Genomic DNA, 106915 nt, shown 5'->3' with positions numbered 1-106915 from the left:
GCTGAGTGGGCCCGCAGGCGTACAGCCCGTCTCTCAGCAGCCTCTGGAGGAGGGGCGCTGAGGTGAAGAAGCTGTCCATGAAGAGATGGTGGAACTGACCCTCCAGGCCGCGCACCATTGAGGTCACCACCCTGTAACCCAAGGAGGCTGCTGCCTCGTCTTCACTGGGCTTGCCTACGCAGATCTTTGCCCGGTGGCAGTAGCCTGAGCGGGAGTCACACAGCATCCACACTGTCAGCCCCTTCCTGAGGGGCTTGGAGGACATGTACTGGGTGGGAGAGAAACGCCCCTTAGTGACAATGGCACACTTATCTATGGTCAAACATCGGTTTGGTGTGTATGCGTCCCACATAGTATTCTCCACCACATCAAGGAGAGGCCTAATTTTGTAAAGACCATCATAGCCACGCTCCCCACGCACAGGCTCCGACTCACGGTCACACAGCTGGAGGTACTGGGTGAGTTTTTCAAAGCGCCTCGCAGTCATTGTCTTCTTAAAGCCTGCGTTGCCTATGAAAATGTCACTGGCCCAGTACATGCCAGTGTCTGGAAGCTGATTGATGCCCATAAGAATATTCAGGCCTACATAAGCTTTCATCTCTCTGACATCAGTGGGGTGCCAGTGGGGGTCTGATTTTCCACTCCTCCTTTGCCGATAGAGGGCGTAATTGTTTGTTTGTTCTACCATGTGTTCAAAAAGAGAATCTGGGAAGAGTATCCGGAAATAGTCGCGGGTGTCAGCATCGTCCCCCAGCGTGTGCTGAGGGCCACTGACAGCGGAGAAAGGTTCGATCGCAATGACCTGGTCGGGTTCACCCCAGAAGTCGGGAGAAGTGCAGTCCTCGTCCGAGTCATCTTCGAAGCTGAAAAAACTCCTGCGCTCCTCCTCCTCCAAATCCGAGAAATCAATATCCGAATCGTTTGAGGTGGTGTCAGAGCAGTTAGTGGAGGTAGAATAATAACAGTCCTCCGCGTACTCCTCCTCGTCGTGCTGGATCCCGTTACTGCCGGTGACCAGAATTATGTTGCAGCCTCCTCCCGCGATGAAGCTGGCCGCGTCTGCAGCCTCCGCCGCGGCGGCGGCTGTGCTCGTGAATCCATTCTCCCCCTCGCCGACCTCCTCCTCCCGCACTTCGTCTTCCTCGTCCGAGTCGGGCTTTCTGAAGGGAATTTCAAACCACTTCACATCGGCCGAAAGATTAAGCGGAGACTCTTGACTGTCGCACTCCGTGGCACTTTCTGTGTCCGCGCTAGTTTCCAAAATAGTAAAAAGCTCTCTCCCTTTTCTTGCCGTCGCCATGTCGGGGTATTAAAGTGCCCCTGCATGAGTCTTTCCTATATTTTTTTCAGCGCGTAAAAAATAATCGCATGAACCGGTCATCCGAAATGAACTGATGTGCACTTAACAGCTGCCTCTTCTATAAAACTTGCTGGTGGCCGACCTATGCGGCGTCTATAAGCTTGGTTCTCATTGTTTCCGCTCCTGGTTTTTCTGGGCTTTGTAGCGCAGTGTGGCCGCAGACGTCAGAAGCTGCATGCATGTCCTGCTTTGTAGGGCGTTTTGCGACTGCAGCTGGTGGGGTTGCTAGTTCGCTAGGCTGGCAGATGGCCGCTTGCTGTTCTAATGCCCGCTGGCATTCACCGCCATCAATAAGCCGGATACCCATTTCTGTGGCCGCGGAGATACAGAAACCACAGCTTAAATTCCAAACATCAAAATCACTCACTGTCAGTCAAGTGTCAGACCTCACAGCACGTGCAAACTTTGCAACTGTAAACTGGCCACAACACATCAAACGGCCTCGGTTGGAACACACATTTGTCGTTTTGAAGTTTCTGAAAGCTTTGCTGTGTGCGTGCATCACAAAGGAGATGCGTAAAAACCCACATATCATGAGCATGGCGTATCATGTGAAACAAGCGGTGGATGCACACCGCACAGGACTCCCTTTCCATCCTATTACTTAACAGACTACTCTGTGAACTCGGGCAGACAAGCAGTATGTTCATTCATAAACATGCTTCCTCCCTCTGACAGGTTCCTACATGAATCTGAAGCCCTATAGGCTATTGTAGAATTAGGGACCTCCCTCTAATTTATGAATGTGGGCAGATACTCTTGTGTTTTACTCCAGGACAGAGGTTTAAGCTTTCCTTGATAATATTTGTGGCTGCAACAGGCAGTTCATCTCCGTGCAACAGCCTGATTTCAATTTTATGTCAAAAAAAGATCAAATAAAAAAGCCAGTCACACACTCAAACACTTTAAAAGCGTCCCCACAGTTAGCTCATTTTAGCCATAAATATCATCAACAGTGATACTTTGCATGTTTTACACTAACACTTGTAGTTACCAGCAATACGCTGTATGAAATTATTAACAAACAAATATTAGTTGGGGTTTTTTTTGCAATATTTTCCCTACAGAGTGATATAGCGGCTCAAAATAACCTTTGCAATGTGTGACTTTAGACAAGTTTGAGCTGATCCAGAATATGCCGTTGTGATTGAAATACAATGTAAATGGTGTCACTAATCGCATATAATCAACTATGTAAGTCAGTCTGATTTCAACAGCAGACCACAAATGTAGAGTAAAACCTTCTGACTTGACCTAAAATAACAAAACTCTGCTCTTTGAAACCTCAGTTGCTTGAGAGGAGACTAGTTCTGTCTTTCTGTATGGGGGATGGGCTACAGGAAGGGTCCTTTCCAAATTCTTTTAGCTGTGGCTTGAGTCTACATGGCTGGCTGAGCACTGGGTTGCTGCCCCTGGGCCCTGCAGTGGAGGCACGATTTATGCGTCCTTTCTCACTAGCTCATTGCACAGATTCTCTTGTTGTCTCAGTGGTATCATATTGCCTCTGTGAACAACAGGCCTTACTGCTGTTTCTATCTGCAGAGAAGCCAGGGAGGCTGCACGAGCCCTGTACACTGGGAACCAGTATGTTGAAAAGCTGTGGAAAATGAGGGAGGCTCATGATCTTGGATATGCAGCCCAAAAATAGAAGTAAGGGGGGGAAAAAAAAGGCTCACTCCAGCGTTTCCAGGCCCCTGGAGCAGAGTGCTGCAGCAGACCCCTCAGAGACTCCCGCGGTGGGGTGGAGAGGCGTCAACCAATGGGGGCTCAGGCGTTCAGTGTGTGTATGTGTGCGTCTGTGCGGCAAACTCAGCTCTTCCACGGCTCAGATCCCTTTCTTGTGGATGAGTTCAGAGATGGCTTCTGTGTGTGTGTGTGTGTGTGCATTTGCAAGCATGAGAGCAAATGCTGCAACCACTGCAGCCCCAGTTAAAGACAGACCAACTCTTGTCTCTGTCATTCTCTGACATGGCGTCTGCTTTGCTTCCGTGCAAATGTGTGTGTGTGTGTGTGTGTGCGCGCGCACATGTGCCAGTGAGGGTGTATTAATAATGATGTCTCCTTCCACTGCCAACAGTATCCTTAGTCTCAGCTGATGTGATTGGAATTAAGAGAGGAAATCATAAGCACGGTGGCTTTCTGAGTGAATGGTCTGCTCCTTTAATAAGGTGATCTTTGCCATAATTGGATAAACTGATGCGCTGTGGAGGAATCTAAACAAACCGACATGCCTTTTCTGGACAACTTTGTTTTTGTTTTTGAATTGCAGTATCTCACCTCTTGAGGACATTTGCCTAATTTTAGTTTCTCTGCCAGAGCGTTGCCTGATCATGGGATGGTTTCACACTGCATTGCTGTGTTGTTGCGTTTGTTTAGTGAGCCTTATTACCTGCCCAAATAATCAGTGTAATGTGTAACTTGACCTTGAGGAACACTCACCTGATTGCCCCCTTTTGAGCAATAATGATGCACTGCCCTCTTGTGGTAGCTAGAGAGAAGTAATTATTCTGCACTCTAACAAGATTGGAGTGAATATATAAAGTGTATTCCACATGTCAAATTGTAAATTTGATCAGTGCATTTAAAGATAGTATATGATTGAGATATTATGTACCATTAACATAGAAGCTGTTTTTTAGTCTTATGTTGTCACAATAGTAACAGTAACAGTCCTACTCAAAATTACAGTCGTACTTTTAGCTACTGTACATATAATCTTACAGCGATCTGTATTAGAGATGAAGAAATACTCTGAAGTAGGCAACAGGTATTCCTGCAGAGCAAATGAAGTTGCTGCTGAACTTTGTTTCCTTTTGTCCACTAGATGGAGAAAGAAGACAAAATACAGAAAGAGAAAGAACGATTGCAAATGCACTAGACCTCTGTCGTTTGTTTTCTGAGTGTGCAAAGTTGTCTTCACATGATAGGAGAATCAAAAAGACTCTCTCACTGACCTAAAATCTGACTGGGCTATCGTTTGTCAGACCGTGTGCTCCCTATTACACTTTTTGTGTTGGATCAGGACCAATAAGCACAATGAATGAGGCCTGTGATTTTGCAAACTGTGTGTTCTTTTTAATATTTCGTTGGGTACAGTTTTCCGAATCCTTATTTTAAATTGTTTTATGATGAGAACCACAAACTATCTGTACTAAAGGAAGGCAGGGTAAGTTACAGCTAAGTGAGTGTACAAGAAAGTACAAGAAACACGTCTGTACTGAGCACGAGACTTGAATTTGGCGTTTGCTGTATCCAGAAATTTTCTCTAATATCATCCATCAGAGCAGCTTCATAAATCAGTCACTGGATGGGTGTACATTTAAATAACCACGATCACTGCCACAAGCACTCCCTGTTGGATCCAGATGGTTACATGTCACCTTGGAAGCAACAGTTCATCCATCTACAAACAGCCGATTCAGACAGGAAGGAAAAAAAAGAATCAAACACTGACTATTTCAGCTCATGAGAAGTATGGATCACATGCTCATGGAACAAATATTTGAAGCTTATGTCTTCAGTGACGTTACTTTATGCTACTTTCAATGTTTGAATATTTGTGGACAAATGTGACTTAACACGTATATCAGGCACTCTGTCCTCATTACAGAAGGACAGAAATATGTGATTCTGCAGATTCTACACAGGGACACTGCTCAATTTGAACTTTCAGACTGTTAATCATTAGTCTCACAGTTATCAGTTGTCGTCTCTTGTGAATTGGCTAATTATGTGGGGAACTTTTACTCTGTCCTCGTGTCTCTTTGTTTCAATAAGAGTTATGGTACATGGAGAATCCCTCTTTGCCATCCTCCTCTGGCATGGCATTTTTTATTGCCGTCAAGTGACATAACAACCACAGACGAATTCCCACAAGGAGGGATGAGAGACCACAAAGTATGGCACAGCTTTGGATTGTGCAAGTGTTTTGTCTGCTGAATATTGCAAATGATTGGGAAAATGTTCGCACAGTAATAAACAAACACAACAATTGTTTTGAATAATGTTTCACAAATTCTCTGACATGTAAATAATTCACACCAACCTTTGTATGCAATGCTGGGACACTGAGCATTGTCTGAACTGTAGTTGGTGTTGTGCACAGCTGAAAGAGAGTGCCTGTCAGTGCCATCACTCTGCTGTGATTCAGTTTAATGACAGGCAGTAAATCGTGTCTGCATCGGAGCCTCCCAGATTATAAAAACTGGTTTATGTTGTTTTGATTGGAAACAGCCTGGATAGGAAAATATCAACAAATGGGTTGTGGGTACCATCCACAATTATCAGTCCTGGAAGTAACAAACAATACATTCACTGACCGACACAAGACGCTCAGTACTTGTTTTGTCAACAACTCTAAGCGGCATAAATGCAAAGTTCTGGAGAAAGTGTCTTAAAATTCATATCAACTGTTTGTGTCATTATAGAAGTGGAATATTTGTGCCTAAGCCCCACGGCTTAATCATTCTCTCCCATTACTCCTGTGTTTCAGAGAAAGGAGAAAATAAAGAGGTTACTGGAGAGCGCATCATCCACTGATGACAAATGCTCTACTTTGCAGTTTTACAGATAAACGTCAGGTTTCACAACTAAAGTCAAAAGCATCCCCCTTAACCAATTTTCAACCTCCCCCCCAAGGTTTCGTGTGATGAATCTCTCTTGGCAAACAGAAAAAAAGGGCGATTATGGTGATGCCGTACCTTCACTGGACTTTCAATCAACCTCACCAGATGCTGGTGACCAACTGAGTGATCTGTGGGAGGCACAAAGCTTTGAGGTTTCATGCATTGTGCACATCTAAATGATTGGAAAAAGTTATTCCCAAAGGAAGCTTTTCATTCCCTTTTTCTTTATTTGTGTCCTTCTTCAACCTCTGGAAACGCAATCAATGGATTCTGTGGTAAACCTCCTCGCACTTGTGCAGTAGAAGGAGGAAGTGAACGCATATGGACCTTGTTACCAGCCCTAGATGCGTATTTTAGGTCACAGAGCACGGTTGTGCTTGGGGTGATGCATGTGTGTGAGAGAGGGACTCTCTACAGTTTACACATGGCTGTAACCCCGGTGTCCAATGACAGCTACTGCTTCAAAGTCAGATTTCTAGGTACTTACCAAAGCGGTTGGTACTGTCTCTTGATACACCCACAATTTGGCAAAAATGATTCATCCTTTAAAGTCGTGTTGTAAAGTATTGTTTTTCAAAGACTTGCTGTGAAGGATGAAACAAGCTTGAACAAAACAGGATATACACAGAGGGAGAAAAATAAAAAGTAATTAAATGTGTCCAGTATTCTGAATATGGACACTTAAACATTCACATGGCCCCAGCAAATATGAGAATCTTTGAATGTATGCCTGAAATAAAAAAAAATGATGTTTTCCCCTGCCGTTGTTGCCGTGGTTTAGAGGGTAGTTACTGTGAGACATCACCTCCCTGTCTCAGCCTGAGTCATGTCTGAAAAGGCACGAGTGGACAGAGAAGCCATTGTAAGTCTCAGTTTCTACATCTGAAAAACTTCTCTTCACATGAACACATACAGCTTTAGATTGACCCTGAAATATCAACCACTTCATACACAAAAGAAAAATAATAAAGAGGTCTCCATTATCTGTCCACCTCATTACAAAACAATGAGGACGTGAGAATAATCTGCTCGTAGAGGAGTGCCTGTGTCCTGAAGACCACTTTGTCTTGTTGCGATCAACCATCTTGCTGTAGATTTTCCTCCTCACTCAGCAGTCCGAACCACTTTGCTGTGAAAACATCCCAGTCCCACCCATGGGCTGAAAAAAAAACACTTCATGCTAATCTGGAGACTCCACAGAGCAGCTGGAATAAAAGACAAACAATTGCAAACACTGTTTAATTGAACAAATCTCTTCAGCTATGTACAACAGCTCCAGAACATATCCAGCAAGCTGCTTTATCTATCCAACTGAAGCAGACGTTCGTTTGTTTGTTTACCTTAAAGTCTTGAATGACAGCTTGAATCAAGTCATTTCAGACTTTGTATTTGTATTTGAGAATAGAAACAGATTTGACCGTCAAATCATCCTATCTGTTCTTTGTCCCTTCAGTATCCAAATTCAATGAACACTGTTTGATTAATTCCATTAGAAATTTTTTCCCCTCTTAGAATCAGTGTTTTTATGATTAATTATGGAAATAAAGATATATCAAGCTAAAATTAGTTAATTTGCATAAAGATCCAAAATGAAAAGTTGAATCGTTAGATTCAAAATTCTTTTTCTATTTTAGTGGCTTGTTGGAGTTAAAGGGTTTCTACATGTTGTCTGTATCATAAATAAAAAGGAAACGCTCATAAGAGCCTGTGTGAAAAATGATCCTACCGTGGATAAATAGATACAATAAAAGTAAACACCAAGGTTTTGGTGTATTGATGAGAATAAAATTTGAAATGACTGCCAGAGATTTGCAAAACAAACCCAAAACATTTAGAGCAAACAGTTTTTAAAAGACATTGCTCTGTCTGCTTCATCCAGTTCGATGTCCCAGATGGTCTGAAGCCTGTCCCAGCTGGCTATGGCAAAGAGATGTGGTACACCCTGAACAGGTTGCCAGTCCTCCACAGGGCTAACACAAACGATCACCAGCAAAGCTAACATGCGTGGTTTTGGACTTTTGGAGGAGGCCAGAATGCCCGTAGCATAAATGTCATTGAAGTGATTCCTAACAACTGATTTTGGATGACATCTGAAAATATTTCTTAAGGGTTTAGGATTAGGGCATGCAAAAAAAGAAAAAAGAAAAAGGCTCAAGACTAGTAGGTTTTTGAAGTCATTAGCCCATATAGTCTCTTCTGAAACCTTAAAAAATAATAATCAGTAACATGTGACCAAACCACTGCAGAAAAGGCCAGAGTCAAAGCACAATACCACTGAAGCCAAGCAGACGATCTGGCGACGAGTGGAGGACTGAACCAGGACTTCATGGGTGAAGTGAGTAGCTGTAGATGTAGACGAGGCTCCATTGATTACAGGTGTGCAGGTAATTGGTTCCAGCTCCACACCAACCTCCAGTCAGGACACACAGGAAATCCTGACAATTTGGGCTTTTGTTATACCTGGAAATGCTTTTTTTAGCTTTAGCTGATACGTACTTTTTCGTACGTTTCTTTTTCTTTTCTCACATCTCAATCACACGTGGGATCTTGGTCTCAGAAAGACCATCTGATTTCAAGTTTGAAATTGTACTGCTCCATTTGCTTGCCATCTGCTGCATGGACATGTTTGAGCGTTCACCACTGGGGCAGAGCATGCAGGGGCCTCTGTTGGCATGTTGGCATGTTGGCCTTCCATCTATGGTTGTATTTGAGAAGAAGTGCCTGGACCCCTGTATGTGAGACTGATTTTGTGTGCTATAAAGTGTGCTATCCAGTAATTGAATTAATTTAAGTCTTTGATATTATGCTAGCTCATCATGATAATTAATGTTTAGGACAAGGCTGTTGCCGCCAAACACTTGAATTACTTTCTTTTGTTACATTGAGTAGACAAGCTGATGGTTTGAGATATTTTATTTTAGTGTCTAATTGCAGAGCTGCACCACGACTGCTAAAGGCTCGTGTATACTTCGCAGCAGTGTGTCGCAGTGAGCTTGTCGCAGACACGACGCAGTTATTTTTGATTTATGCCTTGAAGCGCTGTCTGTGCTATGTTAATCCCACGCCACAACGCAAGAGGGACAATCACGAACAAGCTAGGATTGTGGGTGTGGTGGGTGGCGACTGGACGAATGCGCACTTTGATTGAGATGCAGCTGATCGATCTAGAAATAGAAGAAATATTGCTACTACTGGAGCTGGCAGAGAGGCGAAAGAATCGGCACGGTTAGCGTCAGCCGGTTAGCAAACCGGAAATACGCATAGTGTAGAGCGGATGTAGAGTTGACCAATCAGAGGCCTCCTTTCTCTCCTCCCTGCGGCGATGTCTGCGGCACTGTCTGCGGTGAGTTACAATTTTGAGGAGGTGCACCAGAGTGTCTGCGTAGTGTCTGCGTTAACTGCGACACACACGCAGACGACCTGGTTTCCGAGTATAAATCAGGCTTAAGTGTTAGTCTACTCATTGACAAACTCCCCTCCCCCAAACTTTCACCATTGGCTGTTTTCAGTTTGTCCTACTGAATTCCCCTTGCAGGCTGCAGATGTTGTGCTTGGGGAGTCTTTAAAAAAAATTCCCACTAATCCTTTTTGACAAATAGCCTTAGGACTAAATTCTAGGTGTTTATTATTTTTATTTATCTGTTTATCTATCTTACATGTCTGTTTAAATTTGCACTTTATATTTAGCGTCAGCAGTGACAGTTCAGCTGATGTATAGTGGGCTGCACACTTGACAAGCGTTGGCTGTAACTTAAAAATCATAAGTCAGTAATTATATCATTTGAAAGGAGAGAACCCTCCAACTCTTGTATCTTGTTGTCTTCCATCACCCACTGCTTTCTTTGCAGTCCTTTTTTGCAACTCTGCCTGGAAGCACCGCTTTCATTGTGCAATGCCAAAACCTGCCGCAATACAAGTGTGAATAGTATTTGTTTGTGGCCCCCGTTGACTTCAAAATGTTGATGTGTCACTGCCGTTTGCATCATTCGGCCAAAGGAGGTTTACTGTAAATTCATCTGGCATGCCAAAAAAATGGGGTGGGCCAATGACAAAGAACTGATTCTCTGGTAAACTAATTAGAAACAGTTTTTCTTCGTCTTATGCTCTGATTCCCTGCATATGTGCTGCATTAGGCGCTGGTACAGGTAATACATGTTATTATATCTCAATATAATTTAGGTCACCTTGTGAGTATGGCTGTAAAATGGACATCTGACAGAATTTTAGAACCAACGATTTCAAGCCAGCATTTTATTTTGGCAAGAAGTACTTCACCACAGCACAGTGCAGCAGTGCTGTCACAGGTTTTTGTGCCAGGAATCGCCTGGTCACGTCTAAAGGGTAAATTATGCATTACTCTGCAATTAGTGTAAGACATCAGTCCAATACCAACTATATCATCAAACTGCCTATGCTTTTAGGACAGCCAATAAAACACACGGAACACTAAAAGTCATTTTAAGTCAGATCAGTTAAAGAATGAAGGAAATACCCCTGCGGGGAGGATTATAGACCAATAAAGTGAGTTATGGTTATTGTAGAAAGCCAAGATAAATCAAAGATGTTAACAAAAAGTGTTCTTGTGAAGCAAAGAAAAACCTAATTGTGCTATCTGTATAAGGTTTTCCATGCAAATCTTCCATGTTGCACTGTGATCTTTAAATGTAATTCATTGACGACTTCTGATTTTTATAGTCTACAGACCAGATTTATCAAGTGTCATCAAAATTATGATGATTATACTATCAAAATTCAAGTTCAGCTGGACACATGCCTTGATTGCAATTCAACACTATGTATTTCAATTGTGGAAATGTGGTTCAATTAGATAGGGATTATATCAAATGTGGCCATCTGGTATGTTACACATTTGTATGAAGTGGCCATAGGATTGTGACCCAGGACTGTGACATGACAGTTCAAATAATTTGGTATAAATGGTATGAAAGTAAAAATAACAAGACAACTAAAAATCAAAAAAACTAATTAGCTCTATTAACCTCTTTTGATTTTTTTCTGTTGAATGTGAAAAAACCTGAAAATACAATGTAGTCTTTCAGAGACGATCAAGGTTTCAATCATCGAACTTTTGACAGAGAATAAGTCTTTTCTTTTCAAACCTGAAAATTCCTGAAATTTGTCACATGCTGCAGTTGTTCTGATGGATGACGGGCCTTCATTTGTGCTTTGGAAAAGGAGGCTTTCCCAGAGGTGAGACTGAAAGAGAAATTCTTGGTTTAAGAGTGAAAGTCGTGAAGCATCGTCAACAAAACAATGAGTACGTTGATATGTAAGGGTTCAAATGTGTGACGATCCCATAATAATGTATGCATATGGGTGAAGTGTGTTAACTGCATAAGAGCTATCTCATTTATTCGCTGTGCGCCTCATTAGCTGCGCAAGTACAAATGGCTACAACACATCATGCCTGTTGTTTTACCAACTACACTGTTCTCATGGAAGCTTTAAGAGGTGACATCTCATCTCCTGCCAGTTGGATGTGGGAAGTGGGGTCTGTTGTTTTTAAAAAGGTTTTATCAACTGGTCTCTGCAGCTGCGGTGTTCCTTTCTTGCTACGTCATTTTAATGGCTGCATCCTGCCAAACTAACTTCAACACGGACTGATTCTGCCGTCCTGTCAATATGTAATCTGGAACCGAAGCTAAGAAGAGGTGCGCGAGATAAATGAATGCGTGAGACAACTCTTACATCCTTCTAATTAGAAATACTGAGTTTTCCTACGACCAAACCATGAATGCTACCTTCAAAGGAGACACGCAGCGCTCCAGTTACTGCAGCCGCAGGGAGCTGTTTGAAGGCGTAAGGGAACTATTTTCTCTTGTTCCAATAAAACTTCTGGTAGAGAAGATTACACGTGGAAGGAGTTAGAGCCATCTTGATGGGCAAAGACACTACACTAGATAATGTAGTTAATGGTTTAAAACCATTCACCGGCCATTATGGCATGATTCCCATGCTTTATTATGAGGCTGGCCACTGACCCAGACTTGCCCTGCATTTAGTATATTGGTGTCTTTCAGCTGCCTGCGTTATTCCTGTCTTTCTTCTCTTCAAGGGCAGAAAACAAAGTTCACACATTTCTAATGAGGATGTGAGGACAGAACAGAGGCTTTACAGTATGAATGCGAAGTCGAGCATTTTTCAGTCGTTCATAGTGTAGCCTTTGTAATCTCCTATGTCAAAAGAGGAGTTAAGTTTGAATCAAAAACCATCAGCCTCTACAGAAGAGAATACATGGAGCTGATTTCATAGTGACATCACAAACCCACTCTGCTCTGATCATGTATGATTCCCTCTCACTGTCACATCCGCCTTATCTAAGGGTATTTTATCCGCAGGCATCTTATTCACACTTTTCTTTCCCTCCATTCATCTTTAATATCTGCTAACAGAAGAGTCGGTGTCACGATTGAGAGGCTCCACTGAAATCTTTTAGGGTCAAGGTCTGTTTGGAGCCTTCTGGTTCACTCAGCAGGAGATGGTAGCAACTTTATTAGTCCGATGGCCTTTGAAGCTCCCAAAGCGACTGCAAGAAACTCTCTGATCTGATCAAAGGAGGAAAGTAATATGCTCTAGATGCTCCCTGCTTAATGAGTAATGATGTGTAATACAGAAATATTCATATATCTATATTCAGTGCCAAATTCTAAGTGGACCATTATAAATTCCTGCTGATGGAAAATGTTGAACTCTGATTAAATATACAGGAGCGTTTGATTTAGCCTCATCCTAAATAACGAAAAAAGAAATAGAACAAGCATTTTTATTAAATTAGTACATTTTCAGTTGTTCAATTCAATGACATTATCTGTAAATAGAGGTATAAATGTCCCATTATCACAACTGCAGTGGCACTTGGACATCTTCAGTCCAGCAGTCACTCTTTAAATGCATTTGTTCTTGTTTTCATTGAAAAACACTACATCAAAAGCTCAACAGCTGTAATCAAAATGTTTCAAACTGTTTTAAATCACGAGGAATGTAAGTTTGTGCTGATACTGATTTTTTTTGTTCAGAAACTAAAGATACCGTTGTGATGCAACCTTTTATTCGGATGTTAGTTTTAAATGTCCACACAGAGGAACCAGCCCATCTCACTCTTTGTTGGGTTTAGTTTAGACTGTTCGGTTGCCAGCCATGCTCATGGTAGGAGGGGAAAAAATGTATTAATATTTTTATTTGAAAAATGGAAACCTTAGGCATGATTAAAGATGATGAAACTGCAGAATTCTGACACAGTAACAATCATGAGGTATTTTTTCCTGTGTCCTAAGCCATGTGGCATCCACGTGGGTAAACTTTGATCGCCTAACCTAAACACAGAAATCCCAAGTAAAGAAACTGTTTAACTTTTGTACCCAGTTTATGGGAGAATAATTATTTTAATCATTTTAAAAGAAAACAAATAATTGTTTAGTTTGATATCGTCCCAGAATGACCCCGTCCAGTTTTCAGCCATTACTTTACTTTGCCCACATTCAGCAGTAATTTCCTCAGTCTTTCCAATAACATGTCATAAGAATGCTAGTAGCTGCTATCATGAACCGAGGCAAGCTTCATCCAAGTCATTTACTCAGTTCATTGACCCAGTCATGTCCCTCGAGGGCCACCAGTATCTCTCCTTCCCGAGATAGATACAGATGACTGAGAGCTTCCTGCTCCTCTGCGTCTCCTATATCTGCGTCACTGTCTGATAATAACAAGCTTACCGGCAGGCTTCACTTGATGCTTTATCTCAAACAAGCAGTTCCAAAACAGAAGCACAAAGATGTGGGATCTATATTCCCTAACAAGGGAGGGTATGAGGGGCTGGTAGGATCTGGGCACTCATCAGTGAGCAGACTATCAAAGGTGAGCGTGTCAACAAGTGTCCTCCTTTGGTGCCAACCCTCCCTATCAAAGAGAACAGAGGAAATGTGTGTGTGTGTGTGTGTGTGTGTGTGTGTGTGTGTGTGTGTGTGGGACTGGTTTCACCCACTAAAACTGAAACTGCCCCAATGATTTTGAATTTCCTCCATCTCTTTGTCCCGAAAAATGCACAGCACTGTTTCATTCAAGAATACAGCATTTGTTGGGTTTTGTTAAATTTTTTGGCTGGCGATAAAAAATAAAGTCAGACAACTTCTTTTTTTTCTCGTAATACAACTTGTCACAACTATGTTGAAGTAATTATACACAGTAATTAAAGCTTGCTGCAGGCAGAATTGGGAAGGATGTGGTCGCATTGTGCGGGATTCTGCTTTTGTGTTGTCAAAGCTGTCCCACAGTTAAAGGATTAGTTGAATCAGCAGTGTCCCATAATTAGAATTACCATGACATTCTGGGTAAACTCTGCATTTTTCTGAATTTTGTCAACTGAAAAATACTCCTCTCAAGGGTTTTGAATAAAAAATAAAAATAAAAAAAAGCTTACATTCTAATGTATTTCACACGTCTCCATAGCAGACTCGTATCTCGTCTTGTCATGCAATGTGTGCCATCATGGGACAGCCTTTTACAGTAAACCTTGTGAAGACGAGTGATCCCCGAGTGGTGAAAGAGAGCGTTAATCCCGCAGGAATTACACCTAAAAACTACCAAAAAGCTACTTGTGGCACTTAGTGAATGTGTGGTCAAACCAATATTACACGACTTTTTTGTGCAATTAAGTTCATAAAGAGAGAAGATTGGAAAAGGTTTATTCTCAACAGGTAAGTTGCTTGTTCAAAGCCACCATTAATGGCAGCTCTTACAGCGTTGCATTATTACAACAGGTACACCCCGACTTTAACAAAAAGCTCTGATCAAACAGGTTGAATTTAACAAAAATCTGCATCAAGCCAGATTTCCAAAAAGGTTCTTTAATAAATAGCTGCAATTTGACTGACTTTAAAAACATTGGTAGATTTGTGAGGCAAACACTAAGCACAAATGGACACCTGAAGAGCTACAACACCATTTCCCTCCCCCCACTGTAGCATAGGCTTAACATCTTTAGTTAGAACAAAAAGAACCAATTATTAGTCACAATGTAAACCCCTTAATATGTTGCACATGTATGAGCGCTGTGGGGAATTTTATTTTGATGGAATTGTGACAAAAAGAGGAAATCAGTATGAAATGTTTTCGACCGACTTTATATCATGTGATCCCACAAAATAGCAGGTAATAAAGAAGCACTGCCCCACAAACACACTCACAGATTGGGAGTGAACATTCCACACGAGCAAACACTAACGCAGACCTGGCAGTCTGTGGGGGGGCTTACACACACTTGGGGGCTATCGGCTCTCCCCTTGCCATTTTGTCTCTCCGTGGCTATGGTATGTGGTGACAGCTTTCAGGTTTTACGTTATCTAAGTGACAGCCACTGGAGGTCCTCTTGTGCTTCTCGGATCATACTGTCCATGCCGCAATGCCCGTCCATTTTGTTTTGTTTTTTCAATGTTCCCATTTGTGGCTGTCTTTGGTTAACGTGCTACTGTAGAAACAGTATACTAAAAGCCATGATGACACAGCAGCAAGCCACCCAGGGACTCTTCCGCTCACCTGGAGAAAAGAAGAAAAAAAGAAAGAAAGAAAGAAGTGAAACTCAACAGTATTTTTTTTCCCCACAACTTATCAGTGACACAGGGAAGTGTAATGATGTGAGAAAAAATAAAAAAAAAGGTGCGACTGTCAGCTCACCTATTCTGGCACATTTCCAGAAAATTCCAAGAAGCCTAAAAGATGAAACAGACAGGATATTGACAAGCAGGAACAGTTTCAATCATTTGTCAATGTCTTTTTTTTTCTTCTTCTTCGTTGCGTCAAAAGAAAACTAAGAGTGAAGTTACAACACAGTAACTACTAGACAGCCCTGTGTCACATTACAAGAAGTCTGTGATCCTCTTTTGACGAACCGAGGAAAAGTGTCTCCATGTAAGGAACACACACTGACAAGCGAGAGAAGGGGGGCAGGAGGACGTCTTATCTGAAGTGACAGCTGAGGCCAATGTGGCATTCCAGGGCTTCACTCTCCTGACAAGTCTGTGTGAGTGTGTGTCTGTAAGGCTGCATGTATAAAGGCAACTTTTTTCTTTTAAACATCTCTTACCGACCAGATGGTGTCAGCATCCTATAGTAAAGAGCTGGCTCAGAGGAACACCTGGATAGCAGTTTTATTTTCAGCAATTTATTCATTTATTTTGCACGGCCGTTTCTCTATAGAAAACATAAACTCTTCTGGAGAGGGTGTTCTCCCCGGATTCACTGTTATCTGTATAATCTGTGACCGCAAATCTAAACAAATAATGACTCAAGCCCTAGTCAACACATCAGTAGAGAGGGAAAAATATTAAATCATCCCATCTGTCACTGTCAGCCACTGTCTGGGAAAGATGTTCTCTCTTTGCCCAATGGTGTGTGTCAGTGAATGAGTGGCCTGTACCAGCTTTGTTGGAGAAGTGAATCATTGAGTTTGTACATCCAAGAATAATAAGCCTGGAAATTGGGCCCTCTGCTACTTTATTCAGCTCAGTGAAGTTCTTATAGGTAACTGTCTACAATTGCCAAAGTAAGCTACAAGAGGGTGTTTCAATGTACGCAGGGGCTCTTTTTGATCCAATTTAGCAAGATGACTGTATAAACCTTGGGGGAAAACACAAATAAACTTACTAACAATTAAAATAATGAAATGAAGAGCACACAAGCTTTTGGGCAAAACAAAAAACACTCATATTGTTGGGAAAAGCACCACTGTGTCACTTGAGGAAACTAAATGAGAGGGTCTTCACTGTGAGGGTGCAGTGTGCGTTTGTACCCGGTCTTGTTCTTGTCCAGCAGGCTGGGAGCCAGCGCTCTGAGGTAGGCACAGGTGCAGATCAGGAGGAGAATCACAGTCAGCAGTGACTGGAAGTTGAAAATGGCCGACTGTGAGATGGAAGAGAATAACATGTTTAGTACAAACATGGTTCATTCGGCTCAACAGTGTTGTGTCACAAAAATAAAAAACCCAAGTCCACCAACACACTACTCAGTGAGGTATGTTGTAGGACCAGCTGATCATCTGTGCAGCCCTGATTTCTACACTTTTGACTAAAGTCTGTTAGAGGCTGAAGACCAAACTGGGTTAAAGAAAGTATTTGTTTCCATACTTTCTCAAAACTGTCCTTTTTTTCCAATAATGTCTGTTTTATTGGGCATATTTTTTTAATACTCAGAATGTATCAATAAATATAAAACATGCTTAAAAACATTAAAGTAATCAATCAATCAAAAAAAAAAAAAAACTTACACAGTAGTTGAATCGCAGAAACATTTGCACTGACAGCCTCTGAACTTATTTTATACCCATCTGTTTTTAGTTACTGGTACTCTTCCAAAGCTGTTTTCAAGCTCTTTCCCAAAGTTTTACATTTGATTCAAGTCAGTAATCACTGTGTTTTCAACCTTTTCTTTTGTGGGTGCTGTTGTTGTTGTTGTCACGCTTAGACGTTTGCCTCAAATCTAGAAACAAATTTTCCAGAAATGTCTTCTAAAATGCAACAAAAACTTAAATCTGTAACCTTTAAATTTGTGTGAACCAAAACTAGCATTATATATATCAGTAACACAAAATTAAAAAAAAAAAAAATGCTGAGAGGTATATTTACCATTGTTTTATGTTACCCTTAATTTTTAATCATAGTTATAAATCACTTGGGAAGTGATGTTTGTTTTACAGAGCAATCTCAGTTGCTCAGCTGTCCTTGCCTGATTCCCCTCTGCATGATGTGACATACACTTTCAATAGGGCACAGATTGTGATTACAGGTAGGCCAGTTAGGGATTATTCTGTGTAAATGAAGCCACATAGTTGGAAGTCGTGCAAATTCATTTTCAAATTCAATATACACTTCTGCAATTGTTCCTCCACACATATGCAAGTTATCCAAACTGTCGGCACTGATGCACCTCCGTACCATCACTCGCTGGCTTTTGCACCTTTCACTGAAACCCTCGATGTTCTTTCTCATCTTAGGCATGCAGAAACCAACATAATTTTTTTTCCTGAAAGCAGCTGAGACTGGGCTACGAGCTATGCCTGCAGACTGAGCATTTACCGGAAGCACATTCCACACATTTCACAATTGTTGATTCTTCCAGAATTATTTTGCTGGTATATTCTATAAACGTCCAAATCGTTCATTGCCTCTTTCGCAGCTTTTCCCCTCTTTTGAGTGTGTTGCCAGCATCAAACTAATTTGTCAAAAAAATGTCTGTGTAAGACACTGAAAAAGGATTTCTTTATTAAGAAATAACTTAAACTAATCACCAATCAATCAGTTATCAGGAATGTGCCAAGTTACACGGGAATGTAGATTTGTTGGCAAACTACTTATACGAATGACTGTTTTCCTTGTAGTACTTAGGATACAACACTCAGATACAAGCCCTTCTCTGTTCCTGTAGTACAGCCATATGGTAATCTCACATGTTCATAAATTTCCTTTTAAACATTTGATCACCATCACAGGGCTTTCATGATTTTAACATTTATATGTCAGGACATTTAAGTGTACATTAAATGCATTAAAATGCATTGCACTTACTATGCAATTGTTGCCATCTTGATTATAATACACAATCATTTATCTTAATAGTACTAATTAAAGGCCCTTCTACGAAAATTCAGTGTTTGATCATAACGATCAAACAAGTGTAAGGAAATTAACAGATACATTACAGCAACTCAATAATTCTTCTGAACTTGGTTTGATAGCTTCAGCATGCAGCGATTATCACTCCCTGCCGTGTTTGTTTACAACTTGAATCAAATTAGAAACCGAACTTCTACTTATTGGTTAAATTCACAATTCTAGTTCAACAAAGTCTCCACGCACTGACACAATTAACTACTAGTTTATATATGTTTAGAAGAGGTCTTAATATTGCCAATACGCCTGACCCACATCCATCAATGCATGCTATGGTGCAGCTACGTGGCACACACCTAGAAAACATTACTGTGATCGCGTTGGTCATTTTCATCAGTCAGTACTACTTCTTAAGTCTATGTTGACAAATAACTCACACCGACCAAATACCACAACAACTGCGATGATATACATGTATCGTGTATTGATATTTGAGGACAAAGGCATGATAGTATAGCACGAGTTGCTAGACTTTTAGCTTATCTTAGCTAAGCAATATTAGCTTGGTAGTTGAGCATTAACTCCACGTCTACTTTCAACAAAATGCTAAAATCAGTTACCAAAACGGTGTATTGCCGACTCCGGTTCGTTACAGATTATATTTAAAAGTTGTTGCAAAGAGCAGACGTAACTGAAGGATGAAAACAAACTTACCATTTTCGATGGAAATCAAAGCCACATCACACTTCCTGCTCTCTGGAATTTACGTAACTAAACACGGCTGACGTTACGTTCCTACGTACTCCAATGTAAAATCGTGTGTGCTGATTGGCCGAATACGATCGAGTTGAAGGTTGAAACTTTCGGTATCCAAGCTGTCAACGGGGAGAACTGCTAAGATTTCAGTATCATACTAAAAACTACATCGTTTGGATACTGCAGTTATTAACCGATGCAGTGCCGTAATCTTTTGAGGAAAATAAGTAAGTTCGGTGCCTTGCCTACAATATAAATATTGTTCATTTAGCCGGGTTGTGAAAACCACTGTAAAATTAAAGGAGCGTGGACAGGCTGCAGACTCGTAACGTGTACCCCTCTCACCGTTATTGCCCTACTTTTTTTCCCCCTATGGTGCACTGTTAAATTTAGTTAGACGGTGTCGGAAGGACCCGGAAGTAGATGTAACATTAAATGAGTGTGATTACGCTTTACAGCACGACACAACTGGATAGAATAGAATAGAAAAATACTTAATCCATAAAGCAGGATAAAGCAGGGTAAAAGAAAAAGTGCAGATTGAATAATAGTAGTCTGGGATTATCATAAATCAGAAAGTGGATAGATAACCTCATAATATGAATGATACAACTTCATTAACTTAATCTAATTGGTAAATCTGATCCTTTCTTATTTAATACTTTACTTGTTTGGCTTTCGTCAACATTTTAAGCAGTAATAAAAAGATACCCATTAAATTTTGTTCTATACAAATGTGACATCCTATTGTCTCGTGATGACGTCAAACAGAATTCTTGTGGTCCACTCTTCTCTCTAAGTTTTCACAATGAAGTCGCCTCCCTAGATACAGCCACACAGCATCTTGATTGCATTTAAATCGTGTTTTGTAAATCCCCATCGACCCCTGCATCCAAGGCGCTCCTAGAGAGCTCCTCAGAGGACATCTGTCAGAGTCTAAACCACACATAAATAACGTTTTAGATATTTAACTGCCATAATGCATGTGTAAACAGGCTCACATTCCTCATAATATGATTCAGTCTTAGATTTAACAGAGCACTGACCACTTAAGGTCCCAGTGCTGCAGTCAAACCAAGCCCTGATGTAGGCTCAATGTGCAATCCTTTTCCATTTGAATACATTTTTTTTTCAAGTAACATTGATATACTGCAGTTTGATTCGAATAGTAAAACTTCAAGCCTTTCAGAATCTAATGCTTTGATTGTTGGGAATGTTATTCTTTAGGTTATACAGCTACAGTGCTCACATTTCAGCCTTAAATAGAGAATGCCTTCGACAGCTTGGCTACTGACACGTAAGTGATATCGTTCCAGGATTACTGAAGCACAACTGTAATCTTCAAAATAAAGATGTAAGTTTTATTCTTACATGAATATTTATGGATATTTTGGAAAACACTTGTTGGGCTGTTGAAACAAGGGTTTGCAGGGTCAAGGGACAGTAGGACAAGTTGTATAACCTTTTTTTTTTCTTTTACTTGAAGAAAGATTTGTGTTCCTTTTTAAAAAAAAAAGCATATAGACTACACATCAAACTACAATTAATGATCAGAAGGACTTTACTCTGCAAAATGACAGCCAATGTTAAATGTTTAGGTTCTGCTCATTACATGACAAGTTAAGGTCGATCTGCAAATACATGTTTTAGATCAGTATTTACTGTAGTGTATTTGCTAATGCTGTTTCTATATACTCAGTAAGACAGTAAATACCTGCAAAGAATAATAAAAAAAAAAATAGATAAAAGGCAATGGCCCCACTTGCTATTCTTTATTGCAGCACTGACATACATATAAAGCCAGGGTAATTATAATTACAGTTCTCCTTTTCATTTTGAAACAATTGTATTAGAGAAAGCAACAGGGGGGTGAAGCTCAGTGAGAGGACTGAACCGTCGTCACCCATTAAGTTGACTGTTAATTATCTTGGCTTTGTATGTTCTTTAGGAACTCCTTTTTTTAAGGCATAAGATGCATAATGAGGGAACTTCACTGTGACATAGAATTATGTCTCACGGTTTGCAAATTAACCTCTGTTCAACAGGACGGTCTCATTGAGACAGATAATTTATTTTGCCAGGGTTTTATCCAAGACTGACAGAGCCTGTTTGAAAGGCAACAGGCATATACTGGAACAATTACACCAAATTTGCATGAAGGTTAGCAGTTTGTTACAATATGAGGCAATGCAGTAGACATGACAGTGAGCAGAAAATGACAGAAAGGGTATAAAAAGAAAAAGGCCATGTTTCAAAGCTTTTGTGGGGGGTGTGTTTGGTTTGATGATTTAAGCATTCCGGTGATTGTGTCTGTGGGTTGAGTAACTGAGCAGATGCTGACAGTAAGACTTAAGAATCGGCTTTGATGGCTTTGGATGGCTATCCATTCCTGACAGACAGTGCTGTTTATTTAATTGAAGTGCCCTTCTGTCATTACGACAGGGTCATCGTCCCTCCACAACAGATGTTACAGTAACTAATGAGTAGCTGGGTTCATTTTATGAGGTTAAAGTTGATGCCTTTAGCTACCTCATTCATTCAGCCACACCCCTTCTTTAAGCACAAAGGGTCAACTTCTATCTGTAGCATGTTTCTTTGTGCAAATGCACAAGGGCATGTGGTCTATGGGGAGAAAGTACCTGTATTTTTCTGTCACATATCTTCTGCATGTCTCATTTTGAATAACCTTGACCCCCTTTCTTTTGCACTCACTGTATGTGACAGAGAATACATTAAAAGCATGCTGTCACATTATAACTTACAGCATAATGTCCATAGGTGCTCATTTTCATGTTTTTTTTCAAACATGTCCACCAAGGCTAACTGCTAATTTAGGTGTTTTTTTCCCCCTTCATCTCCACACAGGTTGCCCTGTGTTTAAGTAAGGAAGCTGTCCAACTCGCCTCTCACTTCTTGTGGAAGCAGTAATCACATGTTCTGGACAGGCCATCCATAATCAAGTAAAAGTTTTTCCAAGTAATTTGTGAAAAAGAACAATGGGTCACCAGCACACTAAACTTGCTTTTAAAGAACAACCAGGGAGATCATATTGTTATCCTTACTTACTTACTTTACTTTCTAATGAGTTGAAGATGGCAAGCAAACTAAACTTTAAATGCGGTTGTGAGTCAGGCAATCATTAGACATTAGCCAGAGGGCAATGTGGTTTACCAAACATTTTTTTTTAGAATAATCATCAGAGTGCTATTGGCTGATTACGATTCAGTGACATAGCACGAGGTACTTCTACGTAAATAGATCTCTCAAAGTTTGCTTCATAGTCTGGCATAGCTATGGGATGTATATCTCTTTAACTGATAAGAAATAACTAAGAAATAATATGTGCAGCAATGGACCTATAGTTCCTTTTTATGTACAGACGAAATCAATTAAGTTTCTGTTTATATTTGTAAATGAACGGACTGAATAAAATCAGACACCTACTTGGGGTTTTCAGTAATATTCCTGTATTTATCTTTAACAGCATGTAATTACCTTGCTGGTGGTAGTCAGCCCACTCTCCCACACAAAAACTTGCCAAAACTTGTTAATCTTCGTGTGGTCCTACTTACCCAGGGAGACCCCACCGAGGACAGACACATTTCTCCCTTTTTTTTTTTTTTTTTTTAAATCTAAGCAGTAAAACAATATAGTACAGTCATGGAAAGAAGTCGCTGTACCTGATAGTAACACTAAGCCAACATAACAGTAAGCTTAATGCAGTGCCGGGGGCTTTGTTGCAGGAAACATTTATCATTATGACTTCTTGTTTAGAGTTTCTGAACTACTGTCTTTGATTTTCTGCAGGGACAAAGGCCACGCAAGCGAGATGAGCGGCACAATTCGTAAGATTACACTAAACACTAACCCGGGCATCCCTTACTTCCTGCGAGTGGACTGGGCCGTAGACCTGGGTGCTGGCTTCACATTAGCTCTCACTGACGGCAGCTCAGCATGGATTGGAGAAAGTAAAGTTTTCAGATTATTCACAGCATTGTAAGAACATATTAGCTAGTTATAAATGCCCTTCAATTTTAGGATTAAGTGTAATATAGAGACTTGGCTCCTTTGACTAGTCTGCATTGTCCCCAGGGGTACCATTCATCAGGCTGTCCGAAATATGTAGGCACCTGGCTGACCCCATCTTATAATGTTGTAACTGTTCTGGTCCTTTAGCTCGTGGGACAGCAGTGACCTTGTTTCATCATTCCTCTTGACTCCTTTTCTGCAGCTTACAGGTGTATAAAGTAGATTAAAGTCTACAAAGCTTGTCTTTGTATATACAAATCAATGCTGGATGTGTGAGTGTGCGCGTGTGTGTTTATGTCTGCGGTTACATGTGCCCATGACTATGTCTTCTCTGAGGGGACACCTGGAACATAACTCCTCCATAGTTTTCTTTGCTGTCCATCTGCAGAGTTGACAGGTAGAGATGGGGTTGTGACAGCTATGCGAGGGCTTCTGGGTTGTCGATGTTTCTGTGTTTGATGTGTTAATTGAGACCTTCAAGCTCGCATGAGCAGCTGTGCAACAGCTGATGACATTCCCTTTGGTTTCTCTGCCCGCTTCCTTTCAAATCTGTTTTCTCATGCACTCGTGTGTTCCTACATAATTGATGTTTATAGTTTTGTTCTGCAATAGTCTATCAACTTTTTGTCCTCTGTGAAGTGTGAAGTGAAACTAAACAAAAATGAAAAAGAAAAATCTCATTGAAAGAAATCTTTTGTTTGATCAATCCCATACTTTTACAGTTTCAGAGGATGAGGTGACAAGAGAAGCCAGTGATATGGGAGTTATAAGGGAGAGATATGTTGAGGATCTTCTTCAAGCTCTAGCAAGAAGTGAAGGCGAAAGAAGAGTAAGAAGGGCAGGAGACAACAAGGAGGTGTATTCTTTCCACCTCTCTCCAGATCATCGTCATCTCTCGTACCAGAAAATCTGTAACAACATTTCGGTGAGCTTTTGGAATATATTTGTTCTTATACTCATAATCAGCCGTCAAACATGCTTTCAAAAGTACAGAGAATATGGGCAAACCACAAAAACACCTTTTTTAAAAATTCAATTACAAAGTAACAAACAGAAGTGGCATAAGCGGTCCGAATAAAAACAGATATAGAAATGTATGGGAGCATCATAAGCAACAATGTCAGGGGCATAAAAGTTAAGTTGAAGAACATGGAAATATTCATATTGACTCAAATGGCCAGTTCTTCAATGGCCTCATCGGCCTGATCTAACTGTTTTGGCTTTTATGCTTTTTTTGTACCTTTTTATGAAAACTCTTTGTAGAGTGATCTTTTATATAACTGATATGATTACAATGTATTAAGACAACACATTTAGGCATTTTGATGGGCAGGGCTGCTGTGAGTGAGTCACCCATTAAGGCCTGAACATACTTTAGTGGGCTCAAAGGGTCTGGGCTTCACAAATGCATGTCTACTTACTTTTGCATTTTGCTGAATTTTGAATATTAGAGCACAGCTTTGGGCTGCTCTTCGTTGTGTTGGCACTATTGTTGGTGCTTTAGCTTTGCTCTGTTGTGAAAAAGTCAGATGTGAAATTGGACAAAGATCTGCTGTGTGATGGAGTTAAACCAAGCATTGAATAATGAAGTTTGTCCAGTGCCACTCTTGTGCGTCTTCGCTCTTTCTTATTTTTGCAGCTTCATGCTCTTTGTTATGAAATTGTTTTCTGTCAACCCCATACGGCTCAAGGAAACTTTTAGCGAATCAACATTGGATTGATTATCTGCAAAGCCAAGGCACTGTCAGCTTTTTGAAGGACATTACTTATGTTTGCCTGCATTGAAAAATACACAAGTGTGACATAGATGGATACCTCTGTGCAAGTAAACAGGCCTTTAGAGGTTCTTAGTTTTCTCAGGTTTTCTTTGTCCCTAGCTTGTCACTTCTGCCTGCAAAAATACAACATGGCAATAGTTAAATTCTGACAATAGGTGCTATAGTTCCAGTGCTGTTGTAGTTCCAGTCCAATCTGGTGCCATATCAGTAAATACGCCTACGTCACATTCCAGTCAGCACTGGAGGCTCTGCTACTACCTAATATGTGCTGGAGCTGGTTCCGTGTGCTTTGGTTCAGTGTCGGTGATGTATCAGCACTTCACAATTGAATCCCACAATATTATGCCCCTCTTTGTTGTTCCCTGGGGAGAAATGCCTCTAACGACATACAACAAAAATAAATCTTTTCCTTTCTTTCTTTTCTTTTTTTCTTTACAGGGGGTTGTTTAAAAGATAAGGTTTACAGTCCCCCGCACATTGTAGTGGAATTATAAAGGCCTTCGTGTCACTATGGAAAAACCCAAAGATAGGAATAATTGAATCCGTTACTTGCCGTCCCGTACTAACGGGATGAGGTAGTTCTCAAACAAGAAAAATGTTAAATATTTGCAAGAGTGAATGTCAAATTACTGAAAATGCTCAGAGATGGGTGTTACACACTCTTCTACAGCTGTCTGAAGACAGTTCACAGTGAGTGGCGTATTTGATTAAGGACAGATCATGGTTCTTTCAGTGGATTTTGATCTTATTCTTCTGAACTGTGAAAGGGTGCTTTTGCCTTCAGGGAGCAGGTCACTTAGGGTCCTGGGACACTGTGCTAGCAGAGCTGACCAGAAAAAGAAGGCCAGGAGGTTAGGAAAACTGTAGGGACCATAAAATCCTGATTTATGGGCAGGGCTGTCCATATCTTACAATCTTAAACAACAGTTGATTAGACCCCTTTTTTTCCCTCCTCCAGCTCCCCCCTTGCTTTCTTTGTATCTAAGGATTATTGTATAGAAGTGTGCCTGTGTGTGCACGTGCACATGTCTTAACATGCACAGAGCCCTTTTCCCTAAAACCGTTCCCAAAAAGTGTTATGTGTAGAATAAAATTAATTGCAATTGTTTGCAAATTGAAAATAGCACAAAGACAACAAATCAAATGTTGAAACAGGAAAAAAAATGGATTATTAAAAAAAAACCCATTAGCTTCTTTGAAATATCCTGCCTCATTTCAGAAGAAGTTGGGGACTTGTCTGTCCAATAAATTAGTTTCCTTGGCATGATTTCAGTTGGGTAGTTGATTGGGTATAAAAAATGAGTATCCTGGAGAGTTGAAAAGTTGGTAAGTCTCACCATTTTGGGAAAAACTTTGTGAGCAAATACATCAATAATTTTAGAGTGAAGGTTGGACATTTAAGGCATTTCAACTGTATAATTCATAATAGTATTTTCTAACTCGGATATAAAATGAGACAATACTGTTTATGTCAGTAAAGTCATTTTTTTCTGTAATGTTGTGCCAGTGTTTGTTCTCACCATGCAGCCCTGCCTCAGCTCTCCCCCTTGCATCTGTGAGCTGGTTAGCTCCAGACTTTTCTCGCTACTTCCTCTAAGTAACCACAGTTACAATATCAAGTTGCTGTGGGCGAGGACTATATCCTGAGCCAGAGTGTACTTGTAGCCTGGGACTTATAAATATATCTTATTTCGTTTCAGTTTTGGGGTCGTCATGGAGTATCACCCCATCACACGCCTACAATATATGGCATCAGTGTGAATGTTACCCAACCTGTTCTGAAACTGTCACAGAGTAGGAATGTACACATACAGTACCAGTCTGGGCAGAAAAATAAGCTAATCAGTCAAACATGAATATCTAACTGCCCATTACAGTACACAAAAGGTGCACTGGGGTTTGTGTCCAAATGGGACAAGTTCAGTCGTTTGGAAAGTAGCAGTAATGGTAAACTGGAGCTGTTAAAAGCAGATGTTTTTGGGTACATGTATGTGAACGTGTGCCATAGTATGGCCAAAAGGGAGATGCGCTGCAGAGTGGAATACAACGCAGATATCATAACAGACATGTCAGAATCCTGTGGTCTTATTAATACAAATGGCTAAACACTAAGTTGTGCAAATAACTCAAAGAAATATCTATTTAGTGTATATCCTACTACTAATTGTAGCTCAGATTTTTAGTTTCAGACATAGACTTTAAGTCGAGTCATTTCACTGTTGAGCTAGCTAGATAAATTACTGGGAAAATAAATGATTTGGCAAATAAATTCACCAACTAAATCTGGATCTGTTGGCACAGCCATGTCCTTGGCCGGCTGCCTGTCTCTGCTGATTGTAAGGCGATTATGGCAGACAGCATTTATCTGTCTTTGTGGGCTACATACACTGAGCTGGTGGGCTGCTCAACCGTGTTCTTAAGCACTTGGTCTCCCAATCTCAACTCACAGATAAACCTTACCTTAAAACGCCTCACCACAAGATTTAGACCTTTCTAGTTCAAGGGTATTTCGTCTGGTCAAATATTATAAATATTATCATAATATTAATAGGCTACATTTCAGCCACTATTTCACTTTCGTTGTTCTATCTAAATACAAAATCAGAGAAACATGCAAATGAGAACACCTTTATTAGAAATGTAGCTGTGTTAGAATTCAGAGAGGGAACACTTGAGGGTACAGAGAGATACAAACAGCCGACTCCTCTTCTTTGTGAAAAGAAGAGATGATAAAGCACAATGGCTAACGCACTGCTGTATAAACCTTTTTGAAACTTGTCTCCATTCAAAAATGCTAGACTCATCAACATGTATAAACACGAGCTTTCCCAAAATCTGAATACGTTTTAATGCAAAGCTAAGATACATTTTAGAATTTGCTAGTTCAGGTACTAGAGTTACTTGTGATGCAATGTTGATATAACTGGGACATGTCCAGCTGCAACATTAGTTAATTAAGGCTGATTTAAATTGGCTACTATATCATTATTGCTGATCATGATTCACAGTTAAACTCTAACATTAGTTATTTAAACATTTTGTGCCCTTTACAAAAGTCTCTCTGTTTGAGTGCACACATCATATTTATGTTGTTTCTATATTGCATATTTCTAAATTGCAAAAATTGCATTTTTTTTTTTTTTTTTTTTTTTTTTTACAAAAGGCCACTACATTGAGCAACTGGGCCAAACAAAATGATTGCCAGAGACAGCTCCAGTGTTGCAAGCAATAATCATCAGTGTGTACAGGATGTGTGTGGAGGACAAGCCCAGGTTCTACGGGGAACTCGCATTACGAGAAAAGTAATCACCACTCTTGTCTAACACCTGCTTCTTTTTTTTTTTTTTCCAACATGTCCGAGGCTAAAAAGTGCAACACATTTTCTCAGCCAGATAATTTGAGGGTGCAGAAATTTGGCAGGTTTCCTTTGGGAGTAGAAGAAAAGAGGTTTGAGTCAAAACAGGTGGTGAACTTAACCTGACATTAATATTTTACGAATATGACCCCAGTAGTTGTAATGATGAATGTAATTGAGTGCTTGTTGTTAGATTAGGTCTAAACAGGTGTTTAGCAAGTTAAACATTATCTCCTCCTTAATGTCTGTTTAAGTGTCACTCTGTCATTGGTAGAAAAAGAAAGGGTTAGGGTTAGGTCAGGCTCACTTTGCAGCACTGACCTGTTCATTGCGTCTCCTTTTGTTTAATCCACAATGCTAATTTTGACACTGGAAACATCACTTTTATCACACTTTGTTTTAAAGGTAATTATCATAAACTTAATTTCCATCCTGTGGAGTTTTGAAAAAGATGAATAAATAAATTCAAAGAGAATCATAAAATAAAAGTGCAGACACCCTGCATCATGCAAACGCTGTATCTGTGTATCTAAAGTATGGCCGAGCAGTTCTCCTGAAATTTGCGCAACACCGGTATCCTCCATGCTGAGGATTGAGTCTGTTATCAGTCAGTTGAGTCAGATTTTGATTGCGTCAATTAACCGAAACTCTGTCCTTGTCTCTGCCTGCATTGGAGGAGAATCATTTATTTACTGAAGTATATTCAGCTCTGTTGAATGTGTGAGAAAACATTCTGCTGACTTTCTACTGCCTCTAGCTTTTTCAGTGGGAGATAATTAAACATAAGTAGAGCCAAAATAACTCCACAGACTTTGTCTTTAAGTGACTTGAAAAGGAATTTTGTTAGAGAAGAGTGGCAGTCTTGTTTTAAGCTACTGCAAGGTGATGCAGTCTTAATATGCGGTTTTTCAATTTCAATTTCTGACACGTTTAACCATCTGACAAAAGTAACAAAAAAAACACATATTAGCAAGAGCAGTTTTTCAATGAATACGGCTGTATTAATATACACTTTTTTTCACAGTTTTTGTAAAAAGATGCAAAAAGACGTAACTTTGGAGTATGTACAGAATTCCATTCCACTGAACCAATTCGTTCCGAACCAAAAGGATCCCGCTGTCAAATTCAAGCTGTGAATGTACAAACAAACTCCCAACTACATGGTGTCATTTCTTAGGTAATTTGAGAGGATTCAATTCGAATAAGAGAACATGGAATACTGCAGAGACATTTTTATTTGGTGTCGTGCCGCACAGTGAGTTAATTTTCCATGAAAAACATAAAACATTGGACAATCGGTCCCGTTAATGTCCTCCAGAATCCTGCAGCTCCACTCACGACAACCGTTCAAATTATCTACATCAAGGCCGCTTGAAAATAGGAACCAAGCTTTTTGGTAAGATCAGTTTATTCAGTGCAGTGGCGATTCTAAAGTCTGTGGGGGCCCCAAGCAAAAAAATTTCTGGCGAATGTTGCCAACAATTGCAAACACTCTGAGGGGCTAGTTCTCCGCGAACATAGCCTACAGTGGAACTCGACGTGAGTTTGACGAAGTCAACAATGCAATTATGGAATGTTAACTAGACAATCTTTGACTAAATCATTTAAATTGAACTGTTCAAAGAAAACATGTTCACCACGAACGTTCGCCACTGTTTGAGACAGTTTATAAAGTAACTAGACAATCTTTGATTGAATGCACCTCAGCTCTCGGGGGCCCCCTAGTGGCTCGGGGCTCCAAGCAGTTGCCTGCCTTGCCTGTTGACAAGGTGCGCCTCTGATTCAGTGGGACCAATGGCCAGAGAAATTATCACTACATATGTAGTCAATGAAGCCAGTTTTTTTTAATTCTCAAAGAAGCTTTAGATGCTTCTAGTAATGGTTTTCAGCTTTTATCCAGACGCTAAAAGCAAATAGAGGTGGTCATCATACACAATCTACTTCAGTGCATAGTACACAATTATGTTGAAGATTCTGCTTTTGCTGGAAGATTGCAGCACAACTAGAAAAACCACACTGACCACAATGAAGAGTCTTTGCCACCAAAGAGTTCCACATCAAAGCAGCTCGTCACTGTTGTAGATTGTCCATGTTTCTTATAGTATGATGAGCGAGTCTTGAAAATGTTCTCCCGCCTTACTACAAATATCTATAGAATAACATGACACCTAATAGAAATGTAAGTGTCTGAAGTATTGTCTAATGGTATCTGCTCTTGAGTTAGTCCTGAGCTGTAGCTTCCTATCTGCTTATGTGAAAGTTTTTGTTATCAAGGATGGACTGACTGACTGTCTGTCGCCCCTCACTTCCTGCTCTCTATCTGGCCTCACGCCTCCTCACAGCAGATGAAGGAAGTCACGGGACAAGCTGATCTCAACTACTTTGCCCACATTTCCGATACTGAGTGCCTGTGCCCAACCTTGAACAGTGTTTCTTTGTCACGCTCGCACACACACAGCGCTCACCCACTCACTTCCCTGTTCCCTTGAACAAAATAGTTGTTTGGAGATATAGAAGGTAATTAATTATGTTTTAATGAATGCAATTGGTGTTACATTTCAATGCAAAAGAATGTTTACGTAGGGCTGGATGTTGTGTTAGTAAAAAACCTAAATGAATATTACTGAAATTTAGTCATTTTGATTATATCGGTTCTTGGTTAAAGGAGAATATTATCCTATGATCCTTGGTTATAAATAATGGTTTAAGTCAGCAATGTCTCTGATGTTGCGATAACAAAAGCTTTGTGTTCTCTATGCCAACAGCATGTTGTGGTATCATTTTCACTGGGACTGCTGTCCCACACACCTACATCAACATTTAACCCAATGCTGTGACTGGCTGTCTTAAGACACACACAAATAAACAGCTAGACCACACACACTGATCACATTGGGATGCGGGACCATTTTTTTTTAAGGGAAAGACACTTCACACATTTGAAATGTAGATGTGCAGGATTTCAAAAGCAGTAGAATTTTCAAAGTATAGAAGATCATGAATTCGACCTCGGATGAAGCAAAGAAACATTTAATTTCATTTAAATGGTGTTAAATGTGTTTCACTATGTCAAGAAATTAGCCCACATTGTGTTATAATTCATTTTTAATTACTTTAGAGGCTGAAATTGTTGCTTTTTTTAAAATTGTTGTTTCAGTTGGAGAGAGAAAATGCAGCAGTGGGTTGGTCATCAGAGACAAACAGTCTGACCTCCCACACCTTGGCAGAGGTTGGCAACAGCATGCCGAGTGACCTTTAACTTTATCTTTGTGTGTCAGGAGAGGCGACAAAAGTTGAGAAAGGACACGCCAACCTTTTTCTTTTAGCCCTTTACTGTCTCTTAACAATTAACTTAAATAAATAAAAAGATATAACATTCATTGCTATTTGTCACTGGAAATTAGCACGCTGCTCGTCTACATTTTCAGATTTATAGCTTGTTTGGTCGTCTTTCCTCTTTCCAAGTTGTAAGGGTAAACTTTTGGTTACGGGGAATTCATGTGTTTACCTTAGCAAGCTTGCTTAGAAAACCCAAAAGTAAAGATGGTGAAACATGCAACCTTTGGTATTTAAAGTTAGCACCAACAGAATGAATAAACAGCAGCTGAGTTCGGTTCCGATGTTAATTCAGGAAATAAAGCTTGTGCATTCGGGGGTTTAGTTGTCTATTTCTGGTGTCTTAACTGGTCGTGTGCCGGTTAAGAAGGTTTATGCTTTTAAACATTGTCAGTGGGTAAAGCAAAGTTTGACAAAGTCCCAGTCATTACTATGGACCGAGACTTGTACTGTAAATGTAGGGCATTACACCATTCTTTGAAGTGTGTACTCAGCATGTCAGAGAGTTCAAAGCCTCGCCAATATCCATTCTCATGTGAGCTGATTTATTGCCCCATGACCTTCCTCAGGTGCAAAGTACAGCTGAGTTTTAGATATGGATGCCGAAAAGTAGTGGAGGCGTTTGTAAAGAGGATGGAAGGGAGGTTGGAGGAAAGGTCAAAGCTTTCACGATTTTCTCTCCTCACAAATTGTACAGTTCTGAATGTGTGCAAGCAGATGGTAATATGTAGCCTCCTGTAGTGTACAAATTGATTTATGCTGCAGGTAAATGACCAAAAACATCATCCGTCATCTCTTCTTACAACAGTTTCATTGTTTCGAATGAATGGGGACCTATCTTACACAACCACTGAATCACAGCTATATCAACTTTTTGATGACTCATCAAACTCAGTCACACAAAATCCCTCCAAGAGAGAAACCTGCACTGGACATCTGAATCAACCTGGTGTTGCTCTAGATCTTAGTGTTCTTGGGAACATCATCGTCCTTAGATCCTGGGTGGTCTCCTCTTTGTCCTGATCCCATTAAGTTTGCTTTGTTTAAATCCCCGATTGTTGGGATGCAAAAGAAGCATGGGAGCATGCAAAAGAAAAAAGAGCTTAAAAGTTTTAGAAAGCATTAATATCCCTGGGCTGTTTGTGTATTGCAGTCCATAAATTCACTGAGCCAAATTTTTCATCACAATTTGAAGCTATTTTTATGAATTTCCTTCAGTTTTGGAGTTTCTCTATAAGCACATTAGTGCGTGAGCCAAGTGCTCATAACACATTTTCTTCAGAGGACGGTAAAGTACTGACTTCAAGTTCAAAGCCTTTGAGGAAAATCAGAACACCATGTGGAAACAAGACTGAGGTTATGTTGGGATTGTTCACATGCTCATTATATGGTCTGTCTGGTGTTTGCCAAATGGAAGAAAAGAAGAAGAATAGAGATAAATGCAAACAGCTGATGGTATGTTTTGGTGCCATATATTCATTGCTTTTTCACCTAGACAAATGTCTTGTGTGATTCATGGTGCCCTGTGATGGACTGGCGACCTGTCCAGGGTGTACCCCGCCTCTCACCCAATGACAGCTAGGATAGGCTCCAGCCCACCCACGACCCTGAGTTGGATTAAAAATGGATGTATGGAGGGATGGAGATTCCTAGTAGCGTGCACTTATTTGTCTTGATGCTATCACTCAAGCCAGCATGGAGGATGATGGCTGTGCAATGGATTTGTATCGTCAAAAAAGCTAACAGCACATAGCCTTTGGAAATGATGCTCCATCTCGATCAAATCTTGATTTGGTGAAACTTAGCTGGAAGGCTTGGCTTTCACAGCAAACTTCATCACAAAGAGGGAGACTCCCACCACTGTGTAGTTTTTGACTTCCACAAAAAACTCAAAGGTAAAAGACCAACAACTGGACCAACACCACCTAGAGTAGCTAACACTCAGATTGTTACAGATCTTTTTTAGAATGCCCCCAAGTGGTGGCAAAAAAGCTATGACACATAGACTTGTGTTCGTAAAACTACTGTGTAGCACCAATACAGAGCAGACACACAATCTTGTTAGATTCCATAAGCACCAATGTTAATACAGAAGTTTTGGAAAATGCGTACACACTGTAATTGATTTATACTTCAGCCTTAACTGTGAATTAAAACTCAAGAATTTGCTTTTATATACTAAACCCTCATATCTAATAACATATGAGGGTTTAGTAAATATACTAATTAGTAAGTTATTTTATATATTGTATATGTCCAATGGCTGTCGTAGCATGCAGAGTTGCTCTAATCATAGGATTTTATTCTTATATTTATTTTAGACCAGCAACAAAAGTCTCAGATGATTTGTAAAATCATCTCAGATCGAGGAGAGGAACCACATGACTGATGAGAAGTCCGGGGGAAATGTTTGTTTCTAAATAAAAGTTTGTTTCTTTTTTTAAACTGATATCAAGCAAAGGATAAATGGCACTGTGTTGTAATCATTGACATATGAGAGTGCTTTTTCATATTTAGTCGACCCAAAGATGGGAGAGTTTTGTTTGCACACTTTCAATTTCTGCAGTTTGAAATCAGGGAGTAAGTATCTGTTTGAAATTAGTGCTCTTAATCTCCCTCCATCTTAATCCCATTCAATGGTGGGGGGGTGTGGGGATACCAAAGACATGAGCTGACTTGTCATAAAACAAAAATAAGAATAAAATCCTGATAATAATTTTAACTTTAGAAGTGTAAGTTCTCCAAAACAACTGGTTCAGCCTCTTGGGTTAGCATGCTAATTTTGTTACGTGGAACCATCAGTAACGATAAAATACAATTGAGGTTGATGGGACTGCCCTGAACTTTTAAGGTAATTTGTCATAATAAATATCATAATGACAAATTAAACTCCTTATGGTAAACAAGAAGAAAAAACTAAACAAAAACAAAAGAATATCATGAAGTTTTTTTCTCCATTTATTTTCCTTTTTTTCCACAAAACAAAACTTGTATATTGAAAGACAAGTGAAAGGGAAAGAATGTAAAGATCAGATGAGAAACTGAAAGAGAACACACAACTCCAGTTACAAGAAGAAAAAAGGTGCTGAGGTGCAAATCTGTGGCCTCGGTGTAAAGCCAATGTCAGTGACATGGTCAAGTTCAGCAACAGAGAGAAAACAGCTGTGTGGCCTGCCGGGACAGCATCAGTCCTGGGCAAAAATGACAACTATTTTATGAGAGCTTTTGAAGGTGGCGGCTTTATTATAGTGGGTGTGCGACCTCAGTGCAGCCCAGTAAAGATTTAGCACCATATAACCTTCTGGTTTTTCCGTATATCATAAGCAGTACTTCTGTGTGTGTACGTGTGTGAAGATGGAAGAATCTCCCAGGCAACAAAAAAAAAAAAAGATGCAGCCTTTGGTTTCTGTGCCTGAATTTTACTGTAACTGCTTACTGTAAGTGAAGCTTTAAACTGCCAGTCTACAGTGAAATACAGAAAATGTTACACATCAACTAAATGCTAGCAATTTCTGTTGGCAGCTGTAATGCTTCAGTCCTGCGGTGCGAATTAGTGCCAAAATGCAAACCGAATGAGGAATGTTTCATGACATCTGAAGTTTGCCTGTGATTCCAAAGAACCACTGATGAGAATTAACAGAAAGGAAGCTTTGTTCTGACGTGCATACTACGGGTGAGCAATGAATTCATCCTGTGTTTTTCCCAGGCGCATGGTTACTCCTCATCATGTTAAACCTTTTTCCCACATCAAGGCAAATGTTACACAATATCTGTTGCACCTCTGTCTTGCAGAACTTGTTATAGTGACACAAAGGTGCAAATGCTTACTCACTTTTCGCTGGTAGCTGATTTTGGAAGCTAGATGACTCAATTATTTGTTAGATTGAATCTAAAAATGTATGCGTCACTGCCAGGATTCTGATGCCTGGTGTGCTTTTCTCAGGAAGCTTTCTTGTCAGGCATGTTCGGGGGGGGGGGTGCACAGAGTTTAATCATATATTTTAACAATGTACCCAAATCTATCAGTCTAAAAAAGCAGTGCTTGAGTATTAACTTTATCCCACATTGCTGAGCTCATTGGATGTCCATGACTAATCAGGTCAGCGAACCAGCGAAGAACACTTTATTTCCTTTAATTTCCCTTTGATGTTACCTACAAGTCCATTCTGGTTCGGTCTTGCTAGATCATTTTTGTCATTACTCCTCTTTCTCTCCTGGTTACAGGTGCAGCTAGGCTCTGTGGAGCTGCAGCCAGCTCCAGACCCTCTAGAGCTCACCCGGCAGATGATTGGCCAATCGCTGCAGCGCAACAAAGATCTGGAGACAGAAAATTCCCAGTTGTTGGAGGAGAACCGCAGACTGAGACATGATCACCAGCGAATACTCGCAGAGTAAGGGATAGGAAGGGAAATACCCCGTATAATTTGGCTCAGATATTCACCAGTGGTATTCAAATGTTGATTGTGTTGTTCTCATGCCAGCTCCTTTTGCCTTTTAAGCTGCGCTGCCCACCACAGTCACCCAGTATGACATAACCGCTGGTTGTCCATTTGAGAATAATTTGGGTTCCACTCAGCCGAACTTGGCTTGAAATGTATGGGAAACAATTTCAAATGATTCACTTCTTTTGTCTTTCTTTTCTGGATTTGTGTTGTTTGACTTTTTTTGAGTAGTCACTCCTTTTGTGTTACTGTTTATCTGCTTGTTGATTTATTTTGTCAGCGAGTGGAGTCTGCCACATATGACGGATGAGTCTCTGGCATGTTTTAGGCGTCAGCATCATTCTTCTTAGGAATCGACGGTGAAATTGCAGACAAACGAGAGTCTGCTTCACTTTTAAAGCGCGTGTGTGTTTTTCTCAACAGGTTGGAGCAGCAGGTTCAGGATAAGGAGGTGTTAGAGAGGGAACTCTATTCACGTTTTGTTATGGTGCTGAATGAAAAGAAGGCCAAGATCAGAGGCCTGCAGGATGCTGTCCATCAGCTCAGCCACACAGATGACCAACAGGGAGACCAGGAGGGGATACAAAGGTATATAGGCTGATTATGAATGAGTTCTGTGAATGTTCTGCCATCACAGAGCCCACAATTCTGGTATTGTCTAGCATAACTGGCTAGATTTGCCACTTTAAACATTTCAGTAACATTCAAGAATTCAGCAGTTATAATTATATACCCCAGGTTTACTTATTATCTTAGTGTGATTTAAAAAAAACAATATGTGATTAGCTGCTGGCTACAGGTTGGTATTCTCTGTGTTACACAGTGTAGACATGCAAAGGAAGCAAACAGGTTCTTACAAACAGTTTTTATTTGATTCATTATTCATAGAGGCAGCTGTCTTTCTGCTAAACAGTGGATAGCCAGGCGTACAGTCACATGTCTGATGATGTCATGTGCATGCCCACAGATTAAGATGAAAGTTATTATATGGGCCATACAGCAGGCTTGGACAGATCTTAAAAGTAAGAAAAGAAAAAAAAATGAATAGATAAATGGAGTCAGTAACTAATTAAGTTGCACCTACAACTCAAGTTTGAATATTTAGTATAAAAATTTACATTTTGCTTAGCAACATGTTATGGTCTTTATCATACTTTATCATACATTTGTGCTGTTGAAATTGTCGCTCTTCTGGTTTTTGCTCAGCAGTGAGGGTAGCTAACCATGCCATCAATCTCCAGAGTATGGATGGAAGATTTTATCCACACTTTATCCCCATTTGTCTGTCTTTGTCACTAGGATTTGTGGTCAGATATATTTAATACAAAAAGACGAAGATCTTTAAGGTTTTTCCAGACTAATACAATGAGCTGTTGTATTTTGTAGCTCAGGGTTCACTTGGTTTTCTTTTTTTCTTTTTACAGTCTCTCCTTCTTATCATGACGTATGTGAAAGAAACCCTTTTTTTCTTTAAATTTGTCATTCCTCGCAGTGGCAGTGGTGCAGCTGTGGGTGAGGATGGAAGTCAGGATAGAAGTAAGCAGACAGTTCAGATCATCCATCCATCTCAGGAGCAAACTATCCTCATCACAGGTGTGTGTGTGTGTGTATGTGTGTGTTTGTTTCACTGAAAATAACCAGTGTTCATGCTTTTTAATCTCAATCCTACAAGTTAGAGGTTAAACACAGAAATGTGCCTGCCAGTAAGACATATAAAGGCTGAATGATTAACACTTTGATATCTTAGCTTTCAGAAAGTCATTTAAATTTTTAAACAGAATTGGGATCCCTAGAGACTTCCTCTTTTTTTAGTACCTCATTTTAGACTTCCTCATGGGATATCTTTACTCAGATGCCCTTTTGTGCTCCAAATGCACTCTTTTACACATGCGCCATACCTTGGTGCGGCAGTGTGTGGAAGAGTTGACACGGCAGGTTTAGTCCTCTTCCAGGTTCTCATTGTGATGTCATTCTGTAGGTCATGATGTGTTTTAGTAACGACGCAGACTCTTGGTGAAACTCTTAGAGTTTTAGCTCTCTTCTAACTGAATTAACTATCCTATAAACTCCACAATAAAATGTAATTGAATACGCAAGCAGGGGTTTGAGCATTAACTTAAAAGCAGAGCGTATACCCTCGGGAGGCTCGGTTCTGGGAAACACTTGTCAGGGAGTGTGCTGTGATTGCTTCAACACGGCTGGCCGCAAGGTGGTCTTCTCCTTCCTGCGTCATGCAGAGCAGCCGTGTGACATCACATGTGCTGAGTCAACTTCCCATGCTGCAGCACTTGGATAACCCGCTGATCACTCTCTCAATGGCTGTGTTTGTGTTAGAGCCAAACTCAAGCCACCCTGAGAGAATACCACCACTGAAACACACACTGATGTTGTTGTGACCTCAGCAGCTCGTGTCGTTTGGCTCTTATTTACTTCACTTTCTCACACATACATGCACCATACCCTGGCCTTGGCTCACACACTTGGCTGTTTGCAAGCCAAAGGGGCTTTACAATGCTTTCTTTTGTTTTCAGCTTGTCAATGAGATCTACCTGATCTTATCTCTCTGTTTTAGGCTTTTAAACATTGAGAATTCATTTCTGTTTTTCTATCCAGGCTTAAAGCACGGACGGTGGAAACAAGCCATATATTTATGTCATTGGTTGTAGTTACTGTTATTCCCTTTATTTGTGCAACCACATCCTGGTAATCCCAGCAGCCAATTCATTCATAGCAATCTTCACAATGATGTGAGGACATGAAACAGACTGAATTTACTACCACAGTCGTTTATGTTTACACATTCTTTTGAATTAACACCTCACTGACATTATTGTGTTCGGGGTGAGTCCCCACCCATTTAGCTGTGGCAAATCTTGATTCTGATCAGATACACAACCCCACGACAGACTGATGTTTGAGTGGGCTACGATTTTCCCCTTTGACATGCTTGAGCCCTATTGACCTTCGAGCCCCAGGCTGTGTTTTCATGCTAAGCAGAGCTGGAGGCTCTCTTTGACCTGCTCCCTCCGGGTTTAGCTTCTGATAGTGACAACACAGGAAGCATCACTCACAAGGGAGGGACTCAAAGATAAGAGAGACGGCGAGAGAAAGAGAAGGAGAATTGGTAGGGGAGGAAGGCAGCGTCACTTAAGTGACTCTTGATAAGTATGTCATGAAACATCGGAAGTGAAGCCACTTGTTTAACTGTGAATACAAAATCTACAGTAGCCATGAAATTTGATACGTTTTGTCTTCTAATCAGTTCAGATCAAGTGGTTCTTTGTTGTAACACCACTCCTCAATCTGTCGATCTTTGAATGTGAATAGGCTAGTGGCAGTGTTAAAGGGCAAACAGGTGTGTTTGTCTCTCCATATATAATCGATTGTGACCAAACTTGTGTGGAATGTCAGATCTCTAATTCCGATAAAGGTTGTGGAGTTGTCCTGGGTTAACAAAGGTTATCAGAGGTATCCTGAAACTGCTTCAGATGTGCCATAAATAACAATGACGGAGAGTCAATGATGATTTGTATTTGGTCCTCTGAAATGAAACCACCCGAGTTATACCCAAAAATCTCTATCAGTACGAGACATCAGCATTCGGGCATTCTGAGTGAATTGTCTGGACACAGTTAGGGAACTTGAAGAGTGAGATTCGGATGTTTTTATAAAGAAATGTGTAATACTTTTGATGTTTACAGCAGAAATAAAAGTTATGATGTAGGGAGGTCCTCTTGAGGTAATTATTTTTCCTTTTTATTCATTATTTTATAAACTTTTTCCCTTTTATCCAGGACGTAATCTGGTGCCGCAGGGCATCTCTATAGACCGGACGTTCTCTGATGATGAAGATGAACAGCCGGTATGGAAGCGCAGGAGCCCAGAAGAGAAATAAAATCATTTAGGTTAGTCTGATGACCAATACAAACAATGTATTTGCTATAATAGTTGTTCTTGGCACTTCTTCCTCTAAAATCACTTACAAAAGTAGAAAACAGTACAAAGATTTAACTTACTATTTGAGAAAATGTCATGCCTTTTTTAGCTTTTAGTGCACAAAACCTCCCTGCTGTGCCAGATGCAAGATGTTCTGTTCCATTTGCCACATTAAAAATGATTCAATCGTCATTTTCTCGGCATAATCGGTGTGGGGAAAGAAAAGCCCACACATTCCAACATCCTGAGCCCTTCGCATTCCTGCATGATTATTTGACTTGATTATTTGATTTCCTCATCTTATAGATCAAATCAAACTTTAGAAATATATTGTGCTCCTCTCCCTTGCTTAAAGCGGTAATTGCCTTGCCACCCAGTTTACTGTTTGCTTCTTTCGTAAGATGATCACCTCTGTGACATCTTTTGGTGGCACTGCCTTCAAAAGTAGCAGCCTCAGAACCTTACATTCTCCCTCTGCTTACATTTGGGTGTTGGCTGACAAAGAAGTGACACAGAAAAGTGCAGCAGTGTGGCTCTGCCTTGCTAAGTTACATGGCAGCAATAAATTGTGTGATTGCTGTGTACAGCAACCTTCATTTTTGAGTTATTGTGTTATTTCTTCTATTGAAAGCTGTGGAGTGATTGGATAATCCTTGATTTGTGGGCGGGGACTGCTTGCGCCATGAGTCAGAGACCCTGCAGCTTTAGTGCGTTATGGTCACTGTAGATGATGGATGTGAACTGCTTAAACAGAACTCTCACTTAGCTCTTAGTGCATGTTGACCCAGTTCATATTTCACATTAACTTTAATACCATATGCTGGTATAACATACGATAGCCACGGAAGGCATGTTTTCCATGCTACCGTGGTCGAGCACACCTAATTCGAATGAATCATCGTTCAACAACCTGCTGGAATGCTTTTTCAATCAAGCATGGTGCAGCAAGGACACTTGGAATACATGCAAGGCTTTGAAAACACAGTTAGAAAGCATTTCCATGATTAAGATTTTTGTACCATTGTGACAACAACAAAACTTTACCATAAAATTGTTGTAGAGGTGCTGTTTAACAGAAGTAAGTTGTCCAATCATTTTAATGCTTTGTACATGCATGTTTAGCAACATTTTGTATACTCAATGACCTCCAGTTTTTAGCACAATAGCCCCGGAAGACAAAAAGGCCAATACAAAAATGTGTATCACTTTGTTTTAATAAAGGTTGGAGAAAATGAAAAAATGTTCAGAATGAGTGACACTGCATGTGTACTTTGTGGCTCACCTGGTTAAGAAGGTGCCTCATATGCTCTTGGTATGCAGGAGGCCTTTGTAGAATTGAAGCATGTAGCAGAGGGATATGAGTAGGGCTGCCAACCGTCCCTTGAAAAACGTATTCGTCCCGTATTTAGCATGGTGCTACTACTCATGTTTTTTTCCCTCTCTAAATAATCAAGTTTCTGGGTTGGAATACACAGGAGTCTGATGAAATTGCGTCCTTCAAAGAACAGCTCCATATTGAAAAGGAAAGTTTGAAATTTAAATGTAAAGCTTGCTTTGCCTCTTATTTTTCACGCTTTTCCCTTTTATTTTGTCTTGTCTCCACCCTCTTCTTTGAGGGAAAAAAAAAGTAATCTGGGTTTAATCATGAACACAGTTTGTAGCGCTACCTACAACCAAAGCAGCATCAATTAGGCAAAGGTTTCCCAGAGGTGATCTAGTGTTTGATGCAATGTTTTGTCCCAGATTGTGAAAGCGAGTTTCAAGAAGCTAGAGTTACTGCCATCTGTTTCGCTCTAACTGTGAGAATTACTGTGACAACTGCTTTAAGTTAATTGTCTGCCACAGCTTTCATGAGGCTGTCTTGCTCTTGTCTTCCACTAATCAATAGTTAAGCAATGAATGGCCCCACCTATTCCTACACTCTCCAGAGTGTGCGCCAGTCTCTGCTGCTGTAAGGATGCATCAGGGGACACGTGATAACAGGCGCTTCATGTTCTCCGGTGCTTCCTTGGGAACTGATTGTGTTGTTGCTCGTATGGAGGCAATTTCTAAAGAGTTTGACTTTATGCGCTGAGCTGGAATGTTACTGTTGAGTCCCTCAGCCTCAGTTCTGTGTGAGACCCATGACGAGTAACTTCTGAGGGACAACACGATACACCCAGAAAACAGGGTGTCACCAGTATAGAATCAAAGTTGTTTTACTGCTGCTTATTCATCATGTCTTGCTGTTGTTTTCCTCCCTCCTTTCATTATGAAAATAAACTATACGCCATCTCTTTCATTTCCACTTCCTAGCATTCTTTTTTTCTCGTTTTCATCAGCTCTTTTTATTCTATGAACATTCTGTGGTCAAAACTACCTAAAGGGTCTTTTCCAGAGGGTTAATAGGGTTATGTTGTTTCTCTCTGTCTTCATTTTCCACCTCATCTTCTGCCTCTCCCACCAGCTTTAGGTCCTGAGGTCACTGCAGTGTGTCTTCACACTGAGACCATTGAACCAACCTGTTCAGGGTCTTTATCTGACAATTCTGCCTTTGGCTTTTAGACGCTGTTGCAGTCTTTTGTCATTTTGATGATACCTTTTTGTCTGCTGAGGACCACGGGTGGCCTCCTGGATAATCCTCCTGCAACACGTTCTTGCTGGTTTAGTAATCCCCATAGGAATGTCACACTCTCTCCTCTATACACTCCATCAATTAGGTATTTTACAAAGAGAACTACGGAAGGCTAATTTACAGATGAGTGCATGACGACATGATGAGATGAAGTGGGAGAGACTACTCTGAAAAATTTCCTTTCAAAATTTTACAGGTTTAATTTTGAACAGGGACGTCTGGGTTTCTCTGCTTAAGCTGCTGCCCCCGCGGCCCGATCCCCGGAGAAGCGGAAGATGATGGATGGATGGAATTTTGAACAGTCTTAATACAATTTTTGCTTGGTTTTACTTTACTTTACTTTTATTTTGCAAATGCATTTGTGACGTCTTATGTGAATATTTCCATTAAATGTTTTAATAAAAATTCTGAATGGGAAATATTTCTATCGTCATTTGAGTTGTACAAAAATGTTTATACTGCTCTAAAATGTTTTGTCATGTTGTCAAATGAACTTCCCATTGTTTGCCGTGTTCTTGCGCTTCATGCATTTCTTGAATTATACGTACATCCTTGTCTGAGCTGTGATTTTATTCTGTGTGGTGAAAAGAATCCAAAGCAAAATCGATTGATTTAGAAAATAAATGAGTTGGATTTTGAGTTGTCGCTGTAATGAGTTGGTGCCCTGTGTGGATATATTTGTATAACAAATAAAGTTCCATAAAATATCTAATAGAAACCGTACAGATTAAAACAGCCCAGCAAACAAGCCGTTTACATCACTGAGCACTTAATTAATCAATCAGTGTTCATTAGCAATGGTGTTTAAACAGCAAAAAAACACCATTGGTAAATAAAAGCCTGTCAGATGTAGTCCTAATGAACCTAAATAATTAACACCATGATGATAAGTGACAAAAGTTAGTTTTGGACCAGTCAACAGAGATGATGAATCATTTTATCCAACATTTTGTCTCAGCATCATGCTTGAGGCATAGAAAGCTCTTTCTTACTGCCTGCCTAGGGAATTTAATGGCCATGTGAAAGACATTAGTTTGGAATAGAATTATCACAGCCCCACTGTCTGTCACCAAGGGTAGTCTAGATCAATCAACTGCTCATGTGCTCATGCAGCTGAGGGGGTTACTGCTGGGAGAGAGCGCCGATGGCTGCAGCAGCCTGAAATTAAATGTTCAGTCACTTGCACATCATCGTCATTCACTTACTTAGTGCACCTGTACAGTTCCCATCAGGGAATAGACAGGAGTCTTCCTGCTTTCCTGCCACAGAGCTGCAGTGAGACAGAGTGGTCTTTGTCAGATCTCAGGCTGTGCTGTGCTCTTACTGCTCGCCGCCTTGCACTCACTGTAATGTCTGAATTAAATTGGCCATACAAGCAGCGTTTGAAAACTGGAGATGACATCTCATTTGCGACGTTCTGTCATCGGCAACTTAAAAATGAGCCATGTAGTTTATTCACACTGGTCCAATTGGTTTATGGTCTGTCCGATGCTTATTGATCCTACAATAAACTACGGTGCCGTATGAATGAGCAACGATTTGTGATTCTGTCAAATTGCACTGCTTTATTGTATTGGTTTACATTATAACAAAAAAAAAGTTGCCTTTACCTTTTTTCTGATAGAAGCGGTTTCATTTGGCCATTTATATCATATAACCTGCAGCTGCTTTAGCTCACAGTGGGAAGCACAGTTTTTGGTGCCGTAAGCAGGACACATGGAAGTAAAGCAGTAGGTAGACTGTTTGAAACTTAAGGAATGTATTTCAGGGCAATGTAAAACCAGCAGTGAGTCTACCTCATGAATGTGTAGGCCTTCTTCCAACTGATTGGCTGTGTAAAAGGGTATGTATGAGGCCATGCACCTTTAGGCTGTGTTTCCCCCGTCTTTGTGATCAAATCAATTGGGACTCTGCATATGGGCAAGCAGGCCTCTATCAACTTTTCTTTGGGTCATCTATGTCGACTCTGATAGCATGCCTGTGCATTGGGAGTTTATAGTATGTGGTACAGGTATGAATAATGGTGATTCTCCCACACTCTTCTCAGAACAAGCATTGATAATGTCCCTCAGCTCCAAGGTAAATGTGTTGTCTGTGTGCTGAGTCCATGTGGTTCCAAGTATTTAGGTTGCTGCATGTGGTTTGTTGCATAGGGGTCCTGTGGACCCTTGAGGTGTATTGTAGATTACCAGAGTTTGCATAAGCAAAATGCCTTTTACAAACATATGACAGCTAACACTAGCATAATTTGTTATTGTAATACAAAACCACAGATCATTTCATATGATGGTTAAGTGTTGAGTATTTTGGATGATGTGAAAAAAGAAACACTATTGCCTCCCCAAAACAAGCAAATGTGGGACGGTATAAAAAAATGCAAAAAAAGAGGGAAAAAAAACAATAAAAGAGTAGTTTGTATATTTACTATGACTCTTAGTTCATTAAAGACATTATGAACCCAGAATAATTTGTGTTGAAAAAATACATGGAAATCCCTGGAAAGATATTGTCTTGAAGGCAGCATATATTGCTTAAAATCTTAACATACTTCTCTGCATTAATGCTGCCATCACAGAAGTGTAAATTAGCTTTATCAAAGTCAACAATGCAAGCCCATACCATTAGCAACCCTTTTGGCTTTTAGACATGTTGCTGATAACGCTGGCTCTGGACATGGTTAATTTAAGTAAAGCTTATTTAGTAAAGCTTACATTTTTTTTCAAAGCAATTCTACGTTGCTCTACATGCACAGTAATCTCTTGCCCATATTGTTATATCCGCTATTAACGAAGGATAGTTCTTAATGCAGCTTGGTCTCTCAGTTCTGCTCTTTATTCACTGAAATTCCTCCAGATTCCTCACTTTGTTTGATGAAATTATGTGCTGTAGAAGGAGAAATATATACATTTTATAAAATCTTTCTTTCAGGAACATTTAATGACCCCCCCCAGTAGTCTGTGTCTATCTTTGTTTTTTAAACACTTTTTTCTTTCACTTCATAATAACTCTAAATTGCCCCATGCCCATATTTTTTTGGAATGTGTTGCGGGCCTTAAATGTTGGAATGGATGCATATTGACGTATTAAATGAAGCTAACGAGGCTTAGCATTTAATATGTTATTACTTTCTGCAGTTAAATGAAAGTTTAATTGTATGTAAGAATAACTGCTTTGTAAAAATTTGCATTTTTTTTACAGTTTTTAGTTGTTTTTCTCTTGTGCTCTGACACATTTCACTGCTCATATAAAAGCAGAAAAGGATGTATATTATAAAACTTTTTTGGCTGGTTTACTTGGTAAGACTGAGTCAATTACAGATCTCTATTCAGTTGAGTGCTGAGTTGTCTCCCATTCATAGTCTTTGCTGCTATGGTCTTGGATAGCCAGTGACAAAGAATACCCACTTTGCTTCAAGGCAGTCATTAAAACCTCCTTTTGATCACCACAAATAACGAGTGGTTTCTCTTTGAGATGATGGTGTGAACTGATTGGCCTCATTTGAATTAAACCAATGTTCTGCAGGTTTAAAGAGGATGAGAGCTGAGCATTAAGTTTGTGATAATGACGGCCTGCTGCAGTGGCGTTCGTGGGGAAACAGTTTGTAACTTTTCAAAAACTAAAGCTGTAATGTGAATATATAAGTTCTCTTTCTTTCTTTTCACTCATGCACCTATGGATAAAACTTTTATTAAACTTTAACAATGTCCGCTGCCAACTTCAGGATTACTTATTTATGAGAAATGAGAAACTTATCCCACATTTTCCTTTGTTTAGATTAATTAAAATGTTTGCAAATGCTTTGGTCACCATGGAAACATCTTTGCAAATGTACAATTATCTACAGTAACTGCTAAGCCTTCTTTAGTGTTGTGCCACGCAGGCATTTAAATGGATGACTAAGACTTGATTTCAGTTCTACCAAAACATCCTTTTAAATGGTAATTGGAACCAAAGAAACCAAAATGGTTTTCTCATAGCTGACTTGATTTCTCATTGCTGGGAATTTATTTTGTTATTATCTTACTTCCTCTTGGTCAGAGACCAAAGGATCATCAAGCCACCCATGATTCTTTCTCTTGTCTAGGCGGAACTGCAGCTTTGTGTAATCACTCTCTCATACACCCAATTCTGCTGTGGTTGAAGTACATTAGAAAGCATTAGACCTCTGGGAATTTCACCATAAAGACTCAATGAATGTGACTATAGCCCGTGTCACGCAAGACACCTTTTTACTAAGTTGTCAACAATAACTCCAAAGCTTGACCGTAATCACTAGATCAAGCATAGGCTGATAATAGCAGAAGGTATGAGGTTGGAAGAGTAAATGGTTTCCACAATGCTGCATTATGTTAAGTGCAATTGGCAAAGACCTGTGAGGTGGGAATAGTCTGAGTTTAGTTACCAACCCCCACCCCCCCTTTTTTACTCACTTCCTCTGTCTTTGTTTCTGTCACTTCAGAGTAAAGTGGTTTGCTAGAGGGTGACAGATGCAGTGATTTAAGTACCAGTTTGTTCAAATTATGACACTGATAGTTTAGCTGAATTACCATTGGATAAAATCTTGTGGTCAAACATCTGGTGACAATTTATTGCAGCTTTTTTTGTTAATGTGTCTTTTTTTGGGAAAAAAAAATCAATGCAATAGATTTTACTCTTCCCTACCCGTGGTGATTGAATTCATTTGGATGGACAAGACAACTGAACTCTTCCATTTCCTCAGCAGATGGCAGGAAGACATTCTCTTTACAACTGCAAGTCCAAAGAAGTTAGTTAACACGATAAAATGTATGGAATATTTACTATTTCATAAAAATATTGGCTCATCTTGAATTTGATGGAGGCAACAAATGTCAAAGATGCAGGAACAGGGCCATGTTTGTGCTTTTGTTGGTTTCTCTTCTTTTAACAACAGTCTGTAAACCGGTTGCTGAACCTTTGGGAGACAAATGTTGTCCCATACTTGTCTGATTAGGGATTTTTATCTGCTAAACAGTTCTTAGTCTATCTCTCATATTTTACATTTCATGATGCAGCAAGTGTTTTCAGTTGGTGAAAGCTCTGAACTGCAGGAAGCCCAGCACTAGGACTCTTCTACTATGAAGGCACGCTGTTGTAAACAAGTGGAACAAACTGCCAGTGGAGATTAAACTTTCACCAAATGTAGACATGTTTAAATCCAGGTTAAAAACATTCCTGTTCTCATGTGTCTATGCATGAAATCTGCACGATATCTTTTATCTTATCTGGACTGTTGCTTGGTTTTAAATTCATTTAAATTATTTTATTTGTTTCTCTTTATATTCTTTTATGTATTTTAATGCTTCTTCCACTCCCTGCTGCAATGCTTTTATTTTATGTAAAGCACTTTGAATTGTTTGTACATGAAATGTGCTATATAAATAAATTTGATTTGATTTGATTTGATAATGGATGCAGTATGCAGTTCAGCATTCTCTTGCTGAAATACTCAAGGTATAACCTTAAAACCATAGTCTGGATAGGAGTTAAGTTGCTCTAACCGTTCAACATTGATAGTGTCTTTCCAGATGTGCAAGTTGCCAGTTACTGATGCAACCCCATAGCAACAGAGATGCAGGCTTTTGAACTGAGCGTTGATAACAAGCTGGATGGTCCCTCTCATCTTTAGTCCGGTGGAGGCAGCAGACAAACTTCACAAAATAATTTCATACCGTGATTCGTCTGGCCACATATCACCAAACACTGTGAGGAATCTGGAGGAATTTCGGTGCATAAAGGGCAAAATTGAAAGACCGAGCTGCATCAAAAACTGTCATTTGTCAATAGTAGATTTAACAACATGGGCAAGAGATCACTGCATGGAATTACATGAACTGTTTTCCACTCTGCATCAGTCCATTTCAAATCAGCTTTGGGCAAGAGAGGAAGGTGGTGGTTTTGGATCATGTTGACATAATGCTTCTTTTTTTATTGATAAATTCCAATATCAGTGTTGGCCTCAAAAATACATGATCAGTCAGGTTTTGCTTTGTACGAACAACTTTTCTTATTACAATTATGATAATAACTCACCTGGTCAACTAACTTAAGTGTTTTCAATATCAAAAGTTTAATTACTGATTGAAGGCGTCCTCTGATGCTCAGTTTCCAGCGTATATGCAATTCAGGTGTCCACGTCACACTATCTCCTTAGATAATGCCAATAAGTATGGTTGGAAAAAACAAACAAACATCTGTTTGAAAACTGATTGGAATCAGTTCCTGTGCAGTCACTTTTCTTTCTTGGCCTTTCACTAAAGCTGAAGGGATCAGCAGCGGTGGTCTGGATCTCTTCATTTGACTCCAAAAGATCAAGGTTCACGTTTGTCCAAAGGCTACTTCTTTTTCCCACATGCTCTACTCTAAACAAGGGGGTCACTCACAAACACATGCTCACCACAAGCTTGTTTCCCTGAACCCCAGGAAACCACAGCGAGCTGTTTTATCTCTCTCTGTATCACAGGTTTGGGTTTCGTTTGACACTTCAATTACACAACTTGTTTCACATCATTATTTATTAACTTATTCCTATTCTGGCAATGCTCTGAGGAGTCATTTTGTTAACTTAATATGTACCAGTTGGATGTTTTTTGTGTATTTATACAGGAGCGAACTTAGTGTCAAACATATTGAGTAACTGCAGATTTTCTCTATCAATTCTGATGAGATTTGACCTATTTTTTAATAATAATATTATAAATTAAAATAGTGCAGGTATAGACTTAAAAAAAATCTGAGTTTTCTAATGTGCAGCCTCTTTAGGTTAGAGAAGTTTAATGCATCTTTTATGCAGTCTACAGTGGCATGGGGCCGGAGGCAGACCTCATTTATTGGTCATGTGATATGTTGGTCATCGTGAGGCCCGCACAGCAGATCACCAGGATCAAACACTCTTTGGCTACGTCTTTGACTCAGGATTTATAGGTTCTTGAAGTCAACAGGGCTTCTTCCATGATTACACATACAGTAGAAAGTTTTTACACAGCACTAAGTGACTTGCAGCCTTGAACCCAACGATGATTCAGTACTTTAGAATGTAAAGTACCGAAATGATTAAATGTTTCCTGTAACTCTAGTTGAGTTGTAGTTATTCAAGCTGGGGTCAGGTGGGAAATTTGACCCAAAGTAGTTACTTTTTTAAAACTTCTAAAACACGTGTCCTTTAAAGGCGGGGTAGGGGATCTTTTTCTGGAACATTTTTTTACATATTGCTTGAAATACTCTTCACACCCCCATTGCAACCAATTAATTAAAAGTTTTGACACAAATATGAAAAGTTTTAGTGGCCTCTAGAACGTACAATCTAGGAAAAACAGTATCCAATCATTGTGAACGGACCGTTCACAATGATTGGATTCTGATGCCGTCTATCAAACTGCAATCTGCTCCTCCCTCCCCCTCCTTCCCCCTGTGCGCGTACCCTGCTCCGTGAACGAATTACGCGTCCAGAAGCTTGGCAGGAAGCTAAACTAGAGCCAGCTTGGCTAGCACCTAGCATTATTAAACGTATAGTTATCATATACTAAATACTAAATACGGCAACGATCGATGCTTGCTGTCAGAACAGCGCTCGTGCACCTTCGTGCTCGTGCGCGTTCATGTACTCTAGAGGCGTGCCTTCGGGGGGAAAGTGAAGAAAAGGGTTGGGACTTTTTACCTGTGTATTTTCAAAATGCAGCTTCGCTGGACTCAAAATCCAGGATCTCCTACCCTACCTTTAACAGAGTTGTCAGAGTTTGTTAACGATTGCAATCACAGACTGCCTTCATTTCGTGTGCACGCTCCAAGCTTAAATTTGGTCAAATTGGAAAATTTTGAATATACAATAAAGTTTCATTTTCAAAATTTTTTTTGTCTTACCAGTGTAATAATGCCACAATAAATGGCAGCTTGTATATGTGAGATAGGAAATTAGTTCCAAATGACAGTCTGTTGCCTCCAGCCTTCCCTTTCTATCTCAAATACTGCTTTCTTTACCTTATTTTTCTCTCACAGTCTGTCTGTCCAGACCAGTCCAGCCTTGCAGGAGAGGGACATGTTTTGGGTAACTCTTGCTGGGGCCTCAAGATGATTACAATGCACACAGGTATGGAAAAGGTACCTACGGCTTTTTACAAGGGCCCTCAGGCTTTAGGGGCAGGCTTTCCTTTCAGAATCTTTTCACCCTTACTTTGTCTCTTGCCTCTCAGTTGCCTTCAGACAACAATAATGATTTAGAGCAATTAGTCCACCCCACTATCCAGTGCGCACCGACTGGGATTTCAGCGTTGATTTGTAGTCAAAAACTGATATATGGTCCAAACGTCTGGACCTATTTTCATCAGCTAAAATGTGGTTGCACCGTTAACTTGTCAGAACACAAATTTGTTAGAATAGTTTGATAATTTGTCCGACTGTAAAAATAAATAGAGATGGCTCTGACGGGTATGATGGCTTTCTCTGCCACCGGTAGGAGAAACGTGCAATATACACAAAAATGTCATTTTAGTTCGTTAAGTGTTTTATATACTGTACATAAAATGTGCTAAATAAAGAGGCTACAGGATGCGATGAAGAAGCCTCCAGTGTTTTGAACAGGAGTTGTATGGAACAGCATCTCATGGTGCCCTGCCTTGCTATTCTCTGCCTGTGGGGATAGTGTTTGCTGCCTTCATTGGATGAGGAGGTTAAGTTCAGGCATTAAAGCACAATGATGGTTTAGAGTCTGGGTAACCATATCACAGGAAGAGCAGTGTGAGTCATGCCATACTCAAGTCACCTGTTCACTTTCCATGGTAGTTTTTCCCACTTATAGTAACGCACCAAAATATGGACTTTGAAATATTTATGAATGAGGTTAATTGGAAAGATTTAGCAAATAATACTAGCTCTCATCAAAATGCACAGTTATGTATTTGTCTTGCCTAAGTGTTGGTGGTATAGTATTGATTTAATAATTCACACCTTTTTCTATCGCTATGTTCATTTCCTAATGATTATTAATCCTAGGCTGCAGAAGTTTAGAGACAATTTTCATTTCTGGCATAACAAAACATGGCTGTGGTAGTCTTACAGGTGGCAGATATTAAGTGTGTATTAGATCCTCGTGCACCACAACACCAGAACATCAGTTGCATAAAAGAGGAAAAGGACATTAAGAAAAGTCCAAAAGTTTCATCCACTTCCTTTGGAGACCTGTAGAGGTTACAATTTCAAATGTAGTGACTTTTCCAGCAGGCTATGAGCAAAATAAGGCTAAAGTGCATAATTTATTTGTTAGTTCAGTTGGTTAGAAGGCAACAGTGGCATAATCAGGTAATATATGTGAATGATCTTTTTTTTTATTGTTTCTTTTTCATTTACGCTAAATCCCTGTGCAGTAAGGAGTAAATGAGAATTTACAATCAAAATACAAGGAGCTGGTGAAGACACTTTGCCTTTTGAAGCTAATCTCAACCTGTTATCACTGATGATCAGTTGTTTTGAAACGTTTTCCACAAAAAAATACTCACAGGGTAGAGTCAGCAATCAGGCTTTCCCGTCACACACAGATGCCACATGCTGGGAACCAAGGCTCATTTCGATATGCTGAAATTCACTTCTATAATGCAATTGTTTTTAAAAAATTACTCTGTGTAGACAATTTTGAAAAAAAGGACAAGATTAAAGAGTGTTACTGCACTCAATGACAGTGGCTTCTTAACTTTTTTTTCTGTAAAACGCACACTGGTAATGTAGACTTTATGTTTAATATACCATGCCATATCAGACAGTCACATCACTCACTCACTGTATTTTCACCACCGCTTCTTCCACAACACGCACATGTGTTCACTAACTTATTTGACTCGGCTGCTCTCCTACTTGTCCAGCAGCAGCCAATCACGATGATTATCAGTCAAGAGTTGATAAAGCCTTTTCCCCGTGTGGAAAAGCTAAGCACAGAGTTTCCATATAGCCATTCTTTGCCGGCTCCTCACTCCTCGTGTTGTCATGCACGTTGGTCGGAAGCCACCTACCTCCATCTGAGCTTGTTCTCGTGTAATGTAAACTGCCTTCATGTAAACACAAAACCTTACAAACCTGTCAGTGATGTAACAAATATATTTAGGAAAGGAGAGGTGTACTTTTAATAGATGAAGCCGGCGTGCCTTAAGTGGTTTTGTGGGATAAATGAGAAAACTTACTTACAATGTTGACAGAAATACTCAAATTCAAACCGAGACATGTCTGCACCACCCTGTTTCCATTTCGCACCCTTGGATTTGACTGGTGCGCTCTCCACATGGCATCAATGTGAGCACTTCAGCAAAAGTTCATTTAAGCTGTTGCTTGTAAAGGAAGAGATATAAACACGGCACATCCATGAGATAATGTCAGAGACGAAATCTATAACCTTTTTTCTATTAATTACTGAAATGCTCCAGGCTACTTGCAGCTGCGAGGTAAAGACGCACTCACTCTTTAAAATGAACAGGGTGAATAGCTGCAAAAAAACATCAGCCTAATGAGGAGTGTGATTGGATGCGGATTCAGTACCTCTCTGGCACATGGTCAAATTAAGTTTTTGTCCCTCCTCCACAAGGTGTCTCATTCACTTTTTTCAGATGGGCTCCTCCTCTCTGACGAAATAACGGCGTGGGTTACACGAAATTGAACTTGTTTCTCGCCAACACTTCACGCATTCTGTTGCTCCGTTCAGAACCGCTGTCATCCTGGAGCAAGACCCCGCAACTGTGGAGCATCACAGAAAACAGAGAGGCTCACCGACAAGACCAGAGTAGCTGCGTCAATTTGGAGTGGTCCTATCAAGGCACTGTTTTACGCACGCATGTTACGCACTGGGAATAGCTCAATTTGAGGAGTTTCATGAATATTTGCACTTTTTATGGAATAAAACACTTTTAAACGTAAGTAAATTTCTGTTATTTATTTTATTTACCCTATATTCGAACTTGAATTTGAGAATATTGCTATAAATCTAAAAATCATTACTTTACGTTTTTCTTAACCATTGTTGTTGTGATAATTATGTAGCATAAGTGATTGATTTGAAAACAGATGAGTGTATTTAAGTGAACTTATCATTTTATGAATAGTACACCCACTGATGCTTGCTGTCCTCAGTTGACCTGCACTGTTGTGTCCCACTACTGACTGGGGAAAGGGAAAAATCAGTTTTGATATGGCTCCATACCTTTTAAATGAGCCTGAATTAACTTTAACGTAAAGTTAACTTTAAAACACCTTGTTGTTATGTCACGTTTTCTGCTGAATATCACACCAGCCGGTGTTTCTGGAAAGAAATTATTTATTTATAATAGTGACAATGATTATATTGTGAAGCAATTAAAATAGAAGAAAATCTAAATCTAAAAGCCAATAAATTATTTGATAAATGTCCCAGACATTGCGCATGCAGGCATGACCCCATAGCGTGGAGCATCTCCAGTTAGCGCACCAAAGAGGCTGCGATGCTGAAGCAGACTCCTTTGGATGACTCTTTTGATTGCCTTTGAAATTCTATCCAACTACATTATCAATTTACAGCTAACATAGCTCGACGCAAACCCCATATCACTGTAGGCTATTGTTTGACAATGACACATATTCATGGCATAATTCGGTTGCTGTTTGGATGATACGGTCGACAAAATTGCTTGAGCGCATTAAAGTCAGAGTGACAGAGTGCCACCCTGAAATATTTCAGGTGATGATGTTGAGTCGTTACTAATTGCCATTTGATAGAGAACTCCCACAGATTTCAGCTCCCACTGCGACCCGCCGCTTGTGTTTATACAGTGGGGTGCTAATGAGGGCGAGGGGCTCCCTCCTCCTGTCCTACAGTCTCCAAAAACGTTAAAGTTCGACCCCACAGGAAGTTTCGCCTCTCAGCTCCGCCACCCACAAATTCAATGAGTCAGTAAATGTCTGTTTTTGCCTCACCATATTATTTCAAACAAAAATAATATGGGGATTGTCTCTCAGTTTTTGTGATATGACAAAAAATGGCTTCTCGAAGTGCCAGCATAAAGACAGCGATGAACCCGATAATATCAAAGTCATTCAGCTGCTTCTGTTATTTTGATTGTTTAAACTTTTTGATGGTTCAACAGTGCAGAGCCAGTTCTGTGAAAGCAAATGTGCATCTCATTAAGGGAAAAGTGGGTTAACTGAGAAACATAAAAACTAAATACCAATGGCTTCCTAATGCATCTTTTTAATTTTTCCAACAGATGTTACTAAATATTAAGCATGTCCTGTGGTTGTGTTATCTCTGTGAAGCTGTAGCTGCAACTGGTGAGTTCTGAATATGTTGATACGTCTCCCTTTGCTTTTTTGTCTCTCTCTTGGTCATACCTCTGTCCCTCCTCCCTCCATCTCCCTTCCCTGTTTGCATTTTCTCCTCCTTCACCTCTTGTCGCCCATGTCTCTCACTCCTCCATGTTCTTTAACATGGTCCCATCCAGCAGGGGTCCACTTTCCAACTTATCTTTAACAAATTGACTGTTATACAGCATAAAGATATTCACTGTGTTCTTAAAGTAGTAAACTTTGACGAGCTTCCTACAGTCTTGGTCCTGTGAAACGTGTCTGCTCAGAGGTGAAGGTGAAAGTTATTTAGGTTTATAACTCAAGACCCAGTGGCCCCCACGGCTCTCTTGGTCCCTTATTTCTGTGTTTTTTTTCTCTGGCTAGGGACACCTTTCAATTAGACTCAGCTCCCAGTCTGGAACCCGAACAGCTGGTTTCATCCTTCATCCTAATAAGACCCTCTGTTAAAGCTCATAGACTTATGCCTCTGGGGCTGTCCCACCACTGTTTCCTGAGCATTCCCTTCATTGTTTCCTGTGAATACCCCCAACCCCTTCCCAAAAAGAAAAAAAGGAAAGAAAGAGGAAAAAAAGTAAATTGCCTTCCTCTCCAATGGGGCTTGCTGTGATTCAGCCTACTGCCACTCATTCATTCTGTCATACATTCTCTTTGGTTTACCGCGTGATTCACACAGAATTGAAATTGAAGATTAAGCATAGGAACTGTGAGCTTCCTCTGATTTGGAAGCAGTAAATCTCTTTACTGTTTGCAATGGAATAATTAAAATAAAATAAGATATCCCCTCTCTGTGCTACAACTGGAGTTTATAACATTATCAGTTTTCAGCTTGGAATAGAAATGTGACATCCCTGATATTTTCTGAAGTCATTCCTTATGTGTGGATCTAGCTGTCATAATTACAGCACACTGCTGTAGGTGAAGGAGCGATATTTCGAGAGGGAACAACCAACACGCACAGAATTATGCAATAGTGTAGTGTAATGCAAACACGACTCTTTGACCAATTATCTTTAACTTCATGCAAACATGTTCAACATACAGTACACTCAGTGTGAAATGAGCTCCCACACCCATCATTTTAAGGATGAGGTTTGACTTTCCACTTTCCAAGAACCACTCTCAAGCTATGATGCATGTTTTTTTAATTTTTTTTTATTAGTTTGGGTGTAGTTGTCACACCCTATCAATGTTAATGAGTCAGACAGTTTATAGTGTCTACTTGCATGTGTTGGCGATAGGATGAATAGAATATCAGAATATGTATGTACATGTGTGAAAAGAAAAATAGGTGGGGCGTCAGCACTGAAATGTAAATTTTTATGAACTGGAGATGCATTTAGCTCTTTTTCTTTTTGTCTTTCAGCATCCGGTACATTATCAATAATCAGACCAGTCAGTGGATCGCTCTCAGGGAAAGTAAATCTTCCCTGCTCCTTCTCTACAATCCCGACGTCAGCACCAGTCATCAGTCCCAGTGGGGAAACCATTCCCAGCGATTACTTAAGGATCAAATGGACCAAAATAGTTGGGGAAGTAGAATCCACAGTGCTGGTGGCACAAAATGGGGTCATCAAGATAGGCTCAAGTTACAGGAATCGTGTATCAGTGCCCAGTCACCCCAAAGATGTCGGTGATGCCTCACTTACAATGGTCAAGCTGCGTGCCAGTGATGCTGGAACTTACCGCTGCGAGGTTATGTATGGGATCGAAGACACCAAGGATACAGTTAACCTTGATGTCAGCGGTAAGATAGTGGCAGCTTCTTTCCCACATTGAATCAAACTGAATACAAAAATATTGTAGAGGGGGTTGCTGCAAGGACTAAATCATAGTGAAATGTGATAGAAGTGGTGATAGAAATGTAAACGGCACAAGAGAACTATGGGCGCCCTTCTGCTTACTTTGATAGCTGCAGCTGCCCAGTAGTTAGTGTAAACACTATTTTCAGTTGCTCTTATTTTAGAAGAGATGCTCTCTTAAAGAGTCAGATGAGACTTGGTGTCCTTGTTCATACCAAGTACGTTAAGTGTTGGAATTCCAGCATTTATCCACCCAAACTATTAATCCATTGGAGGCCAAATGTGGATGATATTCCAGGCATTGAGTAAAAGTTTAGGCATACAAAATCTCATGCCTCCCTGCCATCTTGGGTGCCACCTTTTCATTGGAGACTTTTCACTTAGAGGGACACCCAATAGGCATTACAAAGTATTTTACTCTGCTTTCACTGTTAGACTTATCAAGCAAACAATATTTCTTGGTGTCTTGAAAAATACAATGTCAGTGTGGGTGTGGCGGGGTAAAACACCCTTAGAACGCCATTTTGAGCATTCTACATGCTTGCACGTATTGTAATTGCTTAATAACTTGTTGAAGGCATGGGTGGGGGGATACTGGGATAGTTTTGGTTTACTCTCTGCACAAGCTCTTTCCAACTATCTGCAATGTTAATTGAGACTATCAATCAAATCTTTTGCGTCTGTTTACTGTCCGCAAATATGGGGATTTCAGGGCCATGGCATCACATGCAGTTATCTTGTTCCTTTGTGGTGAACTGTAGACTATTTCACATATCCTCTTGGTTTATTGCAAAGCTCCTCCTTTCCAAAGGAGTGGAGCGCCTAAATTATTTCACTCCTAGTGTGTGTTTTATAAGACACTTGCCATAATTCACCACTCTGAAATTATGCTAATGAATTCCAGATGACTATCTTCAACTGTCAATGCAAAGTTTCATTACGTCTCATCTTGAAATGGCCTTCTTTTCTAACTATCTGTTGCCAGGTGTTGTTTTTCACTATCGAGCAAGCACCAGCAGGTACACTTTTGATTACCAGACGGCTGTCCAAACTTGCCAAGACATTGGAGCAGCCATTGCTACCTCTGACCAGTTGAGAGCAGCTTATGAAGATGGCTTTGATCAGTGCGATGCTGGTTGGGTTGCTGATCAGACAGTAAGGTTAGCGCTTTTAATGTAATGTGTTTCTCAGGTAATGTGAAATGCTTTTTTACAAAGATTATGTGTCACATGCATTATATGGGCTCTTTCTTTCTCTGTTCATACAGATACCCAATTACAAATCCAAGAAAGGGCTGCTATGGAAACCTTCTGTCTAAACCTGGTGTTAGGTCATATGGAACCAGGAAACCTACAGAGACCTATGATGTGTACTGTTATGTAGACAAACTTGATGGTAAGCTATTAGGTGCCGTTTAGTGGTAATGGCACATTCTCATGCTGAAACTGTCATGGATATAGTGTTTTGATACTTTAAAGACAACAGTATAGAAACTTTTGTATATATTTTGTCACACAAAACAATCTCAAATGTTGTGAAAGGGAATCAGGGTTACGGAGAAGCTTCTAATAATTAGACTTGAAAGGGTGGCTGTGGTGGTTTTTTGAAAAAATATCCATCAAAAATGTGATAATGGGGTTTTTAACTGTCTTTGGCACCGCCTATGGGAAGTATTTGCTCCTCAGCCCTCAGCTTTTTTTCTGTCTATTCATTATCACGCCTGTTACTGCTGATGGACTAAAACTAAGAAGTAATTTATATGGATTAAGATCTCATTTGTCACATGTTAATTTCACTCACCCCTCTCCATATACCCTTTTTATATGGGATTTTTTCAGTACAGTGCAGCTCTGTTTGTATTTCTATTGTATTACTCAATTTGAAGTCCTGAGCAGACATGGTGACAGCCTTGAGATGCCACTTCAGCCACTAGGGAAATGCACCTGCAACCCTCTGCTTATCTGCCTCAGTTTTCTGTCCACGACCTCAGCAGTATGCGGAACAAAAATATCTAACATGATGCAATAATACTAAATTATTAATTCCACAGGGAGCTGTAAGATAAAGTTTGAGATAAGATTTGGCTGAAGTATAATATTCTAGAAGAAGTTGAGACGCATATGTACATAATTTATTTTACTGTAAAACCCGTGCCCACTGCATCAAAATAACACTTCAGCAATATAATGTTTAAAGAGCAGAAAATATCAATAATTACCATGTAAAAGTGTGGCATTTAGATGGTAAATGACTTTTTGAGGTCATTTGTGTTGTTTACTTTTAAAATGGATTACATTTATGGGTGGAAAGCATCTCTAATCTCTTGTAATCTATTGTAAATCAGTTGGATGAAACCAGTGCAGTATATTTGAAAATGTTAAGCCCAGTTCTTACTAAGAACATGTCAGGCAGTCATCCCCTCTCGTAACAGTACTTAGTTTAAGTTGTAACTTTACATTTCTGTAGTCTTTAATACATATTATCCTGTAGGCAAAGACAGCTGTTTGTATTGCTCAGAAAGTTTTATCTAGTTCAATCGCTTATGATGGGAATCCTAAAATATGGATACTTACAGACAGCAGGGGCACATTGTCTGCATTGCATTCCCACATGAGATTAATATTATGAATGAGCTACTGTACTACTAAATATTATTGGTAGGAGATGTTTTGGACCTGTGTCTTTGACAACAGTGACTTTTGTCTCACATCGGATCATTCCGATATTTCACAATGTGAAATATCGGAATGGTCTAAAAATCTGCAGCCTGAGCTGAGCCCAGATGATGAGCTATTTAAGTGTGTTTGTTGTTTACATGGTTACAGAAAAAAGGTGGATTGACTGAAATGAAGTCTTAATTGACTTAATCTGCTTTTTGGTCCAGGTGAAGTCTTTTATACTCCTGTGAGACGTAAGATGACCTTTGAAGAGGCCCATGAAGAGTGTGAGAAGATGAATGCTGTCCTTGCATCCCCTGGCCAGCTTCATGCTGCTTGGAGAAAAGGACTGGACCGATGTGACTATGGCTGGCTCACTGATGGCAGTGCAAGACATCCTGTTGCAGTGCGCAGACCTAAATGTGGGGGAGGCCTGCTTGGTGTCAGGACCATGTATCTCTACAGAAACCAGACCGGCTTCCCAGAACCTACTAAGAAACTTGGGGCTTACTGTTTTAAAGGTAAAAGCTTGTTCTTGTTGGAAACCATTTTGTGTGTTTGAACACCATGAAAAGATTTGATGTATCAGGAAACATATTAAAAGAAAAAAAACTGTGCAATGCTCAGAGAAACTGCAAAAAAAAAGGAAAAAAAGGGCCTACGTCTCAGAATCTACCTTAATTAGCTTGTTAGATGTAAAAGTTCATGACTGTGCGATTAGGAAAAACGCTGAGCAAGTATGGCTTGTTTTTAAAGCGTTGCCAGGAGAAAGCCTTCTCTCTCTAAAAAGAAAACACGACAGCATGGCTTTGGTTTGCAAAGCTGCTTCTGAATAAACTAAAAGACTTCCGGAACACTACCAAACAGGACCAAAGTGGGAAAGGGTTGGTTATAATGCACAGCACCAGGTGAAAAACAAACACACATCATACCACCTGTCAAACATGGTGGTGGGGAGGTGAGGATTTAGGCTCCTTTTGAAGCCACAGCTCCTTGGCACTTCACAGTCATTAAGTCGACCGTGAACTCCTCTGTTTACTGAAATTGGGTCGTGCAAATGTACGACCAAATTGTGGAAAATTAAAAGAATAAGGATGTTAAAATGACCTTGTCAAAGTTCAGACCTCAACCTCACTGAAATACTGTGGGTTGGACCTTAAGAGAGCTGTGCAAACCTCAAGGAACTGAAGCAATGTCGTAAAAGAGGAGAGGGCCAAATTTCCTCCACAACGACGCGAGAGACTGATAACATCATGCAGAAAATGATTACGTCAAGTTTTAAACGCTAAAAGTGTTTTTTCAAGCTACTGAATTGTGGGGTGTTGTTAGTTTTCCCGCACTGCTTCTGCATTTTTGCTTACTTTTTGTGAAATAGATAACACATGTGTATCATGTATCCTGTGTTATTGTTCATCTGAGGTTATATTTATCTAAATTTAAGACCCGGTGAGGCCCAGATGATTTTTTTACTTTGTTCTGATATGTTAAACATTATTATTGAAATAGGCTGTACTTTATTTTTTTCTCCTGACTGTAAATGTTACATTTTCATTTATAAAAGACACAATCATTGAAGACGCAGACCAATCCTAGCCCGACTGTAAAAAAAACTGTGAGCTCATCTCCTACATGTATTCACTTCTACCTCCACACCCTCTGATTTTCTGTATGTTTACACCACTGTGCACATTCCCACATCCTAAACGCAGCACACATTTAAAACCTCTACAACCTGACTTTTCTTTTTTCTTCTCTGTTGAATTTATGTGTCTGTTTCATGGTTTTGTCAATTTACCCTTTCAAAAACAATGGTAGCAACACAGGCAAAGCAGAGGCAGGATTTTCTAAGAATTGTGTGTAATGGGGCAGACTACAGCATCGAGTTGACGTCACTGTCTCTCATTTTTGTCTCACGCCCTGCCTGAGGCAACAAAATTAGCTAAGAGGTGACTGAAACCCTGGCAGTATTCTGTGTTTACTTTGAAAGCAATGGACACATAAGTTCTTTTTTTATAGTTTGCTCACGAGTTTGAATACAGCTCGTTTAGCTCTTATTCTTATTCTTGTTCTTATTTTAATTAAAATTTTTATTCGTATTCGTATTCGTATTCGTATTCTAAAGGGCGGATTATACTTCTGCGTCTATCGTCTTGACGTGTTGCTTTGCTCTGGTCGCGAACCACTTTTCATGTTATGGTTCTGCAACCTCGGTCTGGAATTTCTCGGGACGCACAGCAGTTTCCCCTCGCGAGAATTTCGGTGGGCGGTGACGAGAACTTTCGGCGGCGCCGGCGGAAGTGTTTATCTTTCAAAAAAAAAAAAAGTGGATGCAAGATATGGATCTGGAGTTGCTCGACATCGAAGAAGAACAGCTTCTTTTATTGCAGTTGGCGAAAATGCAAAGGAGGAAGCCACACAGACAACCGGAAAGGCACACCGAGGACCAATCACAGCCGCTTTTGTCTGCGCACTTCCGTTGGTGGTCTGCGTGCGTCCGACGTGTAGTCAGGATTTTTCTGAGGTGCACGACAACGCGCGCAGAGCCTCTGCGTGGGGGAGTGGTCAAGATTTTGACGCTCGCAGAGGCTCTGCGTCCGAGTGTCAGAGGCTTTGCGCCTGAAGTATAAATCAGGCTTTATTCTTATTCTTATTTTTATTATTCTTATTTTATTCTTATTCTTATTCTTATTTTTTATTCTTATTCTTATTCTTATTTTATTCTTATTCTTATTCTTATTTTATTCTTATTCTTATTCTTATTTTTATTCTTATTCTTATTCTTATTCTTATTCTTATTCTTATTCTCATTCTTATTCTTATTTTTATTCTTATTTTTATTCTTATTTTTTTTATTCTTATTCTTATTCTTATTTTTATTCTTATTCTTATTTTTATTATTCTTATTCTTATTCTTATTCTTATTCTTATTTTTATTCTTATTCTTATTCTTATTCTTATTCTTATTCTTATTCTTATTCTTATTCTTATTCTTATTTTTATTCTTGTTTTTATTATTCTTATTTGTATTCTTAATATTCTTGTTCTTAGTCTTTTTTATCTATTGATTTATTTATTTGTCATCTCTTCACTTCTTACTTACTTCCAGATGGGCTTATGAGGGTTTCTTGACCTTTATCCTTTAAAAACAAAACTATCGGATATTTAAATATTTAGGGTATTTAGAGTAAACCCAATCATAACACATCCAACCTAAGTTGATTAGGGTGTTGAGATCCATTTGATGTTTTTTTTTTTTTCCCTGTCATAAAGGGTTTTGGTATGTGCACAAATGACCTCTTGTTGCAGACAATGGTGATTACTGACCATAAGAAGAAGGGAATGCAGCTATGGATCTCTATAAATAGAGACAGCTTTGGTTTCACTGAAAGCTGGCTGAATTAGACTAATCCCTCCAAATGTGATTGTTCTTAACTAATCAGTATTCCCGCGGCAACACCAAATGACAGGTGATAGTTATCATTTCAGAAAGCAGAAAAAGAACCTAATACCACGCCTCTCAGCCTTTTTAGACTCACTATCTAACCCCAGTTCACCTCTCATTTCCTCTGTCAGTTTGCCCTCTGTCATTCTCACTTGTACTTATCAGAATAGACGTTTGGATAATGGACAAAGCTACGACTGGACTTCTAAATTCAGTCATCCTCTGTGACCTTTGACCTGGCCTTTCCATCTTTACAAATGAGAGGTTGGACAGATAAGCCGTCCGCTGCCTGGTCATTTTCTGCCCCTTGGGCCATGCTAACTTTCACAGTGATAAGTCCTCGTGGAGTTCAGAGGGCACAAAAACAGGCCACCCTTACCTCCTGCTCTGTGTATGTCATGTCAGCTCTCTCACTCGTGTTGTATTTACACCTTGGTGTAAGTGCTTTACAAGTACCCTCCTTTCGTGGAACTCTTTCTGTCATTTCCTGCTTTCCCACTCCCAAAAAGTATCTCAAAAGAGAAATATTATGTAAACCAATGTCCAATAAATTACACAGAAGGACCACGAGAGAGGGGGTAGATGCAGATGTTTGCTCTCTGATAAGTCTTTGGACTGGCCTGAAGGGAACAAAGGCCTCTATAACAGCTCAAATGCACTGGTGAGATATTGTAAACCTTCTGAGAGAAGGTCCTGATTTTAATGTAAGAGGAAAAAGCGTGTCTCAGACCTTACATCAGAGATAGTTTAATGAGGAAACGTCTGTAGTACGTAATGGTGAGCAGCTGCTTTTATGCAGTCAGTCTGTGGCACCAGGGGAACCTTTCTAAAGCTATTGCACTGCTTTTTATGGGTGGGACTGAATGCAAGAGCATGGGAGGACAGAGGAGCAGTGCGGCACAGAAAGACAGTGAAGAGGAAGCTCTCTTCAATCAGAAGGAGTTAAAAGGACTTATTAATGAATATTTCAATAAATGCTGTAAACTTGCTAAATAGTGGACATTTAAGAGCCATCAGTGGGATGGAAAATGAAAGCAGGTTAAAGATACAGGTAAACGTTAACATGAAAATGGTTAGAATAGCTAACAAACCACAACATTAAATTCCTCCACATTTATGTCCTGTTTAATTCTTCAGTTACAGTCATTGGAATTCTTCAAGGCAGACCATGAAATATTTGGAGAAACATTCAAAGTGCACTTGTTTTTAATTATTTTTTTATAGAGTTTAGAACACTCAATCAAACACTCACAAATATCCAGATTATCGGGTACATTGGAAAGACTATTAAACTGTGGCATTAGCTCTTCTGTGTGCCTGAGAACCTTGTGTGAATCAGTGTGATAGTTGGTTACAAACAACATGAAGAGTTAAGAGAGGTTGTTCTTTGCACGTGGGCTTTCAGGAAACGTTTCACTCTGGGCACTTTAAGTTGATGTTTTACACTGTTATTGCAGCTGTTGTATTTTGCTCGTTGACTGCAACCGATTCACAAGGCTTGACTCACGAGCAGAGAGCTAAACATACTTACAAAGTAAATAAAAAAAATGTAAAGAATTTATCAGTTTTTGCTCACATCATTGTTATGCCTGCATGATATTGTCATTTACAATAACATATGACAGCTTTTTACAGATATGCACCATTTCTGAATGCTTAAGTGTCTGCTTCTGTGTGTTGTTTAGGAGGGAGAGATGTGATCAATCAAGCAACCTTTGTGGATGTGTCCATGTTAGAAATCTCCACCACCACCATCGGTTCTACTACATCCATGCCTAGCACCACTGTTATCACGACATCCTCTGACACACTGTCAGATTCAGGAGAGTCTTCAGACTCTGCAGATCCCACAACCCCTTCATCTATGTTCTCTACCAGTATGGCTCCACCTCGCCCCACTCCTGCCAACCAAGAAGAAGACTTAATTATAACAATTGCACCCACAATCAAAGAGGAAGCACTGTTTGACCTTGATGACATTATAAGTGTAGACTATAACTTTGTGGAAGCTGTTCCTGACCGTGGCGATGTAATCATACAACCTCAAATCCCAACAGCTGACACCACAGTGTCCAGTGAGGATCCAGACGACCACTCAGGTACTGATGTCAGCACAATCCAACCCGATGTCCCTGTGACAGATTATTCTTTCAGCACAGAGAGCATCATTGCTGAGAGGAGGACAGAGGAAACTATTCTGAATTCTGGGATTACCACAGCAATGGCCTCTGATATCACTAAGACTCCTACAGAACCAACAGATTTCACCCTTGAAGAAGTGTCGAGCTCTGAATCAGCACCGTCAACTGTCGCCATTAGTGCTCATTCAATGACACCAAATATTAAAGATCTACCATCAGTCCGGCCTTCTAAAGAGGACCTCTCACTCAGCCCATCTGACAGCCCTGTTATAGTTGATACAACTTTGGTAGCTACAACCTACCCTCCCACTGACACTACCTTTATGAGTGACACGAGAGCCACAGAACCAGCAGAGAGCAGTGGCACTGAAACACAAACTACACCAGGAACACCAGCTGAAGCTGTGGCATCATCAACAGCTGTGCACGTCTTTGACGAGTCTCACAGTCAGTTGCCAGAGCACAGTGGTGACACAGCAGAATATGTGGAAGAGTCCTTCACATCTGCTCCCATGGCATCAACCGTCGTGCAGATTCAGAATACAGCAGGTAAGATACTTTAAACTTTTACAGCCTAGTAGCACAAATGAGATGTGCCACAGCTTGATGTTCCTTTAGCCACAAAACACAAGACTGGTGTTTAAAAATGGGGTGAATTAAACAGTTTTTTTTCAGTAGCCGGAAGCTGAAGCATTCATTCTTATGTAATAAGGTGCGAAGAATCTGTTAAGCAGCAAGTTAGAGGCAGTTTAGATATGATTCAGTGTATTAACCTCTGAGTTAAAATGATGTTTCATGGCAGTTATTATTATTCATTTATACAGTGAAACACATGTGGTTTCAACTTGCTAGTACACAGAAAATACTGTTTTTATGCATGATTGGTTAGTTTATTCGCGATCAATCAAGTTTGGGTGTTTTGTTATCTAATGCCCTCTGGCTCATGTTTATGTGTTGTCTGTCTAACTTGCTGCTGAAAGAGTGCGAAGCCTCTGGTGAGCAAATGCTCTGATAATGATTTGGACACAATCAAGTGAAAAAGGGATTCCATTGATATTTACGATGAGTTTTAAATTTACGTTCACAGTGCAAATATGCAAAGATTGTTATCAAGCTGTGCATGAACATATTTTAACATTTTTTTTGACATTATCGTCAAGTCTTTTTATTATTTTTTGTCAAGCATTCGTGCCTATGTAAATAGAAACTTGAACTACTGAAAAGGTGCCATCAGTGCTGAAAGGTACACAGAGGTTTTAGTTTTTAGGGGATGCCACATGCGTTTGAGCACAACAACACAACTCCATATACTGCATTTATTACAACCTTATGGCCTCAGAGTAGAGGAGTCGGCATGCCTGCCTGTAGTCCGGGCCATTCACCAACTGAAAACATTTGGCGCGTAATGAAATGCAAAATATGATGACTGTCGAGCTGCCAGAATCCTGTATCAGACAAAAGTGGGACAACATTTCTCTCTCAAGGTCCAACAACTGGTCTCCTCAAACTCCCAGACATTTACAGCCCGTTGATAAAAGCTACACAGCAGAAAACCCTTTCCCATCTTTATTGAGACATGTTGCTGCCATCAAATTCAAGATGAGATAATAATTTTCATCACATTGTAAAATGTCTCACTCTCGCCATTTAATGTTTTCTATGTTCATGTGTGAATGAAATATTGTTTTTTAACAGATCTGCAAATTATAGCAATCTGTTTTTATTTACACTTTCCTTTATATCCCAACTTTTTTTGTAATTGTGGATGTACAAGTAACATTGCCCAACAGTGTCATTAAATCATGGAAGAAAACCCAAGGTAAGGGGAAAAAACGAGCATAACCAGTCCGCTTTAGGATGTATATCTTGAGAGCAGTTGAGTGGTAAAATTACAGTTTTAAGTTTTCTGCTAGCTATTACTATACACATCTATGCCACATCTTTCGTTGGAGGACATGATTCTTTGGAGCCAGCATCATTAATGTCTTGCATTATGAAAAATATCATCTCACACTGAAACAGCAGCTGCATCATTTTTCTACTACCTGGATTTGTTTTACACATTTGTACACAGTTTGTTGTCTTAGAGGAGCAGCTCATGTTGGAGAAAAAAGGACTTGCTGAATTGAAAAGGATACCAGAGTATCAACTGGTCATTTGGCAGAATTTGAAAATAACCTTGTGGGAGTTACTAAGCCTGCCTGAGTGAGTAATGATCTCCTCTCCAGATTATACACAATCAAGTGAGCTCATCAGCACCAGGCATACGCTGTGTGGTCAGTTTTGTTGCCAAGACTACACATACCATTGCTTGTATGTTTGTCTGCACAGAACTTAAGAGTACTCTAAGATAAAATACGATATACCTTTTTGTCATTGCAGGCAAAGTTAAATTTCAATAGAACAGACTCCCTGGTACAAATTATTTAGATATAACAAGAGACTGTACCAAATATACAGATATGAACACGTGGGGGTGAGGATTGAAGGTGGGGTGTTAAAGGAGGGAGTGTTTAATCAATGAACAGCAGCCACACATAACTGTTTTTCTAGTCCAAGTGTGTGAGTACATTGTGAAGGACCAGTGAAATGGCATCCTCAGTAGATTTACTCATAAACTGATACTGGTCCAGGGACGGTGAAATGTGTTTTTTCTAATGTGCGTCAGGATCATTCTTTCAAAACATTTCATCAGCGGTAGTGGCGGGGCTACTGGGCAGTAGACATTAAAGGACATAGTGACTGTTGTTTTGAGCACGGGGAGGATTGTGGCTGACTTGAGACATGTTGGGGCAGTGGCCTGTTCCAGAGAGATGTTAGAAAGACTGGTGAACACTACTGTCAGCGCTGCAGTGCAATGTTTCAGGACCTGTCCTCGAACCCCGCCTGGACCCGTGGCTGTGTTGGGGTTGATGTATGTCAGAGCCCGTTTCACCTCAGGGGGCTCAGAGTCAGTGCACTTGATGGGGTCCCGGCAGCTCTGTGTTGGTGTGGCTGCCTTCACAATCTAACATTAAATTAAATAATGAAAAGCAGCATTCAGCCATCAGCAGGTTAAGGACATAAGTTGTGGCCATACAAATCTCTTTGTATATTTTACGTCTTTGAACTGGAACGTATGCATTTGCAGTATTCCTCTCTTAGAGTGTGACCAGCTGACTGACAGCCAACCTGGCAATAACAGAGGTGTGTTGGCAGGGTTACCTAAGCGAGCACAGATGCTTGACTTCTGCTCAGACTGGACACCACCTCAGGAGGTGATGTCATTACCAACTCACAGTCTGCCTTCTCTCAGCTGGAGTGCCTGACCAGAGTGGGTGATTACAGTTACTTTTTCTGTTACATCTTTTGATCAGCTGAGACAACCTGGGCCTCTTTTCTGCCCTCTCAGTTTGTTGGGCAAAAGATTGTGGAAAGTATTGTGATACTTGGAAAAGTGTGTTGTCTGGCTGTATGGTAACAAAGTGCACTCTAATATCAGGGTGTCAAAAAACAAACAAACTATTAGTCATTGTTGCTCAAAAGCTGGCAATGCCTTTTGTGAACTGTGCCCATCTGTTTCCAATCAATTGATGACAGTTAAATTCACAGTTTGACACATTATGAGTTGTTGAATTATTGATCCCATGAGGCGTGTCAAACACAAATGTCCCAAAACAATTTACAAAACCACCAACAGAGCATTCTTACTGTGAGTAAACATGTATTCGACGTTCAGTCTGCGAAGGCTTGGCAAACTGATCCTTATACATTTTGGAAAAGATCAATTGCTTTCAACTGATGTTTTACATGAGAAGATTGAGAGGTCTGCACATTACATACACAGCAGCACTAAATAAGTCTGTTAGCTAAACCTGAAAAAGTGCATTGTCAAAGTTTTTTAAAGGGGTGAAATTCAATACATTTACTCTATTTTGCTTTACTGAACAAGCACTATACTTTAACACTGAAAAAGTCAGATCTATAGCACTTTGTTTGAATGGCATTTTGGTACGGTAGCTGTTACTGTTTTTTAGAACAGCTTTTGCTTCTAATAACATGTTTAATGCAGTTTAATGCATGTTTAATGCAGTTGAAGACTTGCAGTAGCTGCCTTCTTGTCTCGTCTGAAGCTTTGAATGGTCGCCACTTTTTTAAACAAAAATGTTTCCTATCATTAACTTGTTTCCCTCACAAGGGCCCTTATGATATGAACTTTTCAGAACACAATTAATAAGGGCAAAACCAAAACAATTTTTAAAATCACAGTAATAAAATCATCCGTGACGACACTTTAACTAAAACACTTTAACATTACTTAATTAGGGTTAGAAAAATATCATGGTTAGGACTACAATGCATTCTTTGTGGTACACCACTGTCACCTTAATGGACGCCATGTTGCTAGTTTTCTTCTTTTTTTTTGGGTGACATATTAACACATGTTAGGATACTTTGTCACTTTCTGGTTGGGTTTAGACATTAGTTGCTTTTCCCCGTGTTTCCTCAGACTTGTGTTCTTAAGCGAATCAACCGGAAATGAAAACTAAATCAAACTTTTTCCCCTCAAGATTTTAGTCAAGTTCATTGAAATAATAGAATTTTCATGGATTTCAGAGAGAGACCCCAATGTGTCCCAGAAAGTTGAAACTTGATAGAAACAGTGATTCTTTTGGCATACATGTTACTGATCATCTGATTGACTGATTTACAGTCAAACTGATTTTCACACTACATTTTGAACATTTTCAAGGGAAAACTTCAGTTATATTGCTAATGGGAAGCTGCCTGTATAGTGGTTGTGCTATCAATGTCGTTCAATTACTGCCAGCATTTGGTCTCTAATTGCTGAAGTAAGGTTCATCCATCAAAGGAAAACCTATCAGGGGACATAGTCTGCCTATCAGACAGAATTATGGTCTGAAAAAACAAATGTGTAGAAATAAAGCACTGAGATTAGAAGTCAAAACTAACTGGTTATGGTTGAAAAGAAATGCATTGTTATGCAAACTCTGCCACCTTCTCATTAGTGGACATAATTTGATGCTTCACATGCAGTTGCTCAAACACAAACACTAGAGTTCCCATGTTCTTTGGGCATAGTTTTAGACCATTACTGCCGGGATGAAAAAGGTTTTCAGTCAATGGCAATCTTACAGCAAGAATATGTATATATATATATACTGTATACCGTATTTTGTGTGATCATACAATTTGTATGATTGTATTATTATTAGTTTTTCATTTAACTGCTTTCATTAACTGTTTCTCCTAAACAGCTGTGTTTGTGCATAAAGTAGCTCTTAAGACGAGGTTAGCTGCTGCTTTCTTGGAGGCTTCTGAAGCCAGTTGAAGGTGCAAGGTGATTGGATGTGTGTGTGGGCGGGAGGGGGTCAGTAAGGCAGGCAAATTACCTAAGTTCCCAGGCCTGACCTGGATTTGCAACAGGTGTCTTTCTGCAGTGCCGTGCGGGTGCAGGTGTTATTTACTGCAACCAATAATCTTTCTACACCCTCATTTGTGTGAAGCAGAGAGGAAGGGGTGAAACTGAGAGCAAAGAGGAAGAAAGAGAGGTCCTGTGTGGATCAGCTGTTGGATTGTTCATTTTTATGCTTTTTTTTTTTGTTCTCTCATGCTGTAAGAGGAGCATTTGGATTTGCTTCACACATTTGTCTAATATCTTCATTGATGGATTTTGTGTTTTAGTTTAAGGCCAATATCTTAAAGATGATTTCCTCCATCCAGACAACTTTGTGCTTTCTTTATGTATGAGGACAAAATCCCATGTGAGGCAGAACAGTGTAGGTGGACTATGTCAATATTGCTGTTAAGGGACTTGAATGTTGGTTTTGTGTTTCCAGTGAAATTAAGAGCCGGCAGCTGACATATGAAATCACCTCAAGAAACCTTCTCTTAGATTATATACAGGGAATAAATAAAATAGCAAAACACCTTCTGCAATGTAAAATATTCTAGGTTGAATGTTGTTAAGGAGATGGTATTTTTGTGAAGGATATATTATTTATCAACTTGATCTTTTAGATTGAACTATAGACTTTGAATGTGTTGTCTTGTGTGGTGTTTATTGTCTACATCCCTTGTGGATTTCTCTGTGTTTGATCACAGAATGATAAGAGCTGTGAAGATGAATGTCACATTATTGAACTTTACACCACGTTGTCGATAGGCTAATATACCAGAGCCCATTTTCTGTGTTCAATATGCCATATGCTATTAAGTAAGAGAACTCTACTCCCCATGTTGAATTTTTCTTTTACAAATTGTATCAGTAGTATCTTTTATCAGTAATCCCATCATCGTGCAGAGTTTGTCAGCACTGTTCAAAGACTTCTCTGTGTTCGAATGGCCTTTTGAAATGATCGTCCTTTCAGATGTACAATACAAGTCTTTAAATTGTGGCTAGAATTGATTTTAATTGAACTTTAGAGCCGAACTCGGCCAAAGCCTAAAAATGTTGGTCAGAGATTTGTTTGCAGTGTTTTGCATTTTCTTCCTCTCAGTTCTTTTTTAAGGTTTCAGAACACACTTTGCTACTGTGCAAACATGCACTATTTTGCTCCTACTAACTTGCTAATATCACATCTAGAAGGTAGTTTGAGTTTGTGAAGACACTTTCCGTGTGTTTTTGAAAAAAAAGATGTTTTTGATGGTTTTCAGTCCTAGCATTACCTCACTTTGAAATACGTTTTGCTTCTTGACACAGAAAACACAATTTGGAGGATAGAAAATTGACTGATGTATAGTAAAAATGTACATGTGAAAAGTAAATAAATTGTATTTGGAGTGTCTGAAGAGATCATCAAAAAGGTTAGTAAAACACACAAAAAATGTATACTATGCCTGTTTAATGCACCAGATTCCAATGTTTTGGGTATCGCTCTTCTAGTAAAGTGGCTCAGTCCTTATTTTTGTTAGTCTCTATCATATAAAAACGTCTGACTTTCTAAATCCATACCTCTCTTTACAGAAAGAAAGAAATAGTCTTTTAGCCCTACTCAGCTGACATCAACAAGGTTATTTACTGATACATGACAATGGTACCTCAGAAACCAGAGCCACCTTAAGCTTGTGGTGCTTATATGAAACTCATATCAACTTTTTTCAAAGCTGTAAATGTGCTTCCTATCTGAATTGATTTGTTTCTTCTTTTATCTGACAATGACTGCAGCATTTGTTGTTCATTATACGTTTGATAGTGTGACTGACTGTAACAGAATGTTGTATGTAGGATTTTATCTCTAAAATCATTGTATATTTGGGTTAAAATACATAGATTGTTTCTATGTTAAATGCATAACCTAAACTTTGACTCACTTTGCAACCAAATAGTCACACTTATGCCTTATTTTTGTTTTATTCTTCATTGCAGTTGAACAGAAATTACAGCCTCAAGATTCTCAGTCTCCAACTGTGCCAATTGTGCCAGACCATCCTATCCCCTCCATAGCTGATGGGGAGCCGATCCAGCTGACTGGAGGCCTCGACCCTTTCCCCCAGGCTGCTGTGACCATCACTCCGACTATCAGCTTTATAAATGGTAAACAGGAGATCACTCTGGAGCCACAGAGCCAAGAAGGAAAAGAGGCCAAAGGTACCCAAATGTTGATAAATGTGACAGCTCTGGGGGCTGGTGGTGAAACAACCACAGGGTTTGATGACAACTGGACCGATCTCCCTGATACTGATACTGAATCTATAGGCACAGCAGCGCTGACATCTACAGAGGACACAGAGAAGGTTTATTATGACCCTTCAATAGTTGAATCAACGCCTCCACTCATAATGGATAAGCTGACCACAAAAGACCCAACACACAAAGACTTAACCCCAATCCCATCCCTTACAGTGGAGGCCAAGGCTCTGTCACAAATTACACAAAAAAATGAAGGCCAAGCTGCAACAAATTCTACTGACTTTGTTCCGACAGTAACACCATCTGAGCCGCTGGTCACCAAAGCAACTGAAGAAACCCAAACAACAAAAACCCAGAAGAAAACCCTCTCTGTCAGCACAACGTCTGGACACGACGATGTGGGCGAGTCAGGGAGGACTCCCATGGATATGAAAATTGATTCAAAAGTGACTCAGACTGTGAAGGCTGAGGATGAATCGCCCGTAACCTTTTCAACCAGACTTTATACAGCCAGAGATGAAGCTGAAACCACAGAGGAAAGAAAGAGCACATCTGCCACTCCAGCTGAAAAAGACAGCTCTCAGTCCATCTCTACTCCCTCCTCTGATGATGTCACTGGAAAAACACCAACACCAACCAGTGAATCTAAGGGCGTCACTCAAGATGTGGACAGACAGAAAGAGATACAAACCAGAAAAGAATTTGCTTTGAGCTCTACCCCTTATGAACAGTTTACAAAGACTGAGACAACACCATCCACAGATATAAGTAGGACACAGACACATACTTCTTCACAGACAGCACTAACAGCAGAAATACAGACGGCAGACACAGATGAAACATCTGGTCTCATCCCTGATGTGTGGGAAAGAATTTCAACAACTGCACATGAGGAGAGAAAACAAGATGAAACAACTTCTACTTCCTCTTCATACAGTGCTATAGACATAATCAAGACAACAATGGCCTCATTCTCACAATTTTTCAGCCAGCATTCATCCGAGAATACTACCGTATTAACAGAAACTGATGAAACACACGGAGAGTCAGGTGAACCATCAGTTTCTTCTTATTCTACAATATCGATGATAAGCCCTTCAACAATTTCTCCAAGTTTATCTGCTGTTTCAAATGTTGAGGATGACACTATTACACCTGAGCCCTTAGTGGAAGAATCAGTTTCTTCCTCAGCGACAAAACCTGAAAAAACACCACGCAAAACTTCCCCGGATACTGAGTACACTGAAGCCTCTTCTGCTTCTTTAATGTCTCAGACAGTGACAGTGAAAACTACGACTGAAACTACTGTATATAATCCATCATCATCATCAGTCACATCATCAGCGCAAAATGAAACAAATGTGACTTCAGAGTCAGCAGTTTCTACACATTCATCGCCCTCCAGTACAGAGAAACCAACATCAGTGTCACCGCAACAGACTGTTACAACTTCCTCAGCTGAACACTCGGTCACACCAGAGGAAAGTTCAACTTCATCAACAACAGATGAGGACAGCTCAGGAGAACCTACAAGTGAGATGGTCAGTAAGCACACCACACGTCCTACAGGTTCCTCATTGTTCAGCACAGAGACACCAACAGCACTGCCAGTTAAGGGCCATGAAAGTGTTCACACAGATCAGACGATGATGTCCTCAGTTTCTATTGTTACTGATAAGACAGAGAAATCTTCAGTCAATACTCCACTAGATGTAGAGGGTTCAGGTACCCAAACCCCAGATATGTTCCACTCAACATCATCTGTTACAGTTCCATCTTCATCTCTGTACAGCTCAGCCACAGAAACAGTTTCTCCTGAAACATCAACAGTCCTCATCAGCACAGAAGCAGAGACTTCAGGACTCCACACTTCTGATTTAATTAGTGAATCATTCATTACGGCTACTACTGTCTCCTCAACACTGATTCCATCATCATCATCAGTCACATCATCAGCGCAAAATGAAACAAATGTGACTTCAGAGTCAGCAGTTTCTACACATTCATCGCTCTCCAGTACAGAGAAACCAACATCAGTGTCACCGCAACAGACTGTTACAACTTCCTCAGATGAACACTCGGTCACACCAGAGGAAAGTTCAACTTCATCAACAACAGATGAGGACGGCTCAGGAGAACCTACAAGTGAGAGTGTCAGTAAGCACACCACACGTCCTACAGGTTCCTCATTGTTCAGCACAGAGACACCAACAGCACTGCCAGTTAAGGACCATGAAAGTGTTCACACAGATCAGACGATGATGTCCTCAGTTTCTCCTCTTACTGATAAGACAGAGAAATCTTCAGTCAGTACTCCACTAGATGTAGAGGGTTCAGGTGAACGAACCCCAGATATGTTCCACTCAACATCATCTGTTACAGTTCCATCTTCATCTCTGTACAGCTCAGCCACAGAAACAGTTTCTCCTGAAACATCAACAGTCCTCATCAGCACAGAAGCAGAGACTTCAGGACTCCACACTTCTGATTTAATTAGTGAATCATTCATTACGGCTACTACTGTCTCCTCAACACTGATTCCATCATCATCATCAGTCACATCATCAGCGCAAAATGAAACAAATGTGACTTCAGAGTCAGCAGTTTCTACACATTCATCGCCCTCCAGTCCAGAGAAACCAACATCAGTGTCACCTGAAACGCAACAGACTGTTACAACTTCCTCAGATGAACACTCGGTCACACCAGAGGAAAGCTCAACTTCATCAACAACAGATGAGGACAGCTCAGGAGAACCTACAAGTGAGATGGTCAGTAAGCACACCACACGTCCTACAGGTTCCTCATTGTTCAGCACAGAGACACCAACAGCACTGCCAGTTAAGGGCCATGAAAGTGTTCACACAGATCAGACGATGATGTCCTCAGCTTCTATTGTTACGGATAAGACAGAGAAATCTTCAGTCAATACTCCACTAGATGTAGAGGGTTCAGGTGAACGAACCCCAGATATGTTCCACTCAACATCATCTGTTACAGTTCCATCTTCATCTCTGTACAGCTCAGCCGCAGAAACAGTTTCTCCTGAAACATCAACAGTCCTCATCAGCACAGAAGCAGAGACTTCAGGACTCCACACTTCTGATTTAATTAGTGAATCATTCATTACGGCTACTACTGTCTCCTCAACACTGATTCCATCATCATCATCAGTCACATCATCAGCGCAAAATGAAACAAATGTGACTTCAGAGTCAGCAGTTTCTACACATTCATCGCTCTCCAGTACAGAGAAACCAACATCAGTGTCACCTGAAACGCAACAGACTGTTACAACTTCCTCAGATGAACACTCGGTCACACCAGAGGAAAGTTCAACTTCATCAACAACAGATGAGGACAGCTCAGGAGAACCTACAAGTGAGAGTGTCAGTAAGCACACCACACGTCCTACAGGTTCCTCATTGTTCAGCACAGAGACACCAACAGCACTGCCAGTTAAGGGCCATGAAAGTGTTCACACAGATCAGACGATGATGTCCTCAGTTTCTATTGTTACGGATAAGACAGAGAAATCTTCAGTCAATACTCCACTAGATGTAGAGGGTTCAGGTGAACGAACCCCAGATATGTTCCACTCAACATCATCTGTTACAGTTCCATCTTCATCTCTGTACAGCTCAGCCACAGAAACAGTTTCTCCTGAAACATCAACAGTCCTCATCAGCACAGAAGCAGAGACTTCAGGACTCCACACTTCTGATTTAATTAGTGAATCATTCATTACGGCTACTACTGTCTCCTCAACACTGATTCCATCATCATCATCAGTCACATCATCAGCGCAAAATGAAACAAATGTGACTTCAGAGTCAGCAGTTTCTACACATTCATCGCCCTCCAGTACAGAGAAACCAACATCAGTGTCACCTGAAACGCAACAGACTGTTACAACTTCCTCAGCTGAACACTCGGTCACACCAGAGGAAAGTTCAACTTCATCAACAACAGATGAGGACGGCTCAGGAGAACCTACAAGTGAGATGGTCAGTAAGCACACCACACGTCCTACAGGTTCCTCATTGTTCAGCACAGAGACACCAACAGCACTGCCAGTTAAGGACCATGAAAGTGTTCACACAGATCAGACGATGATGTCCTCAGTTTCTCCTCTTACTGATAAGACAGAGAAATCTTCAGTCAATACTCCACTAGATGTAGAGGGTTCAGGTGAACGAACCCCAGATATGTTCCACTCAACATCATCTGTTACAGTTCCATCTTCATCTCTGTACAGCTCAGCCGCAGAAACAGTTTCTCCTGAAACATCAACAGTCCTCATCAGCACAGAAGCAGAGACTTCAGGACTCCACACTTCTGATTTAATTAGTGAATCATTCATTACGGCTACTACTGTCTCCTCAACACTGATTCCATCATCATCATCAGTCACATCATCAGCGCAAAATGAAACAAATGTGACTTCAGAGTCAGCAGTTTCTACACATTCATCGCCCTCCAGTACAGAGAAACCAACATCAGTGTCACCTGAAACGCAACAGACTGTTACAACTTCCTCAGATGAACACTCGGTCACACCAGAGGAAAGTTCAACTTCATCAACAACAGATGAGGACAGCTCAGGAGAACCTACAAGTGAGATGGTCAGTAAGCACACCACACGTCCTACAGGTTCCTCATTGTTCAGCACAGAGACACCAACAGCACTGCCAGTTAAGGGCCATGAAAGTGTTCACACAGATCAGACGATGATGTCCTCAGTTTCTATTGTTACGGATAAGACAGAGAAATCTTCAGTCAATACTCCACTAGATGTAGAGGGTTCAGGTGAACGAACCCCAGATATGTTCCACTCAACATCATCTGTTACAGTTCCATCTTCATCTCTGTACAGCTCAGCCACAGAAACAGTTTCTCCTGAAACATCAACAGTCCTCATCAGCACAGAAGCAGAGACTTCAGGACTCCACACTTCTGATTTAATCAGTGAATCATTCATTACGGCTACTACTGTCTCCTCAACACTGATTCCATCATCATCATCAGTCACATCATCAGCGCAAAATGAAACAAATGTGACTTCAGAGTCAGCAGTTTCTACACATTCATCGCTCTCCAGTACAGAGAAACCAACATCAGTGTCACCTGAAACGCAACAGACTGTTACAACTTCCTCAGATGAACACTCGGTCACACCAGAGGAAAGTTCAACTTCATCAACAACAGATGAGGACAGCTCAGGAGAACCTACAAGTGAGATGGTCAGTAAGCACACCACACGTCCTACAGGTTCCTCATTGTTCAGCACAGAGACACCAACAGCACTGCCAGTTAAGGACCATGAAAGTGTTCACACAGATCAGACGATGATGTCCTCAGTTTCTATTGTTACTGATAAGACAGAGAAATCTTCAGTCAATACTCCACTAGATGTAGAGGGTTCAGGTACCCAAACCCCAGATATGTTCCACTCAACATCATCTGTTACAGTTCCATCTTCATCTCTGTACAGCTCAGCCACAGAAACAGTTTCTCCTGAAACATCAACAGTCCTCATCAGCACAGAAGCAGAGACTTCAGGACTCCACACTTCTGATTTAATTAGTGAATCATTCATTACGGCTACTACTGTCTCCTCGACACTGATTCCATCATCATCATCAGTCACATCATCAGCGCAAAATGAAACAAATGTGACTTCAGAGTCAGCAGTTTCTACACATTCATCGCTCTCCAGTACAGAGAAACCAACATCAGTGTCACCGCAACAGACTGTTACAACTTCCTCAGATGAACACTCGGTCACACCAGAGGAAAGTTCAACTTCATCAACAACAGATGAGGACGGCTCAGGAGAACCTACAAGTGAGATGGTCAGTAAGCACACCACACGTCCTACAGGTTCCTCATTGTTCAGCACAGAGACACCAACAGCACTGCCAGTTAAGGACCATGAAAGTGTTCACACAGATCAGACGATGATGTCTTCAGTTTCTCCACTTACTGATAAGACAGAGAAATCTTCAGTCAGTACTCCACTAGATGTAGAGGGTTCAGGTGAACGAACCCCAGATATGTTCCACTCAACATCATCTGTTACAGTTCCATCTTCATCTCTGTACAGCTCAGCCGCAGAAACAGTTTCTCCTGAAACATCAACAGTCCTGATCAGCACAGAAGCAGAGACTTCAGGACTCCACACTTCTGATTTAATTAGTGAATCATTCATTACGGCTACTACTGTCTCCTCAACACTGATTCCATCATCATCATCAGTCACATCATCAGCGCAAAATGAAACAAATGTGACTTCAGAGTCAGCAGTTTCTACACATTCATCGCTCTCCAGTACAGAGAAACCAACATCAGTGTCATCTGAAACGCAACAGACTGTTACAACTTCCTCAGATGAACACTCGGTCACACCAGAGGAAAGCTCAACTTCATCAACAACAGATGAGGACGGCTCAGGAGAACCTACAAGTGAGAGTGTCAGTAAGCACACCACACGTCCTACAGGTTCCTCATTGTTCAGCACAGAGACACCAACAGCACTGCCAGTTAAGGGCCATGAAAGTGTTCACACAGATCAGACGATGATGTCCTCAGTTTCTATTGTTACGGATAAGACAGAGAAATCTTCAGTCAATACTCCACTAGATGTAGAGGGTTCAGGTGAACGAACCCCAGATATGTTCCACTCAACATCATCTGTTACAGTTCCATCTTCATCTCTGTACAGCTCAGCCACAGAAACAGTTTCTCCTGAAACATCAACAGTCCTCATCAGCACAGAAGCAGAGACTTCAGGACTCCACACTTCTGATTTAATCAGTGAATCATTCATTACGGCTACTACTGTCTCCTCAACACTGATTCCATCATCATCATCAGTCACATCATCAGCGCAAAATGAAACAAATGTGACTTCAGAGTCAGCAGTTTCTACACATTCATCGCTCTCCAGTACAGAGAAACCAACATCAGTGTCACCGCAACAGACTGTTACAACTTCCTCAGATGAACACTCGGTCACACCAGAGGAAAGCTCAACTTCATCAACAACAGATGAGGACAGCTCAGGAGAACCTACAAGTGAGATGGTCAGTAAGCACACCACACGTCCTACAGGTTCCTCATTGTTCAGCACAGAGACACCAACAGCACTGCCAGTTAAGGACCATGAAAGTGTTCACACAGATCAGACGATGATGTCCTCAGTTTCTCCTCTTACTGATAAGACAGAGAAATCTTCAGTCAATACTCCACTAGATGTAGAGGGTTCAGGTGAACGAACCCCAGATATGTTCCACTCAACATCATCTGTTACAGTTCCATCTTCATCTCTGTACAGCTCAGCCGCAGAAACAGTTTCTCCTGAAACATCAACAGTCCTCATCAGCACAGAAGCAGAGACTTCAGGACTCCACACTTCTGATTTAATTAGTGAATCATTCATTACGGCTACTACTGTCTCCTCAACACTGATTCCATCATCATCATCAGTCACATCATCAGCGCAAAATGAAACAAATGTGACTTCAGAGTCAGCAGTTTCTACACATTCATCGCCCTCCAGTACAGAGAAACCAGCATCAGTGTCACCTGAAACGCAACAGACTGTTACAACTTCCTCAGATGAACACTCGGTCACACCAGAGGAAAGTTCAACTTCATCAACAACAGATGAGGACAGCTCAGGAGAACCTACAAGTGAGATGGTCAGTAAGCACACCACACATCCTACAGGTTCCTCATTGTTCAGCACAGAGACACCAACAGCACTGCCAGTTAAGGACCATGAAAGTGTTCACACAGATCAGACGATGATGTCCTCAGTTTCTCCTCTTACTGATAAGACAGAGAAATCTTCAGTCAATACTCCACTAGATGTAGAGGGTTCAGGTACCCAAACCCCAGATATGTTCCACTCAACATCATCTGTTACAGTTCCATCTTCATCTCTGTACAGCTCAGCCACAGAAACAGTTTCTCCTGAAACATCAACAGTCCTCATCAGCACAGAAGCAGAGACTTCAGGACTCCACACTTCTGATTTAATTAGTGAATCATTCATTACGACTACTACTGTCTCCTCAACACTGATTCCATCATCATCATCAGTCACATCATCAGCGCAAAATGAAACAAATGTGACTTCAGAGTCAGCAGTTTCTACACATTCATCGCTCTCCAGTACAGAGAAACCAACATCAGTGTCACCGCAACAGACTGTTACAACTTCCTCAGATGAACACTCGGTCACACCAGAGGAAAGTTCAACTTCATCAACAACAGATGAGGACGGCTCAGGAGAACCTACAAGTGAGATGGTCAGTAAGCACACCACACGTCCTACAGGTTCCTCATTGTTCAGCACAGAGACACCAACAGCACTGCCAGTTAAGGACCATGAAAGTGTTCACACAGATCAGACGATGATGTCCTCAGCTTCTATTGTTACGGATAAGACAGAGAAATCTTCAGTCAATACTCCACTAGATGTAGAGGGTTCAGGTGAACGAACCCCAGATATGTTCCACTCAACATCATCTGTTACAGTTCCATCTTCATCTCTGTACAGCTCAGCCACAGAAACAGTTTCTCCTGAAACATCAACAGTCCTCATCAGCACAGAAGCAGAGACTTCAGGACTCCACACTTCTGATTTAATTAGTGAATCATTCATTACGGCTACTACTGTCTCCTCAACACTGATTCCATCATCATCATCAGTCACATCATCAGCGGAAAATGAAACAAATGTGACTTCAGAGTCAGCAGTTTCTACACATTCATCGCCCTCCAGTACAGAGAAACCAACATCAGTGTCACCTGAAACGCAACAGACTGTTACAACTTCCTCAGCTGAACACTCGGTCACACCAGAGGAAAGTTCAACTTCATCAACAACAGATGAGGACAGCTCAGGAGAACCTACAAGTGAGATGGTCAGTAAGCACACCACACGTCCTACAGGTTCCTCATTGTTCAGCACAGAGACACCAACAGCACTGCCAGTTAAGGACCATGAAAGTGTTCACACAGATCAGACGATGATGTCCTCAGTTTCTCCTCTTACTGATAAGACAGAGAAATCTTCAGTCAATACTCCACTAGATGTAGAGGGTTCAGGTGAACGAACCCCAGATATGTTCCACTCAACATCATCTGTTACAGTTCCATCTTCATCTCTGTACAGCTCAGCCGCAGAAACAGTTTCTCCTGAAACATCAACAGTCCTCATCAGCACAGAAGCAGAGACTTCAGGACTCCACACTTCTGATTTAATTAGTGAATCATTCATTACGGCTACTACTGTCTCCTCAACACTGATTCCATCATCATCATCAGTCACATCATCAGCGCAAAATGAAACAAATGTGACTTCAGAGTCAGCAGTTTCTACACATTCATCGCTCTCCAGTACAGAGAAACCAACATCAGTGTCACCTGAAACGCAACAGACTGTTACAACTTCCTCAGATGAACACTCGGTCACACCAGAGGAAAGTTCAACTTCATCAACAACAGATGAGGACGGCTCAGGAGAACCTACAAGTGAGATGGTCAGTAAGCACACCACACGTCCTACAGGTTCCTCATTGTTCAGCACAGAGACACCAACAGCACTGCCAGTTAAGGACCATGAAAGTGTTCACACAGATCAGACGATGATGTCCTCAGCTTCTATTGTTACTGATAAGACAGAGAAATCTTCAGTCAGTACTCCACTAGATGTAGAGGGTTCAGGTGAACGAACCCCAGATATGTTCCACTCAACATCATCTGTTACAGTTCCATCTTCATCTCTGTACAGCTCAGCCACAGAAACAGTTTCTCCTGAAACATCAACAGTCCTCATCAGCACAGAAGCAGAGACTTCAGGACTCCACACTTCTGATTTAATTAGTGAATCATTCATTACGGCTACTACTGTCTCCTCAACACTGATTCCATCATCATCATCAGTCACATCATCAGCGGAAAATGAAACAAATGTGACTTCAGAGTCAGCAGTTTCTACACATTCATCGCCCTCCAGTACAGAGAAACCAACATCAGTGTCACCTGAAACGCAACAGACTGTTACAACTTCCTCAGATGAACACTCGGTCACACCAGAGGAAAGTTCAACTTCATCAACAACAGATGAGGACAGCTCAGGAGAACCTACAAGTGAGATGGTCAGTAAGCACACCACACATCCTACAGGTTCCTCATTGTTCAGCACAGAGACACCAACAGCACTGCCAGTTAAGGACCATGAAAGTGTTCACACAGATCAGACGATGATGTCCTCAGTTTCTATTGTTACGGATAAGACAGAGAAATCTTCAGTCAATACTCCACTAGATGTAGAGGGTTCAGGTGAACGAACCCCAGATATGTTCCACTCAACATCATCTGTTACAGTTCCATCTTCATCTCTGTACAGCTCAGCCACAGAAACAGTTTCTCCTGAAACATCAACAGTCCTCATCAGCACAGAAGCAGAGACTTCAGGACTCCACACTTCTGATTTAATTAGTGAATCATTCATTACGGCTACTACTGTCTCCTCAACACTGATTCCATCATCATCATCATCAGTCACATCATCAGCACAAAATGAAACAAATGTGACTTCAGAGTCAGCAGTTTCTACACATTCATCGCCCTCCAGTACAGAGAAACCAACATCAGTGTCACCTGAAACGCAACAGACTGTTACAACTTCCTCAGCTGAACACTCGGTCACACCAGAGGAAAGTTCAACTTCATCAACAACAGATGAGGACGGCTCAGGAGAACCTACAAGTGAGATGGTCAGTAAGCACACCACACGTCCTACAGGTTCCTCATTGTTCAGCACAGAGACACCAACAGCACTGCCAGTTAAGGACCATGAAAGTGTTCACACAGATCAGACGATGATGTCCTCAGCTTCTATTGTTACTGATAAGACAGAGAAATCTTCAGTCAGTACTCCACTAGATGTAGAGGGTTCAGGTGAACGAACCCCAGATATGTTCCACTCAACATCATCTGTTACAGTTCCATCTTCATCTCTGTACAGCTCAGCCACAGAAACAGTTTCTCCTGAAACATCAACAGTCCTCATCAGCACAGAAGCAGAGACTTCAGGACTCCACACTTCTGATTTAATCAGTGAATCATTCATTACGGCTACTACTGTCTCCTCAACACTGATTCCATCATCATCATCAGTCACATCATCAGCGCAAAATGAAACAAATGTGACTTCAGAGTCAGCAGTTTCTACACATTCATCGCTCTCCAGTACAGAGAAACCAACATCAGTGTCACCGCAACAGACTGTTACAACTTCCTCAGATGAACACTCGGTCACACCAGAGGAAAGTTCAACTTCATCAACAACAGATGAGGACAGCTCAGGAGAACCTACAAGTGAGAGTGTCAGTAAGCACACCACACGTCCTACAGGTTCCTCATTGTTCAGCACAGAGACACCAACAGCACTGCCAGTTAAGGGCCATGAAAGTGTTCACACAGATCAGACGATGATGTCCTCAGTTTCTCCTCTTACTGATAAGACAGAGAAATCTTCAGTCAATACTCCACTAGATGTAGAGGGTTCAGGTGAACGAACCCCAGATATGTTCCACTCAACATCATCTGTTACAGTTCCATCTTCATCTCTGTACAGCTCAGCCGCAGAAACAGTTTCTCCTGAAACATCAACAGTCCTCATCAGCACAGAAGCAGAGACTTCAGGACTCCACACTTCTGATTTAATTAGTGAATCATTCATTACGGCTACTACTGTCTCCTCAACACTGATTCCATCATCATCATCAGTCACATCATCAGCGCAAAATGAAACAAATGTGACTTCAGAGTCAGCAGTTTCTACACATTCATCGCCCTCCAGTACAGAGAAACCAACATCAGTGTCACCTGAAACGCAACAGACTGTTACAACTTCCTCAGATGAACACTCGGTCACACCAGAGGAAAGTTCAACTTCATCAACAACAGATGAGGACGGCTCAGGAGAACCTACAAGTGAGATGGTCAGTAAGCACACCACACGTCCTACAGGTTCCTCATTGTTCAGCACAGAGACACCAACAGCACTGCCAGTTAAGGACCATGAAAGTGTTCACACAGATCAGACGATGATGTCCTCAGTTTCTATTGTTACGGATAAGACAGAGAAATCTTCAGTCAGTACTCCACTAGATGTAGAGGGTTCAGGTGAACGAACCCCAGATATGTTCCACTCAACATCATCTGTTACAGTTCCATCTTCATCTCTGTACAGCTCAGCCACAGAAACAGTTTCTCCTGAAACATCAACAGTCCTCATCAGCACAGAAGCAGAGACTTCAGGACTCCACACTTCTGATTTAATTAGTGAATCATTCATTACGGCTACTACTGTCTCCTCAACACTGATTCCATCATCATCATCAGTCACATCATCAGCGGAAAATGAAACAAATGTGACTTCAGAGTCAGCAGTTTCTACACATTCATCGCTCTCCAGTACAGAGAAACCAACATCAGTGTCACCGCAACAGACTGTTACAACTTCCTCAGATGAACACTCGGTCACACCAGAGGAAAGTTCAACTTCATCAACAACAGATGAGGACGGCTCAGGAGAACCTACAAGTGAGATGGTCAGTAAGCACACCACACGTCCTACAGGTTCCTCATTGTTCAGCACAGAGACACCAACAGCACTGCCAGTTAAGGACCATGAAAGTGTTCACACAGATCAGACGATGATGTCCTCAGTTTCTATTGTTACGGATAAGACAGAGAAATCTTCAGTCAGTACTCCACTAGATGTAGAGGGTTCAGGTGAACGAACCCCAGATATGTTCCACTCAACATCATCTGTTACAGTTCCATCTTCATCTCTGTACAGCTCAGCCACAGAAACAGTTTCTCCTGAAACATCAACAGTCCTCATCAGCACAGAAGCAGAGACTTCAGGACTCCACACTTCTGATTTAATTAGTGAATCATTCATTACGGCTACTACTGTCTCCTCAACACTGATTCCATCATCATCATCAGTCACATCATCAGCGGAAAATGAAACAAATGTGACTTCAGAGTCAGCAGTTTCTACACATTCATCGCCCTCCAGTACAGAGAAACCAACATCAGTGTCACCTGAAACGCAACAGACTGTTACAACTTCCTCAGATGAACACTCGGTCACACCAGAGGAAAGTTCAACTTCATCAACAACAGATGAGGACAGCTCAGGAGAACCTACAAGTGAGATGGTCAGTAAGCACACCACACATCCTACAGGTTCCTCATTGTTCAGCACAGAGACACCAACAGCACTGCCAGTTAAGGACCATGAAAGTGTTCACACAGATCAGACGATGATGTCCTCAGTTTCTATTGTTACGGATAAGACAGAGAAATCTTCAGTCAATACTCCACTAGATGTAGAGGGTTCAGGTGAACGAACCCCAGATATGTTCCACTCAACATCATCTGTTACAGTTCCATCTTCATCTCTGTACAGCTCAGCCACAGAAACAGTTTCTCCTGAAACATCAACAGTCCTCATCAGCACAGAAGCAGAGACTTCAGGACTCCACACTTCTGATTTAATTAGTGAATCATTCATTACGGCTACTACTGTCTCCTCAACACTGATTCCATCATCATCATCATCAGTCACATCATCAGCGCAAAATGAAACAAATGTGACTTCAGAGTCAGCAGTTTCTACACATTCATCGCCCTCCAGTACAGAGAAACCAACATCAGTGTCACCTGAAACGCAACAGACTGTTACAACTTCCTCAGCTGAACACTCGGTCACACCAGAGGAAAGTTCAACTTCATCAACAACAGATGAGGACGGCTCAGGAGAACCTACAAGTGAGATGGTCAGTAAGCACACCACACGTCCTACAGGTTCCTCATTGTTCAGCACAGAGACACCAACAGCACTGCCAGTTAAGGACCATGAAAGTGTTCACACAGATCAGACGATGATGTCCTCAGCTTCTATTGTTACTGATAAGACAGAGAAATCTTCAGTCAGTACTCCACTAGATGTAGAGGGTTCAGGTGAACGAACCCCAGATATGTTCCACTCAACATCATCTGTTACAGTTCCATCTTCATCTCTGTACAGCTCAGCCACAGAAACAGTTTCTCCTGAAACATCAACAGTCCTCATCAGCACAGAAGCAGAGACTTCAGGACTCCACACTTCTGATTTAATCAGTGAATCATTCATTACGGCTACTACTGTCTCCTCAACACTGATTCCATCATCATCATCAGTCACATCATCAGCGCAAAATGAAACAAATGTGACTTCAGAGTCAGCAGTTTCTACACATTCATCGCTCTCCAGTACAGAGAAACCAACATCAGTGTCACCGCAACAGACTGTTACAACTTCCTCAGCTGAACACTCGGTCACACCAGAGGAAAGTTCAACTTCATCAACAACAGATGAGGACAGCTCAGGAGAACCTACAAGTGAGAGTGTCAGTAAGCACACCACACGTCCTACAGGTTCCTCATTGTTCAGCACAGAGACACCAACAGCACTGCCAGTTAAGGGCCATGAAAGTGTTCACACAGATCAGACGATGATGTCCTCAGTTTCTCCTCTTACTGATAAGACAGAGAAATCTTCAGTCAATACTCCACTAGATGTAGAGGGTTCAGGTGAACGAACCCCAGATATGTTCCACTCAACATCATCTGTTACAGTTCCATCTTCATCTCTGTACAGCTCAGCCGCAGAAACAGTTTCTCCTGAAACATCAACAGTCCTCATCAGCACAGAAGCAGAGACTTCAGGACTCCACACTTCTGATTTAATTAGTGAATCATTCATTACGGCTACTACTGTCTCCTCAACACTGATTCCATCATCATCATCAGTCACATCATCAGCGCAAAATGAAACAAATGTGACTTCAGAGTCAGCAGTTTCTACACATTCATCGCCCTCCAGTACAGAGAAACCAACATCAGTGTCACCTGAAACGCAACAGACTGTTACAACTTCCTCAGATGAACACTCGGTCACACCAGAGGAAAGTTCAACTTCATCAACAACAGATGAGGACGGCTCAGGAGAACCTACAAGTGAGATGGTCAGTAAGCACACCACACGTCCTACAGGTTCCTCATTGTTCAGCACAGAGACACCAACAGCACTGCCAGTTAAGGACCATGAAAGTGTTCACACAGATCAGACGATGATGTCCTCAGTTTCTATTGTTACGGATAAGACAGAGAAATCTTCAGTCAGTACTCCACTAGATGTAGAGGGTTCAGGTGAACGAACCCCAGATATGTTCCACTCAACATCATCTGTTACAGTTCCATCTTCATCTCTGTACAGCTCAGCCACAGAAACAGTTTCTCCTGAAACATCAACAGTCCTCATCAGCACAGAAGCAGAGACTTCAGGACTCCACACTTCTGATTTAATTAGTGAATCATTCATTACGGCTACTACTGTCTCCTCAACACTGATTCCATCATCATCATCAGTCACATCATCAGCGGAAAATGAAACAAATGTGACTTCAGAGTCAGCAGTTTCTACACATTCATCGCTCTCCAGTACAGAGAAACCAACATCAGTGTCACCGCAACAGACTGTTACAACTTCCTCAGATGAACACTCGGTCACACCAGAGGAAAGTTCAACTTCATCAACAACAGATGAGGACGGCTCAGGAGAACCTACAAGTGAGAGTGTCAGTAAGCACACCACACGTCCTACAGGTTCCTCATTGTTCAGCACAGAGACACCAACAGCACTGCCAGTTAAGGGCCATGAAAGTGTTCACACAGATCAGACGATGATGTCTTCAGTTTCTCCTCTTACTGATAAGACAGAGAAATCTTCAGTCAGTACTCCACTAGATGTAGAGGGTTCAGGTGAACGAACCCCAGATATGTTCCACTCAACATCATCTGTTACAGTTCCATCTTCATCTCTGTACAGCTCAGCCACAGAAACAGTTTCTCCTGAAACATCAACAGTCCTCATCAGCACAGAAGCAGAGACTTCAGGACTCCACACTTCTGATTTAATTAGTGAATCATTCATTACGGCTACTACTGTCTCCTCAACACTGATTCCATCATCATCATCAGTCACATCATCAGCGCAAAATGAAACAAATGTGACTTCAGAGTCAGCAGTTTCTACACATTCATCGCTCTCCAGTACAGAGAAACCAACATCAGTGTCACCTGAAACGCAACAGACTGTTACAACTTCCTCAGCTGAACACTCGGTCACACCAGAGGAAAGTTCAACTTCATCAACAACAGATGAGGACAGCTCAGGAGAACCTACAAGTGAGATGGTCAGTAAGCACACCACACGTCCTACAGGTTCCTCATTGTTCAGCACAGAGACACCAACAGCACTGCCAGTTAAGGACCATGAAAGTGTTCACACAGATCAGACGATGATGTCCTCAGTTTCTATTGTTACTGATAAGACAGAGAAATCTTCAGTCAATACTCCACTAGATGTAGAGGGTTCAGGTACCCAAACCCCAGATATGTTCCACTCAACATCATCTGTTACAGTTCCATCTTCATCTCTGTACAGCTCAGCCACAGAAACAGTTTCTCCTGAAACATCAACAGTCCTCATCAGCACAGAAGCAGAGACTTCAGGACTCCACACTTCTGATTTAATTAGTGAATCATTCATTACGGCTACTACTGTCTCCTCAACACTGATTCCATCATCATCATCAGTCACATCATCAGCGCAAAATGAAACAAATGTGACTTCAGAGTCAGCAGTTTCTACACATTCATCGCTCTCCAGTACAGAGAAACCAACATCAGTGTCACCTGAAACGCAACAGACTGTTACAACTTCCTCAGATGAACACTCGGTCACACCAGAGGAAAGCTCAACTTCATCAACAACAGATGAGGACAGCTCAGGAGAACCTACAAGTGAGAGTGTCAGTAAGCACACCACACGTCCTATAGGTTCCTCATTGTTCAGCACAGAGACACCAACAGCACTGCCAGTTAAGGGCCATGAAAGTGTTCACACAGATCAGACGATGATGTCCTCAGTTTCTATTGTTACGGATAAGACAGAGAAATCTTCAGTCAATACTCCACTAGATGTAGAGGGTTCAGGTGAACGAACCCCAGATATGTTCCACTCAACATCATCTGTTACAGTTCCATCTTCATCTCTGTACAGCTCAGCCACAGAAACAGTTTCTCCTGAAACATCAACAGTCCTCATCAGCACAGAAGCAGAGACTTCAGGACTCCACACTTCTGATTTAATCAGTGAATCATTCATTACGGCTACTACTGTCTCCTCAACACTGATTCCATCATCATCATCAGTCACATCATCAGCGCAAAATGAAACAAATGTGACTTCAAAGTCAGCAGTTTCTACACATTCATCGCTCTCCAGTACAGAGAAACCAACATCAGTGTCACCTGAAACGCAACAGACTGTTACAACTTCCTCAGATGAACACTCGGTCACACCAGAGGAAAGTTCAACTTCATCAACAACAGATGAGGACAGCTCAGGAGAACCTACAAGTGAGATGGTCAGTAAGCACACCACACGTCCTACAGGTTCCTCATTGTTCAGCACAGAGACACCAACAGCACTGCCAGTTAAGGACCATGAAAGTGTTCACACAGATCAGACGATGATGTCCTCAGTTTCTATTGTTACGGATAAGACAGAGAAATCTTCAGTCAGTACTCCACTAGATGTAGAGGGTTCAGGTGAACGAACCCCAGATATGTTCCACTCAACATCATCTGTTACAGTTCCATCTTCATCTCTGTACAGCTCAGCCACAGAAACAGTTTCTCCTGAAACATCAACAGTCCTCATCAGCACAGAAGCAGAGACTTCAGGACTCCACACTTCTGATTTAATTAGTGAATCATTCATTACGGCTACTACTGTCTCCTCAACACTGATTCCATCATCATCATCAGTCACATCATCAGCGCAAAATGAAACAAATGTGACTTCAAAGTCAGCAGTTTCTACACATTCATCGCTCTCCAGTACAGAGAAACCAACATCAGTGTCACCTGAAACGCAACAGACTGTTACAACTTCCTCAGATGAACACTCGGTCACACCAGAGGAAAGTTCAACTTCATCAACAACAGATGAGGACAGCTCAGGAGAACCTACAAGTGAGATGGTCAGTAAGCACACCACACGTCCTACAGGTTCCTCATTGTTCAGCACAGAGACACCAACAGCACTGCCAGTTAAGGACCATGAAAGTGTTCACACAGATCAGACGATGATGTCCTCAGCTTCTATTGTTACTGATAAGACAGAGAAATCTTCAGTCAATACTCCACTAGATGTAGAGGGTTCAGGTGAACGAACCCCAGATATGTTCCACTCAACATCATCTGTTACAGTTCCATCTTCATCTCTGTACAGCTCAGCCACAGAAACAGTTTCTCCTGAAACATCAACAGTCCTCATCAGCACAGAAGCAGAGACTTCAGGACTCCACACTTCTGATTTAATTAGTGAATCATTCATTACGGCTACTACTGTCTCCTCAACACTGATTCCATCATCATCATCAGTCACATCATCAGCGCAAAATGAAACAAATGTGACTTCAGAGTCAGCAGTTTCTACACATTCATCGCTCTCCAGTACAGAGAAACCAACATCAGTGTCACCTGAAACGCAACAGACTGTTACTGCAGGGAAGTCTGAGAAAGATTTAATGACATCAGAGGAAAGTTCAACTTCATCAATAACAGATGATGATAGCTCAGGAGAACCTACACAAACCCACATTATGACTTTTGTTAGCCCCATATTAACTGGAACACCCAGTAGAGATTTTGATCAGAACACGGGAACTCATTCTGAGGAATATATTCCCTTCACAGCACCTACTGACATGAGTACATTAATTTCTTCTACCTATTCTACAACCTCAGCTGATGATTTTACAGACTTTATTACCGGAACAACACCATCCACCCCTCATTACTCACTGTCAACATCTATGGTGCTACTGACAGACAACTCTGGCCATTCCACAACGCCAAGAACTACTGGTACCACACCATTGCACTCAGATATTACAATTAGGCCTAAACTACAACTTCAAAGCACAGAAAACCCACCAGATATCCCAATCATTGATGAGTCTGAGACTACACTCCTAACTGAGGATAGTTCATCTGGAGAGACAATAGAAATGACAACAGAGCAATCATCTGCACTGTCGTTGTCGCCAACTACAGACCAAGCCATAAAAGGAAGCAGCAACTCGGCTTCAATGATTGCAAGCTCACATGAAACAGCTTCAATTTCTTCAAGTTCTACAAAGTCATCCATTCCTATCATAGATGAGTCTGAGTTTATTAGTCAGACCACAGATTTTACCACAAAAGTTGATGGTGAAATATCCACGATTAGTTCCTCCATGTTCAGCACAGAAAAAACAGCAGTGACATCATCACTTGAACCTGGAACAAGTGAAAGTTCACAATCTACTGTTACATTGTCATCTTTGCACACTCAAAATGGAACAATTCTACCGGACTCTGAAGAGCACACAGCAACTCTTGAAACAGACACCAATATCACAACTGCTGACATCACTAAAAGCCAATCTCCTATTTATACGCCCATCAAGGAATCTCTTTCTTCCCCTTCCACTTTTACTCAGTCCTCCTCTGTATTCAGCACAGATAAACCTTGGATGACAACTGTTGGATATACTAGTGATACAGTTTCAAGAGTAGATGATACTACTTCTATGCACAGTACTGAAATACCCTCAACAGTTCTAACTAGCACATTGCAGGGAGAGGGCTCTGGGGACCAAACCCCTGGCCTGTTTACTCAAATATCTACTCTAACATCTTCTTTTGTCAGTATAGAAACCTCAACAGCTACACCACTGGGATGGACAGAGGAAGGAGTGGACTCTGACATCAGCACAAACTTCTCATTAGTTGAATCTTTACCTATCCTTACTAAAACAACTGTCAAACCTACAGGCACAGACTTGAAGTCATCATACACAGCTGATGTTACCACTCCCCCTGTTTCTCCCATGTTGAGTACAGATACACCAACCAAAGTTTTCATCAAAACAACAGAGAGCCCCACATCCTTTACAACTGCACCTGCCACAACGGTGACAACAACATCTTCTGAGGCTGAAACAACAAAGCATTTGCAAACTCTCTTCAGTACAGAGAAAACGGCAGCAGTGCCAGCAACTGCTTCCAGCCAAGTTCAGAGCAAAATCCCATTCCCCACAGCAACAGATGAAAGCCTGATAGTTTTGACTCAGAGCACATCACAGCCTGGTGTTGAATCATCAACCCAGCAGTCATCTGAGTTCATGACAGGAGTGTCTACAGATGCTACCCAGTTTTATTCCACTGCTGGGGTAGTGACGGCATCAGTGACTGAGTCAAGAAGTGGCGATTCTCCTGAGCTAGAGTACTCAGGAGGGGATACATCTGCATACACAGATGAAATCCCCGTGGAATCTCAAAGTGTGACCAAGCAACACATTGAGGAATTAACAACCCATGCAGCGACCACAAACAGACCATCAACAAGTCATCATACAAGTGAAACTTCTCAGCCCATGGCAACACGCAGTGTCGCTGTGTTTACCTCAAAGGAAACCTATGCTGACATGGAGAGTTCTAGCAGTTTACTTGATTTGGAGTCAAGTCCAGATGGATCTGGTGTCGGGTCCACTGAAACGACCACAAAAACCCCGGATGAATTTATTGTGGCAACCGATGAAGCTGAAACAGAGGAGACGAAAAGCATATCAGACATGGTCAGTGCTGTTACTCATCCTGCCAAAGAATTGCTGTCATCAACCCAATATCCACAAAGGACCAGCAAAGAGTCTTATGTTTCTGAGCAGAGCAGTGGGAACAACCCAGATGATTCCTCAGATGAGGATGACAGTTCAGGGTCCTCCTTCAGTGGGTCAGCTACATCTGTACCAGTCACACGTTCTTTTGTGATGTCCAGTACTTTGTTAGCTACAAAACAATTTCAGTCCACTGACAATGTTATAACACAAAAAGCTGCTGGCTCTTCAGCATCATCTCTTTACAGCCCAGAGACAACAAGAGCAAGTCCTCCTGAAGGCCACACTTCAGCTCATATGTTCCTGACACCATCTGTAGCATCTTCAACCCCTCAGCCCTCATTGTTTAAAACAGTTACTTCATCCACAAGAGTAACTGAAAAGCCAACTGAGCCAGCTTGGAGTAGTACTGTGTACACAGAGGAAGATGGTTCAATTGATGGTTCAGGAACCCATGAAAGTGCATCAAAAGGTACCACAAACAGTACAGGCTCTTCCCTTTTTAGCACAGAGAAATCTAAAACAACAGTTACAATGCAAGAGAGGGGGGCATCTGATACTCCTAAATCGACTGTAACAGCAGCTCCTTCTCTCTACAGCACAGAGAAGCCACATGCAGCAACAGCACATGCCATCCCCACTGTCCTATCTGCTACCACATCTTTATCCACAACTGATAAATCAAAGTCAAGTCCAGGTCCAACTTTGACAGAGGGACAAACATCTGTTGGACAAACCACTGCGACGTTCTCCTCAAAACCATTTGTCCCTGAAAGTGTCACATTTGGAGAAGTAGCAGGTGAAACGGAAACCTTTGTTTCAGCTGAACCCACTTCAAATGAGCATGTTTCCTCACATGAGAGTGAAATTACTCCAGTTACTGAAAGTCCCATCACTTCTGAAGCAACTGAACATCCTGGGTCGAGCACAGAGAAAGATGAAGTTTCTGTGGCTGAGCACACAACACACTCCTCCGATGCAATTTCTCCCCACACAACTGAAGCTGCAGTTAGGGATCATACCATAGTTGACCTCACCACAGTAAGCTCCAGCAGTGAACGCAAGCAAGAGGAAATCACGTCAATGTCCACTCCAATTCCTACCATTATGTATCACAACATTACAGACCAACAGGTTGAGATTGTTACTCCCAGCAGCAACCAAGCTGAGACTGAGCTCACTGAACAAACACCTACCATGGTTCTGCATGTGTCTAAACCATCAACCAGCACATCAATCATATTTACAGAAGATGGAAAAGATGAAGATAAACTGTTCTCTACATTTACAGACAATATGAGGCAAGGCAGCCCCACTCCAGAGCTCATCAAAGAAGATGATGTGATTATTACTGTAGATACTATCTCTATGGTTCCTTCTTCCTCATTTTACCCAACACGCCAGACAGAGGAAGCTGGAGGTGTCACAGCAATTACAATTAGACACAATTTAGTGGTAATGGAGGAACCAGAGGGCTCAGGGACCCTTTTTACTCTGACACCAGTGACTTCACATGCATCTTCAGAGATTGATTCTGAGTATTTACTGACCACTTCAAAATCACTACCTGTAGAAGGTGTTTCTACTAGGGAGACACCCCATGGAGAAAAGGACATCTTGTCACCACCAACAACCCCAACTACATCTGAGTCCTCTGAGGCAAGGTCTAAAGAAAACTACAGTTTAAGTACATCACATGTGACTTCCACTGCTGAGACTGAAACCAAACTGCAGGGTGATTTATCTGAGATTTCCACCTCCTCCTTCTCTGTGCCTCCTCAGACCTCATCTGTAACAATGGACTCTAGCTCTGTTGAATCCCTTTCTAGTGAAGAATATATGATCAACACAACTGAACAAGACAAATATGTTACTTCATTATTCACAACCATAACACCCACAAGTCAAAGTATAACTGATGAAACCATGAGCTCATCCATTTTCACACAGACCACTAAACCTGCCAAGCTGGCAGTGACCAGTAAACCATCTGATGATGAATCTTTAGCATCTAAAAAAACTGTTATACCTACAACCTCTTCACTGTTTAGCACTGAGGAACCAAGTAGCCTGACAGTAAAAGTCACATCGTCTCCTGGTGTTACTTGGAAGGATGGATCAGTAAGTGAACACATATCCTTTGAACCCACTTCAAATGCCATCCCAGCTTCAGCAGACCCTGAAGACATAGTCCAATTTGACACAACTCTTTCCCCAGCATTCTCATTAACAATCTCCAGGGAGTCCTTTGAACAAGCAAGGTCAGAGATCACACTAACACACCACCCCCAGACTGACCTGTCCTCTCAGGATTCATCACTGACCACAACTCACCCCATGTCTGAAAGTAATGAAACAAGTCATATTACAGTTTCAACAGCTTCGCATACGGTGGATTATTCTGTGGCTGAAGCAGGATCTGCTTTGGAAGATGATGGAATAGTCGAACAAAAAACTGAACCATCTCCAGGACCAGCTACACCAGGCTATAGTATTTATGATGACCCAGATTATCTAACCCCAGATTACGATGTAAGAGACCCTGACAACGTTCAAGTTGCTCCTCCTAACAAAGACACGTCAAAACCAATAAAGGAAACTGTGGCCATTTCTACAACACCAACCGTTTTTCAAACATCTAACATCGAGACTTTTGACCCAACATCAGAAGAAAAGACAACAAAGCCATTTGTTGTAGCTGCGGCTGTCAATGTCGTAGCAACAACACCCATCAGTACACCATCAATTTCTAGAACTGAGAGCGGTCCAGAAAGCACTAGCAGCTCAGAGAAACAAATGACCACAGCAAGCATTGTTAAGGTGGATGGTGATGAGGTGGAGACCATCACCCCTGAGCTTTTGTCAGCTGCTGTCAGCACATGGGCAGAGAGTGGATCTTCCAGCTCTGAGAGTACATCTGATAATGTATCTGGAGAACTGATGACCACAAAAATACCAAAGATGGACAGAACAGAAGAGCAACCCCTGTCCCCAGATGAAATCCAGACTGTATTCAAGGTAAATTCTACAGCAATTACCACCAGGTCACATGCAGAGTTCCCAACTACACCAGCACAAGAACAAAGCCAACCAGCACTAGCTACATCTGTAGTCACCACAGCTTCACATCTTTCTGAGGAAGACGCATCAACTACACCCCCATCCCTTATTGGAGGAGACTCACCAATAGATGGAATTGAAATGAATACCCCGCCCACTATGGGGATTGATTTTGGCTACACTGTCGTTGGAGAGACTGTTGAAATTCCTGGTATGTTTCTTCCAATAGCTTTCAATAAAATACAGCAAAATCTTTACACTCAGAATGCATTTTTGCTCAAACTAATGATTATTTTTCTCCCTATACAGGAATTAATTCTTGCACAGAGGACATCTGTCTGAATGGGGGATCTTGCTACAAGAGCGGCAGCATCTTTTCATGTAGCTGTGCTCCTGGTTATACTGGTCATCAATGTGAAATAGGTAGGATGTTCCGCCTACAATCAAATTAGGAATAAATTAATACTGAAATTACTATTGGTATTGGTACTAATCTTACCGTAGAAACTATAAGTTGTTTGGCTCATCTCCTCTCATTGACTGTGTGTTTTTCTTACAAAGACATTGACGAGTGTCAGTCAAATCCATGTCGCAATGGAGGCACATGCGTCGACAGGCTGGCTTCCTTCACGTGTGTGTGTCTCCCAAGTTACTCCGGGCAGTTCTGTGAGCGGGGTAAGTTTGTTTTTAAGCCTTTTCCTAACTTGTCCCTCAGTGTTTAAGTTTTCTTTCTAGGCTGTTGCCACCTGCTACAACAATCCATTTGAACTTTCAACACTGAGCGAAAACTGCAGACACAGTGAAGAAATGATTCTAATGTCATACCTTCTTTGATTTCATCTTTTCTTTTTGCAGTATTTAATGTTATCACTCACTCAAGTAAAAAAAAAAAAAGTCATTCAAATACTAGACACAAATAAAATAGAATCACTCTGTAAATAGCAGAGTATCGTCTTATATTTCTCCCCGGCATAAGTTGAGTCATTAACATCATCTTTATCTCATCACAACAATCACTTTATACAGTCTCCTTGAAGTATTCCCTCAGGGTTTGTTGTGTATGATAACAGTTAGAGCTATTAAAACTTCACTGAGGTCCTGCCGCTTCAGACACAGACAGCTGACACATTGTCTGCATACGCTGCTGCAGGTGTTCAGATCTCAGAGTCAAGTCAGAGGTTGCGGTTGAATAGCCAAAAAATGTCTTCTCCTAAACACTTTTCCTAGAGCTCATTGGAAAAAGTCAAGAGGTCAAGGAAAAAATGTGAATGAGAATTCATAAGGACTTGGAAAAGACAACCATGTTGCTAAGAGAATCAGACTGTATATATACCAGACCGTGGTAGACCGTGGATCTGCCATTGTGAAACTTTATTACTGTTCTACAGATGGACAGCAAATAGCGCTTAGGATACTCCAGCCTGTGGGATTTTTTCATGCAGGCTACATAAAATCAATAAGGAAGAATATATTGATTTACTAGCGAGATTGAAAATTGAAAAAAAAAGAAAACAGAAAGTAGCCACATAGGCTGAAGTATAATTGTTGCTGATGTTGACATTGTTATTGAAGCCAGGACACTCAGGAACTCACAGGAGGCATTTTCTTGGAATTTTCAAGAAAACAGCTCTTTTGCATTAAAGTTTGCTTTATCAAGGTGAAAAATATAGAGGCAGCTTACTCATTTTTACCAGGTCATGTGATTTAATAGATCAATAGATTTAAAATAATATGTAAAGAAAATAATCTGTCCTTGAAAGACTCCAGTGACTGTGCATAAATGCACATGCAGCTGCAAGAATAGTCCAGAGTATCCATTACCAAATAGCATGAGAAAGGATTTGACCAGCTCTTACCATGGTGATCACTTAGTAGTGAGTTATTTCATTCAGTTAGGAACCTTCCCAAGCAGAAATGCAACTATTCAACCATGCAAAGAGTCACTACACTCTCATCTTGGGTAATTTAAACAGAATTACATCTAAATTCCTTACCATTAGTTGGCTAACCAAACTTAATCAAGGTCAGACATACTGTGTGGAGGCAGAACTAATTCGGAACTTCCAGGGAAACATTGACTTTGGCTGATTTCACTTGACCAGTGTCTACGCCCTAAGCTTGGCCTTGATCACTCATCAGTGAATCCCACCCATATTGTGTACTTGACACAGCTGCCTTCTGAAGTTTTGCCAGTTGAAAAAAGGAGGGACAACCCAAAAAGTCTCCTTTATTTGTCTGCTAGTTGTCTGAGGCTGAAATGAGAAGGGGAGGGAGGGACAATCAGACAATACACACAGGCACTTTTTAAGTGTGACTGAAAATCTTCAGTATTTGTTGAAACAATACAGAAATCTATTTCAAAACTCACCTCTCAAATGTCAAAGTGTGACATGGATTTGACCTGTTTACATCTGACTAGTTCATGTTGCATTTAATTACTTTTAAGTGAAACTGTAAGCTGTAATCTTTATTTGTAATTGTGGTTTTTCACTTTTACTCCTGAGGTACTCTGAGAGAAACCACCTATTTTATCTTATTTGTTACACCTATAAAACTTCTTGCCACTTATCTGGCTTCCGTCTTAAATTGCCTACAACTGCAGACCTGAAGGGCCAGTGTACCCAGGTGTTAAGATTCATGTAGATCTATTAGTTTTGGTGATGTCGTGAATATTAAGGTGGAGGAAGGTTCATGGTTCATAAGACTGTTCTGTGTTTGATGTGTGTTGATCAAAATTTAAACAAAATGTTTCCAGTGTTCTCCAATCTCATCTCATTCTTTCTTCCAACAGACACAGAAACATGTGACTATGGTTGGCATAAGTTTCAAGGGCACTGCTACAAGTACTTCCCCCAGAGGAAAACTTGGGACTCTGCAGAACGAGAGTGCCGCATACAGGGGGCTCACCTCGCCAGCATCCTTTCCCACGAGGAGCAACAGTTTGTCAACCGTAAGTGAAAGGCAGCGATCGCAGATAATCAGTGAGAAGTGCAGGAACATGTGTACACACTCCTTTATGAGACTTTTTTGGCTTGATAAGACTAAAAATAAACGAGTTCTCTCATAAAAGCACAACAAAAACGAGATTTGATAATGCAGGAAAAGCATGAAAATGATTCGGGCATTAAAACATGCTGCTGCTATCTCTAACTTTTATCGTACTTTCAGAAACTGAAAAGTCCTAAAAAGGGGATATTAGAAAGCTGAAATGTAATCTGCTGTGTTTCACTCTACCCTGCATGGCAGGTCGTGGACAGGACTACCAGTGGATCGGCCTGAATGATAAGATGTTTGACAGCGACTTCCGCTGGACTGATGGAAGCCCTGTGGTAAGCTAGGCTGCTTTCTCACACATTTTTGTCCCAACAAACATGGCACGGAGGCAGTGTAAATATTTGGAAGTGATGCAGATGACAGATGCAGTGATCTAGGGAGAGCCGTTCTCCTTTGTGAGCTCTGGGGATTTTCTCATGACGTATTCTTGGTTTGCCTCATATTGCTACGCCCTGGTGAATGCTCTGCTAATAAAGCTGCTGTGGAGCATGTTGTAAGGCACTACTGAATCCTTCAGTGAGTCTGGGTCCAGCTAGTGAAAAGCAATAGCCTCAGCAATGAAAGATTTAAAAGACCAGGCGAGGGAGAAAAATGCACAGACTTCACGAATGCAGTGTTTACAAAACAGCATACAAGTGTATGTTTGATGCTGTGGTTGTAGCTGCTGAAGATTCCCTTCACTTGACAGAAAAATAGCCACTTAGAATGTGCACGGACTGATGTCCTCACTTCAAAGATGATCCCCCAGGAGCAGAGATCGAGAGGAAGGAGAGAAAACCCTGGGGGTTAAAAGATAAGCACGGGCCTCCTGTGGAGAATGATTCAAAGGTGATGAGGGTGTGAGTGACGCTGTGTGGAGGGGAGTTTGGCAGGCATGGACTGGTATGGACCCTCTTCATTTCATCCCCCACACTCATGAGAGACTCAGCCAGCAGGCTACCACCTGGGGGGAGGGCAACCAAACAGGCTGACACACAGATGGACAACACCTGTGCTCAGCTGCAGTGAGACGGAAAACTGTATAGAAGCAGCCCAGGGGGTCTAGGTGGGTGGTCATCTCTGCTGAGTCTAAATAAATAATAAGACTAATTCTAAACTCCTGTGAACTATTTACTCTTGAAAACCATAAAGGGAATGTTTTCATATTAACAGTCGGGCACTTGCTGAAATATGTTTAAATGTGTGTTTTCAGTTTGTTTGACTATTTTGAGGAGGATGCAGGCCTGCTGGGCAGTTGATGGGTCAACCATTTGTAGAGCTGAAGTGAGCAGAGCAGGAAGTCAGTGCATGTTTGTTAACCATAATGATAGAGAAACAGAGCCTTGAGGCATGATTGGAGGAGTTTGTGTGAGTGTCGGGTGGTGGTGGTGGTGGTGGTGGAGGGAGTCACAGCTTTGAAGAAGCTGTTTGAACCTCGAATGCGCTGATAGACCTCAGTTAGCATCGATTTCAGCTCGAATGCCCCACAGCTCTACAGCTGTGTGTATACTGTATGAACGTGTACAGGAATGTGTAAGGAAGTTTCCTACGTCAAAATCAAACATGAAAATTATAGCCATGCAGATTGTGTGATGAAATATTGTCACAAACTTGTGGCCGCGCATGTGCACAAAACGTGCACAGTCCTATAACATGAATACCAAACATGCCAAGATGATAAAGTCAAAACCACTGTGTGATGTGAGGCTCTGAACAACATCATGTTGACATATATGTGTTTGCATATATTTTGGGTCACTCTGGTATCGGTTGTGTAGAAAACAGTTTTGAAGCCCACTTTATAAATTTGCTAAATTTTGTGCCTTATTTAGTCCTGCAGACTCTGACAGATTTTGCCAGACTTGAGTTTTCATGAATTCCTGAGTTTCGTGTGGTCCTAGAGGGGTCCAGTTACTCCCTCTTGTGGACATTAAATAAAATCACAGTGATGGCAAACTGCTGCTCAGACAGAACCCTCTCCTTGTTTTCTGGAAGGAAATATATAGCTGTAACGATGCGTAGGTAAACACGGTTGGTGTCTAGTTGAGTTCTTAATTGAAGGAAGATGCAGACACCGGAGTTGGTTCTCATAACCTTCTGTGTGCTGCAACTTAATCAACACTACAGTCTCTTAATTAACAACCTAGTAGAGCAGAAACTCATCCCTTCCTGAGACCTCTGCAATAAAAGCTATTATCACAGAGCATACAATAAATTCAGTTACAACATTCACAATAACTTGGGTGTTGATTCTCAAATGATTTAGGCTATTCTCATACTGTAATTAACTCACAGCACTTTTGAATATGAATTCAATATCCTTTATTGCACTGTTTACTCCATCTGCATATAAATGTGGAGTTAGAATAAGATACATTTATATTCAAAGAAAGATTCTACAAAGGACACGAAGACATCACTTTTTATTCTTTGCTCTTCCTGCAGCAATATGAGAACTGGAGGCCCAACCAGCCTGACAGCTTCTTTTCTTCAGGCGAAGACTGCGTGGTGATGATATGGCATGAGGATGGCCAGTGGAACGACGTCCCTTGTAACTACCACCTCACCTTCACCTGCAAAAAGGGCACAGGTACAAGAGACAGCTTATTATGTTGATTCATTTTGAGTATGCTAATAAAATCACACTGTGTCTTCATGTTGAAATGAGATAACTATTTAACTATTGGTTTTGTAAGTGCAAAAACAAGTCTTCTGTTATTGTAAAATTTCTCATTTGACCAACGTTGTCTCCTCTGTTTCTCAGTGGCCTGTAGTCAACCCCCAGTGGTAGAGAATGCACGTACCTTTGGGAAGAAGCGTGTGAGGTATGAAATCAACTCTCTGGTGAGGTACCAGTGCCGTACAGGTTTTATTCAAAGGCACGTCCCAACCATCCGTTGTCGCGGTGATGGACGATGGGATATCCCTAAAATCACCTGCATAAACCGTAAGTACACTTAGTATTGTTCCTAAACACACTGACATAACTCTTAATTTAGTATACTGAAAAATGCTATCCTTATTTTATAGCTTAGATGTACGTTTATTTTCTCTTGCAGCATCGAGCTACCGGAGGTCTTTTATGAGAAGACATCAACACAATAGTCTCTATAGCGTCAACAACTTCAAAAAATGGCAAGATGAGTCCTTCCGTCTCCACAATCAGCGCTACCGGGGAAGGAGAGACAAAACTGAACATAAGAGGAGGAGGCCATGATTTCCATGTAACTGTGGCTCAGCTTCCCCGAGACGAGAACACACACACCTGATGCTTGTGTGGAAAGATGAGAAGGAAAAAGCACAAGAGAAAGCTCATCAAAGAAACTAAGAACATAACCCACAGTTCTTGCATTTTGGATGACGACGGAATCTTATGAAGTGCCTTTTAGATGTTGACACATGACTTTTCATATCAAGGGGGCACTGTTGTATAACAGATCCAATGTGGATTTATAAAACCTTTCAGATGGCTGCTGGAAAAGCAAGAGTACTCTTATCATATATGTCTTTTTTTCAAATGGCAGAAGTTTTTTTCTTCATCCATAGCTTATCAAATGATACACTCAACAATGTCGTCCAATGCCTTTGCACACCAACAGTGTTTAAAATGACTGCAAGTGTTCATTTATTCACATAGAGAACGTTCTTAAAATTGGCGCTTATGTTGCGTAAAGGGACTCCATTAGGTTGCGCTGCTTCAGGCTGGACTACGTGCAGTTTTTCTATGTCAGAAGATCCAACTCTGACTTCTCAAAAACACAATCGATGCTATTACGCAAAGAACTCATACTGCAGTTTACACGAGTGTCACAAACAGAACTATAAACTTAAACACAAGACAGATAATTCAGTCCAACTTAAACAACAGAGGCACAAATAATGTTTGGAAACATGGTTTCATAGTTTTATTAGTTGTTTTTCAGATTCCAGAGTAATGATTTCTCTAAATCAAGGGAAATTTCCAGAGGAAACAGTGTTCTTCTTTTTGGCGGCAGCTTTCACGGCCCAAATGACCAGCTCCCATCATCTTCTGCTCTCATTGGTTTTAAGCAATGTCAGTTTACATGTATATAGAGCGATATCTATAGAGAAAAATGTGACTGACTTTTGTATGCTACCATTTGATATGAAAGATTCCTAAGTACTTATTGACAAAGCCTTTATTTTGCAGATGAGAAATTGATGTGCTTCTGTTTCGAAAGAAAAGAAGGGAAGTGTTGCCTAATCAGCCTTTACTGGGTTTTCAGTGCATGACTTACAATCATTTGGTACAGCATGTTTACATGTAGTCAATGCTGTTCATAATCGTACACTTCTTCTCATCTGTTGCTGTTGTGTTGTATTTCATCATATCTTTTTTCTTTTGTTTTCTAACTTGTGCTTTTCTTCACCGAACTTTTCTGTTATTGTGGTCACTTCAAATCCGCCATTGAGAGAATGTATTTTGTGAAACACTCAGAAAGACTTGAACGTAACAGCTGTTTATGCAGAGACGCGTATAATTTATTTGCAAGCTGCTCTCCATCTCCTCACGTGTTTTAGACTCACAGGTAAAATATGAGGCTGTCACTTGGCCCAGCAGTGCTCTTCATTTTTTTTTATTGTATGTTCAACAGGAGACAAGCCACACTCACAAACTGTTTAGGCTGCATTGAGGATGCAGAATTACTCAGCAATATGATTGAAAAATGTCTTTTTACATCTTTAACACCATCAGTGGACCAACAAACACAGAAGGCCACATCAGCAATAATTTGTAATAATTGTGTTTTGTAACAATGACAATATTTTATACATGATGGTGGTAATGTGTTTCTGGAACCTTTTTAAGGAGAAATATTATGTTGTTGTGTCTGCCTGTGAATGTCTGAATATGTTTTAGCCTCAATGTGCACATAATATCATTTCATATTTATATAACTTTTTAAAAACCTTTTTTTTTAATTTTATTTTACAATGTGAATGTCTGGGATGTTTGTGAATTTTTTTCAGAACAGTTTTTCCTGCTTTAAATCACAAAAAAATAAATATATGAATAAATGAAAACCTCTATTGTTTATTATAGTACTTCTGTAGGTTTTTTTTAGGTTTTGCTCTCTGTGTTTGTGTAGGTTTCCTCCAGATGTTGTGATTTCATCTCCTAGTTTTCAAAGGCCTGATGAACTTTTAACGGCGTGGAGGTTTTTACTTACAATATTTGTGTGTGTGTGGGGGGGGGGGGGTTTGCTGTTGCATGCCTGAAAAGTGTCACCAGAATTAGATTGAAAACGTTGGGTTCTTGTGTGGGTATCACCAGCAGGTAGTGCCGTCAGACTAAAAACATAAACCTGAGTTTACCTTGTTTCTTTTCTAGCCAACATGTTATGAGGGGTAAACCTTATGTAAACATTTGAAACTTTTTAGAACATCATAATCATACCGACTTTTCATAGTAATTCCGTTTCTTGCACTTGAAATTCCTCTGACGAGCCCATTAGACATACTTTACAAGCCCCTTGCTAAATACACGGTGCATTCAGCGAGTGCAGAGGAGATGTGGGGGTGTGAAATGTAGCAGACTTATGGAGAAAGAGCAGAATTTGGTAGAAATTATGCTTAAAATGGAACTGCATATTTACAATCACACTGGAATTATATTTTTGGATAATAGAATATCTGAAGGTGGTTTTCTTGAATGTCAAACATGTCTAAACCATACATGTAGATGCACAAAGAAAGCAGATGAAGTTCCTTGTTGTGACATGCAGAAACATTTTGAGCATATTACCCTTCATTATTGTTCTCAGAGTGCCTCTTTACAGCAGAAGTCCAAAATCATATTGCTTCCACAGAGCACCATTATCTGGATAGTAACATCAAGTTGGTGGATGGAATCTTTGTGTATGTTAAGGTTACTGTGGTTTTTGGCTATGACTGCCCACCCTGTCATTACACCAGACTTAACCTGTGATTAAAGACTTCTCCCGGGTGCCCCAGTGAGAGTAAAACAATCTGAGGCAATCTGGCCTCGTGAAATGCAGATGTCACAGGGCCCATCAGTGGAAAAACTTAGACCCTCTGCCCAGGTCTCACTGGGATTTAACTGGGTTTCAAGGTTTATTTTGGAAAGGAAATACACCTGGGCTCTTCCTGCCTTTTTGGACTTGACAGGGACCTCAGAGTATGTCCGATACAAAGTGGGATTTCAATTTCACTCACAAGTTATGATGCTTATATCTTGTCATGCTTAACTTAATCAGGTTGATAAGCATTTAAGAAGAATAGCATTAGCATAGTCTCTGAAAGTTTGCGCCACATCTGAGTCGTTAATCACAGAGACAAACCATATGATTCAGTCAACATTACTCCTGCAGCTGGTGATTGATTTAACTGTCTGTTTAAGCAAGTCCATGGAAGAATGTGTGCAAATAGTATCGCACTTTGATAGCATGATGAAATATTTAGTTGCATTTTTTATTTGTGTTGAAATAAGTGTAAAAAATTCTTCATCTTCTGTTTCTTTCAGCCGTCTCCACTGAAAAGTTTTATCACTCCCATTCACATTCATTTTGCATTTCCCTGCTGTATTCACATAATTCTGACCCCATTCCCATGGATTTCCACAATCCTCTTAAAGACTGTGGAGTATTCCTTTTGTCTTACTAAATGGTGAGCTGCCAGTCTGACACTGAATAGAAAAGTGGCAAAAGATAAATAAATCAGAATAGAGTCTAATCCCAAAACCTCACAATGACATGCTGTCTGCTCCAGACATTTGACCCCTAAGTGCACAGCTTAAACAATAGAGTTAAAATCTCTTCTTGAGTTTCCCCACCTGCAAACAAAAACTTTGAGATTATACTGTTGAAAAGTACACTTTGATAAACTGATGTAAAAGTCGTATTCTTTATTTCAAACTGTGTTGTTGAAAAGGTACATGGTAATACGATACAAAAATACTTTCATCTCTTTCATGCACAAGTGTGTACAAAAACACATCTGAAGTAATTACCACATGTCAGTGGGCAGGGTTAGAAAAAGTTATAGGAAATAAAGTAGCAATAAGGCAAAATTTCAAATTACGTTTGGAACCAATCGTCATAAACTGTGTTATCTACTGCTC

General features: G+C 40.8%; 4 protein-coding genes across 7 annotated transcripts; 3 read left to right on the top strand and 1 right to left on the bottom strand.

Moving 5' to 3' along the window:
• Window positions 1–14667: 14667 nt before the first annotated feature.
• tmem167a (transmembrane protein 167A) lies at window positions 14668–19419 on the bottom strand. The gene is made up of 4 exons (XM_075468786.1): window positions 19317–19419; window positions 16787–16896; window positions 15673–15707; window positions 14668–15534 (listed from the first exon to the last, which is right to left on the bottom strand). Exons 1-4 carry the CDS (start codon window positions 19317–19319, stop codon window positions 15464–15466), a joined length of 219 nt encoding a protein of 72 aa, XP_075324901.1. The 5' UTR covers window positions 19320–19419; the 3' UTR covers window positions 14668–15463.
• Window positions 19420–19429: 10 nt separating this feature from the next.
• LOC142382671 (DNA repair protein XRCC4-like) lies at window positions 19430–43487 on the top strand. Of its 4 annotated transcripts, none has more exons than XM_075468783.1 (10): window positions 19430–19585; window positions 20675–20712; window positions 22224–22318; window positions 23166–23326; window positions 24110–24312; window positions 36081–36247; window positions 36722–36886; window positions 37791–37891; window positions 40093–40203; window positions 43045–43487. In XM_075468783.1, the coding sequence occupies exons 4-9, from the start codon at window positions 23188–23190 to the stop codon at window positions 40191–40193; spliced, it is 876 nt and encodes a 291-aa protein (XP_075324898.1). In that variant the 5' UTR covers window positions 19430–19585; window positions 20675–20712; window positions 22224–22318; window positions 23166–23187; the 3' UTR covers window positions 40194–40203; window positions 43045–43487. The 4 variants fall into 4 exon arrangements, with proteins under 4 accessions (XP_075324898.1, XP_075324897.1, XP_075324899.1 ...); XM_075468782.1 differs by having other exon boundaries at window positions 20586–20712; XM_075468784.1 differs by lacking the exon at window positions 20675–20712.
• A 7790-nt stretch (window positions 43488–51277) lies between these two features.
• LOC142383057 (uncharacterized) lies at window positions 51278–74153 on the top strand. Its single transcript, XM_075469172.1, has 8 exons — window positions 51278–51314; window positions 56545–56925; window positions 57966–58140; window positions 58248–58375; window positions 59865–60158; window positions 64765–65769; window positions 72590–73621; window positions 74128–74153. The coding sequence occupies exons 1-8, from the start codon at window positions 51278–51280 to the stop codon at window positions 74151–74153; spliced, it is 3078 nt and encodes a 1025-aa protein (XP_075325287.1).
• A 238-nt stretch (window positions 74154–74391) lies between these two features.
• On the top strand, window positions 74392–104778 carry LOC142383056 (uncharacterized). Its single transcript, XM_075469171.1, has 14 exons — window positions 74392–79614; window positions 79837–83267; window positions 83502–85161; window positions 85384–86508; window positions 86551–90030; window positions 90247–91209; window positions 92545–96991; window positions 97090–97203; window positions 97342–97455; window positions 99572–99730; window positions 100027–100109; window positions 102259–102403; window positions 102578–102760; window positions 102873–104778. Exons 1-14 carry the CDS (start codon window positions 74392–74394, stop codon window positions 103028–103030), a joined length of 21285 nt encoding a protein of 7094 aa, XP_075325286.1. The 3' UTR covers window positions 103031–104778.
• The last annotated feature ends 2137 nt before the right edge of the window (window positions 104779–106915 follow it).

Source organism: Odontesthes bonariensis, chromosome 6 (assembly GCF_027942865.1).
Source record: "Odontesthes bonariensis isolate fOdoBon6 chromosome 6, fOdoBon6.hap1, whole genome shotgun sequence".
Taxonomy (NCBI): domain Eukaryota; kingdom Metazoa; phylum Chordata; class Actinopteri; order Atheriniformes; family Atherinopsidae; genus Odontesthes; species Odontesthes bonariensis.
This window is presented reverse-complemented; position numbering and strand designations above follow the sequence as displayed.

Excerpts from the sequence above, each read along its gene's own strand:
- LOC142382671 (XM_075468785.1), top strand. The coding sequence starts at position 23,188 with ATGAGCGGCACAATTCGTAAGATTACACTAAACACTAACCCGGGCATC. Across the intron at positions 36,248-36,721 it reads CACCAGCGAATACTCGCAGA|GTTGGAGCAGCAGGTTCAGG; the intron begins GTAAGGGATAGG and ends TTTTCTCAACAG. Across the intron at positions 36,887-37,790 it reads GACCAGGAGGGGATACAAAG|TGGCAGTGGTGCAGCTGTGG; the intron begins GTATATAGGCTG and ends CATTCCTCGCAG.
- LOC142383057 (XM_075469172.1), top strand. The coding sequence starts at position 51,278 with ATGGCTCTGACGGGTATGATGGCTTTCTCTGCCACCG. Across the intron at positions 56,926-57,965 it reads AGTTAACCTTGATGTCAGCG|GTGTTGTTTTTCACTATCGA; the intron begins GTAAGATAGTGG and ends ATCTGTTGCCAG. Across the intron at positions 60,159-64,764 it reads TGGGGCTTACTGTTTTAAAG|GAGGGAGAGATGTGATCAAT; the intron begins GTAAAAGCTTGT and ends TGTGTTGTTTAG.
- LOC142383056 (XM_075469171.1), top strand. The coding sequence starts at position 74,392 with ATGGTCAGTAAGCACACCACACGTCCTACAGGTTCCTCATTGTTCAGC. Across the intron at positions 85,162-85,383 it reads TTTCTCCTGAAACATCAACA|ACTGTTACAACTTCCTCAGA; the intron begins GTCCTCATCAGC and ends TCACCGCAACAG. Across the intron at positions 90,031-90,246 it reads ACTCAACATCATCTGTTACA|TCAGCAGTTTCTACACATTC; the intron begins GTTCCATCTTCA and ends GTGACTTCAAAG.
- tmem167a (XM_075468786.1), bottom strand. Across the intron at positions 15,708-16,786 it reads CTGGACAAGAACAAGACCGG|GCTTCTTGGAATTTTCTGGA; the intron begins GTACAAACGCAC and ends TTCATCTTTTAG. Across the intron at positions 15,535-15,672 it reads CTGGAAATGTGCCAGAATAG|GTGAGCGGAAGAGTCCCTGG; the intron begins GTGAGCTGACAG and ends TCTTTTCTCCAG.